We start from the raw sequence: 102537 nt of genomic DNA, 5'->3' as shown, positions 1-102537 counted from the left end.
TAACCTAACCCTAACCCTAACCCTAACCCTAACCCTAACCCTAACCCTAACCCTAACCCTAACCCTAACCCTAACCCTAACCCTAACCCTAACCCTAACCCTAACCCTAACCCTAACCCTAACCCTAACCCTACCCTAACCCTAACCCTAACCCTAACCCTAACCCTAACCCTAACCCTAACCCTAACCCTAACCCTAACCCTAACCCTAACCCTAACCCTAACCCTAACCCTAACCCTAACCCTAACCCTAACCCTAACCCTAACCCTAACCCTAACCCTAACCCTAACCCTAACCCTAACCCTAACCCTAACCCTAACCCTAACCCTAACCCTAACCCTAACCCTAACCCTAACCCTAACCCTAACCCTAACCCTAACCCTAACCCTAACCCTAACCCTAACCCTAACCCTAACCCTAACCCTAACCCTAACCCTAACCCTAACCCTAACCCTAACCCTAACCCTAACCCTAACCCTAACCCTAACCCTAACCCTAACCCTAACCCTAACCCTAACCCTAACCCTAACCCTAACCCTAACCCTAACCCTAACCCTAACCCTAACCCTAACCCTAACCCTAACCCTAACCCTAACCCTAACCCTAACCCTAACCCTAACCCTAACCCTAACCCTAACCCTAACCCTAACCCTAACCCTAACCCTAACCCTAACCCTAACCCTAACCCTAACCCTAACCCTAACCCTAACCCTAACCCTAACCCTAACCCTAACCCTAACCCTAACCCTAACCCTAACCCTAACCCTAACCCTAACCCTAACCCTAACCCTAACCCTAACCCTAACCCTAACCCTAACCCTAACCCTAACCCTAACCCTAACCCTAACCCTAACCCTAACCCTAACCCTAACCCTAACCCTAACCCTAACCCTAACCCTAACCCTAACCCTAACCCTAACCCTAACCCTAACCCTAACCCTAACCCTAACCCTAACCCTAACCCTAACCCTAACCCTAACCCTAACCCTAACCCTAACCCTAACCCTAACCCTAACCCTAACCCTAACCCTAACCCTAACCCTAACCCTAACCCTACCCTAACCCTAACCCTAACCCTAACCCTAACCCTAACCCTAACCCTAACCCTAACCCTAACCCTAACCCTAACCCTAACCCTAACCCTAACCCTAACCCTAACCCTAACCCTAACCCTAACCCTAACCCTAACCCTAACCCTAACCCTAACCCTAACCCTAACCCTAACCCTAACCCTAACCCTAACCCTAACCCTAACCCTAACCCTAACCCTAACCCTAACCCTAACCCTAACCCTAACCCTAACCCTAACCCTAACCCTAACCCTAACCCTAACCCTAACCCTAACCCTAACCCTAACCCTAACCCTAACCCTAACCCTAACCCTAACCCTAACCCTAACCCTAACCCTAACCCTAACCCTAACCCTAACCCTAACCCTAACCCTAACCCTAACCCTAACCCTAACCCTAACCCTAACCCTAACCCTAACCCTAACCCTAACCCTAACCCTAACCCTAACCCTAACCCTAACCCTAACCCTAACCCTAACCCTAACCCTAACCCTAACCCTAACCCTAACCCTAACCCTAACCCTAACCCTAACCCTAACCCTAACCCTAACCCTAACCCTAACCCTAACCCTAACCCTAACCCTAACCCTAACCCTAACCCTAACCCTAACCCTAACCCTAACCCTAACCCTAACCCTAACCCTAACCCTAACCCTAACCCTAACCCTAACCCTAACCCTAACCCTAACCCTAACCCTAACCCTAACCCTAACCCTAACCCTAACCCTAACCCTAACCCTAACCCTAACCCTAACCCTAACCCTAACCCTAACCCTAACCCTAACCCTAACCCTAACCCTAACCCTAACCCTAACCCTAACCCTAACCCTAACCCTAACCCTAACCCTAACCCTAACCCTAACCCTAACCCTAACCCTAACCCTAACCCTAACCCTAACCCTAACCCTAACCCTAACCCTAACCCTAACCCTAACCCTAACCCTAACCCTAACCCTAACCCTAACCCTAACCCTAACCCTAACCCTAACCCTAACCCTAACCCTAACCCTAACCCTAACCCTAACCCTAACCCTAACCCTAACCCTAACCCTAACCCTAACCCTAACCCTAACCCTAACCCTAACCCTAACCCTAACCCTAACCCTAACCCTAACCCTAACCCTAACCCTAACCCTAACCCTAACCCTAACCCTAACCCTAACCCTAACCCTAACCCTAACCCTAACCCTAACCCTAACCCTAACCCTAACCCTAACCCTAACCCTAACCCTAACCCTAACCCTAACCCTAACCCTAACCCTAACCCTAACCCTAACCCTAACCCTAACCCTAACCCTAACCCTAACCCTAACCCTAACCCTAACCCTAACCCTAACCCTAACCCTAACCCTAACCCTAACCCTAACCCTAACCCTAACCCTAACCCTAACCCTAACCCTAACCCTAACCCTAACCCTAACCCTAACCCTAACCCTAACCCTAACCCTAACCCTAACCCTAACCCTAACCCTAACCCTAACCCTAACCCTAACCCTAACCCTAACCCTAACCCTAACCCTAACCCTAACCCTAACCCTAACCCTAACCCTAACCCTAACCCTAACCCTAACCCTAACCCTAACCCTAACCCTAACCCTAACCCTAACCCTAACCCTAACCCTAACCCTAACCCTAACCCTAACCCTAACCCTAACCCTAACCCTAACCCTAACCCTAACCCTAACCCTAACCCTAACCCTAACCCTAACCCTAACCCTAACCCTAACCCTAACCCTAACCCTAACCCTAACCCTAACCCTAACCCTAACCCTAACCCTAACCCTAACCCTAACCCTAACCCTAACCCTAACCCTAACCCTAACCCTAACCCTAACCCTAACCCTAACCCTAACCCTAACCCTAACCCTAACCCTAACCCTAACCCTAACCCTAACCCTAACCCTAACCCTAACCCTAACCCTAACCCTAACCCTAACCCTAACCCTAACCCTAACCCTAACCCTAACCCTAACCCTAACCCTAACCCTAACCCTAACCCTAACCCTAACCCTAACCCTAACCCTAACCCTAACCCTAACCCTAACCCTAACCCTAACCCTAACCCTAACCCTAACCCTAACCCTAACCCTAACCCTAACCCTAACCCTAACCCTAACCCTAACCCTAACCCTAACCCTAACCCTAACCCTAACCCTAACCCTAACCCTAACCCTAACCCTAACCCTAACCCTAACCCTAACCCTAACCCTAACCCTAACCCTAACCCTAACCCTAACCCTAACCCTAACCCTAACCCTAACCCTAACCCTAACCCTAACCCTAACCCTAACCCTAACCCTAACCCTAACCCTAACCCTAACCCTAACCCTAACCCTAACCCTAACCCTAACCCTAACCCTAACCCTAACCCTAACCCTAACCCTAACCCTAACCCTAACCCTAACCCTAACCCTAACCCTAACCCTAACCCTAACCCTAACCCTAACCCTAACCCTAACCCTAACCCTAACCCTAACCCTAACCCTAACCCTAACCCTAACCCTAACCCTAACCCTAACCCTAACCCTAACCCTAACCCTAACCCTAACCCTAACCCTAACCCTAACCCTAACCCTAACCCTAACCCTAACCCTAACCCTAACCCTAACCCTAACCCTAACCCTAACCCTAACCCTAACCCTAACCCTAACCCTAACCCTAACCCTAACCCTAACCCTAACCCTAACCCTAACCCTAACCCTAACCCTAACCCTAACCCTAACCCTAACCCTAACCCTAACCCTAACCCTAACCCTAACCCTAACCCTAACCCTAACCCTAACCCTAACCCTAACCCTAACCCTAACCCTAACCCTAACCCTAACCCTAACCCTAACCCTAACCCTAACCCTAACCCTAACCCTAACCCTAACCCTAACCCTAACCCTAACCCTAACCCTAACCCTAACCCTAACCCTAACCCTAACCCTAACCCTAACCCTAACCCTAACCCTAACCCTAACCCTAACCCTAACCCTAACCCTAACCCTAACCCTAACCCTAACCCTAACCCTAACCCTAACCCTAACCCTAACCCTAACCCTAACCCTAACCCTAACCCTAACCCTAACCCTAACCCTAACCCTAACCCTAACCCTAACCCTAACCCTAACCCTAACCCTAACCCTAACCCTAACCCTAACCCTAACCCTAACCCTAACCCTAACCCTAACCCTAACCCTAACCCTAACCCTAACCCTAACCCTAACCCTAACCCTAACCCTAACCCTAACCCTAACCCTAACCCTAACCCTAACCCTAACCCTAACCCTAACCCTAACCCTAACCCTAACCCTAACCCTAACCCTAACCCTAACCCTAACCCTAACCCTAACCCTAACCCTAACCCTAACCCTAACCCTAACCCTAACCCTAACCCTAACCCTAACCCTAACCCTAACCCTAACCCTAACCCTAACCCTAACCCTAACCCTAACCCTAACCCTAACCCTAACCCTAACCCTAACCCTAACCCTAACCCTAACCCTAACCCTAACCCTAACCCTAACCCTAACCCTAACCCTAACCCTAACCCTAACCCTAACCCTAACCCTAACCCTAACCCTAACCCTAACCCTAACCCTAACCCTAACCCTAACCCTAACCCTAACCCTAACCCTAACCCTAACCCTAACCCTAACCCTAACCCTAACCCTAACCCTAACCCTAACCCTAACCCTAACCCTAACCCTAACCCTAACCCTAACCCTAACCCTAACCCTAACCCTAACCCTAACCCTAACCCTAACCCTAACCCTAACCCTAACCCTAACCCTAACCCTAACCCTAACCCTAACCCTAACCCTAACCCTAACCCTAACCCTAACCCTAACCCTAACCCTAACCCTAACCCTAACCCTAACCCTAACCCTAACCCTAACCCTAACCCTAACCCTAACCCTAACCCTAACCCTAACCCTAACCCTAACCCTAACCCTAACCCTAACCCTAACCCTAACCCTAACCCTAACCCTAACCCTAACCCTAACCCTAACCCTAACCCTAACCCTAACCCTAACCCTAACCCTAACCCTAACCCTAACCCTAACCCTAACCCTAACCCTAACCCTAACCCTAACCCTAACCCTAACCCTAACCCTAACCCTAACCCTAACCCTAACCCTAACCCTAACCCTAACCCTAACCCTAACCCTAACCCTAACCCTAACCCTAACCCTAACCCTAACCCTAACCCTAACCCTAACCCTAACCCTAACCCTAACCCTAACCCTAACCCTAACCCTAACCCTAACCCTAACCCTAACCCTAACCCTAACCCTAACCCTAACCCTAACCCTAACCCTAACCCTAACCCTAACCCTAACCCTAACCCTAACCCTAACCCTAACCCTAACCCTAACCCTAACCCTAACCCTAACCCTAACCCTAACCCTAACCCTAACCCTAACCCTAACCCTAACCCTAACCCTAACCCTAACCCTAACCCTAACCCTAACCCTAACCCTAACCCTAACCCTAACCCTAACCCTAACCCTAACCCTAACCCTAACCCTAACCCTAACCCTAACCCTAACCCTAACCCTAACCCTAACCCTAACCCTAACCCTAACCCTAACCCTAACCCTAACCCTAACCCTAACCCTAACCCTAACCCTAACCCTAACCCTAACCCTAACCCTAACCCTAACCCTAACCCTAACCCTAACCCTAACCCTAACCCTAACCCTAACCCTAACCCTAACCCTAACCCTAACCCTAACCCTAACCCTAACCCTAACCCTAACCCTAACCCTAACCCTAACCCTAACCCTAACCCTAACCCTAACCCTAACCCTAACCCTAACCCTAACCCTAACCCTAACCCTAACCCTAACCCTAACCCTAACCCTAACCCTAACCCTAACCCTAACCCTAACCCTAACCCTAACCCTAACCCTAACCCTAACCCTAACCCTAACCCTAACCCTAACCCTAACCCTAACCCTAACCCTAACCCTAACCCTAACCCTAACCCTAACCCTAACCCTAACCCTAACCCTAACCCTAACCCTAACCCTAACCCTAACCCTAACCCTAACCCTAACCCTAACCCTAACCCTAACCCTAACCCTAACCCTAACCCTAACCCTAACCCTAACCCTAACCCTAACCCTAACCCTAACCCTAACCCTAACCCTAACCCTAACCCTAACCCTAACCCTAACCCTAACCCTAACCCTAACCCTAACCCTAACCCTAACCCTAACCCTAACCCTAACCCTAACCCTAACCCTAACCCTAACCCTAACCCTAACCCTAACCCTAACCCTAACCCTAACCCTAACCCTAACCCTAACCCTAACCCTAACCCTAACCCTAACCCTAACCCTAACCCTAACCCTAACCCTAACCCTAACCCTAACCCTAACCCTAACCCTAACCCTAACCCTAACCCTAACCCTAACCCTAACCCTAACCCTAACCCTAACCCTAACCCTAACCCTAACCCTAACCCTAACCCTAACCCTAACCCTAACCCTAACCCTAACCCTAACCCTAACCCTAACCCTAACCCTAACCCTAACCCTAACCCTAACCCTAACCCTAACCCTAACCCTAACCCTAACCCTAACCCTAACCCTAACCCTAACCCTAACCCTAACCCTAACCCTAACCCTAACCCTAACCCTAACCCTAACCCTAACCCTAACCCTAACCCTAACCCTAACCCTAACCCTAACCCTAACCCTAACCCTAACCCTAACCCTAACCCTAACCCTAACCCTAACCCTAACCCTAACCCTAACCCTAACCCTAACCCTAACCCTAACCCTAACCCTAACCCTAACCCTAACCCTAACCCTAACCCTAACCCTAACCCTAACCCTAACCCTAACCCTAACCCTAACCCTAACCCTAACCCTAACCCTAACCCTAACCCTAACCCTAACCCTAACCCTAACCCTAACCCTAACCCTAACCCTAACCCTAACCCTAACCCTAACCCTAACCCTAACCCTAACCCTAACCCTAACCCTAACCCTAACCCTAACCCTAACCCTAACCCTAACCCTAACCCTAACCCTAACCCTAACCCTAACCCTAACCCTAACCCTAACCCTAACCCTAACCCTAACCCTAACCCTAACCCTAACCCTAACCCTAACCCTAACCCTAACCCTAACCCTAACCCTAACCCTAACCCTAACCCTAACCCTAACCCTAACCCTAACCCTAACCCTAACCCTAACCCTAACCCTAACCCTAACCCTAACCCTAACCCTAACCCTAACCCTAACCCTAACCCTAACCCTAACCCTAACCCTAACCCTAACCCTAACCCTAACCCTAACCCTAACCCTAACCCTAACCCTAACCCTAACCCTAACCCTAACCCTAACCCTAACCCTAACCCTAACCCTAACCCTAACCCTAACCCTAACCCTAACCCTAACCCTAACCCTAACCCTAACCCTAACCCTAACCCTAACCCTAACCCTAACCCTAACCCTAACCCTAACCCTAACCCTAACCCTAACCCTAACCCTAACCCTAACCCTAACCCTAACCCTAACCCTAACCCTAACCCTAACCCTAACCCTAACCCTAACCCTAACCCTAACCCTAACCCTAACCCTAACCCTAACCCTAACCCTAACCCTAACCCTAACCCTAACCCTAACCCTAACCCTAACCCTAACCCTAACCCTAACCCTAACCCTAACCCTAACCCTAACCCTAACCCTAACCCTAACCCTAACCCTAACCCTAACCCTAACCCTAACCCTAACCCTAACCCTAACCCTAACCCTAACCCTAACCCTAACCCTAACCCTAACCCTAACCCTAACCCTAACCCTAACCCTAACCCTAACCCTAACCCTAACCCTAACCCTAACCCTAACCCTAACCCTAACCCTAACCCTAACCCTAACCCTAACCCTAACCCTAACCCTAACCCTAACCCTAACCCTAACCCTAACCCTAACCCTAACCCTAACCCTAACCCTAACCCTAACCCTAACCCTAACCCTAACCCTAACCCTAACCCTAACCCTAACCCTAACCCTAACCCTAACCCTAACCCTAACCCTAACCCTAACCCTAACCCTAACCCTAACCCTAACCCTAACCCTAACCCTAACCCTAACCCTAACCCTAACCCTAACCCTAACCCTAACCCTAACCCTAACCCTAACCCTAACCCTAACCCTAACCCTAACCCTAACCCTAACCCTAACCCTAACCCTAACCCTAACCCTAACCCTAACCCTAACCCTAACCCTAACCCTAACCCTAACCCTAACCCTAACCCTAACCCTAACCCTAACCCTAACCCTAACCCTAACCCTAACCCTAACCCTAACCCTAACCCTAACCCTAACCCTAACCCTAACCCTAACCCTAACCCTAACCCTAACCCTAACCCTAACCCTAACCCTAACCCTAACCCTAACCCTAACCCTAACCCTAACCCTAACCCTAACCCTAACCCTAACCCTAACCCTAACCCTAACCCTAACCCTAACCCTAACCCTAACCCTAACCCTAACCCTAACCCTAACCCTAACCCTAACCCTAACCCTAACCCTAACCCTAACCCTAACCCTAACCCTAACCCTAACCCTAACCCTAACCCTAACCCTAACCCTAACCCTAACCCTAACCCTAACCCTAACCCTAACCCTAACCCTAACCCTAACCCTAACCCTAACCCTAACCCTAACCCTAACCCTAACCCTAACCCTAACCCTAACCCTAACCCTAACCCTAACCCTAACCCTAACCCTAACCCTAACCCTAACCCTAACCCTAACCCTAACCCTAACCCTAACCCTAACCCTAACCCTAACCCTAACCCTAACCCTAACCCTAACCCTAACCCTAACCCTAACCCTAACCCTAACCCTAACCCTAACCCTAACCCTAACCCTAACCCTAACCCTAACCCTAACCCTAACCCTAACCCTAACCCTAACCCTAACCCTAACCCTAACCCTAACCCTAACCCTAACCCTAACCCTAACCCTAACCCTAACCCTAACCCTAACCCTAACCCTAACCCTAACCCTAACCCTAACCCTAACCCTAACCCTAACCCTAACCCTAACCCTAACCCTAACCCTAACCCTAACCCTAACCCTAACCCTAACCCTAACCCTAACCCTAACCCTAACCCTAACCCTAACCCTAACCCTAACCCTAACCCTAACCCTAACCCTAACCCTAACCCTAACCCTAACCCTAACCCTAACCCTAACCCTAACCCTAACCCTAACCCTAACCCTAACCCTAACCCTAACCCTAACCCTAACCCTAACCCTAACCCTAACCCTAACCCTAACCCTAACCCTAACCCTAACCCTAACCCTAACCCTAACCCTAACCCTAACCCTAACCCTAACCCTAACCCTAACCCTAACCCTAACCCTAACCCTAACCCTAACCCTAACCCTAACCCTAACCCTAACCCTAACCCTAACCCTAACCCTAACCCTAACCCTAACCCTAACCCTAACCCTAACCCTAACCCTAACCCTAACCCTAACCCTAACCCTAACCCTAACCCTAACCCTAACCCTAACCCTAACCCTAACCCTAACCCTAACCCTAACCCTAACCCTAACCCTAACCCTAACCCTAACCCTAACCCTAACCCTAACCCTAACCCTAACCCTAACCCTAACCCTAACCCTAACCCTAACCCTAACCCTAACCCTAACCCTAACCCTAACCCTAACCCTAACCCTAACCCTAACCCTAACCCTAACCCTAACCCTAACCCTAACCCTAACCCTAACCCTAACCCTAACCCTAACCCTAACCCTAACCCTAACCCTAACCCTAACCCTAACCCTAACCCTAACCCTAACCCTAACCCTAACCCTAACCCTAACCCTAACCCTAACCCTAACCCTAACCCTAACCCTAACCCTAACCCTAACCCTAACCCTAACCCTAACCCTAACCCTAACCCTAACCCTAACCCTAACCCTAACCCTAACCCTAACCCTAACCCTAACCCTAACCCTAACCCTAACCCTAACCCTAACCCTAACCCTAACCCTAACCCTAACCCTAACCCTAACCCTAACCCTAACCCTAACCCTAACCCTAACCCTAACCCTAACCCTAACCCTAACCCTAACCCTAACCCTAACCCTAACCCTAACCCTAACCCTAACCCTAACCCTAACCCTAACCCTAACCCTAACCCTAACCCTAACCCTAACCCTAACCCTAACCCTAACCCTAACCCTAACCCTAACCCTAACCCTAACCCTAACCCTAACCCTAACCCTAACCCTAACCCTAACCCTAACCCTAACCCTAACCCTAACCTAACCCTAACCCTAACCCTAACCCTAACCCTAACCCTAACCCTAACCCTAACCCTAACCCTAACCCTAACCCTAACCCTAACCCTAACCCTAACCCTAACCCTAACCCTAACCCTAACCCTAACCCTAACCCTAACCCTAACCCTAACCCTAACCCTAACCCTAACCCTAACCCTAACCCTAACCCTAACCCTAACCCTAACCCTAACCCTAACCCTAACCCTAACCCTAACCCTAACCCTAACCCTAACCCTAACCCTAACCCTAACCCTAACCCTAACCCTAACCCTAACCCTAACCCTAACCCTAACCCTAACCCTAACCCTAACCCTAACCCTAACCCTAACCCTAACCCTAACCCTAACCCTAACCCTAACCCTAACCCTAACCCTAACCCTAACCCTAACCCTAACCCTAACCCTAACCCTAACCCTAACCCTAACCCTAACCCTAACCCTAACCCTAACCCTAACCCTAACCCTAACCCTAACCCTAACCCTAACCCTAACCCTAACCCTAACCCTAACCCTAACCCTAACCCTAACCCTAACCCTAACCCTAACCCTAACCCTAACCCTAACCCTAACCCTAACCCTAACCCTAACCCTAACCCTAACCCTAACCCTAACCCTAACCCTAACCCTAACCCTAACCCTAACCCTAACCCTAACCCTAACCCTAACCCTAACCCTAACCCTAACCCTAACCCTAACCCTAACCCTAACCCTAACCCTAACCCTAACCCTAACCCTAACCCTAACCCTAACCCTAACCCTAACCCTAACCCTAACCCTAACCCTAACCCTAACCCTAACCCTAACCCTAACCCTAACCCTAACCCTAACCCTAACCCTAACCCTAACCCTAACCCTAACCCTAACCCTAACCCTAACCCTAACCCTAACCCTAACCCTAACCCTAACCCTAACCCTAACCCTAACCCTAACCCTAACCCTAACCCTAACCCTAACCCTAACCCTAACCCTAACCCTAACCCTAACCCTAACCCTAACCCTAACCCTAACCCTAACCCTAACCCTAACCCTAACCCTAACCCTAACCCTAACCCTAACCCTAACCCTAACCCTAACCCTAACCCTAACCCTAACCCTAACCCTAACCCTAACCCTAACCCTAACCCTAACCCTAACCCTAACCCTAACCCTAACCCTAACCCTAACCCTAACCCTAACCCTAACCCTAACCCTAACCCTAACCCTAACCCTAACCCTAACCCTAACCCTAACCCTAACCCTAACCCTAACCCTAACCCTAACCCTAACCCTAACCCTAACCCTAACCCTAACCCTAACCCTAACCCTAACCCTAACCCTAACCCTAACCCTAACCCTAACCCTAACCCTAACCCTAACCCTAACCCTAACCCTAACCCTAACCCTAACCCTAACCCTAACCCTAACCCTAACCCTAACCCTAACCCTAACCCTAACCCTAACCCTAACCCTAACCCTAACCCTAACCCTAACCCTAACCCTAACCCTAACCCTAACCCTAACCCTAACCCTAACCCTAACCCTAACCCTAACCCTAACCCTAACCCTAACCCTAACCCTAACCCTAACCCTAACCCTAACCCTAACCCTAACCCTAACCCTAACCCTAACCCTAACCCTAACCCTAACCCTAACCCTAACCCTAACCCTAACCCTAACCCTAACCCTAACCCTAACCCTAACCCTAACCCTAACCCTAACCCTAACCCTAACCCTAACCCTAACCCTAACCCTAACCCTAACCCTAACCCTAACCCTAACCCTAACCCTAACCCTAACCCTAACCCTAACCCTAACCCTAACCCTAACCCTAACCCTAACCCTAACCCTAACCCTAACCCTAACCCTAACCCTAACCCTAACCCTAACCCTAACCCTAACCCTAACCCTAACCCTAACCCTAACCCTAACCCTAACCCTAACCCTAACCCTAACCCTAACCCTAACCCTAACCCTAACCCTAACCCTAACCCTAACCCTAACCCTAACCCTAACCCTAACCCTAACCCTAACCCTAACCCTAACCCTAACCCTAACCCTAACCCTAACCCTAACCCTAACCCTAACCCTAACCCTAACCCTAACCCTAACCCTAACCCTAACCCTAACCCTAACCCTAACCCTAACCCTAACCCTAACCCTAACCCTAACCCTAACCCTAACCCTAACCCTAACCCTAACCCTAACCCTAACCCTAACCCTAACCCTAACCCTAACCCTAACCCTAACCCTAACCCTAACCCTAACCCTAACCCTAACCCTAACCCTAACCCTAACCCTAACCCTAACCCTAACCCTAACCCTAACCCTAACCCTAACCCTAACCCTAACCCTAACCCTAACCCTAACCCTAACCCTAACCCTAACCCTAACCCTAACCCTAACCCTAACCCTAACCCTAACCCTAACCCTAACCCTAACCCTAACCCTAACCCTAACCCTAACCCTAACCCTAACCCTAACCCTAACCCTAACCCTAACCCTAACCCTAACCCTAACCCTAACCCTAACCCTAACCCTAACCCTAACCCTAACCCTAACCCTAACCCTAACCCTAACCCTAACCCTAACCCTAACCCTAACCCTAACCCTAACCCTAACCCTAACCCTAACCCTAACCCTAACCCTAACCCTAACCCTAACCCTAACCCTAACCCTAACCCTAACCCTAACCCTAACCCTAACCCTAACCCTAACCCTAACCCTAACCCTAACCCTAACCCTAACCCTAACCCTAACCCTAACCCTAACCCTAACCCTAACCCTAACCCTAACCCTAACCCTAACCCTAACCCTAACCCTAACCCTAACCCTAACCCTAACCCTAACCCTAACCCTAACCCTAACCCTAACCCTAACCCTAACCCTAACCCTAACCCTAACCCTAACCCTAACCCTAACCCTAACCCTAACCCTAACCCTAACCCTAACCCTAACCCTAACCCTAACCCTAACCCTAACCCTAACCCTAACCCTAACCCTAACCCTAACCCTAACCCTAACCCTAACCCTAACCCTAACCCTAACCCTAACCCTAACCCTAACCCTAACCCTAACCCTAACCCTAACCCTAACCCTAACCCTAACCCTAACCCTAACCCTAACCCTAACCCTAACCCTAACCCTAACCCTAACCCTAACCCTAACCCTAACCCTAACCCTAACCCTAACCCTAACCCTAACCCTAACCCTAACCCTAACCCTAACCCTAACCCTAACCCTAACCCTAACCCTAACCCTAACCCTAACCCTAACCCTAACCCTAACCCTAACCCTAACCCTAACCCTAACCCTAACCCTAACCCTAACCCTAACCCTAACCCTAACCCTAACCCTAACCCTAACCCTAACCCTAACCCTAACCCTAACCCTAACCCTAACCCTAACCCTAACCCTAACCCTAACCCTAACCCTAACCCTAACCCTAACCCTAACCCTAACCCTAACCCTAACCCTAACCCTAACCCTAACCCTAACCCTAACCCTAACCCTAACCCTAACCCTAACCCTAACCCTAACCCTAACCCTAACCCTAACCCTAACCCTAACCCTAACCCTAACCCTAACCCTAACCCTAACCCTAACCCTAACCCTAACCCTAACCCTAACCCTAACCCTAACCCTAACCCTAACCCTAACCCTAACCCTAACCCTAACCCTAACCCTAACCCTAACCCTAACCCTAACCCTAACCCTAACCCTAACCCTAACCCTAACCCTAACCCTAACCCTAACCCTAACCCTAACCCTAACCCTAACCCTAACCCTAACCCTAACCCTAACCCTAACCCTAACCCTAACCCTAACCCTAACCCTAACCCTAACCCTAACCCTAACCCTAACCCTAACCCTAACCCTAACCCTAACCCTAACCCTAACCCTAACCCTAACCCTAACCCTAACCCTAACCCTAACCCTAACCCTAACCCTAACCCTAACCCTAACCCTAACCCTAACCCTAACCCTAACCCTAACCCTAACCCTAACCCTAACCCTAACCCTAACCCTAACCCTAACCCTAACCCTAACCCTAACCCTAACCCTAACCCTAACCCTAACCCTAACCCTAACCCTAACCCTAACCCTAACCCTAACCCTAACCCTAACCCTAACCCTAACCCTAACCCTAACCCTAACCCTAACCCTAACCCTAACCCTAACCCTAACCCTAACCCTAACCCTAACCCTAACCCTAACCCTAACCCTAACCCTAACCCTAACCCTAACCCTAACCCTAACCCTAACCCTAACCCTAACCCTAACCCTAACCCTAACCCTAACCCTAACCCTAACCCTAACCCTAACCCTAACCCTAACCCTAACCCTAACCCTAACCCTAACCCTAACCCTAACCCTAACCCTAACCCTAACCCTAACCCTAACCCTAACCCTAACCCTAACCCTAACCCTAACCCTAACCCTAACCCTAACCCTAACCCTAACCCTAACCCTAACCCTAACCCTAACCCTAACCCTAACCCTAACCCTAACCCTAACCCTAACCCTAACCCTAACCCTAACCCTAACCCTAACCCTAACCCTAACCCTAACCCTAACCCTAACCCTAACCCTAACCCTAACCCTAACCCTAACCCTAACCCTAACCCTAACCCTAACCCTAACCCTAACCCTAACCCTAACCCTAACCCTAACCCTAACCCTAACCCTAACCCTAACCCTAACCCTAACCCTAACCCTAACCCTAACCCTAACCCTAACCCTAACCCTAACCCTAACCCTAACCCTAACCCTAACCCTAACCCTAACCCTAACCCTAACCCTAACCCTAACCCTAACCCTAACCCTACCCTAACCCTAACCCTAACCCTAACCCTAACCCTAACCCTAACCCTACCCCTAACCCTAACCCTAACCCTAACCCTAACCCGCCCCCCAACCCTAACCCCTCCCCCCGACCCGCCCCCCAACCCTAACCCCTCCCCCCGACCCGCCCCCCAACCCTAACCCCTCCCCCCGACCCGCCCCCCAACCCTAACCCCTCCCCCCGACCCGCCCCCCAACCCTAACCCCTCCCCCCGACCCGCCCCCCAACCCTAACCCCTCCCCCTGACCCGCCCCCCAACCCTAACCCCTCCCCCCGACCCGCCCCCCAACCCTAACCCCTCCCCCCGACCCGCCCCCCAACCCTAACCCCTCCCCCCGACCCGCCCCCCAACCCTAACCCCTCCCCCTGACCCGCCCCCCAACCCTAACCCCTCCCCCTGACCCGCCCCCCAACCCTAACCCCTCCCCCCGACCCGCCCCCCAACCCTAACCCCTCCCCCTGACCCGCCCCCCAACCCTAACCCCTCCCCCTGACCCGCCCCCCAACCCTAACCCCTCCCCCTGACCCGCCCCCCAACCCTAACCCCTCCCCCTGACCCGCCCCCCAACCCTAACCCCTCCCCCTGACCCGCCCCCCAACCCTAACCCCTCCCCCTGACCCGCCCCCCAATTAGGGTTGGGGTACCTGCCAGGTGGAGCACTAATTAGGGGGTGTATAGGTGTATATATAAAAAAGAAGAAAAACTATATGTCCGGTGCAGCAGTAGAAAATTTCAGGCTCCCGGGGAGTAAATTCTTTTTTTAATAATTATTTAAAGTTTGTTTTTTGTTTTACTCCCAGGGAGCCTGAAAGTTTCTACTGCTGCTTTTTGAAAGCTAGAAAGGGAAACAAAGTTAGAAATGAAAAGATGGAAAGAAAGAAAAAGACAGACTTAGGACAGAAAGAGAGGAGAGAAAGAGAGAAAGAGATTTAGGAGAGAAAGAGAGTTAGGAGAGAAACAGAGAAAGAGAGTTAGGAGAGAAAGACAGAAAGAGAGAAAGAGAGTTAGGAGAGAAAGAGAGTTTTAGGAGAAAAAGAGAGAAACACAGAAATAGAGTTTTAGGAGAGAAAGAGAGAGAAAGAGTTTTAGGAGAGAAATAGAGAAAGAGAGTTTTAGGAGAGAAAGACAGTTTAAGCAGAGAAAGACAGAAAGAGAGTTTTAGGAGAGAAAGAGACAAACAGAGAGAGTTTTAGGAGAGAAAGAGAGAAAGAGAGTTTTAGGAGAGAAAGAGAGTTTTAGGAGAGAAAGAGTTTTAGGAGAGAAAGACAGTTTTAGCAGAGAAAGACAGAAAGAGAGTTTTAGGAGAGAAAGAGACAAACAGAGTTTTAGGAGAGAAAGAGACAAACAGAGTTTTAGCAGAGAAAGAGAGAAAGAGAGTTTTAGGAGAGAAAGAGAGAAGGAGAGTTTTAGGAGAGAAAGAGAGAAGGAGAGTTTTAGGAGAGAAAGAGAGAAGGAGAGTTTTAGGAGAGAAAGAGAGAAGGAGAGTTTTAGGAGAGAAGGAGAGTTTAAAGAGAGAAAGAGAGTTTAAGGAGAGAAGGAGAGAAAGAGAGAGGAAAAGAAATAGGAAAAGAATGGCACAGAGTAAAAAATGAGAAGGGTTAGAGTGAAAAAGAAAGACGGTGAGAGTGAAGAAGAGGACAAAACAATACAGAAAAAAAAGAAGAGAAGCCAGAGAGAAAAAGAAATAAAGAGTAAAAGCATCAACTACAGAGAAAAATAAATAGTTAGAAATAGTGAAATAGAGAAACAGAAGAAAAGACATACAGGGAAATAGAAAAGCAGAGAGAGACAGTTAGAATCAGTAAGAAACAGAAACAAACTTAGGGACGGACAGAAATGACGTGACAGAAAGAAAACTAATAGAAGAAGCAAAGGAAGAAATACAGTAGGAAAAAAAAAAAGACTAAACCACACCAAAAAAACACAGGAGCCAAAGGGGGAGGGGAAGGGAGCGGGGGGCATCATTGTTAGGGTTGATTCAACTTTATTGAATTATTTTTTTTATTTACACTCCAGCAAAATACATGGAAACAATGTATACCAATGGGAGCGTAGATACAATCCGTACGCTGACCGGTAGAAATCCCACTTACGTACAGAACCGTATGTGGAAATGCAGCAGCAAATGCAAACACGGAACAATACGGGGCAATAGCCAACGAACGCACATTAACACAATATAACCTTTTTTCTATTTACATTACATTTTGATTGATTGTTAGAGGAAACACCAAACAAAAATAGCACACAGAAACCAACAGTCATCCACCGTGACCGCCTCCTTCACATTGCACACAAACTCACTGTCGCTATCGTTTCAACCGCTCCGTTAAGCCCCGGCAATCGTTGTTCCTCGGGAACGTGGTTCCCGGGAGCCTCTGAAAAAAATCCTCCTGCCTGACGAAAACCCCGGTCCCGGGACGGTCCGCCTCCGAACTTTGGCGATGAACGTCGCCTCACGGACCGGCCGGGACCGAGGAAAAAAAAACCCAGCCGGGGGGAAAAAAAAAAACCCCCCGGCTGGGGATTTTTTATTCTAAATTTAAAAATGAGCTGAAAAACCTGAAAGGCAAAGGCCATACGCACAAGGTTAGAACCGGTCGACACACACACAAACACACACACACAGAGCCCTCCTTCAGCTTACCCCCAAACCCACCCTCGCTCTCATCTCAACCGCTCCCCTAACCCCCGGCCGTCGACACGCATGCACGACGCTCCTCGGGAACGTGGTTCCCGGGAGCCTCCGAAAAAATCCTCCTGCCTGACGAAAACCCCGGTCCCGGGACGGTCCGCCTCCGAACTTTGGCGATGAACGTCGCCTCGCGGACCGGCCGGGACCGAGGAAAAAAAAACCCAGCCGGGGGGAAAAAAAAAAAACCCCCCGGCTGGGGATTTTTTATTCTAAATTTAAAAATGAGCTGAAAAACCTGAAAGGCAAAGGCCATACGCACAAGGTTAGAACCGGTCGACACACACACAAACACACACACACAGAGCCCTCCTTCAGCTTACCCCCAAACCCACCCTCGCTCTCATCTCAACCGCTCCCCTAACCCCCGGCCGTCGACACGCATGCACGACGCTCCTCGGGAACGTGGTTCCCGGGAGCCTCCGAAAAAATCCTCCTGCCTGACGAAAACCCCGGTCCCGGGACGGTCCGCCTCCGAACTTTGGCGATGAACGTCGCCTCGCGGACCGGCCGGGACCGAGGAAAAAAAAACCCAGCCGGGGGGAAAAAAAAAAAACCCCCCGGCTGGGGATTTTTTATTCTAAATTTAAAAATGAGCTGAAAAACCTGAAAGGCAAAGGCCATACGCACAAGGTTAGAACCGGTCGACACACACACAAACACACACACACAGAGCCCTCCTTCAGCTTACCCCCAAACCCACCCTTGCTCTCATCTCAACCGCTCCCCTAACCCCCGGCCGTCGACACGCATGCACGACGCTCCTCGGGAACGTGGTTCCCGGGAGCCTCCGAAAATATCCTCCTGCCTGACGAAAACCCCGGTCCCGGGACGGTCCGCCTCCGAACTTTGGCGATGAACGTCGCCTCGCGGACCGGCCGGGACCGAGGAAAAAAAAACCCAGCCGGGGGGAAAAAAAAAAAACCCCCCGGCTGGGGATTTTTTATTCTAAATTTAAAAATGAGCTGAAAAACCTGAAAGGCAAAGGCCATACGCACAAGGTTAGAACCGGTCAACACACACACACACACCTGCAGACACAAGCTCTCACAGACAGACACGGACAATCACGCTCTCTCACGCGCTCTTCCGCTTACACGCTGACCGCGACCCTTACTCGAAACGCTACGTTGACGCTTCGATGCATCTTCTGACCGCGGCTCTTCGATGTCCGGCGGTAGATTCCGGGATAACGTGTAGGGACCCGGGGACCTGCGAGACGACAGAGACGACGAGTGACTATCTGACGGCTAGGAGCTATTCCCGCTCCGGGTCCATAAATTTTGTACCCAAAACCCCCATAGAAGACAGATGAACTGTAAAGTTTTATAACTGCTCTACCTAACCGTGACTACGCGCCTGGGCAGGGCAGCTCCGATCGTAAGTGGCACGACAGAGGCACGTACAACATAAGCCAAGGTAGGTACATACAATATATGCACAATATAAGCCAACGTAGGTACATACAGTATAAGTACATACAATATAAACCGACATAGGTACATACGACATAAGTACATACAATATAAGCACATACAGTATAAGCCAACATAGGTAGGTACAACCTAAGCACGTACAATATAAGCCGACATAGATACAATATAAGTGAGGACTTGACGTAACTCTCCGGAAGATGAATTGTTGAGCCCTATACCCTTTGAGAAGGCGCAAACTACGGAACTACTGCGGTCACGTGATGAGGGTCTAATATGCTCCCTCTAGAAGTCCGAGAGAATGGCACGGGAAGAGAAGGCGCTACCAAAGGTGAGAAGGAAGATGGATGAGAACGCCTCCTGTACTTCTTCCCGTCTCAAAAAGTAAAAATGTAACGATGCCGGAATAAGCGATCTCCAGGAAGGTACACGAGTAAAATATGGCCGATACGGCAGAGAACAATGCCGATAAAGCCTCGAGATGTAACAAAGGCCTATGACGCAGAAATCAATGGACACGGACGACATAACACAGACACGGACGACATAACACAGACACGGACGACATAACACAGACACGAGTGGAAACTGCCTGGCAGTTCCACCTTATGGACCCAAGATTGCTAGTCCAAGATGAGTCATAGGCCGATGATGCCAAAGGAAAGAAAGCCCTAGGGCAATAGCATGTGATGATGAAATTTAACTCCTTTCAAGATGTTAGTGCCAAAGGACTTAAGAGGAAGCCTAAGAAGCTCAGTAGGCCTGGACAAGAAAGCGATGACTACGGCGTGACCGTGGCTAGAGCTCCGGACGTGAAGGCGGGCTCCTCGGGTGAAAAGATCCACGACGACGTCGAGAGTCGAAGAAGGCCGCCGACGCAAACCTCGCGAGGACGCGAAGACGGATCGGAACTGCCCTGCCCGGCGAAGACTCCGGTGAGGCTGAGGAGAAACCCTCTCCCTCTGCTTCCGAGGGGCCCGTCCCACTATGGGCCTCTCCTCTAAGCTAACATCTAATCGTCTCCTGCGATAGTAAAGGTTTTTCCCCTTCTCCCACCTACTGGCCCCGACACTTAGCTTTTGCAAGACGACCGGACAAAATCCATCGTCAGCCGGATGTGGACGGCGACATGTTCTCTATGTCCGCTTCGGTGCTGCCGTTTCCAAACTTCAGCTATGCGCCTCCTCACGGTACCTAAGACAAAACAGAAAATGCAACTAGCGCCCTGCAAAAGAGGAATCCCTGGAACTCTGACGCACCGCTGCCCCGGCTCACCTGAAATCTTGATGCGACTCAACAGGCTGCCAGGAGGATACCTACAAAAGGAAAAGGTACAGGCTTAGCGTGCTGCCGCATAACGGTCACCTATGAGTCACCCCAGCCTAAATGCCGACTCACCCGCTTGACTCTGTTCCTTCACACGCCTAGGGCAGCAATGACACCTGCAAAGAAACAAAGCAAAAAAACCCACACTGAGATACTGAGAAAAGACCACCACCCTGACCCGACAAGTACGCCCACCTACACCTTAAGCTTGCACCCACCGGGCCTCAGACATCTGGGATCAGAGACATCTCGCAAGAGGACTGCCTAAAATAAAAAAATTTAAAAAAAAAAAAAAAAAAAAAAAAAAAAAAAAGGGATGCTTAGAGGTGCACCAGAAACTGAGACCTGTGTGAGAACAAGTGCTTCTGTCCACTGCTCACCTGGCACACTTGGCCTTGACTGCAGCTATCTGCCTGGACTTCCTAATAATAGACAAAGAACAGTGCTGTAACATAGTCACCATTTATGCTTCCCCTGCAAATACAAACAGCGACTGACCTTCTCAGGGAAAACCCTCTGACCCAGGAGGGGCGCTCTGCCACAGATCTTCAATGTCTGCATCTGAAAGAAAGTTAGGAGAAAATTCAAACAACTGTAGGATAACTTAACAGGTCCAAGCATCCTGTGTGAATCTAGGAATACCATCTAGAATACAACTACATCCCCCATTCCAAATTGCAGGTCTCCAGGACTTGTGCAATTACACCAGGCTATGCAGCAGGACAGAGCAGCTCCGGGACAAATATGTGCAGACACCCGTGACACAGGACAGGACACGACAAACGAGGGGACGCCACGAGGAGAAAAATCTCTTGGCGAGAAAAATGCCCGCGAGGACAGAGAGATTGCGGAACGAGATGACCTAGGTGAGACGGACAGCTCGGAGCCGATGAGGCTCAAAGAACCCTGCAGGAAGAAGATGCTAAGAAAATTATGTCTTCCGAGAACTGCACGAGCAGATGCCTGAAAAGCCTACGGTAAGAATGAGCTACCTAGCTGGGCATTCTCACAAGTCCTAAGCCGCTATAATGGATCGTTGGGGTGCGCGGCTGTCGCTACCGCTCAGAACGAGACCTTAAAAGACATCTGACCGGATGCTGCTAAAGACAGATACGACTGCGATGCCTGTCGGGACTCCCGAGTCAAAAGGCCTGCGGCCTTGGTGCCGGGCCGAGGAACGCAAAGATCACAGATGCCAAGATGACCCTCAGACAGCTAAGGTAAAAAAAGACAAGTGACCCGACAGACCCAAACAACACTGAATGCACAAGAGACAAGGGACACGACACACACCGGAACTGCTCTGCCCTGCGCACCTCAGCGCTGAGATCAAAAGAGATGCTTTCCCTTTAGGTGGCCTAAGGAGACACTTCTTAGACATCCCCATCTCCAAAGCAGACTCAAAAATCCCTTCCGGGCAGTCCCAAGCCAGCACCCTGCTTCCCTCCCCTCAGTGGGTCATAGCCCTTGACTTATCTTGCACACTTCTGGGCATGCAAATCCCTGTCGAGTGCAAAAGAAGGCCACCTCCCCGTCTGGGAAGTTCCAGCTGTCACCAGGCTCTTATCTCTTCGTCTGCCAAGACAAAGAAAAGGAAACATCAGTGCACAATCTTAACAGCACATGGGCCAAAACCTGACAATTCTGCTACTCACCTTCTCCTAACAGGGCCCTGGCGCTCGGGCCGCACGCTTCGGCCGTGCTCCGAGGCCGACGCTGCCGTCACGAGGTACGCCTAGGTTAAGTGGAGACAAGGTGACTGGGCACGGCTGAAACTGGAGTGCACCCCCTCTCCTCCTCCCTACCTCCCCGACTCACCGCAGCTCCTCGGCCGTTCCCGGGAGCTACCCAGACGGGACCTTGAAATACAAGATGTGTGGGCTTCATCACGGGGTCCCGTCATACTTCCGGAGGGCTCACGAGTGCAGGAAACCCGGTCCGTCCGCCACCTGATGACATGGGCTTAGCGTACGCCGAGTGGATGGCCTAAAGCACACAAATGAGAATGGATGCTTAGAGGTGCACCAGAAACTGAGACCTGTGCGAGAACAAGTGCTTCTGTCCACTGCTCACCTGGCACACTTGGCCTTGACTGCAGCTCTCTGCCTGGACTTCCTAATAATAGACAAAGAACAGTGCTGTAACATAGTCACCATTTATGCTTCCCCTGCAAATACAAACAGCGACTGACCTTCTCAGGGAAAACCCCCTGACCCAGGAGGGGCGCTCTGCCACAGATCTTCAATGTCTGCATCTGAAAGAAAGTTAGGAGAAAATTCAAACAACTGTAGGATAACTTAACAGGTCCAAGCATCCTGTGTGAATCTAGGAATACCATCTAGAATACAACTACATCCCCCATTCCAAATTGCAGGTCTCCAGGACTTGTGCAATTACACCAGGCTATGCAGCAGGACAGAGCAGCTCCGGGACAAATATGTGCAGACACCCGTGACACAGGACAGGACACGACAAACGAGGGGACGTCACGAGGAGAAAAATCTCTTGGCGAGAAAAATGCCCGCGAGGACAGAGAGATTGCGGAACGAGATGACCTAGGTGAGACGGACGGCTCGGAGCCGATGAGGCTCAAAGAACCCTGCAGGAAGAAGATGCTAAGAAAATTATGTCTTCCGAGAACCGCACGAGCGGATGCCTGAAAAGCCTACGGTAAGAATGAGCTACCTAGCTTGGCATTCTCACAAGTCCTAAGCCGCTATAATGGATCGTTGGGGTGTGCGGCTGTCGCTACCGCTCAGAACGAGACCTTAAAAGACATCTGACCGGATGCTGCTAAAGACAGATATGACTGCGATGCCTGTCGGGACTCCCGAGTCAAAAGGCCTGTGGCCTTGGTGCCGGGCCGAGGAACGCAAAGATCACAGATGCCAAGATGACCCTCAGACAGCTAAGGTAAAAAAAGACAAGTGACCCGACAGACCCAAACAACACTGAATGCACAAGAGACAAGGGACACGACACACACCGGAACTGCTCTGCCCTGCGCACCTCAGCGCTGAGATCAAAAGAGATGCTTTCCCTTTAGGTGGCCTAAGGAGACACTTCTTAGACATCCCCATCTCCAAAGCAGACTCAAAAATCCCTTCCGGGCAGTCCCAAGCCAGCACCCCGCTTCCCTCCCCTCAGTGGGTCATAGCCCTTGACTTATCTTGCACACTTCTGGGCATGCAAATCCCTGTCGAGTGCAAAAGAAGGCCACCTCCCCGTCTGGGAAGTTCCAGCTGTCACCAGGCTCTTATCTCTTCGTCTGCCAAGACAAAGAAAAGGAAACATCAGTGCACAATCTTAACAGCACATGGGCCAAAACCTGACAATTCTGCTACTCACCTTCTCCTAACAGGGCCCTGGCGCTCGGGCCGCACGCTTCGGCCGTGCTCCGAGGCCGACGCTGCCGTCACGAGGTACGCCTAGGTTAAGTGGAGACAAGGTGACTGGGCACGGCTGAAACTGGAGTGGATCCCCACTCCTCCTCCCTGCCTCCCCGACTCACCGCAGCTCCTCGGCCGTTCCCGGGAGCTACCCAGACGGGACCTTGAAATACAAGATGTGTGGGCTTCATCACGGGGTCCCGTCATACTTCCGGAGGGCTCACGAGTGCAGGAAACCCGGTCCGTCCGCCACCTGATGACAGGGGCTTAGCGTACGCCGGATGGATGGCCTAAAGCACACAAATGAGAATGGATGGTTAGAGGTGCATCAGAAATTGAGACCTGAGTGAGAACAACTGCTTCTGTCCACTGCTCACCTGGCACACTTTGCCTTGACTGCAGCTATCTGCCTTGACTTCCTAATAATAAAGACAAAGAACAGTGCTGTAACATAGTCACCATTTATGCTTCCCCTGCAAACATAAACAGTGACTGACCTTCTCAGGGAAATCCCCTTGACCTGGGATTGGGGGCTCTGCCACAGATTTAATCCATCTGCATCTGAAAGAAAGTTACAGCTAATGTCAAATGGCTGCAGGATAACTTAACAGCACCAAACATGTCAATCTACAAATACAATCTAGAGCCCAACTACACCCTGCATCAGAAATTTCAACTCCTGGGACTTGTCCTTTTACAGGCTATGCAGCAGGGCAGAGCAGGTCCGGGACAAATACGTGCAGACACCCGTGACACAGGACAGAACATGACAAACGAGGGGACGCGACAGGGAGAGAGAGCTCTCGGTGAGAAGAATGCCGGCGAGCGCCGGGAGAATGCGGAACGAGATGACCTAGGTGAGACGGACGGCTCAGAGCACCCTGCAGGAACAAGATGCTAACAGAATGATTTCTTAAGAGAACCGCAGAGATGAATGTCCAACAATCTTACAGTCCGAAGGCTCTAGCTAGCTTCGCATTCTTATCGGTCCTAATCGGCTATAATGGATCATTGCGGTGTGTGGCTGTCGACACAGCTCAGAGCAAGACCTTAAAAGACATCTGACTGGATGCTTCTAAAGAGAGATGCGATTCCAATGTCTGTCAGGGCTCCCAAGACAAAAGTCCTAAGGCACTGGTGCCAGGCCAAGGAATGCAAAGATCACAGATGCCAAGAATGAGGCCAGGGTGATCCATATGCTCCTCAAAGGACTAAGGTAAAAAAGATATAGGACATGAGAGACCCAAACAACACAGAATGCACAAGAGACACTGGAAGTGCTCTGCCCTGTGCACCTCAGCACTGCGATCAAAAGAGACACTTTCCCTTTAGGTGGGTTAAGGGAATATTTCTTGGACATCCCCATCGCTAAAACGGAGACAAAAACCCCTCCCGGGGAGTCCCAATGCAGCACCCTGCTTCCATCCCCTCTGTAGCCCACGACTTATCTTGCACGCATCTGGGGATGCGAATCCCTGTCGGGTGCAAAAGAAGGCCGCCTCCCTGTCTGGGAAGTTCCAGCTGTCACCAGGCTGTTGGCTCTTAGTCTGCCAAGACAAAGAAAACCAAACATCAGTGCACAATCTTAACAGCACATGGGCCAAAACCTGACAGTTCTGCTACTCACCGTCTCCTAAGAATGCCCAGGTGCTTGGCCTGCAAACTTCGGCCGTGCTTGGAGGCCAACATCGTCGTCACACGGTCCACCTAGGTTAAGTGGAGACAAGGTGATGTGGCAATGCTGAAACTTGTGGAGCGAGTGGACCCTCGTTCCTCCTCCCGCCATCCCTGACTGACCGCAACTCCTTGGCCATTCCCTTGGCCTACCCAGATGGGACCTTGAAATACAAAATTTGAAGGCTTCATCACAGGGTCCTGTACTACTTCCAGAGGGCTCAAAAGCACAGGAAACCCGGTCCATCAGCCAGTCGGTGACAGCGCTTGGCATGCTCCAGGTGGATTCCCTAAAGCACACAAATGAGAATGGATGCTTAGAGTTGCACCAAAAATTGTGACGTGAGCAAGAACAACTGCTTCTGTCCACTGCTCACTGACCTTGCACACTTGACCTTGTCTGCTGCTATCTGCCTTGACTTCCTAAAAATAAAGACAAAGACAAGTGCTGTCACATAGTCACCATTTATGCTTCCCCTGCAAACACAAATAGTGACTGACCTGCTCATGAGAACCCCCTCACCTGGGACTGGGGGACTCTGCCACAGATTTAATCCATCTGCATCTGAAAGAAAGTTACAGTTAATGTCAAATGGCTACAGGATAACTTTACAGCACCAATCGTGTCATGTCAATCTACAAATACAATCTGGAGCCCAACTACACCCTGCATTACAAATTTCAAGTCCCCCGAACTTGTCCTATTACAGGCTATGCAGCAGGGTAGAGCAGGTCCAGAACAAAGACGTGCAGACACCCGTGACACAGGACAGGACATGACAGATGAGGGGACACAACAGGGAGAGAGAGCTCTCGGAGAGAAGAACGCCTGCGAGGACCGAGAGATTGCAGAACGAGATGACCTAGGTGAGATTGACGGCAAGCCAGTTTGGGTCAGAGAACCCTGGAGGAACAAGATGCTAACAGAATGATTTCTTCAGAGAATCACAAAGATGAATGCCCAAGGATCTTATGTAAAGAAGGCTCTAGCTAGCTTTGCATTCTCACAAGTCCTAATCTGCTCTAATGGATCGTTGCGGTGCGCAGCTGTCAACACCGTTCAGAACAAGACTTGAAAAGACATTTGAGAGATGCAATTCAGATGCCTGTCTGACCTACAGAATCAAGAGTCCTATTGCATTGGTGCCTGTCCAAGGAACGCAGAGATCACAGATGCCATGAGGCCAGGTTTCTGATAGGCCCCTCCAAGGGCTAAGGTAAAAGCCATATGACATGATATACCCAAACACACAGAATGCACAAGAGACACGTGACACAACACACACCAGGATTGCTCTGCCCTGAGCACCTCAGCACTGTGATCAAAAGAAACACTTTCCCTTTAGGTGGCCTAAGGGGACACTTCTTGGACATCCCCACCACCAAAGCTGACTCAAAAAGCCCTCCCAGCGCCTCACTTTCATCCCCTCTATTGTTCGTAGCCCTTGACTTATCTCTAGGACGTCCGGGGATGAGAATCCACATTGGGTGCAAAGGAAGGCTGCCTCGCCTCCTGGGAATTTCCTGCAATCTCCAGGCTGTGGTCCCTTGCTCAGCTACAATCGAGAAAACCAAACAGCACTGCGTGATCTTAGCTGCACGATAGACAAAACCCACCAATTCCGCTACTCACCGTTCTCCTAAGAACACCCGGGTGCTCGGGCCGCACGCTTCGGCCGTGCTCAGAGGCTGACGCAGTCATCACAGAGTATGCCTAGGTGAAGAAGAGACAAAGTGATGTGCCATTGCTGAAACCTAAGTGGACCCTGGCTCCTCCTCCCGATCTCCCTAACTCACCGCAAACCCTCAGCCATCGCCAAAGGCTACCTGGATGCCACCTTGAAATACAAGATTTCAAGGCTTCATCGCAGAGTCCTAAAATATTTCCAGACGGCTCACAAGCACAGGAAACCTGGTCCATCAGCCAGATGGTGATGGGGGTTTGGCATACTCCGAGTAGATTGCCTAAAACACACAAATGAGAATGGAGGCTTAGAGTTGCACCAGAAATTGAGACCTGAGCGAGAACAACTGCTTCTGCAACCTGCTCACCTGAATTGCTGACATCCGGATTTAATGCCTAAATATAAAGACAGAAAACAGTGCTCTAACGCACAGTCGCCATTTACACTTCCACTGCAGAGAGAAATGGTGACTGACCCACCCGGGGAAACCCCCTCTCCAGGGATGGGGCGCTCTGCCACGGATTTAATCCCCCCGCATCTGAAAGAAAGCGAGGACAAAAGTCAAATGGCTGCAGGATAACTTAACAGCTCCGGACACCTTACATTAATCTAGGAATACCATCTAGAGTCCAACTACACCCCGCGTTACAAATTTCAAGTCCCCGGGACTTGTCCTATTACAGCAGGCAATGCAGCAGGGCAGAACAGCTTCGGGACAAATAGGTGCTTACACCCGTGACACAGGACAGGACGTGACAAACAAGGGGACGCTAAAGACAAACAACGCATTATGCTAATAAGATTGTGACAGAAGGATGATAGAAATCTTCCTGGCAAGAAGAATAATGGCAAGGACCGAGAGGATGCCAAAAGAGTTGCCTGATGCTATGGCAACGATGGATGGCGGAGGCTCTAGGGAGCAAAAGAAAAGACTAACACAGTGACCTGTTAGAAGAACTGTTGGTCACGATCGAGATGACCGTGAGACAATGCTACATTTAGAATGCTCTCTGTATCCCTAATCTTATAAGCGCCAGGATGTTACAACTCACGGCTGGAAAGGATGGATGGATGGTGATACTGCTGGGAGCAAGGCCTCAAAAGTCATCTGACTTGATGCTTCTGAATTGCAACTCGGAGACGTGGCAGAGCCCGCCGGGAAAAGAACAAACTGTATCGGCATCGTGCCGAGAAGCACGAGAGTTCGAGAACCTAGAGATGCTGGCTGATGCTTGCGGTAAGGCCCTCGAGGGGAAAGGGCAGATACCTGATCCGAGGCACCCCAACGACACGCTAGGAAACACAGTACATGGCACAACACAACACAGACCGGAACTGTTCTGCACTGCACACCCTACAGCTGCAATCAAAAGTAGGGCCTCTCCCTTGAGCTGTCCTAAAAGCCCCTTAGAGGACATCCCTTTACCCTCTGCTAATTTTTAAATCTGTCCCAGGAATTTCCAACACACTAGTTTCCTATCACCCTGTATCCAGGCCGTGGCCCCCGACTTATCTTTTGCACAACCGGTGATGTGAATCCACGTTGGACCTAAAATGAGTCTGCCTCGGAAGGCCCTGTGATCGCCTGTTAACCTCTTAGTCAGCTACAATAAAGAACAGGAAAATCAATGTATGAGTTTAGCATTATGTGGGCCAAATCCCAGCAAGTCGGCGACTTATCCTCTCCTGAGCGTGCCTGGGTCCTCAAGTCTCCAGCTTCATCCTGAGTCCAAGGCTATGGCTGTTATTATGAGTGGCACCTGGGTTAGAGAGAGGCAAAGTTACATGGCATTTCTGCGAGTGCAGTGGATGAGCTTGCATGCTGTACAACACGGTGAATGCCTCTCGTGAAAAGCCTTGGGGGGCCCTCAAATAGACACTATTTCTCACCCTGCTGCCTTCAAAACCCCCTGACAATAACTGCTAACCAGGCACCCTGCTGACCCTCCCTCTCCTAGCCACAATCCTCAACTCATCTGAAGCCTCAATCTCAAACATCATCTTTGACAAAGGGCAGATCCCTTCTGTGACATGATGAATCTGCTGAAAAAGTGCTGTACCTGATGCAACCAGGAATTACGCTCCTCCTAAAAAAAAAAAAAAAAAAAAAAAAAAAAACCACCAAACAAACAAAACAAAAAAAAAAAAAAAACCAAAAAAAACCCAAAAAAACCCCCCACAACAACAAGAACAAAAGCAGAAATTACAAAAGCACCTTACCACCCCTGAATGCATAACCCAAAATCATGAACTTAAATACTCCCTCTGTTCAATGTTGTTTTCTTCATAGTATCTTCAAAGTCTGTTGCTTTAGATGCCCAAAAGTACCTGCTAAAAACAAGCTGAGATTAACTGAAAGAGGCTCTTCACTAAAATGAGAGGAGAGCTCTTATCCCAGCAGATTCCAGAGAGGGAATGAAGCCCCTTGGCAGAGGCTGGGGTTAATATACCCCTGATTGGGCCCGCCTCTCGTTCCCATAACACCCGGGAAAAGGGAGGGGGCAAATCCCACCAGGTATAAAAGCCCTCAGATCAGTAGCAGCTGTTTGCCTCCTTAGATTTGAATTCAAGGGGAGTAAAGGGCTTGATATAGGAGAAAACTCTTCAGGGAAATCACAGCGCTTTCTTTTTTGCTACAACTACTTGGAGCAAAAGGGCAGAAAACTGGTAAGAAATAAAACTTTGTGTTTAGGCAGCATAGCTAGATAAATCGGGTAATTTGCTGTTACTGTATATAATTATTCCTTAGTGACTACTAAGTAGCATTCCACATGTGACTAAGTAGGGTGGAGAAGAATACTAATGATATGAATAGTCTAAGTCTCCTTGGGACCTCTAATTAGGACTATCTACATTATAAATAAAAGTAAGAAAAATAATACGCTCCTGGCCAGTGTTAGGGTTAAGTGCAGACCTGGCTTGCCCTTCTCCGAGATATTTAGTCCTAGGGCACAGATAGAAGTACCCTGAAATGTAGTTTTAAACCCTTAAAATGCTGAAAAAGGGAGAGCATCATTCAAGTGAACCCCTTAAAATGAGGAAATGGGGCAGTTACCTCCAGTGAAACTGATACAATGGCAAATAAATAGCTTAATTTAATACCCTAAAAATATTGGGAAAAGAGGGGTTTTCCTCACTTTAAATCTCTCCAGTGATGAAAAAAGAGGGATTTTTCCCTCAATCCAAACCCTTAAGAAGGAGGGACAGCTGGGCTTTCCTCTCAATTTAAGCCTTAGGACAACAAAAAGGGGGCAGTTACCCTTAATTCAAACACACAAAAAAAAAAATTTTCAAGGTTTTCCCCTTCTAGTTAAACTGGAAAATAATGGAAAATGGGGATTTCCTGTCAATCAACACCCCTAACAGCATGGAAAAGGTAGGGATTCTTTCAACTGAGACTATTAAAATTGCAGCGGAAGCAGATCCCCTCACAATTTGAACACAAAAAATAATGGAAAAGGAAGGCTTTTCCCTCAGTTTAAACCCCTTTTCTCCTAATAACCCTCTCTCTTTTCTGGGAGTGCTGTGGAAGGTTGAGGGGCTCTAGGGAGGGACTGACACAATAAAAGGGGAAAGTTGAAAGCTCTCCCCTGGAACCCCACATGCTGCCTGGCCTGCTCAGGTGCTGCCCCTTGGCAAGAGGGCTCTTCCCTCGGCATTTTCTCAAAGTGATGCTCCGTGCTCAGGTGGGTCCGGCTGCTCCCCAGTCCCTGCTGGATGTTCCAACCGTAGTTCCTGGAGGGACATTTGGGATACCCTTGTTAGCCCCTCTGGACTAGCATCTCTCTGTGCAGGTGTGCCCAGGTAACCCTCTGAAAGCAGCTGGTCACACGGGAGGCTGCTACACCTTGGAGTGGGGGGTGAGGCAAAGAAAGATCCTGTGGGGAGTTCCCTAGCCTACACAGCCCTTCAACTGCCCCTTAAACAATGGGGTGCCAGACTTTCCTTTCCAAGGAAATTAACAGTCTTTCATCTCTGTGTACCCGTGGACAAAACTGGGATTCCGCCTCCAAAATTGCAGACAGCAATTTCTCACAGACCGAAGCTGCCAACACCAAGAACTCTTGCTGCCCTTGGAGTGCCACACGCCCACTGTAAACAGACATCGACACACAGCAGGGGTGAGTTTGGTTTTACAGTGAAAAGAGCTGTCATTCATGTCCAGGGGCCTATGGCCCGAGTGACCTTCTGCCTCCTGCAGTTCAGAACAGCGCAGGATTTCTCCTGGAAATGCCCCCACTGAGAACTCAGGCTGTCCTGGCAGTGCCAAGCACCTCCTGCAAGCTGGCATCAGGAAACTCGGGGGGTGAGTTTTTCTGTGCAGAATTTCTCCCAGACCAAAGCTGAGAGCATCTAACCCTAACCACAATAACCTAGCTGGGTCTAAAACTTACAACCTTCAGACCTGCAGCGTGGGACCCAACCCACTGTGCCACCACTGGCCTCTTTCTAAAGCATTCCACTGCAGTCCTAAAACTTTGCCTTTTCAGAAGGTGTTTCCTCTGACCCTGACCACAATCTTCAAAATATGCTAAAGAATCCTAAAATAGCTTTGAAAAAGCCCCAACAATACCCTAAAAAATCCCAGAAAAGTCCTAGAAAGCCTTCAAAAATCCCCTAAATATCTTTAAAAGTCCTGGAAAAAGCCTCAAAAAAACATGCTCTGAACTCTACCTCTTGCTCTCTAGCCCACAGATGTCATCCCTACCTTTTTGCAGTGGATCTTGTTGCCCTCTGAGGGTTCTGTCATTGTTCTGCTGTAAAGGTTGCTGTCTTGTGCTGCTGTTGGGGAAAAAGGCTATTGTTAGGGGGGCTGCTTAGGCTGAGGTTAGGGCTGGGGTGAGGGGTGGTGCACCTCTACCCTAACTTGCCTCCGAAGCTGTACCCTGTAGCCCTGATCTCCACTGCGCTGTCCAGCCCTCAAGCCCTCGTCCTTTACCCCTCCACCCCTCCCTCTGCCCCCCAGCCCTCAGGCTCCGTGTGTCACCCTCGAGCCCCCCCTTTTCCCCTCAAGCCCCCTCTCAGCTGCCCCTCAGCTCCTGTGCGTCACCCTTAATCCCTCTCCTTTGCCCCTCAGCCCCCAGCTTCTCTGTGTCATGCTCCAGCTGCCCCTGCCCCCGTCAGCATTTCTCTGTCCCCCACTGTCCCCTCTCCCTGTGCCTCCCTCAGCTCCCAGCCTCTGTCACCCTCAAGCACCCACAGTGCCCCTCAAGCTGCCCCTCAGCCTCCATGTGTCGTGCCATGAAAAGACCCTAAAAAACCCTAAAAATTCCCTAAAGAACTCCTATTCTTCAAAATGTCCCAAAACCCCGACAAAAATCTAAAAATAGCCTCAGAATACCCTTAAAATACACAAAAAATATTCTACTTAAAAAAAAACCTAAAACACCCCTAAAAACCCCCAAAGAACCTTTTAAAAATCCCTAAATATACCTTAAATAGTCCTAAAAGAGCTCTAAAAATACCCCAAAATCCTTAAAATGTTCTGAAAAGACCCTAAAAAAACCTAAAAATTCCCTCAAAACACCTAAAAATACCCTAGCCCTAAAAAAGTCCTCCACATACCCTCAATAGTCCTAAAAAAGCCCCAAGAACACCCAAAAATCCCCTAAAAATTCCATTAAGTACTAAGAAAGCCCTTAAAAATACCCTAACAATATATTTTGAAAGCCCTCAAAAAGCCCCAAAAGTATCCAAAACATTCCCAGAGAATTCCTAAAAAACTCCTGCAAAAAACTCCTTTTAAAGCCCTGAAAAAAAAACCTAGAAAACTACTCAGCCCCCCAACCCCTACCTGTCACTCTCTAGCCCACAAACATCATTGCTACCTTTTTATTAGGGTCACTGCCTGCAGCTGCTGGGAGAGTTCTGGGGCTGTTGCAGCATTAGGGTTGCTGCCTTGTGCTGCAGCTGGGGAAAAGTGGTGTCCTAGGAGTCCTGTTTGACAGTTGGGGTGAGGGCTGGTGCACCTGTAGCCTAACCCTACCTGGTACCCTGTATCCTGTCCTTTGTACCCCTAACTCTCAGTGTGGGCTCTCCACCTGTCAAGCCCCCCGCTTTGCCCCTCAGTCCGCAATGTCTGTGTGTCACCCCAAGCCCTCCAACATTGTCCCTTGGCCCCCTAAACTCCACCATGCACTCTCCACCTGGTTAGGGGTTGTTTTTAGGGTGAGGTTAGGGCTGATGTGAAGGCTGGTTCACCTGTCACCCTCAAGCAGCCCCCATTTTGCCCCTCAAGGCACCCGGTCCCCCTCAGCCTCTTCTTGTCACCCTCAAGGTCCCTAGAGTAGCCTCTCAGGATCTCTGTGACACCCTGGAGCCCCTCAGTTGCTCCTAAAGCCCCGTTCTGCTTCTCAGCAGCCCCCGTCCTCTTTGTTACCCTCCAGCCCCCTCCCCTCAGCCTGCCGCCCCTTGTGACACCCTGCAGCCCACAGACGTTTTCTCTGCCTGTCTTATTTGGGTGTTGTCTTGCTGAGAGAGCTGCACTGTCCTCCAAGCGTTCAGCTCCCACCAGCTGCTGCAGGGGAGTAATAGATGGGCAGTGGGTGGAGTAATGGATGGAGCAGGGAGCTGGTGGGGAGGGGTGAAGGGTGGAGTGAGGGATGGAGCATGGGCGGGCTGGAAAATAGAGGGGACTAGGAGTGGAGAGGGGGACACAGCAGTAGGGGGCCGAGGTGAGGAGGTAAGGGTTAAGAGGAAGCACCCCATAACTCAAAGACCAACGAGAACTCTGAGTGACCCGGGAGTGCCAAACACCTTTGGCAAACTCATGTAAGGAAACTGGGGTGGTGAGTTTTGTAACCGCGGTAATTAGCCCCTAAGACTAAAGTGTACACGAAGAACAAAGACCCAAGGACAAAGGATAGGTAAGCATTTGTTGGGACGGGGCGGATAAAGGGGGGGGTGAATGTGTGCGAATGAGAGGCGGGCTGGTTACCCGAGACCTGCTAAGCGAGAGCGGCAGTCTCCCATGCTGCGTTTCCGTCTTTTTCGCGAGAAAAGCGGCCAGTAAAGAGACAAAGCGAGTGATAAAAAGAGTGAGAGAATCCCCCCCCCGGGTAAACCGGAACTGGGTCTCAGGGAAAGAGTGGGACCCCTTGGGGGGTTGGGGAATAAAAGGTAATTAATTGGAAAAAAAAAAAAAAGGTAAAAAGAGGGTTTTCTTGGCATAATCTATTGGGGAAAAATAAAAGGTAAAATGTGTGGGAGGGGCCCCTAAAAATTCTGCTGGATTGAGAAAAGAATTAAGATAAGAATGCTCAAGAACATCCAGGATTAAACCTGCTGGGTTGATGGATTAATATTCCAAGAGCATCCAGGGGTAATTCAAACCTGCTGGGTTGAGGGAATTAACATTTCAAGAGTATCCAGGGTCGCCCGAGGCCAAGGTCCACCTCATGGACATGGAGCTCTGCAACAGCAGCCGGTGGTATGCAGGGGCCATCCACCCCCGCAACCTGTGTGCTGGGTACCCACACGGCAGTATTGTCACCTGCCAGGTAGAAGTGTGTGATGAGTCTCTCAGCCCCTGGCACCGCAGGGACCCCCTCGTCCCCCACACACAGCCCAGTCTGTCCCCAGTCCGCCTCTCCCCTCCCCACCTGCGGGTCCCTGTCCTATGTCCCCTTGTCCCCAAAGCCTGTTCCTGCCCACAAAGCCCATCCAGTGCCCTCAGCAGGCCCAAAGTGCAGATGTGACCCTGGAACATTTGTCCTCCACACATCTGGGACCCATGTGCAGAGATGGGAGAGCCCCCAACCTGTGCTGGGAATGCGGACCTGGCAGGGACTGAGAGAGAGGAGCCAGCCCGGGGCTGACAGCAGCCCCCCACCGTCCCTGAGCCATCTCTCCTGGCACAGGGGGACAGCGGGAGTCCCTTCATCTGCAGGGACAATGAAGCTGACTACTACTGGCTCGTTGGATTGAACAGCTGGGGAAAAGGCTGTGACAGCCAGGCACCCTGGGATCTACACCTCCACTCAGCACTTCTACAACTGGATCCTGCTCCAGATGGGCCTGAGCCCAGCAGAAAGAGCTGGTTCAGCACCGGAGCCAGTCGTCACCTCGGCCCCTGAGCAGCCTCTGAAACTAGTGGAACATATCAGCTTGACCCCTGAGTACAGCCAGAGACCAGCAGTGACATCCTTGGGCACATCACTGCCCATGGCATTCCCCCACCAGATCCTGGTACAATTCCAGAATCAGTTGCAGGAGTTCCTGCAGTTTTGGAAGGACAAAAAAGCCTGAGCAGCAGCAGGATCCAGGGCTACAGTGGATCACGGCAGTTACTGCTGGTAGCCTTGGGGCCAGAGGCTTCTCTGTCCTACCCACGCTGCTGTGCTGTGGCCACAGCGATGCTGACCTGACCGAGGTGTTGAAGTAAAGCTTCTATGTTCACCATTAACCATGTTTTCAGCCCTGCTCAGAGCCCGCAGGCTCACAGAGTCCCTGCTCTGTCTTTCCATCTGCTGTGCTGTTCACATTCATTCTTCAGCCTGGTATTTTAAATCTGTGATTTTGAAACCTGTTTTTCTTTGGTATTTTGGCATTTGGTTTTCTATTATTTTGAAACTAGGGTTCAAAACCAGGGTTTTGAACAAAAATACAACTAGGGTTGTATTTTGGAACCCAGTTTTTTGTAGGGGGAGTTTTTGGTATTTGTGTAGGCTGGGTATTTGGTATTTTTGTACCTGAGCTTCTAGTATTTTTGTAACCTGTTGGTTTTTTTTTTATTGTTTTTTTTTTTTGGTTTTTTTTTTTTTTTTTTTTTTTTTTTTTTTTTTTGTTTTTTGGTTTTTTTTTTTTTTTTTGTGAGGTTTTTTGGTTTTTTTTTTGGGGGGGTGGTTTTTTTTTTTGTTTGTTTGTGTTTTTTTTTGGTTTTTTTTTGGGGGGGGGTTTTTTTGGTTTTTTTTTTTGGCAACCTGTGATTGGCAGGGTTTTGGGGCATCCTGGTTGAGTGTCCTGGCTTCATTTGCCTTCTTCCACCACAATTAACCCGGCATGGGAACTGTTAAATCACAGACTATACAATGAGATGCTTCCTGAAACAGAAATAAATTCCAGCTGCAGCAAAAAACAAAACCAGGAAAAGACCATAGAGGAGGTAATGCCATTTTAATAGTCTCCAAATCTCCAACATGTGAAAGGAAAAATAATAGAGTAAGTGTGGCAGCATACAGCCATTACCAATATAAGCAGTCAGCTTCTCAACATTGCTTTTTAGTATTTTATGGGAAAAACATTTGGCCTAAAACTTCTTATCCATAAGTTGTTGGGGGTTATAGGAGATGGAACCTGACCCTTAGTAAATTGCATGAGAACCACAGCTTAAAGTTACTCGATGTCTTCTGGTCTCACAGGATGAGGGAGAGGTATAACTGATTTCTTCTCTGTATCTCTGGAAAGAGCTTTTCTCATATCTATAGCAACAGGAAGAAATGTTATAACAGTAATGCAGTCATTGTACAAAGCCATATCAGGTGAATTCTCTATTAAAATAATTTTTAATCAAGAAAATTTCCTGGAATCATAAGACTACCTCAAGTTGGAAGAGACCCATAAGGATGCAACTCCCTGCTCCACACAGTACTACCTAAAATTATACCGTATGATTAGGAACATTGTGCAGATATTCCTTGAACTCTGATGGGCTTGGTGTCATGACCCTTTCCCTGGAGAGACCATTGCAATTACCAACCATGCTCTCGGTGAAGAGCCTTCTAACATCCAGTCTGAACATTCCCTGACACAGCTTTGCTCCATCTTCTCAGGTCCTGTCACTGGAGGGAGGAGATCAACACCCCTCTCTGCTGTCCTTGGAAGTTATAGACTGTGACAAGGACACACATCAGCTTTCTTTTCTCCAAGTGGCACAAACTCATGGACATCAGCTGCTTCTCCTAAATCTTGCTCTTGAGACCTCTCACCATCTTGGTTGCTCTCCTCAGGACATATTGCTGTCCTTAATGTTGCTCAATGGCAATGATAGCAACTGATATAAAACACTGCATGAAACTCAGCCAAATGGAAAGGAAATGACAAGCTAAAGAGACAAATATATGACTTAAGTCACATGCAGCAATGGTAGGTGTCTATTTGAGCCTTTGCATTTCACAGTGCTCCTACATATCAAATAAACAGTGCAAAAACAGAAACGATACACAGCCTGGCCATGTAACCCTTTGGGAGGATAATTTTAAAAAGGACCTAGAAAAAGGAAGCACCCGGTAGTTCACTTTTGTTAACATAATTAACATTAACATACTTGAATTTCCATGTTCCTTCCCTTTTAAATTGAAAATGTTACCTAATTCTTTGCCGTTGCTGAATGCTGACAATTGTTAATTTATAGGTAGACATCTCAGAAAAACAAAGTTTCAAGTCCCTGTTATGGGATGAAAGGAAGAAAGCACTGACATTCCTTCTCATTTATTCTTGTTCTGCAGTTGATTTTGCCAGAGATGCCACAAAATGTGTAAATGGCAAGACTAAGTTTTGTAACTGATGTAATCTTAAGTAGGAAAAGTTACAAAAATACAAAAGATACAAAAATCCCATTAATAAGCAACTATCTGAAATTGTTTCATATAATTGTTTCAAATTGTTTCAAGTTTTTTATGTTTCATATAAAAAAAATACTAATAGTCTTACAAACAAGCCCAGGAACCCTCAACATGAGAATAGTTCCATTCAATGTGAGACCAAACAAGAACTTACCATAAGCATCTTCATCTGGCTCCCCACTGCTAGCTGAGTAGTACTCTAAGACTGTTCGGTACACACTGTAGCCTAGTTGCTTATACATATTTACAGCAACCTGATTTGATACTCTCACAAAGAGATCGACAAAAAATCCACCCTTTCTTTAGCAGGGGAGGAAAACAAACAAACAAACAAAACCACATTAAGGAATGGCAGGTAAATGTATTTCTAAGTAACAACCCATAAATTGTAATGAAACCAAAGCAAGTCCAATGTAGTATACTAATTAAACATCTTTCCCAATGTAATAACAGATACGCTCCTTTACCAAGGGAAAAATCAATTACAGACAAGGATTTAATTTTGTTTTTGTCACATGGCCATTCTATACCAGTCGGTGGGTTCAGAAATTTCATCACAAAGAACAAGAGAAGTTAAATGCCCCATAGGCCTAAATACAATTTAAAAAGTATCCACATTTTAGATGGCTTGGATTAGGAGGAGTGGAATCAGTCACAAAATTCAGTTGCCTAACAGGAGATGACAGACCCTTAATTTCACAAGGCAAATTTTTCAAAACATAATACTACTTTCTGGTCTTATCAACCATAGTGGGGTTGCCCTACCAGAATTCACTTAAGGACATTTCCCAGTGGGTTCATGTGACACTAAATTAAATTTTCTCAGGTATGAGTAACCAAGCACAGGATGGCAAGTAAACTAAGATACTCTTTGCAGTACAAAATTTGTTCAGGATTGTGCCTGAGGGCATTGCACAAAGCCCACAGTTACTGAACAAGTATGTTGGAGGCCCTACAGGAAACAGTGCTGATGTTTCACAAAGCTCTTTTCCTGTCAAGAAATGTTCTTTTATACAGTATCTCTACTGGAATTCAGGCTGTGCCCTCCTCACTCTGGCTTTCAGAGAAACCCTGAGATTTTAAACTGCTAAGCAACTTTCATAACTCTTTCTCTCCAACTATGAGGAATTTCAGAAAATCAGAACACCATGTAAAGCAAAATACTGCCACGTAAAACAGGGACAGGTTTCTGTAGAAATACTACTTTTAAATGTTACTTTAAAAGATAAATTTAAGATAGACATACTACTCACTTTTCTGAAATTTCTTCCAGTAGCTCCATCAGTTTAGCAGCCAAACCCAGCCGTCGAAATTCTGGTGCAACAGAGAGAGCAGTAACGTGTCCATGCCATTCTTCCCTAGCCACAGAGCCTTCGGCTTTGCCCATGACTGTGAACATACAGAGCATCAGTGCAGCAGCACCTTTGGAGTAATGCACTGCCTGCAGCCAGACAACTTCACAAGAAGGAAACACCAAACAAGTTTGCAAATTCTTTGCTTGAGATGACTTCTAAATGCAAATTTTAAGTAATTCTCACAAGTCTCACTGAACCAAAACTTAAATTCTGACTGAAATAAAGGAGGAATAGAGGGCTAGAAACCCAAAACTACCATCCCAGCAACTATTTGAGACTTTTGGAGATTATGGGGGAATAGAGCTTGGGCAGCTTTGCCAGTCTGGCAATAGAAAGCTAAGGTCCTGCAAACACAATGTGTTTAAGGAAAAAAAAAAAAAAAAAAAAAAAGAATGGAAGTGGGGATGGTGTTTTGGGGGGGCTTTTTTTTAGTTTCTCTCCTTTCTACACTGGGCCAATCCAGTGTTAGTTTATTGATGAACATTCACACTTCCACCCTGTGCTTTTATAGATATCATAGTCACTGCTAATAAGCAACAAGTGTGGTGGGTACAGAGAAATGTTCTATACAGCACACATACTTTCTCCTGGCAGTTCTCTTTGGCATGATTTCTGAAAAACACAAATATTCCACAGCAAATTAGCAAATGACATCCAGGCCCAGAGCTTTCCCTTACAGGGCAACGCAAAATGCAAGCCCACCACTTTTACTGACTGTGTGTGGGGACTTAATTTCAGATTACAGAAATACCCATTCACTAAATACGCGTGGATGTTATCAGAGCCAAGGCTCCTCGTTGCGCTAGGAACATCAAACTGGAAGCTACGGCCATGAGTCCTACATAATACCCTAAAACATTTAAGAAACGGGAAGACGCAACGCAAGGTTCCTCTTCCATGCTGGACATTTGGTAAACGCGAAGAAAACCTCCCGCGTTATAATCCCCGAAATAGGCAACGAAGGCAGACGTTACCGCCGGAACACCCGGCACTCACTGTAACCCATCAGCTCCCCGCCGGGCGCCTCGGCGACGATAAAATACTCGGGCCAGTGGGCGAGGTACTGCAAGTAGAAGGGAATCCCGTACTGGGCGATCAGTTAAGGAGCAACTGCGGCCGCCACGGCTGCGCCGCCCGCGCCCGACGCCGCGCCCCTGCCCCGGTGGGAAGGATACGGTCTCGGTCAGCGGGTCCAGATTGCTGTGGGGGAAGAGAGTGCGGCGCTCAGCATGGGCCCGGGCCCGGGCCCGGGCGGCCGGCCGGCGGGGCGCCGCGAGAACCCCGCGGCGTGGGGAAGCGCGCAGGGGCTCGGGGGCAGGAAAAGGGGACAGCCGGCGCTCACATGTTGTTGAATCGGAAGAGGTCGTCGCAGGTGAAGGCGCGGAGCGTTGTCATGATGATGGCGATCACGACGCTGACGTTAAGCGTGGCAGTGATGACGGTGCCCCGGAAACACTCGCGGGCCCAAGGGCCACTTTCGCCGCGGGAAGGCGGCAGACGGCGCGCCCGCCCCCTACACAGCCCTGCCCCGCCCGCGGAGCCGGCCCGCCCCGGCCCGCGCCTGAGGCCGCCGCAGCGGGCCGTGCCGAGAAGGGGCGGGGCCGCGTAGGGGGGCACGGCCGGCACTGCTGAGCCGGCCCGCAGTGGCGTGCGGCGCGGTGGGGCAGGGCCCAGCGGGGCCGCAGTAGCAGGAATGCTCTGAGCTTGTCCAGCTCCACCCCGAGCAGTCACAGGCTACACGTAACACGACGTGACCGTAATATGCGAGACTACCATACGCAGAAAAAAACAATTCTGCACCTGGAAAGATGTCGCCGGACGAGGTCGGACACACACTGGAACTGCCGTGCCCAGCACATACTCGCCTCATGTGGAATGAATCCCACAGCTGCTCTCAGCACCAAAATATCACTGATGCTGAACACCCCTCTGATGACACTGCACTGATTTAAGCACCTCACTCGTCCCACTCTGCAGTCTTTCCACCTTACTCTCTCAGACCATTGACCCTTCAACTTTGCTTTCAGAGGGCTGCGAGTCAGAATCCATCCTCAAGAAGAGCAGCATCTATTTAACTGGGATGCTGCTGCCATCAGCAGTAGGTGCCTCTTCATGATTTGCAAAAACAAAGGGCTGGAGGTCATGCCAGCCAACATGGACCTCTTCCACAAAAATACTGTCCTCAGTAGTGGACTATACTCCACTCACCTGTTGCACAGCATCTCCTGTGGCACCCAAAAAACCAAAGAAACAAGATGTCCATGAGCATAAGCAAATGCCCATAAGCATTCACCTACTCCACATGGCCTGCTGTGCCATTCCTCTAACTTCCATTCAAATGCTGAGCTATTTCTGAAGTTACCACTGCAAGGGACCCAGATCACTGTAGTTATTCTGAAGGAAGGTTTGCCCAAAAGTTGGAGGCTTATACTGTGGGTTTGATTTTTGTCCTTGAAAATTCTGCATGAGATGCAGTAAATGGAGTTTGGGTACATGTTTTGGGATGATGAAAGAGGCCTTTCTTGACCTGGAATTTGGAATCAGGAGATGCTGGCAAGGCTACTCCAGACAGAGCGTAGCCTGTCAGATTTGAGATCTGTCAGGTTTCTGATAATTTAAGGGTCAACGTTTTGGTAAGAGAAAGTTGGATTCAACGTCTGTAGTTGTGGTGCAACAGTGATGTGGGATTTCAGAGTTGCCAGAAGCAGGAAGAGACTACACTTTTCAGGATGGTGGTGGAGGTGTGAGGGAGAATATGAAACTTGGGAGACGGAATATACCATTTTAAGGCTGGTTTAAGGCTTTCATTTGTGTTAACATGTGTTCACAGGCAAGAAATTTCCATAGCAGGCATTTACAATACTATGATTTACTCAGGCATGCTTGTCAATTATCTGCTGCTAAGACAATTTTCAACTCTGAGTTAGAAAGCACTCACATTTATCTATTAGCATGCAATATCACAGGGTGGTAGAAGCAAAGATAATTAAGATTTTAAAAGTAAGCTGGATCATCTACAGGTACCACTTCCATAAATTCACCATTTGTTCTTCAGAAACATCATAATGCTCTTTATTGATTTCCAAATACAGAAATGTGCTGTAAAACCTTGAGAGAGAAGCAGCAACCTATTATGCCAGAAAACCTCCCAGAACTATAAATAAAAACAAAACCCCCCCAAACCTCTACTAAAACCACACAACCACCACCCCCCTCTCCCCCTACAAAACAAACAAATGAAAAAACAACCCAAACACAAAATACCCCAAAACAACAAGGTCTGTTAGGACTGAGTTTCTGCAGGAATAAAGCAAAAACCTGGAAGTCAACATTTCCTCAGGAGTATTTTATCTTTATTTTATCTTTATATTTCAATATTTTATATTGAATTTTCTACACTTCAGCAATCAAAGACAGCTAAAAATAGTATTAAATGACTGCTAATGTAACATAGAAAAGCTGTCCCAAAGGTGCTCTCCTTAGATATAGGGAAAGGCTCTTCAGAGCTGCTCTTCCAAGAAGATACAAGTATTTCATTACTCAAAGCTAGAAAAGCATTTAGACTTCAGGTTCTGGGCTTTTCTTCAAGAATTCTGAAAAGGGAAAAGGTCTTCCTATAAGCTCCTTAGAAATACAGAACTCTTCCTATTTTAAGAACACAAAAACACTTTCCAAATGACAGATTGGAGTTAATAGATTTCTTCCTCAACTGGGAATAAAATAACTGCTTGCAAAAAAATAAAAAGTTACTTTATTTTTTAATGCATTTGTGGAGAAGGGAGCAGACATGGGCAGCTGCAATAAAAACAGCTAATGCCTTTACAGACCATTAACAAATAAGCCAAGTGTTCAACAGGAATAAGTCTCACAATACTTATTATTTTATCTGTCCAGCACTCTTGAAAGATAAAAAACTTTATCTGCCATTTCACTAGGACAATATCAATTACTTCCACTTGAAACCAAAGAGAACTGACCAGCTAAATCGTAACTGCTCTCTCAAGCAAAAATCCACAGCACCAGCCTCTTGACAATGTTATCTCAAAAGCTTCTTCCTCCCTCAGCTAGACAAATGTCAGCTACAAGACTTATTCAGTGGCTGGGCTAGCAAAGAATGAAAGTTAGTGTATAGGGATTCTTAATAAAAACTCATAATTTAATTAGATCAGACAAAACAACAAGAGAGATGAAGACAATTTAACCTACACCAGACTTCAGCTTGCAGATCATTTCACAAAACAAAATAATAAACCCGAAGAACCCATACACGCACCGGAAAACCCACCACGAAACAGAGTGTTTTTACACAGATCTTCCAAATGGTCTTGTGCGGCCAGTCTTGTGAGAAATGGTTTGCATTGCAAGCGTTATGGGGAACCAAACCAGATTTTGTAAGGAATGGCAACTGACTTCACTGGGGGATACATGTGCGTTGTAAGGAATGCGTTCCCCAGTTACGCCTTCAATGGCAATTCTACCCTGTTCTTCCTTCAGAGTAAACTGCAGCCTCTGCAAAACCCACCTGGACCATGAGTTGAGTTACACTCACACAAAAGTTGAAATCTCCAGTTGAAATTCTCATGTGTATTTTATTTAGAAAAAAATATCACTCACCGTATCTCCCGGTCTGTCAGCAAATCCTCCAGTCTCCTCATCCTGGCATGCCAAAATAAAGAAGCGCAGTTTCTCTCTGTCAATCCACTGTATCCTACCAATCATCTTAAAAGAAGCTAGCACCCACCACAGATAACATACATCAGGTAACTGGCAAGCAGAGAGGCAGATTAAATATTTGCTCGGGTTTTAAACATAATGTTGCAAATTTTACTGGTAATTCTGCACTTTATCAGGTGCGCTATCATAATACTCTTGTGGAGACACAACACTTAAGAGTGTCTTTGGAGTAAAAAAATTTCTTGACAGCATCTCTTTTCAGTGAACTTCTGTTTTCAGGAAGAGAAAATATCTTTTTCAAACTTCTTCAAGAAACAAGACCACAAGGATGTGATTTTTAAAGACTTCACCTTCTGTGAGAGAGGCTGAAAAACCACAGCGCTTCTTTCAAGAGGAAACACAAAGAAGTTCATATCAACTATTTGTATTTTGGGGGCAAGGGGGGAAGCAGGGGAATCTGTTGGTTGATTATCTATTTGCCAGAGATTTTTCTAGGTTACACAAATCTCTAGTGTGATGTGGAACACTATGACACTCAGGATTTACATCCAGTAGAACAGTAATTTTTATACAAATCCTACAGAAAAGATCATTCCCCAAGTAAGAAAATATTAAAGACCCAGTTTAACAGGATAATGGTTCAAGTGGTCAGCAAGACATCCTTCAGTATGTCTACTTTGCTATACTGAGGACTCAAACGAAGCATAGGTAAGGACTGCATGACAGGTGTTAGTAACAAAAGAAAGAATCAGGATAAGGCCTGACTTCTTTGAAAAGCTTACTAAATGTTTTATAGAAGTCATGACATTTTGCAGTAGTTCAGCTTCAGAAAAAGCAATCTCTGTTGAGATTTGAACAAAGAAAAGAAGCCACACGATACTTTCTCTGGTCGTCCATTGAGACCTCCAGAAGGTAACTGACATTCACAAAGCCACCAACCCAGCAAGTCAACATTTACTTGATGCGACTGGTCTGTTATAGCCAGAAATCCTGTGCAACAATAGATCTAAAATTACAGACATAATTTTTTTGTGTATTTAATAACTAAATATAGTTTAGCAGACTAAATGCAGGAAGATCTCAAAACAGAAATACAGTCATGTAAACAATGCAAAATAAACTCACATACATTTCAACTTTTAGTTTCAAAGACTTTTCCTTCATAAGACCATGTTATTGTTATAGTTCTTTTTGTTAAAAAGTATCAGTAGCACAATTTGTAATATTTCACTAATATAAGACATTACTGCAAGGTTTGGAAAGTGATCCTAGGAGCCATACAATTTTATTTTAAAAACACAGACTCTCAAGCCAGAGTAGTCAAACTGACTTCTGCAGGTTGGATATGGCCTTTATGAAAATTTTGCATCCAGTCTATGGTTTGTTCCTGTACCGGCCTTTTACCCTAACACTTGCAAACAGTAAACAAAAAATTAATTCCCTAACAGAAACAGGCTAACTTGGATCATTAACTATCTTGGCAATTCCCTATGTGTTTGGTCATGTCACGCTTACTTTCAAAGTGCCATGTAATATATCTGCATTGATTAAACCCCTTTTAATTTTATTAATCCCCTTAATTAATTAATACAATAATTTTATTAATTTTAATTTAATCTCATTTTAATATTAATTTTAAAATTAATAGGTTTTGCCTGGGAGATAACATCTATGGTGCAACAGCATACTTTGGTCACATTTCATGCGGTCACTAAGAAAGCAGTGAAGCACAAAAAGCCAAGAATCATAGAATCATTAAGGCTGGAAAAGGCCTCTGAAATCATCAAGTCCAACCTTTAACTGAATACCACCAAATAACACTACACTATATCAGGAAGTGCCACATCTACACATTTTTGGAACACTTCCAGAGATGGAGACTCCACCACTTTCCTAGGGAGTCTGTTCCAGTGCTTAACCACTCCTTCAGTGAAGAAATTCTTCCTAATATGCAACCTGAATCTCCTGCAGTGCAACTTGAGGTCATTTTCACTTGTCCTGTTACTAACTGACTGGGAGAAGAGACGGACCTCCACCTTGCCACAACCTCCTTTCAGGCAGTCTCTCCTGAACCTTCTTTTCTCAGGACTAAACACTCCAGTACCCTCCCTCAGCTGCTCCTCACAGGCCTTATGTTCCACACCCTTCCCCAGCTCTATCACCCTTCTCTAGACATACTCCAGCACCATAATGTCCTTATGGAAGTGATGGGCCAAAACTGCCCTCAGGATTGGAGGTGCCCCAGCAGTGCCAGCACAAGGGACAGCAACTGCCCTGGTCCAGTGACCACCCCGTGGCTGGTACAGGTGCCAATGGCCTTCTTGCCCACCTGCGCACACCTGGGCTGATATTCAGCTCCTGTCAGCCAGCACCTCTAGGTCCTTTTCTGCTGGGCAGCTTTCCAGCCCCTCTTCCCCAAACCTGGGGCATTCCACAGGGTTGCTGTGACACAAGTGCAGGACCCGGCACTTGGCCTTGTTGGACGTCACACAGCTGGTCTTGGCCCATAGATCCAGCCTTTGCAGAGCCTTCTGCCCATGAATCAAAACTTCCACACAAACTGGCCCTTCCCGTGACCTTATTGAGCATGCACTTGATTCCTTTGTCCAGACCACCGATGAGGATATCAAATAGGACTGACCCCAAAAACTGAGCCCTGGAGAATCCCATTTCTGACCCTTCACCAACTGGATTTAACATCATTCCCCACTACTCTCTGGGTCCAGCCATGCAGCCAAGACTGCACCTGTCCAAGATATGGGCTGCAGCCTCTCCAGGAGAATTCTGTGGGAAAGCACGCCAAAAGCTTTACTCAAGTCTGGGTAGACATATCCACTGCCTTTCTCTCATCTACTAGGCAGGTCACCAAGTCATAAAAGGAGGTCAGGTTGCCAATAATCCCAGAAAACTACTGACCTTCCATGGAGGTGAAAGAGAGAGCTTTTTAAGGAGTATGTGAGTAAGCACAACAGATTGAATTCTCACGGGAAATGCCAGCTGCAAACAGAGTGGGTTCAGCTATTGAACTAACTTCCTTGAACACTAGAACATGGTCCAGCCATTTAGACTATACGGGCAATGCTACTGTACATTAAAACTATAAGGTAAGTACATGTAACAGATTTAACTTTTTTTCTTGATTTTAAACAAAGAAGGGGCAGGAAACCCAACACTAGTCAACAAAATGCCTCTAATATTTTCATGTGATGAGATGAATCCTAGCTATGGCATTACTCACCATAATTATGCAAAATAAACAGGTAACTGCAACAGCATTAAAAGTTGATTTTTTTCCACACATTCAGATTAAGTGCACTAAACTTTTCCATGAAAAGAAAAAAAAATAGGAAAGGTAAATTTAAATTTAAAATTATTTCCATTATGTAAATTTCCTGATGAAAGAAGTTATTTAGATTGTATTACTCAGGAGATCTCCTAGGTTTTTTTTCTAATTATACTACTGCATTTTCTTCTCAAGTACGTTTGACTGAGCTTTTTTCAGAATTTACTGTCACCAATAACAGTGTGTAAGACTAGTAATTCTAGCTAATAAATATTCCCATTACTAGCTTAGGTATGTCATCTAAAAACTGACTTTCCTCAAAAAATTAAGTAATTCTTGACAGGATCCATGTCTTGTTTTTATTTGGGTTCATTGGCTGATAAATCTCAGACTATACAATTGACCTTTACGTTTCATTATGACCTGTTTCAGAAACAGTGATAAATCTTGTTCACCGTCTCCATTGATATCCATTTCAAATTCTGTAAAAATCCTCATGGTAGCAGTTACAAAATCACTAATTACCATCTGTCTCTTGGCAGGGCCATAAACTCCCTGATGAAACATGAGGTGAAAGCTAAATGGTTGATGTGCTCCATCTTTCTTGGGCTCGGTAAGCAGTTTTTGTTATCGGGTCGGACCACACATACACCAACACCAGAGTATGTTTAAATACAGTCTAAACACCAGCAAGTTTACATATTTCCTTCCAAGAGAACTGTAGAAAAGTTATACTCAGTGACACAGACATTCCAAATACTAGGAGTGTCTTTCAGGAGGAAAAATGATATAAAAGAAAGAACTTGCCTCGGTGTAGATCAAAAAGTTCGTTTAAACTCTGAATGGTAACCTGAACAAGCAGGCCAACTTGAAATTTCCAGGAGATATGTCCCTTAAAAAAAAGTGAAGGAAAAAAACGGGGGAACAGCTGAAGCAAATTAATTTAAAGGTCAATTATATTTTTTAAGAGTCTCTGCATTTTTATTGGATATAGCAGAACAGCCTGCACCACCACCACTGTAAAAAAGCCCAGACAAAACCCCCATACAATAACAAAAGATACAGGAACTTGAGTGTAGCTAGAAAAAAATTAACTTTTTAAAAGCTAATTTATTTGAGATAGGCTCTACCTACAGACTTGTCCAAGGAAGAAAACGAACGTTTGTTGCATCAGACACAGATATATAGAACATTGCTCTAAATTGGGAAAAAAAAAAAGTGAATTTTACATTTCAAATGCTTTGCGAGCAACATTAAAAGTTAACATGTCACAAGGCATTGTTTCAGCTAGCGTCCCCTTCCACAAAAATCTTTTTATCTATAAGCCCTAGTAAATACATTCCAAGTCCCTCCATTGAAGGGGGCACCTGTAAATTACTACAGTGTGATAAACAGAAGCAAATCAAGAAAAATGAGACACTAAAGCTGCTATGTGTGGATGCAGTACATAATCACAAATAGCTCAGTAACTATTTATGATGCTTACTGATTACCCTGACCACAGTAGTTCAAATCTTGGCAACTGGCCGCTGCCACCTCTACCAATGCAAGCTTGCAAACAAACTAATAACCTGGACCTTGACCATGTTTTCCATTGGTCATCGCTGCTTGAGAATAACTGGAGTCCAAACACCACCTGCAACCCTTTTTGGCTCTCAGGAAGAGGCTAACAGACCTCTATATACTGCCAGCTTTCTCTTTGCACAGGCAACAAGAATTCAAGCCTCACAAAGCACACGGTTAGGCAAATTAAGCATTCAGATGGCCTAAGTATACTCTAATATTAGTTTAATTCCCAAACCCATGTAAAAATACATTCTAAAATAACCTCTTTAAAGGGGATCTTCAAAGTTGAAGATTATAAATAAACAAGAAAACAACTCCCTGCAGACTCAATCAAGGTTGTCAATTCCCAAGAGGTTCTTAGTCCTCCTTCATGATACATTCGATACAATTAGGACACGGTGGGAATATACTGATACATCACTACATTATTAGAAGTTGTACGTGCAGGTTTCTATCCATCTCCCCTTTCACAGACTTGCTGGCAGAGGTTGGTTACTTCCCATAAAATTTCTTATTCAGAAGAAAGATCAGAAGATTGACGTTCACTTTTGCTCTGTCGAACAACTTCATGACAGCAACACCTTCATACTGCAGCTGCAAGAGATCCTGCCAAAGAGAATATCTTAATGAGTGAGGAATCCTCAAGAACTGACAGGGGATATAAAAGACCCTGTAGTACAGTACATATTAAGGAATATCAACAAAAAATTGTTATCTTACAGCGTAAGATAGAAAAGCGAGAGACTTATTAAAGAGCCACTTTTACTGTGTAAAAAACAGTCGTTCTAAGGCATTTAAGATCTTTATTATTTTAAGCAGTGGGTTAAAAAAAAAATTACAATAGAGAGCAGAAATAGAAGGCCATTCTAAGTAAGCCAAATTTCAGATCTATCCATCTCCAGCCTTGCCATTTGCACAGTAGCCATAAAGTTGCTGTAACATTTAGAACATTTAGGTTTCCTATGTGCCTAATTCTATCATGTACCCATGAAATATTACAACATTCCACAGTGTCCCTTTCTGAAAGCTTTAGTTGCCACAGATCTCAGGGAAGCAGCTTACAGCACTTCAATCTACGGCACAGAAAGAAATGGCATCTCAGTCGCTATGCATACGATGTTGATTCAATCTCTCAGGTGTTTACGTAGGCACTATTTCTAGTTATACTTTGCTTTGTCAGTAATACACCGGCACTGATTTTATCTCGCCAATTAAATTCTTTCTGCAATCCCACTCCTGCAGGTAACACGGTAGGTAGGTGTAGGCATGTGGGTGGACGTATGTGATGTTGTATCCCTTGTTGCTGTCCTCTGACAACATCTGCTTTATCTGCAAAACACTGCTACAAAGGCATAGTGGTATAGTATACCATGTGCCTGAGAAGCGAGTGACCTTGGGTAGCCCCATGAACCAACAAGTTCATGACCAGCTCTGACAGATGAGGACCGGAACATACTAGGGGAGTCCTCAAGGCAAACGAAAGGTGTGAGGCAATGCTGTCCATCCCAACAGCCAAGCTGGCATGGACTAACCGCAATGCAAGGTGCTCCTGCGCGCAACCTGTTTCACGAGGCCTGAGGCTTCCACGACTAACAAACCTAACAAAGACCAAGATGGATAGGGGAAGAAAGGGACAGAGAGACCAGGCGTGAAAATACTGCCATGAGAAAAAGAACAGGGAACCATTTGGGAAAAGGTCAGTCAGCACGCCTGTCCTGGTAGCCTAAGTAAGGGCTGACACCTAAGGGGGGGTCACCTAAGAACTGGAAACAAACAGGTAAGTATACAGTAGCAGAAAAAAATACCAACACACAATGACTGGCTGAAGCCAGTCATCACACAGAAGCCCAGGTGACTGCTGCCACAGACTCCCAAGCTGTCTGCTGTAGGAGGAAATTGTTGAAAACGCAAGTGGTTTGTTATGCATACGCATAATTAAGAGCACAGACCGACATCAGGCTTTCATTAGCAAAGAAACAAAAAGCAGTCTGGATCCCGTGTACGTGTTGCATCTGTTTCACCTGCAACAAATGGGTCATTTTGAGAGCACTTTTCCGACTGTTTAGGCAAAAAACGTGTCACTGCTATTTTGATGAAGAGACTGACAGAGGAACTTACATGACACTATTAAATAGGACAGTTCTTACCTGATAATGTAACATAAAGGTTTCCATCTGTACACCCATGAATTTTGCTTTAACCTCAAAATCTCCTACTTCTTCTGTTGGACTGATTTCAAAAATCACGTTTTTAAACCTATGAAATGGAGAAATGAAAAATCACAGGGAGGGAATATATGAGATGAAACGTGAAGATAAATTTCTAAGAATTCTCTTCTTAACTCTTTATTCTATTATCCCCATTTGAAATGAGCCCATATAAGCCAACCAGACTCAATACAACAATGAACGGAAGCCTACAGATTCTATGTCTGGTAAATCACATCTTCACACGAGCGTAGCAGGAAACAGGGTAATTTAATTTAGCTTATACAATCTAAGCAGTCTACTTTACTGCTGCACATTCATGCCTCATTTAGCTCACCAAGTACAAAGTATGACTCAGAGCTGAAATAATTCTAGTAACAGCCAGCTCCTCTGTATTCCACACAAGACATGCCAGCTTCTCAAGGCTAGCAAATTACAGCTGGAGAAACTCAAGCTAGCATAAAGCTGATTTTTCAACAATGAAAGCTATTAACCATAATAACAATTCACCCAAGGAGGTACCCTTCCATAACTGTGGGGGTGACAGAGAAGGGGCTGGGGGAAAGAGGATGTCATGTTTAAATCACATTACACTTCTCAATCAAAGAATTGCTTTGCTCCAACCAGAAAAAGAGAGCTGAAGAGTGATCACTATGCAAGGTGTCTTGGCCCAAGGGATGCCAGCCTAGGTCATCAAAGCAACTTTTTTGGCTTTAATAACTAAGACTACCAACAACACTAAAATTCCAATAGCAAAACTGCAAGATAATGTGACACGGCCTCAAATAGATCTCAAAATTTCTGGTCCTCAACCATCAGTACCTAGACTAGTTCTAAGAAAAAAACAAGAATTCAGCATACCTATTTTCCTGTTCCTCCAAAAATGTTATTTAGCTCTAAAGAGTTTTACGTAGATACTCACTGGTTACCTTGCAGGTCCTCAATCTCTAAAAGCACTCCCTTCTCATGAAGTCGAGCTGCTGTGTATTTCAGAGAAATCTTTTTACTGTTTCTGCCTTTCATCTCTCGAGGTTTCTTGGAGACTCTGGGGAAAAAAGACAAACCAAACAAATTAGAAGGTCACAAGTAAAGACATTTTGAGCAGTAGATTTTCACTCCTATTTGAAAGAGAGGATAGAATCAGTACAGCTAATGAACTATAACTAATGATAGATAATGATGTACTTCTACTAGTCAGTTTACCTACAAAGCACTTGTAGCCCAGATCAGATGTTTCATTTTCTACTAATTACCAATAACATTTAAGCAGGCTAATAATAATAATGATAATATTGAACCAAAGCAAACAAAAAACCAACCAAAAAACAAAAACAAAAAAAATCCCACCCAAAACATAAGCATATGGTACTTCATAAAAAGCAATACCATCTCTCATTAGGCAAAATGGGAGCTAATGACAACTGACATGGAAAAAGCTGAGACTACTCAAAAACTTGCTTGTATTTTCCTTCTGCAAATGAAAAGGGTTCACATTCTCACATCTAACTGGAGAAGACAGCAACTTTTTTTCCCCCCCCAGAAAATCTGATTTGTCTAGCGCTATAGCAGCTGGCTTCATTTGGCATAAGAACAGGGACAATTTGTGATCAAGGGTTTCCTTGTAGGTAACTATGTTATTTTCATTCTCTGTTCCTAAGAAGGATGACAGGACAGACTGACTGAGCAGCAAGTGCCTGTGTGGACAACAAGCTTCGTACCACCGGACTTTCTTCTCCCAAAGGGACCAAAAAGTCATTCAAGATTGTCTTTTTGACACCATTCATGGCGAGGACCTCACCCTGTATTTTCTTACTACTGCTGAGACTATTGCTGTGGGAAAGAGCTTGGACAAGGAGCTTTGAGCAGATAGCATTGTGGTTCTTCTTAGCAACACGTGCTTTCTTGTAAGAAGCACCTCTAGGGCCATGGAATCACCCGCTGCAGGTCATCAGGTTCAAGACCAACTAAGGAACCTGAAGGTGTGGAAGTCCATGGACCCTGATGAGATGTATCTGATGAGATGGGTCCTCAGGGAACCGGTGGAGGAAGTGGCTAAGCCACTATCCATCATATTGAGAAAATGTGGCAGTCCAGCGAAGCTCCTACGAACTGGAGAAGGAAAATAAGGAAGACGCAATCTGTCTCACCTCTGTGACTGGCAAGGTCCTCCTGGAAACTATGCTAAGGTACATTGAAAACAAGGAGGTAATTGGTGACAGCCAATATACCTTCACTCAGGTGCCTGGCCAATTTAGTGATCTGCTACAACGGGGTTAATACACCATTTCTGGATGAGGTTTCTGACTTCCTCTGCATTTCTGACTGACAATAATCATCTACCTGTATTTGTGGAAAAGCATTCAACAACAGTGTTCCAACATTGGGTGGAACATTCAATTGTTCCACCCAACATCCTTGCATCTAAACTGAAAAAACAGGGATTTGATAGATGGACAACTTGATGGATAAGGATCAACTGGATGGTTGCATTCAAAGAATTGCAGTCAACAGCTTCCCTGTGAGGGTGGTGAGGCCCCGGGACAAGTTGCCCTGGGAAGCTGTGGCTACCCCATCCTAGAACAGTTCCAGCCCAGGCTGGATGAGGCTTGGAGCAACCCGGTCTAGTGTAAGGTGTCCCTGCCCACGGCAGGGTGGTGGGAACCAGATGGTCTTTAAAGGTCCCCTCAAAACCAAACCATGCTATGGTTCTACAGTTCCAAGATACTTACTTGCCCTTGCTGGCCAAGTTATCCAAGCAGGTCTTTATGTAACTTTTGTAATAATCTACTTGTTCTCCATAAAAAGTAGCTTTGGAGTTCAAGGCACTGTATGTCTGCTGCAGCTTCACTAGCTCTGCTTTTCTTCTCTGACGGTATCTACGCTGATTTCTGATATCCTACAGCACAGAGAAAGACAGGCAGAGACTTAACAGTCATTTGAGCTCTCCAGGTGCTCCGTGCCAGAGCCACTGAGTATTTGAAATACACCATTTCATTTTGCTTAGTCTTGCTTCCTGCAAGACTTGAGCACTCATTTGCACTTGCCCCATTTTAAGTGTCACAGCCTTTTCTCTGTGATGACTATTTGTGGAACTAACCAACTCTACAAGTTGCACCTTCTGTGGCTTTCTCAAACTTCAGTTCTGTTCTAGCTGTGATGACTAGAGTGGGCACTGAAAGCCCATGATATAAAAGCAGCAATTTTGCTAGCACTGGAAAGTATCTTACAAATCGAGCACTACAGCCATAGCAGCACACAGACTTCATCATTTTTCTTTGTTAGTCAGCCTGTAAGCATCACTTGCCTTAAAAGCTCAACAAGAAAACACTACATTCATTGACTGCTACTTTAATTTGTGACACATATTATCTACAGTACAATTAATTCTTATCAGATCCCTAAAGGTGATTATTTAGTTGGTTTACTTACGTAACATTTCCCAAATAGTTTTTCAGCAAACAGTGTGATATAAAATATATTGTCACTGTAGCAATATACAACAGTACTGGATTCCTTTTCTAAGTTTTTCATAGCCATAGTTTTTTATCATTTAGGGATTCTTTAACGGGCACATTTAAATCAAATTAAAATAACAATTAGGATGTCCTAGAGTTATGAGCAGAACTTCTTTGTGTGAATAAGCTTGTAGAGGCACTACTTGAATTTATGAAATGGAGCAGAAAAACACATCACACCTCAGGACCTCCCTTCCAAGCTATTAAGTTTTTTCTTAAAGTACCTGAGAACCTGGCAACGCAGTCATTTGACTGAATAGAAGCGTAATATAAAGGACTCCCCACATGCCAGGTGGTGGAAATGCTGCAACAAAATGTATGATTTTTCTCTATAAATTAGCTACTTTTCCTTCTGAAAACTCATGCCAGTCTCACGAAGCTGCAAACTGGGAAAACTCCACTATGATTACTAGGAAGCCATCAAATGGTATGGTATACCTTCGCAATGTCATTGATTAGTTCCTGGTATTTATTTTTGGCATTCACTGGCCCCAGTTCTGTCAACTTCTTCAGGCCTGCTTTGATTTTTTCTTTTTTTTCTTGGAGATTCAAGTTGCCATCTTCCTTTACAGAGACAGACTTTTTCATCTTATCAGGAGTTTTAGCATCACGAATGGCCCGTTTCTGCATAGCTCTATGATGCTCTGCTTCCTAGAAGAAGAAAACAAAAACCTGCAAGTTCATAAGCAGATCAATTGCAAGGAGATAAAAAGAAGCAGAAACAGATCATCTGATCTCTGGCATAACACAGGATAAAGAGTTTTGCTTGGCGCTTCCCATACTGACTCAAATGAACACATTTTGATGAACACATTCTACATGTGGGAACCAGGAGAAGCCTACCTATCATCTAAAGTGGTCTTCTACATAAACAATTTCTAGCAACTGCTGCAGGAGAAAGATTCACACGTACAATTTACTTCCACTGTACACCCTCCTGATTATCGTAACACCCTGCTCCATCACCAGTGGAGACAGCTTCACTGCAATACCTAAACGGAGAGGCCCACATATATCTAGATAGACGATAATTTCCAAGTCTAAAACCAGCACAAAGAGCATCATACTTGCTCTGAGGTAGCTGAAGTTTCCAAAATTTCAGTCAGCGTCTCCCCTGGCTGGAAGCGGATTACATCAACAATTAAACGTTTTGTGCTGCAAAGAGATCAAGGAGAATAGGAAAAAAAATTTTAAACACAAAGATCTTTAATACTTTGCTGTTCTGCAACAATGCCAATGTTACTGATTTATTTGAAGTCAGATTATTACTGGATGAGCACTCAGGTAGTCATAAGCTAAACCAGACCAGAACCCTGAGAAGCACTTCACTTTTTGGACAGTGCATTATTGGAAACTGGCTCCTCGAAAGGTTCCTCTCTGTAATATGCACAATTTGCTCCCCAAAACGCCTTCAAATAGCAAGGCGGCTACCCCATATATTAGAAGGTAGCCGCAGTACTGCCACGTGGACCACAGAAACTGCATTCAAGGTGAAAGATAAAGCAGGTAGCAGCCACAGCCCACTTGTGCAACCAGAAAAGCTCTATAATATTATCCACCCATAAGCATGTTTCAGTGATCTATAGGAGGTATCAAAAAACTCCGAAGGATTACTTTCTTATGGGGACAGGAGACAAGATAGATCTCAACTCCAGCTTGGCAATAGACAGGGTCATTTCCTTGATTTGAGCTGAGATTTAATCACAGTCGGTGTCTACTCTGAAGCACTTCTGTCCTTAAGCCACACAATGAAACCAAATAGCATCTCTGCAGTCCAGCTGGAATTATTTTTGGAATCACACAAAGTGCATCACATACTCACCTTCCTCATCATCCACAACTTAAATGACTACCAGTGCAGCTGGTAAATCTTTACTTTTGAAATCAGTGTCTGGTGGGTAGGAAAATACTGATGTATCTTTTAAGAAGTCCAGTTAAAGCTATTTTTGGAGACAAAATCTTCTTGTGGGAGATCACCTGTCTGTGAGGCCAAGTACATGCTGACCCAAAGATTTTTCAATTAAACTATCTAGCATCTGAGCAGGAATGCATCAGAGGAGGTAAACATGCATTTGAATGTCAGGTCACTGCTCTGTATATCTCAGCAATAGGGATTTGCTTAAAACTAGCCAAGAGTCACTATCAGTTAAAAGTTTTCCAGAATAAAGATTCTGGCAATAATAAAATCCCTGACAGTCCATTGCTGTCTTTCCATTAGGGCAATAAGACCTATGCTTCTCAAAATGACTATTAGTCTTCATCAATTAAAAGTCATGCCACAGCATGGAAAAGGACATGGCTACAATCTCAGTGTATCTGGAGTAACAGTCTCCCCACATTTCCTTAAATTATGCCTCAATTCTCCCATTTTCACATGCTGATTAACTGGTAAACTTCCAGTTGCTCCTTCTTTTGAGTAACCTACCAGGTAGTAACCCCCTACTTACTTTAACAGAATTGTCCTTGCATCCATCTCTGCATTCTCATCACCAGGAACATCAAATTTATTAGTGAGTGTGAGAGAAACCTCAGTCTTTGCTAGCATTTCCCTGTTGGGGTCATTAACATTGCCAGAACCTTCCCCTGCAAAGGAGAGCGAGTTTATAGATTAAATCCCATTCTTTACCTTCTTGACTGTTAGGACTCTGTAATTTTTCCCTACATAACAGACACAGAAAAACTAGACTGTTTCCTATACTGTCAAAAGGACACTTCAAAACCTAAACCAACTTTTAAAGACATCATCTTGAATATATTACAGACTTTTTCATAACAAATCTGAGAGAATGCACTGGCCAGAAAAGCACCACAAAATCACCAGTTCGCATGCCTTAAAGATTTACATGTATTCCACACTGTATCTCAGTTTCTGAGATACTGAGACAGAGTGGCTGAACTGCCAAAAGTACTTTAGAAACAAAAATGTGATGATGCCCGTATGTCCACGTCCTCATCAAAATGCACATTTCATGCAAGTTTCAAGCTAAGAGCAAAGCGCTTGTTAGCAACCGAGCTCATCATCATCTCTTCAACAAAGTAAGCTATCCTATCAAAAGAAATTTTCTTGCTCTAATTGCATATGAACTTTCACCAGAACAATTGTTGGTACCTTCTCCCCCATTTTTCAAAGGGCGGCAGAAAGATCTGACATATTAGCCACAGTGAAATAATGCACACAGGAGAAATGAAATGGGGAAGGAGGGCAAGTTCCAGCTAAACCCATGGTCTGTGCTTGTTCAGATAATGCTTCTTACAGTTCTTTGCCAATGCTTGGAAGAAAATGTGCTTGCAATCACTCCTTTAGAAGGTTCCAACCTTTCTCATCAAGTGACTTCAAGGTAAGTGTTTGCTGTCAGAGCATCCTCTCCAAAAACTGTGCCTCGTTTGCCTCCCTCCCCCTCTGCTAGACTAGAAACTTTGAATAACTGCAACATAGAAACCAATGAAGGAGAAAAACTTGTGCATCTTTCCAGAATGTGTTATATCCTGAAGCAGTAAACTATGTCTCAGGTTTCCAGAACAGTTTCACAGATTAGTAGGGTTAGTTCCTTCTCCCCCCAACCAGAAGAGGATAAAATTCTATTTTCCTTTTGGAAAATAACTCTAAAGGAGGGGGAAAATGTTACCTGTCCACATGCCAAAGACCCTTAAAGGAACACACGCTATTTAATACATTTATTACTGCACTCTGACAGGAACACCTACAGATCTCCAGTAAGGAGGACGGATCTTTGCAAACAAGCTGGAACAGGGACACAAGCACAGAGAAATATCTCCAGTGTAATGGAACAAACAAAATATGTCAGTATCCATCTGTCTTCTGCAAACTTCTAGAGTGGGATGAGGTGAGATGGGTGGGGAGAAGAGAAAGAACCCTGTTTTTTTTCAGGGCGGTAAATTACGCAGAGAAAATATACTGCAACAAATCTGCTGCTGCTTTTTAGAGCACGTCCTCCTAAAGGACCTTTGATGATTTCTTACTGTTTCTTTACTGCACTTTAAGTCATTTCAGGTAATATCACATACTACTTTAGCAGAACAAACTAGACCACCTATTAAGGACTCAATTGTAGGAACCTCTCCAAGATCATCCAGCAGCTCGTGAATCGGATCATTGTGCTCAGGAGCAATCGCATCTTGATGGTCTAAGAGCAACTAGACAAATAGAAAAAAAAATTACATTTTAACAATACATCCTTTTCTAGACAGTAGAATTTCAATACTTTAGGCTGGTATCTTTTAGAAAAAAAATCACTGAACTCCAAAGCAGCAATGTCAATATTCAGAGCTGCATCAGTATCACATACTCAAATGCTTTCCAAAGAAACTTAGTGAAGCCATACCTAAATTACTTGATTCTATAAATCAACAAGCTCTCACAAACTACAATCATGACTACTTTCAGCCTTGTATTTGGTACCTTTGCGTTTCAGACAGAAGCAGCATTTTCTTCACAAACACTGCTTATAAGGAGCAATTGTGACTAATGTATACTTACAGTGTGTGTATTGATGATTTCACCGATAGAAATATAAATTACTGGTTTAGTGAGAGTCACCAAGTCTGAATATTCATCAATATTAAATTTATCCTGCAATTCGGGAACCTCACAGGCAGCCTGGAAAAAACGTCTTCAGAACAAAGAAGGAGAGAACACTCAGTACGACTCCAAGAGTCAAGTGATATGTCAAGAGTATTACCTCCCCATGACAATTTCAAGCACAGACTCTCCTCTTTAAACTATGGTACACTGTGGCATACTGCAGTTTGCAGCTTTAACTTAGCACATCAGAAGACACCAAGTAAATTCAATCATTGATACTGGCCATGTTGACATTTGCTCATTTTCAGAATTGACAGAACTGGCTTCAGTGACCTTGTTCTCCTGCCCCCACTGCATTATCGTCCTTTGCCCCCAACTACCTCTGGTTACCCTTTTTCCGAAACACAGGAGATATGACAGTTCTTGAACAAAAGCTTACTTCAACTACATGAATAGCTACATGCCAACCTGCTTTATTCCTGATCACCACTAGATTTTCATGTGGAACCAGGGTTCACATAGGACAGAAGAACGTATGTCTATTCTGGTTGTCCATGTCCAAAGTACTGTAATAAGTACGTGCAAAAGCAACCTTTATTCCAGACACCTGAAACTCCTGACTTTGCAATCTCATGAACATACAATGCATTGCTCATAAATTCCGGGTACACATTTAATCTGCCATTGTCACCGATGCTTGTGGCAGTCTGGAGTCTCTTTAATTTTAAATAGGCTGCATATTTGACAGAGACAGACTTTTCCATATTCTAAATTTACTGTTTTCCCTTTTTACTTGCAACATTACCCTCTGACAAACTTCCCAGCTTAATTAGCTACGGTCTTCTACCTGAATTTCTGGTATGACTGCAATAGGTATTCATTAATGATGCTTAGATGAGCATTGTCTCCCATGAACATCTTATTGGATGCAGCATGCTGTAACATCTTTGCAATGGAACCGAGGTTTCTGCGCTGATCTGTCGTCAGCTGACCTCCAGCTGAAAGGTCGATGATGTCAAATGCATCTGGTGCGACAATGGCTGGATTCATGTAGCGATAGTAGAGTAAGTTGCCAACAATCTGGGAAAGAGAGAAGAAACGTATCAACAAACAACGGTACAGGACGCAACCAAATTTTATTGAAACTACTCTGCGTTTCAATAAATTATTTCCTTGTAAGCCTCTTTCCAACACAAAGGCTCTGCTGTATAGAAGTACATACCATCCCAAAAGATCTAGAGTGTTAAAAAAAAAAAACAGTATCATAAAGATGCAATAGGGCGGTCAACACAGAGGAAAGCCTGAGCACTATCTGTCACAGGACAATACAGCAGCAGATATTCCTATGCGTAAAGATTTAGAACTCCAGCTTACAAAAATGTATGGATAGGAGATACTACAAGTTACCAATGAACTACTGATATGAGCATGAGACAGTCTGCCAGGACAATTAAATGCAACTGAGTTAGCCTAACAGAGGGCAGAATGACCATGGTATAGAGGAATCCAATAATGAAGTTTCAGTATGGAAGAAGAGCCAATTTTTAAAGAAGCATAAAGCATTGGCTGCCATCTCTGACAAAGCAAAAATAGGGAGGAAGAATGGCACACAAAGAAGTTAAATTGAGGAAATTATTTTCCATTTCTTGTCCAAAGCCCTTCTCTCTTTCAGAATAAAAGCCTTCTTCTATAAGCCAGCAACATATTCAGGCACAGACCCCTAGTTAGTGAGAAACCATTTAAGCCAGAAGTAAGAAAATTGAAGTACAGAAAACAAATGGCATTGGATGCTTCAAAAATCCAATTTACCTAGTCAAATGTGAGCAGCAGTACATTTCAAATAACTACAAATAGAGATTATCACATCATCCATATGCTCACAATATTCTTCTACCCTGTATTGGATATTTTGCCAAAAGTAATTCTAGCAATGAAAGGTATTAACGCACCATGCTCATTTAAAGCAAAAGCTCTCTCACCACACGCTCATTTTCAGAAGGCCAGGTCACTGAATCTTGGCTTCATCTGCTTTTCATGTGACTAAAATGTACGGAAGAGACTGGGGACTGAACAAACAGTTGAAAACACTGAGAAAAAACCTAGCATTGCTAAGTCCCAGAAATTAATAACTGGTTTCAGTGAGGCCATGATTGGACAAGCGTTTTATGCAAACCTCTGCTGTACTCCCACAAATTACGCCATGGGATGTTAACAGTCTGCTGATCATTAACAGTCTGTTTACTGCCAGTAAAAAGAAAAAAAAAAAAATCCATGAAAGAATTTGAATTAATGATATTTGAACTTGCAGGGCAAAAAGAACAGTACATTATATGCGTATCTTCGGTTGCTAAACAAAATCTACAGGTAGGTATTGCACACAACTGCAGTTTTGACTTTCATGTGGACAGTTACATTGTTTCCATGAGGATTAACAAAACCTGCAGTTTTCCACCTAAATTTACAGATGGAAGAAATTAATTCACCTGCATAGAAAGAACCGATGTCTCAGAATGGGAAAGCACAGAACTAGAAGAGAGAAGAAAACAGCATTCAGATTGGTAATTATTTTGTAATGAAGCAGAGGCAGAGAAGCTTAAAGAGATGTTGTCAACTATTCTAATAACCAAAGTATATTGTATTAAAAAGTAAAGCATTCATAGGCATACATTCAGATTTTACCAGAAGCCACAAAACCAAAGAAATTTCAACAAAAACCCCAATGCTGTAGTCATCTAAGAGCAACTTTAGTTCTCCAAACCAACTGAAATGCAAAATACAAAATTTACCAGGCATCATGGGAAGAGATTCTCCATATTGCTCTCAAAATATCCCAGTGTATTATAGATGAGGCATTAGGAATATCAGAATTTGGCATATAGACTTTTTAACTTGTCTCTTTAAGGAAGGAGCAGCAGGCAGTGATCACACTAGTTAACCCAAGGTTTACTTTCTAGGAGCAACAGTAAACCCCAGGTCAAGAAACCTAAAGGTCCAAATGCTCAAGATACTAAAAGCAAAACAGAAGCATCAGAATACTTCCTTCTAAACAATGTATTACATCTCAAGCAATGTGTATGAAGCTAACATCAATAGCCTGATGTGAAATATTTTCTATCCGTAGAGGTAAATGAATAGGTTTACATGTGCTCCCCTCCACACATACACCTAACAAGAGAGAAGAATGAGATGTGCTCGCCACAGCCAATTTGGCTGACAATTATTCACAAAGGTGTATAGATCCTCACCTTCAGAAGCTCATCCTCACCAGCATCAGGAAACTTCTCATGCAGGGAGTCTTTTAGGACCTTGGCAATGAAACGCATTCCATACCTGAGAGAAAGAAAAGGTCAAATAAGAGTGCTGCAAGCATGAAGACACCAGCAGCTTCTCAGTGATAACACTGGTGCATCAGACTCACGGGATTTTGTCCACTGAACTAATAATGGCAGACAGGAACTTGTCTGTCACTGTCCTCATGTTTCTGATTGAGGCATCCAGGCGCGTCCTCACCTCTTCATGACTTAGGGCTTGCTCAGGCGTAACATCATACGGCAGTTTGCTATTGGAAAAAGTCAGACATATAAAGGAGAGTATTACTCAGGCTAGTACACTTCAAGAACGTATAGCCTGACAGAGAAACATGCTTATATTCACTTTGCTGCCAAAAACTATGCACTGCCTTTAATTAACCTATTTGGCACCGTGAGAACCGAAATTCTTTTGCTTTTACTTCCTTTACTTTCCCTTGCACTGGCCACTGAGAGAAAGACTCAGCTAACTCAAAATTGAATCTTTTTTACAGCATGCACACTAGGCAAAAAAAGCACCATCCTTAACACATACTGGTACTTCAGACTGTGAATTGGTGAAAATGAAAGCTATGCATTTGAATATTAAGATGATGAAAACTTGGACACAAGCAGAAGCTAGAGTAGCAGCATCCATAAAATCAATATAACATGCTGCTGAAGGAATAGTTACCATTTTTTTAATCAGCTGAAACTATTGCATAGTATTCCAGTGAACACAGACAGATGAAGCTGGTAATTCATAAAGGTGTATCCTAAATCTCATGTATAGAGAAGAATCTGAACACACATCTTCACTTCCATTTTTAACACATCCAGAATTTTGCATAAAGTGTGCAAAGGTATACGACTGCTTTAGATATGGAGGAAGTCATTCATCTGTATGGCTTTTACTTTTTTTTTTTTAATACGTTAAAAAACCCCAATAACGCAACAGAATCCTCAAGTTCTAGCAAATCACAACCACTGAGGAAAAAGAAACCAGAATGACACAAAATCATGTAGCTCAATACAATTGTCATCAGTGGCTCATATTAATTAGAAAGATGTTAGGACCAGGGAGAATTAAATGCAATGTGATGCTTTCTGCCAGCAAGAGCGGCTTTGTGTGCTTGTGAACAGTACCTGTTTGCACAGGCCATGCGTGACATGAACAGGGACTGACATGGAAGCAATTCCCAAATACATTTCCTTACAATACATTCTTTTAGGTTAGAGGGTGTCTCATAGCTAACTATCAAGTTAGCACAGGAAAATACCAAAGAGCATTTCTTCTTCCATCATTTAATGACATTCCTGCTGAATACTCTCAGCACCGTAACCAGAGTAAGAACTTTAGAACTCTCAGATGAAAACTGTCTTGGCGAGACAATCAGTTGGACAGATGCATGCAGTGGAGCCAAGGATGGTTCTGAATGACTAACTGAGCAATGCAAAGCAGCTAAGCAATGTTTAGAAAAATACAGCATTAACAGGTCCCATACCTGGCCTCTCCAGTTTGAGATTCCATCTGGTTAACCCAAGACTTGTAAATATCCACAGGATCAGTTTTGATATTAAGTGACTTGTCATCAATGATTTCCTTCACAACTGGCGCAAGGATCTGCCTCAGGGCATTCTGACCACGGGCACCACGATTGAAACTTACCACCATTTTAATAACAGTAGGATTCCCAGTCACAATTTCGTGTATCTGGTCTACTTTTGATCTGAAGAAGAAAGAATCTATATGAAATTTGAGGTATACATAACTCTATCACTGCCTATGCTTCCCTGGTCTACTGTTCCAAGCATGACTTTGGGGGGGGGGGGGGCAGGGGGAAAGTGGGGGAGACACACAAGTTTTTTAGAAGTTGTTATTTGTTTCAGGGCATATATCATCTTCATGCTTAAAAAGTATTCCCAAAAATGCTTGAGGGCAGTTCCTCAAAAAGTTCATAGCATATTCTTCCTCACAGCAAGTTGTGCCACTCTGCATTGTAAAGTCATGTAACACAGAGCTCCTAAGGCCTAACCAATCCAACAAAACACATCTGAGGACAGCCAGAGTTTCTAACACTGACAGGAAATAGAAATGCCAAACAACAGAGATTTCAGACTCCTCGTTAGCTTTTGGAAATGCAGACAGCTTAGATTTAGATCACTTCCTGGCTCCTAAAGACTGCAGTTTGTTGGACACTGGAGAATTGAGATTAGACTGAATTTTAGCATGACTTTGCATCAGATCAGAAGTAGCTGCCATGTTGAGCAGTGAAATCTTGATTGAAGTGAAAAGCCTTCATCTTCTATGGACATACTTGATTCTTCTTTGACAGACTACATTAATAGGTATGAAATGGGAAAAGGACAATGAAGGGACAGATTAGCATTATCTGCATATAAGCACTACACTTCACATGAAAATGTGCCTCATTTTCAGGAACCAAAACTGCCAAAACTGATTCAACAGCAAGAATGTGCCGTATGCTACCACATACTTGATCTCTTCCTGCAGTGCTGTTTGGAAAAGTCGCAACAACAGGTATTCCTCTCTTTGATTGGATGCATAGTTATACAGCGTGAAGATGACAGAATCCATGAATTTTGTGGATTTGTTTTGAGGCATCTGAAAAATCAGCTTGGCCAAGTAGGTTGGGTTAGTCTACAACAACAAGAAAATTTACTTAGTGTGCATGTCCCCACTGGTGTTGCTAAAAACTAAGGTGGCTCAAAACAGTTGCTGGCTGGACTCAATTTTAAAGGTCTTTTCCAACCTTACTGCTTGTATGGCAACTACAGTGCACAAGCAAAGACTGTGCTAAGACATATAACCTTCTATGACAAAAGCTTACCGAGCAGTGTAAGAAGTTGCTTACCTGAAGTAGGTAAAACAAATGCTGATAGGCTTCCAACTTTTCTCTCTTTTCTTTGCTCAGTGCTTTCAAACCTCCCCTTTGTTTGTTCAGCATCATCATGTCAGAGAGCTGTTCCTTGTTCTTCTTGGTAAGTTTTTTGCTGTGAGAAACAACATCCTGGAAAGAAAGAACAGGTACAGATTTCACTGAGAAGTTTCAAACCAGAAATACTGGAAAACTGAGAGCTACTTCTCTTGGATGCAGAAATGCAGGGTCAAGGAATGCCTGGGGCTATGAAAGTGAAGCATTGTTTGCTATGGCAGTAGCAGTAGTTTCTCCAACTGGAAGTATATGTTCTGCTTTGTTCCTGACTTTGTGAATTTGTCTGAAACCATAGGAGGGTTAGTCACTCTTGGTAGCAATTACAATCAAAGCTGGTAGCATTCTGAAGATGCTTGGAAATGTTTTCCTTTTTTAACCTGGGCTTACAGTTTAAAAATACTGTTCCATATTCAGCTAGCTCACTACCTCCACATACTCTGACAGCAATGGCACTTTTCACTGCAATCATCAGCCCAACCACTGCAGCTACTTTCTAAGATAAATTTCACTACACCAATTGAGATTCTGCACTCAGAGAAGCCTAGTGTAATGAATCCAGGACCACATGAAAAGCTCACCAGTACTTCAGCTTGAAGAAAAGACAATGCTGTATCAGCAAGAGCCTTTTTTTTTTTTTTTTTTTTTTTTGCGGGCGGGGGGGGGGGGGGGGGAAATTAATCACAGCAGCCAAGCTTAGCTAGAGGGCGCTTCCTTTAACCAACAAGCAACCAAGCGGCACAAGCATGTCTCCTGCCTCCAAAATCACCCCCCTGGCTGCAAGCTTGTGGCATGTGACTTGTTTAACCACAAAGGAGCAACAAAAAAAGAGTCTCAAAGCCTTTCAATACGAAACCTGCTGCATTTGTTAGATCAAGATAGTCTTGTTTTTTAGCTTCAGGACTTGTTTCCTCTCCTCCTACAGTTTTCTTTCTAGGGATATATACTAAGTTAGTGGAATGAACTAATAACGTACTAGGAGTGAAAACTAAGTCAGGGGAAATGTCTTCCACTGGGCCTGAGCAACCAACATCTGAGGCCAGGAGCTCTCCATGCTAACTACCACTGGGCTCAATTCTATGTGTAGGTCTCCCAACAACACATTTCTTACCTGCAATGTAATTTTGTTTTTCACTAGCAAACCAATTTTGATGTCCATGAGATTGAGGTCATTTTCCAGCTGCTGATTGGATCGGATCAAGGTTACAACTTCTTCACGCAGTTTCATTAGCTCAAGCTCCTCCTGAAAATCTTGGTCACTCTGATCGAGCAAGTGGACAAATTTTCGAACCACAGCCATAGGTGGATTTTCAGCATTAACTATAGGCAAGAAAATAGACAACACTAGGGGATGGCAAACAGAAGTAAATATATGCCTTATCTATGTTTCAACAGCACATCAAGGAGCACCCAGAGTCAAATTAGTACCATCATGTCTAAACAGCTTCAGACATTTTGATTCTCCTGCTTTGAGAAAACTGTAAGAGAACTAAATCAAGAACAAAGTCAGTATTGGCATAGGGTAGTCCACACTGTCAGAGCTAACTGCAAAGCTACCGTTCTATTTTTCAGCAGGGAAAAAAAAAAAAAAAAAAAGGCAGCTAGAATCAACTTCTCCTTCAAGAACTACCTACTCCCTGCACTGCCCTATCAGCTTCATCCCAACTGCTCCTCAAAACTGTCTTGATGTTGTAAATCACACAGCCAATATCATATTGGTTGACAAGAAGCTTGACATGGCCCAACAATGTGCACTTGCAGCACAGAAAGCCAACTGCATCCTGGGCTGCATCAAAAGCAATGTGGTCAGGAGGTCAAGGCAGGTGATTCTCCTCCTCCATTCTACTCTAATGAGACCCCACCTGGAGTACTGTGTTCAGTTCTGGGGCCCCCAACATAATAAGAAGATGTGGAGCTGCAGGACTGAGTCCAGAGGAGGGCTACAAAGATGATCAGGGGGCTGGAGCATCTCTCCTATGGAGACAGGCAGAGAAGAGTTGGGGAATCTCTTCTATGAATGTATGATCCCTCACAAACAGAGATTTGAGGCACATCAGTTTTATCCTCTTGGCAATACTTACTGAGGGTTTTGTAGTCTTCTCGGGCTTTGTTTGCTCGAATAAAGGCTTGAATTTTTACGACATCATTTATCTAGGATTTAAGAAACAAGAAGCACTTGACATCATTCTGGAAAGAGTACCGAAGTCAGGTACAAAACACATTTAACAAGATAGCCTCTTACGTGGTTTCTGAAATACTGCAGACGGTCTCTGTAACGTCTTCTGGCTTGATACATCCTGGTCATTGACTGAATCTATTGAAGGGTAACCAAAACACTCAGATGGAAACCTTATCTACAAAGTTCACTACCCCAAAGGCTTACCAAAACAGTCAGCAGTGAATCTGCACTACCTTTACTACTTGGTCCTTTTGTGCACGTAGGTAATCCAAACGGATTTGATATGCCTTCCTTTGCTTGTAGCCACGCCATTGAGACTGAAAACAAAACAGGCACACTCACTTTACTTTTCTAATCGAACAGAAGTAATTACAAATCTGAGCTTCTTTGTGTTCCTCAGCTTCCAACTGCCCTTTTGGCTAAATGAAACATGAAGGAGACACGCTTGTCTTAGCAAGAGATACACTGTGTGAAGCATTAACTATTTTCCAAATGTAATCATGAGACTGGAAATTACCCCATGAAGAGCCTGGGCCTTCTGAAGCACAGTTAGGGGTCAAGGATACAGTCAAACAGCCAAGTTGACAGAAACTGTTCTACATGAGCATCATGTGTTAGCTGCTGCTGCTGAGAACAATGGTGTAACATTTTAAGCCTTCCCAGCGGACCCACTGCCATCCACACTGGGGAAGAGAAGTCAGGCAAGGGGTTGGATTACACTTAAAGGGAGAGTGTGTTATTTTAATGAGCTGGGAGTGGGTGTGGAAGTTTTGTTAAATATACAGGCAGAGTATGTGCTACTTAGGCAGAAACAGACATATACTGCTGAAATAATAAAATGGTACCAGGGTGCAAAGCAACTATTGCATTTGCACACATTTCAGTGTGCTGTAACTACCTGAATTGAACAAAAACTGTTAATAAGCTTATGTACAGAAAACAACTGCAGAGTACAAGTTCCAAACAGAATTAAAGGGTATCACTACCTGAATGCAAGTGATTGCTGGGACCTGCTTCTTCAAAAAATTCATTCTTGAGTTGAATTCCTGGCGAACAAGATACCCTCGACAGCAAGCCTGGAGTTTCATAATCAGGTTCTCATTTGCAAGCCACAACTGTTCTCGGTTGTATGCTGCAGTGACTCCAGATATGGTGCTCTGATTTCATGTTATGATAGGAACAAGAGCCAGAAAAAGCAAATGGAAATACAAGAAAAAGGATGTTACATCAGTTTCCACATTGTGATTTAAAGAAGCTCCAAAGTTGTCTTTCAAAAACAGTGACATCATGGTCCTGTACTCTTTTAGTGACAGGATAATTTTTATGAAAGACAACTAGGAGTTTTGACACACACAGTCTGATGATGCCTAGCAAATCAAATGAGTTACGAAGAGCGTTAACATGGCATTGAAGCATTCTATCTTAGAGCTGCACTAAGGGTGGGAGTGGTAAGAACATCAACTTCTGAGAGAAAGAGCATGTGTTAATCTATTACTCTACCTGTATCTCTTCCCGTGACAGCTGAGTGTCATTTTGCACAAATTCTGCTGGTTCATCCCATCCTCCCTCTTTGGTCCGCAGGTTATGGTAATAATGATAGCCTCCTCTCACCCAGTGTTTCACCCACTCACTGCCATTGCCCCCTAAGAGCAGAAACTGCAATTAGAAGTCTGAAACTCTGACAAGTGTCTTACCTTCCACACATACAAATGTTACAACCAGGAAATTTACTTTACAGATTCTTCTTCCTCCAAGCAAGGAAAGGAATGTTTCTGAGTCCCTAATGACCTCATATGAGAGCTACCTAAACACAACACATTCTGTAAGTGGAGAACATTATACTATTCACACTCTTTCTTTTAAAAAAAGCCCTTATTTCACAAAGCATTGACAGCTGCTATCTATAACACAAGATTTTTTCCCAGGGGCTTTTTTACCTCTGGTTCCAATTCCATGTACAATAATCTTACATTCATTTCACTAACAGTTAGCTATTTAAGGTGTACCTGCTGCCCTTTTCTTGACTTCTGACAATTCTTGCTGGTACGTCTCAGCACATTCTGGAGTGACTCCGTATAGCCCAACATCAGGTGAACGCAAGGCACTCAGGGTCTGGCTAACATCACCATGATCTACTGCTTCATTAATGGCCAGAATTCCTAAGGAGACTTAGATAACACCAGGAAGCAGGTTAGCTCAGGGGCTCAGTAGCTCACAGCAAGCACAGAATGGCAGAACAGAGCAAGGCAATATGAACACACCCTTATAGCTGGGCTGTATGTAAGATATGCAAATTTTAAGTGTACATAAACATGAAATATAAATACAAAAACAACTAGACAACTTGCACATAGAGGCCTCTTCAGTACAGCATATCCAACCACGTGTGGAACTGCACCTGACAGCATGTAATGTGTGTGCCTGAAGTCCCAGTATGGTGCTGATTTACCACCAGAACTTTTCAACACACATAGTTACAGCTCTCCTCTGATGTTTGGTTCAGTTAACACAGTTTCTTCTGGCAGAGCCAGGCACAACTCAAAAGAGGACTTTTCAACAACCAGAGCAGTAACTACTTAATTGTTTCTGCAGACAAAAACAACATCGTTATAAAGACTGGGATGCAACAATGGGTGGACCAGTCTACCTGCAAACTGCATTAAGGAGCAAATATCACTGATGTGTAGTACTCTCTGTATCTGAAAAACATGCGAGTGTTTGTCTGGTAATACCTAAGAGAAGCAAGACAACACAACAGTATCTCACGCAAATAAAAGGTAATGCTCCAGAAAACACCATTTCAATAGTGCATGTGAACACTCTCACTTCTAACCAACCACCCACCCACCCACACACAATTAGTCGCAGATGACAAACAATTTGATAGAGATTTGTCCAACAAGGTAACGTGGTCTAATGGTCACATGCAAAACTGGAAAGAAATGCATATCCCCCCACAACAGAAGAAATTTAGAATTTGAAGAATCTGGCATTCACTCCTCAAAAAACCACACCTGCACCAGAAGCCTGTAGGCTCTTTTGATTTCCTTTGCCACATGTACATGACATTTCTAGCCCCCAACTTTTCCTTAAATAACTGGTATTTGGGTGGTAGTGGGGATTAATTGCAATACTGTGTGATAATACTTACATCTCTGGGACTCCTCTGTGTCCTTGTTAGCTTTATGAATCCCATCCTGAATTTCATCTAGCCAAAGTACAGCTGTTTCATCCTGTGTGTCCTGAAGAGAATACAACAAGAAAAATATACAATATCAGGAGAAAAATATCACTATTTTTGCCAAGTAAGATAACCTATATTCAGAAACAGCCAATAGAGTAGTTTTCCATATCAGAGGGAATAAGAAGTATTTCAGTCTTCCTAACTAACTCCAGCACAAGGACACCATGTGGATTTGTGACTGGCAGAGACTACTATGGCATTACCAAACTCAATACTTTCTCTCAGACAAAAAAACTTCTCAGGAAACAGAACAAACAAGAAATTCTATCAATAAGAATCATTCTAATAAGCTGAGCGAACACAAAGCCAGGGACTTGGTACCAGGTAGTCCTAAAGCTATACAACCTAAGAGGATATGATCTCCCAGGAAGTTAGTCCTTCAACAGAAGATGACTACAGAGAGCTGCCGATGCATACCTGTGTGCAGAAACTAATACGCCTTTGGGTAACTAATGTCACATCAGGCTGTTCATTTCTGTGCCCACAAAACTTCACAAACCTGTACAAACTAACAAAGCAAAAAGCATCATATGTGTTGTGGATGAGTGTACACACACAGCAGTCAACACCATGTTTTAAATAATTTAAATCATTAACAGATTGCCTGTTAAGGAGCAGTGATCACACAGTATCCTGTATTTGGGCTGGGAAATCTAGCCAAATGAGCTAATGTTACATGCAGAAATTTGAGAGGAGGAAAGGGACAAGTGTTTTGCAAGCCCCAAAATATACATAAAGAACAATGACCCAGCAGCTGCCAAGCATAAGCTTCTCCCCACCCACTGGTGCTTCCTGTAGGTAACTACCAGAAGAAATGCTAAGACGCAACTACCATCCCTCTGACAACTTTCCTCATACAAACAGAACACAGGAAACCTTCAATTCTGGAATGGAATAATAATCACAGTGCACAAAAGAGCCACTATTTACAATATTCAAGAGCTTTAAGGCCAGACTTCAAATGAACATTTCTTTACATGCTTTCCATATTTTAACCATTGTTTTGGCAGATCTGAAACTAACTGGCTAAATGATACTTCGATCAAGAGCTTAACATGACCTTCACAGGCAGATTTCATCTGAAAGCCAGACAGTCCCACAAGAGCACCAGCAACAGCAAAATTCCTGTCCAGGATGTGGGGGAGAACCATCACTGTAACTCTACTGTACTATCTATCCACAGAAGTCAATCTGAAGACTACCAAAACCATGTTGTGCTTCTCTACACTTTTACTGCTGCAAGACTTTCTGCAAGATACACACAGTGTAACACACTAGAGCCTACTGGTTTCTTCTCTCTCACCTCATCACATCAGAAACATGCATGATACAGTACTCCCCATTCAAGTAAGCAACCGAACAACATCTTCAGGTGAACAACAATCCCTCTTGGCCCCAAGGTACAGAAGTCACTAGTTCATAACAGTTGACTTCAGATTGTGCTTATTTTCTCCACATTGTTACTGTGTAATATGATCTTTCTATTTCTGGAATTATTCCCATGCTGCTGGGAGAAGCCCTTTATTTATCTTATGCCTAAATAAGGTAATGTCATACCAACTCAGAAGCTACCAGCACAATCTGGCACAAGTTTAAGGACAGGATAAAAAGATTTCATTGTTTCATTCTGACTCAGCGAGAGGAAATGCTTCAGCACAAAATGGATGCTGAGGAATATTAACCCTATCAAGACCCTTGGGAAAGCTGTTTAATGATTTTCATCAGAATTGCATACAGTTTTCAGCTATTGTCATCGCACTGGTTTACCTTTAGTCAAAAACAAAATGTTCACCACAGTCTAGACCTTAGCCTCTATACAAAATTGTGCATTGCTATTAGAGCAATGAGCTCTACAACCGAAGAAAGAAAACAAAACACTCTTAAGCCACTGAAAGCAGACTTCTGCTACTTCTCTGTAAATAGATAAGGAAAAAAAAAATCAGCGTCCTATCCCTACTACCCAAAAATCACTTGCGTACACACACGTGCACTCATCATCCTTTCTTATACCTGTAAGAGGAAACTTGCCCTTCCTCTCTTCATCCTCACCTTTCAGTTAGTGAAAACTGCAACTATGTACAAGTCAGTAGAAGTCCTTGGCTAATGACAACTTCCGCTCAAAAAAGTCATAAGCTATGTAAGTGTCATCAGGTGAACAACAGCATAAATTTTGCTGGTAGCATGTATGTAGTTTCACATCTTTTTTCTAATGTATCACTTTACAGATTTTTCTGCTTCCAGAAACTTTCTTTTTTGCCAATATATATATATATATATATATATATAACTATACCTAAGAGTACATATAACACAGAACATTAGAAGAAAATACTTAAGCTTGCAGAACACTTGCCATCAGAAGTTCAGTACTCCTGGAATGAACATAGTCTCCTCGCAAAAACAGATGATGAATATTATTTTTTCACAAAAAAGATACGTATCTCACTTGGGACCTGAGTTTAGCTATAGCAAGCCACCACGTGCGCTTAATATCCTTATAACCATCTCCACAGTTCATGGATTCACACTGTTAGCTGAAATCTCTTTCTGATTGGTTAAGATCGGTTGAAGGTATGCAGAATGCCTACCTCTCCATTGTCACTTTTGACTTCTGACTTTCAAGACCAGTAGGAATCCAGTAACACTAATGCAAAGGTCTTTCAAGAGATGCATTTAACTGCACTCACCTGCGCTTTCTCTCTCTTGGCTCGAAGTAGTGTATCCTGGTAATGCTGTGCTACCTTTGGGGCTACACCCTCCAATTTTGCTGCAGGAGTCTGTAAGGCTTGAAGAGTCTTCTTGGTGTCCCCTTCATCCAGAGCTTCATTAATAAGACCAATTGCCAAAATCCCTAGGGAGGAATGCAAAGGGGGAGGAGAAAGACAAAGTTCCATTCTTGGTCAATAATAATCACAAGCACTGCTTAAGAAGAAAAGTGCAATTAGTCCTTCCTAAATCACGTAACAGCTCAGAACCACAATATTTGTAACAGAAAACATTATTTACTAGCAAAGAAACCAAAGCTATTTCTCCTCCCCAAAGCAGTCGTAATTCTTGAGCGCTGCAATTAAGAAAATAAAGTTTCAAAGGAGAAAAAAAAAAAAAAAAAAAAAAAAAAAAACCCAAAAAAAAAAAAAAAAAAAAACCCCCAAAAAAAACCACCTCAGGGAGACCACATGCAGGGACAAAACTGAATCCTCAGACACTCAGCTCAGAGATTCTAGAAAGCCCAAATGGCCAGAGTTCACAATGTTCCAAGATTCTGGTTTCTCCAGAAAGAAATCTTCACATGAAACTAAGGATCTGCATGAAATACCATTTAAAAATACAGTAACTTCATATGTTAGAAAGCTCTTTTATTAAGGACATATGTAGTATCAGCTGTATTATCAGAGAAGGAGATGCTATTCAAGTACAGTAAAATTTATTGTTCAGCAAAATAAAGACCTTACAGTTAGCTAAATGCAAACAGAATCTACATCTATAGCAACTGATCCTGAAAATCATGAAATAACTCAGGTTGAGATGAATCTCAGAGTTCACCCAATTCAATTCTCTACTTAAAGAAGGATCCAACCATAGTTTGTTCAGGGCAGAACAAAGTCTTTTAGATAAAAGAAAGGAGCTCAGTGTGGGACTCTCCAGCTTTGGTTGTTGTATTCAAAGATTGTGACTCTTCAACACAAGACTCACAAAACAGAAGTTCATACAAAAAGTAGAACATCTTGGGAAAGAGATCACATTTGGATGGAGTAGAGATCAAGGAAAAATATATGCTGAGGACATTGCAAGAACTGCATCACTAAAATGATTGCATGGTTTCTTTCAAAAAACAGACATGATAACTTAAGAAGGCACACAGAAAAAAAACACACACATATACACATACATATATATATCTATATATATTTATATAGATATATATATATCTATACACACATATATAGCCACAAAGCTTGAGGACCTTCTCTGACTAATTTAAGTTATTCATAGAGAGAAGATAAAACTTTTTTAATCTTTGCATAAGGGCAGATACGAAGTAGACCAAAGAATTAGGAAATTCCCCAGGAGAACAATTTACCTCATTATAGCACTTTCTGCAACTTTTCTTACAGGACAAGGAGCGTTAAAAGAAACAGGATGCTGGGACTACACTAACTTTTAGAGTTCCACTGTGACCTCCTACACAGAAAAGGTACTATAGAACTAGCACCGATGTATGCACCCCGAGTGTGGCGCCCTGTTTGTGCGGTTTCAACATATCTACTTGTGTGACCCAAATAGGAAACACAGTGTCTATTTGGAGATGCAGGAAACAAGTTAACCAAGATAGCAACCTTTTAATTTAAAAGTTAACCCTCTCTAGAGTATAAGCTTTGCAAGACGGAACACAACAGACCAAGTATACAACAAGGGGTGGCAGAAAACACCTGCCTGTCTCAGCGTACAACATAAACTTTATCATCACCTCCAGACTTGTGACAAATCTCATCTCTCCCACTTTATGACACAAAGCTCCAAGCCTTGCTGAGATATTAAATATAATAAAACTATAAATATTACAAAGATGGCTTCAAAGTTAGCATCAAACCCAGGAGGTTTTCAGTATTGGTCATAAACAAAAATTAAGAACTCTTAATGAAAACAAGAAAAAGCCCCCAAAATTAAACTATATGAAACAGAACATCACAAGGGTCTACTGGAAGAATAGGTTTGTTTAACTGTACTATTTCCAAGGACCCCTCTCCCTCCACTCTGGATTTTATGTCAACTACTACTGTCTTAGCGCAAGAAGAATCACTCCAATTTTCTTTTCTGATGAAGTTTCATAATTACACTCAGGCCTAGTCCCTTATTAACATAAATACCACTGAGAAATAAAAAGTAAAAAACTTGCAGGGCTAGAAGCATATAAATTACATTAACGCTCATTCACCATTTCCAGCTTGCAGCAGTAATTTTTTTCCTTCATGAGTATTTAATTTTCAGTGCTCACACTTGCTGCACAGAGTGGTTTGGGTTGGAAGGGACTCCAAAGATCACCTAGCTCCAAGCCCCCCTACCACGGGCAAGGCACACCTTCCACTAGACCAAGAAGACTACAGACCAGGCTGCTCCAAGCCCTGTCGAACCTTACACTGTATGTGTATGTATATACTACACCTCTTCCTGTTCTCTTCACTGTAGGCCTACTGACCAAATGCCTTTAAGTGAGTGCAATGCATTAGTGGTGATTCCTCAATCACACCTTTTATATGAATGCAAAGAAACAGGCTTCCATGCTCCAGGTCAATAAGCCATCTAGGGAAACACTGAGCAGTGTGATTGCAGGGCATAAGACACATAGTACAGCTGAAGGATTAACTTCAAGGTCACACTGAGAGCTCAAATATCAGTGCCCCCACACCCAGGGAGCTGGAGTCTCACCAGTGATCTGTGTCAGACATTTGCAACTTCAGAGGGTTTTTGCACATCTTCTGATTACGGAGCTAAAGTACTGGCAACTAAACCGGGGAATGAAATACTGGGAAGGTAAAAAGACCAATGCAGATAAAAAAAAATTAAAAAAAATAAGATAAAAGGAAGAGGAGGAAAACCTGAACAGGGAAAAAGTAGCCATCAAATAATAGGATAAGACTTCAAGAAAAATATCTTTTACTGAAGGCAGCAAATTAGGAAGAAGGGTGGAGCACTCCAAGACAAGGCTACGACTAATTGAGAGATTTTGGTAATACTACCTTAAATTTGGGGGACTGAAGCAAAATGAGAAGATTCTAGACTAATCCCAGACACTGACACCAGACAATGCATTTCCAATGTGAAAAGGGTTGAAATTTACACTGGAAGGATTAATAAACAGCTTTGAAATACTGACAAACACAACAGACTGCTTCATCTCTCCATCAACAAAAAGTCCTGTAATCAAGACTTTCATATTATGGAACACCAAGTCTTGTTTACAACTAAGATCTTCCTAGATATCTAATGTATAACACAACTACAAATCAATCAGTAGCTTTCTGTATTGACACACATGTAATTTTAGCACTCCTTATAACCTACGATCGGTCTACCATTAATTGAACAGAAAAACTTACTTTCATGTTCTTCATGCACAACTTTATTCACATGATCAACACATGACTGGATATCATTCCATGTGATAAATTCATTTCCTTCTGCACTTCTTTCAGCTTTCAGCTTCACCAAATCATCAATGTATCTGTCAGAAAACAAAACCCAAGCCCAGTAAACATGACATTGCAACAAGCTGCTCAGGGAGCACACAACCCAGCACTGAGAACTGCACACAAAGTGGGAGAGGTAACATGAGGGTTGAAACTGAAAATGGGGAGAAAGAGAAATGTTAGCACAAATGTGAAGGAGGCTCAAACAGACAAAATTGCCAAAAAGAAAAAAGCACTGAAACACCGAATAAGGGTTCAGGGCAAAGAAAACAGGTGAGCTGGCATAAGTACTAGTGACAACCTAATGGTATTACAGCATGGCTTTAATGTGAAATCCATGAGAAAGCACTGAAAGACAGCACGGGAATCAGACCAGTAAGAAACAGTAATCACAAAAACAAGATGCAAGAGAGAGCAAAGATTAAATCCACACTGTAACAAATAATGTAGAAATAATGTAAAATTTAAGAGAAGGAAAATAAAATTCATAAAGTCACAGAATAGATGCAACATCAAGGATTGCTACGATTCCTTGAATTACTCACCTCTGCGAGTTCTCATCCTCAATGTTTGTAAGGCCTGTGACAGGACTGCTCAGTTGTTTCCACACTGTATTCATATCCCCTGAATCCAAAGCCCTGTTAATCAGGGCCACAGAAGACAGCATCTCTACAGCAACAGATAGTTCTGGATGGGTGAGGTGACCCTGCATACAAAGCGGACGATAAATTAATTCTATTCGTTCTATGCAAACTATTGCTGCACATAGAAAACAATGGAGTAGCTGTCAGAACAGACATGTAACAAGGCAAAGGGACATCCTTTAAGACAACAAAGTAGAAAGGTGAGTATCATACAGCTAGAGCACCAAGTAAGAGACTGAGCTAAAGTCCGATCAGATCAAGATTAAAGGATTAAACCACATCAGAACAGACTGAACACCAAAGCAGTTCTGTGAAGACTCAAGACAGGTTTGTTCCAGAGAACACATGTAAGAAAACAGGTAGACCCAGTGACCCATGCCAACTTTCAGAAATAACAGAGAAGGTGATACTTACTTCAGGGCTCTGTTGCTGTAAGGTGGCCAGCTCCCTTTGGTAAAGATCTGCAGCAAATGCATAAACCTCTGGTAACTGGGCCTCTGGATTCATCATTTCTGCCACAGTCTTCTCCGCATCACCCATTCGAATTGCTGAATTAATTTTGGCTACTGCTGCCAGTCCTAGAAATTCAAGAGCACAAAAAATAAGGAAGGCAGACAGTTGAGACTCCCATAATAACAGCACTTTCATTTTACTCAGGTACTTAACTAGAGAAAGAATAATACCCAAACTGCAGAGAAAGACCCAAACTCTCAGATCCATACATCCCCAGTTAGCTAGTCTTCCATTGCTGAAGACCATTAAAACATGCAATGCTCATATTTAATACTAGTTCACCTTTTTGTCTGATTATCAAGGGACTGTTTTACCATTTCAGTATTCTGATAGTAAGAAGCCTCATTGCAAATTTTGGATGGGTGAATCATACCAATTTTCTCTTCCTTTCTACCTTTATCCTGCTCAAGGCAGTAACACAGGCACTCCGTAGTGGGTACATGCTGGCTAACTTAAAACACTGCAAGAAGGTAAACAAATGTGGACTTCCATGCCTAACAAGTAAGGTACTTCAAAGGTAGCTGCCTACTTAATTCAGCATTCGCTTTTTTCCTCTTGTATTCTAAATCCTCTCTCCAATCTCTAGTAGTCTCCTTTCTACCTATCACAAAGTGAATTGCTCCTGGACAGTAAGAAAGCTCTGTGTGGTCTCAGAAGCATCTATCAAAAAACAATCAGCAAATGATCTGCATTTTATTTACTACCCGATATTCAGAAACAGTAAAGGTTCTGTAGCTCAGTGTGAACAAATCAGCAGATAAACCTATCTTTCACATCTCTTGGAGCAATCCAGATTTTCTTCACAGATCCACAACACAAAAATTCATAAAAGTATTCTATAAAAAGAGGTTATTTAAGAAGGATGCAAAAAGCCTATGTTTCTTAATTCAAATTAATGTTTTAATGCTGTTATCTCCAGCCACGTTGTAACAGCTGGATAAAAGACACTGCAAATAATTAGGGCAACCAGCTCTCTTTAATGTTCTTAGCAGCTGTAAAGTACTTAAAGAACATTCACAATGACCATTCATAATAGACCCAAATACTGTGCTGCCTCATTTTCTTGATCACATCCATGGTGACTTTGCTTTGATTTCTGCTGATCCTTACTTTGCTGGTACTGTTGTGCTGCCCTGTTAGCAGCATCCACTCCCAACTGCAACTCTTCCTTCTGCAGAGGACCTGTAAGGCCAGCCTGAAGAAAAAACAGAAACTGTAAGGGTGAAACAATGCCAAGTTAATTTCAATTACCTCAATAAAAATACTCCACTTGAACTTAAACCAGAAAGAATATACATAAGGAAATCAGAAATGACTCACCAGATTCTCAGTTCAGGTGCTGAAAGATTGTATGCATACAACCTGATCTTTTTTCTATCAGAACTGCAGTCCCGTGAACATAGCAATAAAAGGCAAGACTGCTTCCAAAGTGGTAACACATTTAAGAAAAAAGGCACAACTTTGTGGGAAAAGGCTCCCTGTACATGAGCTGCGTGCTGGAGCGAGACTAGCAATTGTGCAGTTTGGCATGAAACAATCCATTAAGTAATGTTGCATTTTACCTCTGAGCAACTATAGAGTTAGCAGATCAAAATGGACAACAAGCAGCTTTGGCTTATACATACGTGCTTCTTGGACTATTACAATACTACACAAATACAAATAGAAAACAAGACTGAGTAACTAGGGGGGAAGGAGGACTTTAACAACTTGGGCAGCATCACAGAATCACTGAAGCTGAAAAAGACCCTTAGGATCACTGAGTCCAACCATACACCTAATACTGCCAAGTCCACCACTAAACCATGTCCCTAAGCATAATGCCTTCAAGCGGTCTATGACAGTAATCTCCACAGTGAAAGTAGTTCAGGCTTATCTGACAGATGTTTATAAAACACATATATTCACATTATTTGGGCACTGACAATAGCAAAATGAGGGAGGACACACCTTAATTTTAATAGTTCTATACACACACAAGTTGCTAGTTTAAGGTTTGGTCTATTATATGTACACCTACATATACACATTATACTGGCCTTTCACATGCAGAGATAAAGCCTAAATAATAGACAGGCTTACTAAATGCTTCCATCTCTTAACATTGAATTTTTCTAGACAACACTAAACCATAATGCAGGTATATACCAAGTGATTAGTACATAGTTGTATGGTGAAAGGCGGGAGCAGGGGAAAAACCTCACAAATCAGGGTAATCAACACTTTTCCATACCTCCTGTTTCTGTTGCCTATCACTCAAGAACTGCTTGAAATACCAGTCGCAATTTTCTCGTAGCAATCCTCGGAGTCCCAGGGCTGGTGTTGCCAAAGCTTCATACAGTGCTAATGCATCTCCTCGTTCCAAAGCCAGGTCAATCTTTGATATGGCTGCACGTGCTAGCAACAGAAAAACAGAGTCTTGAGAAAGTCCCATGGTTTACACAACCTACCGCTCAGAAAGAAATACTCTTAGACCTGATAGATAGCAAGTTAGGTATGTAATCCAAAAGAAACACTTCCAGAATCAATTATTAAGTCAATTATGAATTATTAGCCTGAAACACAGGCTAATGGTTGGAAATGGCATGCACTACTCAGGATGAAGATTTGAAGGGCCCAGCAACATGTTCAATCCATTTCCAAAAGGAAGGGTAACAGAAGTCGTAGTGAATTAAGCTTACAACTATGTACTGATAATGACTAAAAAAACCAAAACACGACCAAAACCAACTAACAACAACAAAACCACACAACTGAAGAAAACCAAAACACCCCACCACAAAAACAGGGGAGCTGCCTTGAAATTTTGTCAGCATTACAGAAAAAGAGGAGCACAGGTATCATTTTGAAGTACGCTTTTAGTTAAGACTATTAGTATAACATGACACTTACTGTTCACTTTATTGATGTTTCCCTGAATCTCAGCTTGAGTCAGAAGTTCTTCATACACATCTCTCTCTCTGTCTGAACTTTCTGAGGCAATCTGAAGATGAAATAAAAACTAATCAGGGTTTCTACAGCTTCCTTCTCCCTTACAGACCTTCTAACTGAAAAGGTCAGGAAGGGTAAACATTGACCCCTATAGAGCTGTGATAGGCCATACATACACTGCCTTTACACATGCAAAAAGAAGCCCGAGACATAAATACATTTAGAGTAACTATAGTCGAACTCTGATACAGACAGCTTAGAAACGTCTTATTTCAATCTAATGGCTCTACTGAACACACAGGACATAGAGAGCAGTATACAGAGTTAGGCATGTGTCATACAGTGCTCTAAAGCAACATGGACCACTTCCAGCATCAGTCAGTTTTGCTCATAATTTCATTATTAGGAAAACATACCTGTGAAAACAGAAGGATGCATTCCCAACATAAAAATGCTGACAGGAATTTTGTAACTATGTGGCCCGTATTTCAGACAGCTAAACAGACTAACACAGCTAACTATTGCCTGTTTTCTGCAAGATAGGTTACTGGGGAACGTAATAGAATGCCACGAGGAGTAAATCCACCTAAGACCACACATACAGGACCTTAACACACATTTGGTGAATTCCCCACAGTTTACACTGCAATACAAAATAGCAATGCATGCAAATGGTTTGAAAGAAGAACTGAGCTACCCTATTTTTAGCATTCTCCATCTTGTCTTGCTTTGCTCTGTAGAGTGTGGCTTGGTAAGTGGATTCCAGTTGATCATCCAGATTTATTAGCATGGCATTAGGGTTCTTCATTGCTGCAAGAGTGTCAGCTGGAACCTGACGGTCAATTGCTTCATTAATGGCAATGACAGCAGCATGCACTGAAAAACAAGCCACAGTCTGCCAGTTAGTCCCAAACAAATCAGCTCTGTTAAAAATCAAGAAATCCAGAATCCCTTATTTGAAAAGAGCAGAAAAATTATCTGAAAATTAACTGGAAAGCAAAAGAATCATCAAAGTATCTCTCATTCCATCATGGCTTTGTGTTGTTGAAAAAAATAGCGGCCTACTTTCTAGTTACAATATTTTAAGTGATCAAATCACCATGCTCCAGAAAAAAGAAAAATACACAAGGGAAAGAATAAAAACAACTTCCCAGTTTTTAAAAAGGCCTATCAGAAATACTGTACTAGGCTTAAAACCTGCAGCATTAAAACCAACACTTAACTGATCTGCTGATTTGAATAAGCAAACAAAATGCCATTTTTCCTTACATGCAGCTTCATCCACAGAAAGTTCATTTGCAAGAATTCCTCCAATCTTGCTGAAGGCAGGCATCTGAATACCATACTTCTCTAGTTCAAGCCTCATATTACTGATTTCCTCCTCTGAAACATACGTTAAAATAGTGTTACATGGCATTAGAATTAACAATGCATTAGCAGTGCTGTACTAAATGCTGCTAAAAAAAAAAAGAAATAGGACATCTACAATAGATGACTATTATTATTTAAATAATACTTTGAATGTAACTCAGTAAGTGAAACAAAATAAATGAAAATGCCAAGACATTCTGCACACTTTCCTAAAATCTACATTTCTCCCAAAAACTCATACGGGAGTATTCTGTAGTTTTTCTTATTAGAAAACAAAGCAAGAACTCTCATGAGGAGCTGGAAACCGACTCCATTCTGAGGTACCTCAACTGTGGTTGCCAATAGGTCAGGAAAATGCACAGGGAGTAGTTTAAGATTTTCTTTTTCCCCACAAACAGCCTACACTGAGAGAAGCGAATGCAGTGCGTCAACACATGCGGTTGCTAAATATCATACAACTCTTAAAGAGAGTTAATAGTTCAGCATTTTGTAAGTATAATCAACAACCAATTTGCAGGGACATAAAGTTTATACACCTTTTAAACCAGATGCGTGCCCTCAGGCAAGAGTCTTACTAATGCAAAACACAGAATTTGACACTTTCACAAAAATTAAGGAAGTGAAACTTTGAGGAGGTGTGCGGACACATGACTTTGTGCTGGCATCTCCTGCAGCAGATCAGCTGTCAAACACTTCTTCAGCTGATGGCACCTCTAAACTGGCACAGGAGGTCAGAACCATGTACTAAGTTCCAAATTGAAAACTCTCCCAAGGAGATGGATGCAAGGCTTAAGCATCTTACAACAGTGACAAAAGAGTTAAGACACTGTTATTTGTGAAAGTAAATGAGCCGATGACTGTCTAACTGCCTGGCTCAGAAGCTGGCAAATGAAGTCTCTTTTTCTTAAATTACTAAAACTCCTCACAGCAATTAATTTATCATTTTATTTGCATTTAGGATATCAACAGCAACAATTCTTTAATTGACCTAAATGAGTGTTCAATAACTGATCTAGAAGGGTATGAGATAAAGGCAGCATACGTAAGTGCTGGGTTTTTTTTTTTACCTGTGAAGTCTACCTTGCCATATAAATCCTGAATCTGGGGGGCAAGACCCAGTTTAAAAAGGTACAGGCTAGAAAAGAAAAGAAGCAATAATTAGAACTAGTCATTTTTCCTTGTGGTTCTGACAATGATACAGTTTTAGGAGATATAGATTCAAGGAGAGGTAAGCCAATATAACAGCTGATAATCACCAAGAGAGTGAGCTGACTCTTCTCTTCCCCCCTTCGCAGAACGTAACTGGCCCACCACTATCAAGTCATTGCAGAATTACAGAACGGTTGAGGCTAGAAGGGCACACTCAAGTTTGTGTTGTTCAGGCTCCCTTTTCAAACGAGGTCACATAGGATCAAGTTCCCTAGGATCATTTCAGATGGCTTTTGAGGATCACAACAGTGGAGACCCCACATTTCAGAGCAACCTGTGCCACTCCTTGGTCACTCTCACAGATAAAGGAAGCATTTCCTGATGTTAAGAGGGACTCTCCTGTGGTTCACATTATGCCATTTGCCTCTTGTCACATCACGGGACATCACTGAGAAAAGCCTGGCTTCACATCTCCTTTGCATCTTCCCTTCAGATACTTGCACACGTTGTTGAGATTCCCATGGCACTATATGTTATATAGACTGAATAGTCCCAACTGTCTCAGCCTGTCCTGATAGGAGAGATCCTCTAGTCCATTAAGCATCTTAGTGACCCTTCCTTCAACTCTCTCCAGCTTGTTTGTGTCTCTCTAATGCCCAGAACTGGACACAGGACTGCAGGTGTGGCATCTCCGATAGCAAAGTATTCACTAGGCTGATTTGGCTTACTAAAATAGGGTTAATGTATTCACCTGCAGCCTGATGAGAAATGGAATCACTACAAAGGAGGGATGAACCCATACAGCTGCAGAAAGATGTGTCTGGGAGAAGAAAAGCCACTCCTACTTTTTGCCTGTCATGCTAGCTCAACACAGATCACAGAAAGGCTGGGGTTGGAAGGGACCTTAAAGATAATCTACTTTCAAATCAGCCCACTGCCACAGGCAGGGACACCTTCCACTATCCCAGGTTGCTCCAAGCCCCATCCAACCTGGCCTTGAACACTTCCAGGGAGGGGACAGCCAAAGCTTCTCTGGGTAATCTGTGCCAGTGCCTTACTATCTTCTTTGTTAAAGAATGTCTAGCTCTGCCTCAGAGAGCAGAGAGGGTGGGAACCAGAATGAAAAGGTAGTAATCTCAACATACTTGACTGGCTTTTTTCCTTCGGAATCTGATTCGGCCACTGCCCAAGGCAAAATATTGGCTTCATGGATCTTTGCTGACCTGATGAGATTGTTCTACTAGAAAATTTGCCCTCATCCAGCCTTCAGTTCAGCTCTCTCTCTTGTCACCCTTCAGCTTTGCAGAAAGATTTCAGAAGCAATCAGATTTCTGTCTAGAATTCCTTACCTGAGTGCGTGAATACAATAGATACAGCGTGGCATGTTCTTGCGATCATAGATATCTGTTGTTTCTGGGTAGAATATCTAAAGATAAAACAAAGGTAGCAGTCTGAATTATATTCACTCTATACACCCAAATCACGTCAGCTCAATTCTTCCATGCTACACTAGAGAAACAGCTCATGGAACAAAACTCTTCAAGCTTCTCTGCCCTGGACCAATGCTTCTCCTAATGAAGTGTCAATGCTTCCTTTTGTTTCCAATGTCCAAATCAGAGCTCCCCTTTTCCTGTCAAGTTCTACATATGTGGTGGGCAGAACCTTTCTTTTGTCGAGATACCAGGTCATGAGGTATTAGCAAGGACTTCCGTGACAGCTAAAGGATGTAAAAAAAAAAAAGACTTACAGGAGAAGAGAGAAAACAGAATTTTGTTTGGATTAAATGTGGTTGAGAAACAAGAGGAGAGACAGTTTCAAAGGGATACTGGAAACCCAGACCAGCACTCAGTTTTCCAGAACTTTCTGGAAACCCAGACCAGCACTGAGGTGCTCTGCATACTATATTTTCAGTTAGCTGGACCCAAAAGCTTTCAAACACAAAGCCCTTCAAAGTTTAACAAATAAAGTTTCAACTATTTCAGAAGTCCTGATTTATTGTAACATAATAAAGTATGTTATTTTCCAGCTATTTGAAGGTTCCTTGCTGTTGCCTACGGGCACAAAATAGCATTGCTCTTTCTGTAAAGGCAAGGGCAACTGAATGACCCTTAATTCACAGCATCAGTTCCCTGGCTATTCTGCATGGGAAAATACTTAAAGCACCAGTATCTCTTGTAAATGTACTGAACCCCAGCCCAGTTTCTTCAACATCTTCTTACGCATTTATTTCCACCCAAAGCCTAGCTGCATCTGAAAATCTTACCTCATACCTGGCACTTAATGTCTCTCTGTCTAAATCACTCATTTCTTTTCACCTAACCACCTAACAGCATATTTCAGTATTTCCTAATACCAAATGTGTTTCTGTAAGACCATCATAGATCCCAGGAAGGCTCAACTAGTAAATCACAAGTTATTTAAAAATCTTTGCCAAAACCAAAGTGTTCCATTTGCAAGCACATACGCAAAGAAAACATGCATCAGACTAAAATACAAAATGCCAGTTTTGGTGAGACTATGCATAACGTGGCTACAAAAAAAAACTTGACTATCAGCCCAATGCTACTACAATTCCATATATTTTCAGGCAACTGTGTTTATTAGCTCCAAGAAGTTTATCTGGCCATTTCTCTAGCCAAGTCAATCATTTATATTTGATTAAGTCACACCAGGAACATTTCAACTTGACATGAAAATTTAATAGGAACATCTGAAGAAACAGAGAACATAGTATTTTCTGTTGTGCTGCTACGTTTAGCATTGATTTCTAAAAAAACTTCCACAATCAAACTGTAGTCTGGATACTGCTCTAAAGAATGCATGGCAAGAATGACGTATTGCAGATATTATGCAAGATAAGTAATACCAGGGATATGTTACACAGGGATAAATTATTTTGCTCCTAGTCATTCTCACACACGTAGCAGAATGAAATCTTTCAGCAAGTTTTAGGTGAGAGTTTCTACAGGGACACAAATCTAGAAATTTGAGAATTAACTAGAGTAAGTGTGCTGATTTTTTTTATAACAACAAATGCTTCCATAGAATGCAAAGCTTTTCTGAGATTATTTATTTATTTGGATGTACAAGACAGAAGTTACCTTGGGGAGACCAATCTCAGACATGGCATTCAGCCACTGGATTACATTATCTGTGTGTCGGAAGTGGAGACCAGTTGCCTGAAATAAAAATCGGCAGAAACAAGAGTGAGGGCACTAAGAAACAAAATATCACAGCTGTCAAGAACAGCAGTGAGTTTCATTAACACAGATAGTGAAAACAACACTTTTGCAGGAAAGAAGTCTGAAGTCTTCTATAAACGCTTATATTGACCGTTTATGACAAATTATTTCACCTAAGTGCAAGCTTACATATAAAGCTAAGAGTCCACCCACCACCTCATTTAACCATTGTTCTGGAGTGAAGGCAGAGTTTCTCAGGTAAGACTAATACAAATTAACTTTCAGCTTATTTTCTCACAGTATCTCCATGTGTACATATTCCCATTTTAGATGTCTACCTAAAGAAGTATCCATGGTCGACAGCACTCACCTTATACCTTGTCTGTTCCCTGTCATAGATTTTCTTCACAGAAACCACTTTAGGGGAGAAAAAGTTTCCAAGCTTTGCCAGGTAGACTCCATTTCTCAATCCTTCTTCCAGCTCTGTTGTGGCAGGCAGCTCCTCATTCAAACAGGCCTCCATCCATCTGGAAGTGCAAAAAAACAACAAAGTTGGTCACATGAGTACATTTCTAATTTGTGAACACAACCCCATGCCAAACAAGTCTCATGCTGTCTCGGGGTCTGCGGATCGAGGTGACCCCGAGAATGTAAAAGTCCTCGTTTCCCAGCTCACGCAGCCAAAGAAGGAGGGTCGTATGCGTAGGGTCGGCTTCTCAAGGTTGTTTATTTTTTCTTATCTATAACATTCTTTCTCTGCCCTGCTAAGCTCCGTACAGCAAGTCAGCCATGGCATTCTGTCTGCCCCCTAGGGCGGTGTTTACATTTTATACTAAAAACTACATGTACTATGTTTACAATAACGTGCCAACATCTATAATTTATGTTGGACAGTGTGTCTCTACCTTAAACCAATAGAAAACTGTCACCATCACAGCAAGACATGGAAGGCAAGGAGAAGGAGAAGAAGGTCAGGACACACCCAAATCCCTCCATCCTGTCCCCTCGAACCCCATTCTAAAAACCCCAAAATTCTACTTTTTCACCCTGTGTTAATTCAACTACCACACTACTCAAACCCTTGTGGTTTGTAATTCCTCGCACAAAGTTGGCAGTTTTTTCCACGGGCTAAAATTGAAGCCACAGGTGTTTTTGACTTCATGCAAAGGGCTCCGAGCCCCCTGCCAGGGTCTAGAGACAGCCACAGCAGCCAGACGGATGTCCTGGGTTCCCACAATGCCTCCACTGCTGTCATACTCAAGCATACTATTCACTTAGCACTCGGGGTTGAAAACTGATATAGCATTAACACAGAGCCTGCATCATTAAAATGCTAGTCGGTAACACTTCAGACAAAATATTAAGAAGAGTTCAGAATTCATCAGCCAGAGTTTCAAAAGTAATTAAGACACCATCTCATCTTCCTGTTTCTCCTTCAGCCCACGATGTAGTTTGTACTGGTCTACACATAGCGTGGCCATCCTGTGCTTTTTAACTAACTTAAATCTTCCCCTTGTACAGGTTTATCTCACAAGCACTTCTTTACTCTCGTTAAGTATTTGCTAGTTATTTCAGGACTTGTGCCACTTACTCAGGCTCTTTTAAATGATCTCACAAAGAGGCCCTACAATGTTCACAGAATCATAAAACAGTTTGAGTCAGAAAGGACCTCAAGGCCTATTTAATTCCAACCCTCTGCCATGAGCAGGGACACCTTCCACTAGACAAAGTTGCTCAGAACTCCATCCAAGACTGGTCCAGAACACTTACAGGGACAGGGCAAGCTGCTCCAGGTGCCTCAACACCCACACGCTAAAGAATTTTTTCCCTTGTATCTAACCTAAACCTATCCTCTTTCAGTTCAGTGATGATGTTCTCAAGTCTATCTTCCTATAGATCTTCTCCCACCCTACTATTAACAGGGTGGGAAAAAACAGGGAAAAAAACATAGAACAGACATTCCTCTTCTCATAACTCATTTTCCCTTATATTGTTCCCTTCCATTTCATGTAATGGTATCACAGATCTCATGACAAAAATAAAGACTACAGCAAAACATTTTGAAAAAAATCACTGTTCTCAAAACAGAGGCGCACCTTGATATTTCTTCTGTACAAGCTACTGGGGGCTGTAAACTACAAGCTCAGCTACAGTTTCACCTAAAGATGACCTGCTAACCCCGTCTGCTCTGGTCTCTAAAAAAGGGACCTGCACAACCACTGGCCACTTTCTAAAGTGTCATAGATCATACCTCACTTGTAGCTGAACTCTAAAGCTCTTACAGGACTCGGACCAATTAAGATCACAGAAAGGTGACTTTCAAGACAACAGGGGTCCAAAATAGCAACAGTCCATACTATAAAACGGAGCTGACAGTATAATGTAAACAAAGTTAATAATTTGGCTTACAGGGATGATAAGCCCACATTACTGGCACTGATCTGAAACACAAGCAAGTAGATGATCCTGCTTCAACCCAGTGCACTTTAAATCCCAAATGAGACACCATTGCACTGTGGACTGCAGCCTGAGCCCAGAAAAAGGGTGGGGCTTGCAACCCAAAACAGGACCTAGAAAGCAACAAGTAGTAGTGTTTACCAGGAAGAAAAGGTTTCTGGGAACACCTGGCTAATATCTATACATAAGCTACAAAAAGAAACTCAGTTCTTCTTAAAACTACTGTTTTTCCAGGTTTTGCTGCTTTCCTCTCAAAACTTAAGTCACTCTTGAATATTACTTAAGTTCTAGAAAAATGCACATACTAACTGAATATGTGATAAACATGACATAAGTTTAAAAATTCTGGACCATTATCAAAAATGTCACTTGCATGCAACAGACCATTAGAACCGAAGATTCCTGAGAGGACGCAGAGCTCCTCAGACACTGAAAGAGTCCAAATCATAGCAACAGTTTTCACAATACCTTCCCAACTACCTTACTAGGAAAAAAAAAAAAAAAAAAAAAAAAACACCAAAAAACACCCACTTCCTTCAAACTGGAAGGCCTGAAGTAAGTAGAAGGGACATTTGACCAAACAATTTAATTAGACCTCCTTATGGAAGGACACAGAGGCAGCAAGTTTTATCTGTTTCCATAAAGATAAATGGCCCATAATTAGAACATAAGCTATCTCAATGTACTCATACCTGTTTCAACAGGTTCCCAAGTAGGTGTTATTATAACTACAAAACTAGAGCAATTTACATACAGTAATGTTCCTGCTTGGTGTGGCATTGCTTAACCATTTGCTAAGCCAGAGGACAAAGCTATGTTTTCAGAAAACATCATTCAGTATTTCATTCAGAGCTTTTAAATTTAAAAGCTCACATACTTGTATTAAAATTAACACTTGTCATCCTTAAAAGGCAGAAATACAGGTGGAATTTCCAGATGAACAGGACAAATACATTTCTCAATGAGCAGGGAACCTGGCTGATGGGCAACAACCTCTAATCCTTTTCAACATTAAGCATTACAACAATATGCCATCAATAAGCTTTTTGCAGAAGTTTTCAAATTTTTTCTGCTATGTCGGTTGTTTCCACTGTGCTCCCTCCCTCTCACCAGTACAGAAAACAATGTTTCACCCAGAATTATTTTTTCAATCAAGTTTCATCACATGACTGCATAGATAACATTGGATGTACAATTTTACTGAAGCTAGCTCTAATTAAAGGACTAAGTGTACCCCTCCCATCAGTTAGTCATACTGTTAAAAAATCCCCCTTCTAGAAGAAGATTCTTGAATACCTACATGCAGCTACTACCATCAGCTGTAATTTAGAGCCAGGCTTTCCTGACAAGACATGACAATAAAAAGGTAACATCAGGTACTGTTGGGCAGCCAGTCACTCAAGTAACATTGCTTTCAAAGGAAACATTGCTCCATTACCAAGGACTGGAAAAAAAAATAACATCATCATCTCAGCTAACAGCTTTTTTATTCTGCCACAATATGGCATTATTGAGGGTTGTGACAAGTTTACACAAACATGTCCTTATGTTTGAAAAGTACCATAGGTGTATTTCAACCAGAACTGGAGTTCAGACACAGCAAAAATTTAACATGGATCATATGGCATACCTTTTGCTCTTTCACTTGTGAAAATGTTGAGTCTGGCTAAACCTGAGACAATTGAAATAGTGTGGAAAATAAATAAAAAGTCACTCTTTTCCACTCAAGACTGATTATAGACATGCTTGAGGAAGTAGAACTATCAAACCATCTCTCCACAAACTGTTGCAAGAATATCAAATTGAATAAACAAAAATCTTCCTTAGAGCAGAAAATTTAAGAAATGGACAAAGCCTCTAAGGAAGGCTGCTCATTTAATGACAGGACTACCACGCAGCATGTTCCAGCACTAAAAGAAAACAGAGCATGGCATACAAAATACAGAAGGCATCAATAGTTGGAAAAAAGTGATTTTATCCACCAATGAGGAAAGCTCACTTCTTGGTCATCATTAAGTAGCAATAATTTCCAAGTAAAACTAATTATATGAAGGGGCCAGAAATATAAATAACATTTTCTAACCTTCAACTGTCCTGCAGTTCCAAAACAATGGACTTTACTTTTTGACACAGACCTAGCCAGCGATGTTTTTCAACTCCGAGACGACACAGTGGCCCAACACACCACCTAAGTCTGCACCTAGTGGTCACTTCCACTGTGCAGGCCTCAAGAGTGACATTGTAGCAAATGAGAACTCTAAGAAGATAAAGTACGTAACCTTGACACAGCATGCTGAAGAATAACTGGTACAATTCGGATCCTGGTCTGGTGCCAACACTTTTGGTTGAACCACATCACATTCTGCTTACTGGATACCTCACCAGTTTCATTAGCAGGAAAGCTGCAAACAGAACCTCCATGTAAACTTCTGAGCCACTAGTTTGAGAGCACTGGCCACAGAGTTCCTGATCATAGGTCAGAATCATGTGATTCTTCTCTTTGTAAGCATGTCAGTGCCACAGCAGTGCTTCTTTGCTTCCAGCGTTCCCCTACCTACTACATTTCAGAAGGGTGTTGTCTTCTTCTTCAAGAAGAGTATGCTCCGTTTCCCCCTGAATGAGGAAACGGAGGTAGACTAGAGGGGCACAGAGCTTAACTCTTTCCAGGTGCATATGACTGTTAGTCTGTATACCATACCAATGTATTTTAATCAGGAAAACAACCTAAACCTGTGCTTTACCAACATAGTTAGACTTTCTTTCTCCTTCTCACAACCATGAAATAGGCAGGCTGTTTGCCCAAAATCACATTCTTCAAAGACATCTTCAACATGTGGCTTCCATGTGTGTGCTCAGACTTCTTTAGTATTCACCAAATTCTTGAAATTAGGTCATTTTTGTGCACTTTTGAAGTGCCTGGAGCATCAAGAAAATCAACACTGGCTACCTTTGTGGTGTAACTCTGTCAAATATCACAGTGCTGATGCAAAAGTTCCTAAAGTTGTCTAGTCTGGGCTAAAAACAAAACAAAACAAAAAAAAAAGGCAAACTAAAAAAAAAAAAAGGAAAACATACAATAATAGTTTTGCTCACAAGAAAATAAATGAAAAGTTTGTTCTTGATCTGCCAAAGTTGGTATGACAACCTGCAGCAGTAAAGACCCAAAAACATTCACATACTTCAGGTTTTGGTAGTTAATTATCTAGTTTCACAATTCCACGACAACTACATTTTGAGCAAGAAGGACCTGTAACATGATCAACCTGTCCCTGTGTTGAAAACTACATTTATTTATGGTAGTTAATTATCTAGTTTCACAATTCCACGACAACTACATTTTGAGCAAGAAGGACCTGTAACATGATCAACCTGTCCCTGTGTTGAAAACTACATTTATTTATGTGGAAAGTAGCTTGTTTCACAGGATTTCTGATATACAGTAAATAAAATAAACCTCCTTAAGTAATCGTTTGTGATAGCATCTTATTCATGTGGCTGCTGTAAGAGGAGAATTTGGCAAGAAACTTAAAAGAGGTCAGAACTCTCTAACAAACAGAGTTTCAGTGATCACAGTATAACCATCAGTCAGAAGCTGGAAATGAGACAGTGAATAATGCTCGCCTGCCATTTAATTCCTATTACAAAAAAGACAAATCATGTCACCCAATGACTTACAAAATACTAAGCATTCCACTCAGAACAACAAAATCTCAAGAGAGAAAAACTATCTCCCTTTCCCTAACCCCCCAATGGATTTGCTCACCCCCAGGGTCCATATTTGCATAACATATCAATTTTTTTTTGCCCATCTTGTCTAGCACCCAGCACTGACACAATTTAAAGTGTTATCATCTTTTGCCTGAGAACTCATCCCACAGAAACAAGGCTCACAAAAGAAGACTAAGGGACACCAGCATGTTCCAGATGGCAGGTGTCCAATCTAAAGGAAGGTACCAACAATACTTATTTAGAACTCCACTCTTCAAAGATCATAATGACATCCAAGGGTAGGGTGGGGGGTAGAGGAGCACAGGAAGGCTTTCACAGTGGTGCAACAATCAGCATTCTGGGAAACGAGATCATCAAGAGATACAATGTTCAAGATTAGTCCCTTAAAGTCTTCCAAAGCAGGTAAAATCTGAAGTCACACTTGTTAACACTCAGAGGACTTTGCTCATATCAGTATGACACATTGTCAGGTACCTTTACAACCATTAAAATTACACCAGTAATTACCATAAAACTATCAGTATTCTAATTTGAATTATTCTATTGAACAAGATGTGTTTACTAAAACACATTTTGACTGCTGACTGGTCTATTTCTAACCCTCTATTTCACTACCAAAAGCATCTTTCTTAATTTCACTTTCAACTCAAATAGCTTTGAAAAATCTAACAAGCTGAAATAAAAATTTAAATCTTTGTCACTTGCCCCAGAAAAGAAAAAGCTCTTGCTTAAGCAGGAAAAGTATGTTCAAGCTATCCACCCAGGATAGGGCCATTACACCTGGACCAATAAGCATCAGGAGGTCCAGGACCTGTTGCCCTGACGTGGCGGGTGACCAGTCATGAAGTTCTCCTCACATCTCCTGCACACTTTCTCAGTTGGCAACCATGTGCAGAATTTACAGGTCACAGATAAGGATAAGCCTTTCCATACCCTTTGATAGTAAACAGTGATGACTATATCTGTCCAGTACCATCTCCATGATTCACCAGCATTTGTTCACTGTGCTCTGCCTCCAAAGGGAGTCTAGTGAAACTGAATGTAAACATGCTGGGATCTGGATGACTAGCAGCTAATCCAGGCATTTTTAAAGACAAGTAATTCCAACTGTTGCACGTGGTGCCTTCACATCTAGATGCTTCTGTTTGTGATCATTTAGCTCTTCTTCTAATGCAATTCCCCAGAAATGCACCAAGGAAAAGATGCATGGCCACTGTAGCACCACAGCAGAGGAAAAAGCAGTGAGAGCAAAAGGGCAGCACCTTTTTTTTTTTTCCCTCCAACAGTATCTGCATAAACCATCCGAAAGAATGTACAAAACTATGTCTTAAAAGCTTTTTCACTGCTCACTACTGTGACACCACAGGAAAGGCATTTTTTGGACTAACCATACTATTCATTTTATTGAAAGATGAGGATTCCCATACTCCAGCAGATCATTCATATGTAGAGGCAATCTCAAATATTTTTAAAGCAGTTACAAATGTAGACACAGATGGTTAAGAAGAGAAAAGTTGGAAGACAGCCTCAGCTCTTTATCCAGTTCACCTGAACAAGGGCATTAGACAGCCATGGAGAAAACTCCAACAAAAACTTCTTCTCAAAATAACTCATTCTACCAACTCCAAACACTTCAAAAGATGAAAGATCTCAGAGAGTTAACAACAGCAAAGTAAAAAAAATTTATCATATCAGGAGTGTTCTCCTCTAGAAAAGGAGGTGGATATTTAAATACCTTTCAGTAAGTTTTGTACATAACAAGTACTACCCACAGCTAAAAGAACATTCTCATTATCCACACAGGCATTTTCAGTTCAGAGATACAAAAGAGCTGGAAATTAATGAGTAACTCTAACTAGCAGTAGGTCAGATTTTTCCCAGTGATTGATGTACTCTTCCTGGCAACATGCAGCTGAACCAAAGACAATATTGATACTCTGGCATTAAAATCTTTCCCTCTACCACTCCCCGCCTCCTTAAAAGTAAATATGAGGTTCCTCTTTGCTCCCTTGCAAACACTGCCATCAACCTGTAAAAATTCCCTCAGCTGCTCTTGCTGATGAGGATACTACTGTACTTGCCATGTCTGCCAAAAAAGGTTGATCATTTGTCCTGGAGAGATTTCAGATGAGTACCAAGCCCACACAGTCAAGAGGAACGTAATTATCAAACACACAGGAATCTTTTTCAAGATAATTGCCTTGATCACTTAGCATTAGAAACTAAATAGGCCTAAAAATGCTTGGAAGCTACAACATCACTGAAGTTATCACTCCTCAAGCCCAACTTGATTTCTTGTAAATAAGGGTTATTAAGAAGCACTCCACAGTACTTGATAGCCAAGAAGTGCTAGCAACATCTGTTTGCTTTGGTTATTTTGGGCTCTTCTCTCCTTACATTACACACTACTCCTTCAGAAAGCATAGTCCAAAAAGAAAAATCCTGGTCTCTGAACAAACAGTTGTTTCTTTCCTCCTGGCCTGCCTTTCATTACCATTTCCAATGAGTCATAAAAGAAGTATCCAAGTGAGGCAAAGATGCTGGTACTCCACCACTGTCCTTTGTGTACCTCTCTCCACCCACTTCTCAGAAAAATATAGTCCTGAATATGCATTCCAAGCCACTTCCAGTCCAGACAGCCACTCCCTGCAACTGCATGAGGTCATACGAAACAGAACAGGATCTGTAGAGAAATATCTCAAGTCCAAACAGGAGCTGATAAAAGCCCAAATAAAGCGGTAAGAGCTAAGCAGAAGTTCCTTCAACTTACAAACAGTGATAATAAAATATTGTCTATGAATACTCCTGGATTACAATCTAATATGGCACTTGCATTGTGTCTGAGAGAAGCAGAAAGGAAACAAAAAAAACCACCACAAAACAACACATACAGAAAAAACAATCCAAACAACCAACCCCAAAGCAGTATCTGACCCCTTCTATAAGTGGAAACATCGATTATAGTAAAACACCCTGACTTCTAGATAAGGACCACAAAAATCAGGTCTCAGGCTGCTTCTATTCGAGACAAGTATACCCTTACCCTTCTGTGAGAGTGAGCTGGCAACAGAATAGAGTATATTTTTACAGTTTTATCTGCACTGCCACAGCTTTTCTATCAGATTGCTGTGATTTGGAGACAGGGGAAAAATAAAACAAGCAAAATAATCTAAACAAACAAACAAAAAAGAGAACACAAAAAAGAAAATTTGAAGTATTAAACAACACTTATTAATAAAGCCATTTTTCTTCAAGAATGAAGCATCTGGCTCACAGACAGTAGAGGAACCCCTCTACTCACAATCTTCATTTTAACTCTAAATTTAATTTCATTCTTTCACAATCTTGAGCAACTTAGTTACACTCTGCTTCCCTTTTTCCAATTAGCAAGAATTAATTCCTGTTTCACAAGACTGTTGCACATTATTAACTGAAATTAAAACCTACTAAATAACAATAGAAAAACAGTGACAATTGAAAAAGACCAATCAAACAACATGCTGTAATACCATTAAATAAGTACAAATTATTCCTCTAATAATGCTTCTGATGTATGTTCATTAACAGACAGGTCCTGCAAACAGCTATAAATTGCCATAAAATAGAGTACAGAAGTACCCAAAGTTACACTGCACATGGGTCATCACACCAGACAGATCAGAAATTCAAACGTTTCTAAATATTTTATTTCAGTGTGAAATTAGGTGCTAAACAATTATCATCTTACCTTCTTCTAACATTAAAAAAAAAAACCCTCCTTGCTTCTAGATTCCATATCTATTGCTCGGTTAAAGGGCTGGCAAGCCTCTAACAATGCAGATGCAATGCAAATCAGCATGTTGTTAATCACAGGATTTTAGGTGTCTTTATGTTGTAGAAGAAAAAATAAATACAAACTATAGTGTAGTAGTATTTGTGTTGTAGAAGAAAAAATAAATACAAACTACAGCATTTGAATGCAATATATATTGCATTCTATACTGTAAGAATATAACATGATTATGGGGAAGAGGAGAGGAGTCACCAACTGCTGTTCTTCAGCTGCCTCCCAACCTGCCTTGGCTACCATCAACTTTATAATGTTCACCTTTTCAGTTTCTGAGTGTGACACAGAGTACACCAGCTACCTTCCTTTGCTCTTAGGTCCTCCTCTTCTCCTTAGAGATATAACTTCTAATCTGACATTCTCTCACCACGAAGGAAGATTATTAGCCCTCTCACAGCTCAGAGGGACTGTAATCAATAGCACAAGAAAAAGGCCACAGTATCTAATTCAGATGCTACGCCTCAGTTACATTACTGGCAAAGAAGTCAAAAATATAGAAAATCTCAGATCAAGGGCATTAATTTCAAACACACTGATCCCTTATAGTTCTTGTTTAATTGCTTCTGCTAAATAAACTCCTTACCAACAAAGCAGCCAAGAGCCCTCTTCTAGACTGTACTAGTAGCAATAAATAAAACTCAAAGGGTAATTTACAAAATAACTTCTCAGGAAGGAAAAAAAACTCCTGGAAGCAGACAGTGAACTCAAGCCTTTGCTCTCCCTCATATATCTTAATTATTAAACTCAGAAGTCTGCTCCCCTCCTGGTCATTTAATCTTTAACTCTTATGTTAAGTGATATGGCCTTCTCTATAGGAATCAGGAACTCCTACTCACTTATACATGAATGGCCTGTATGCCACTACGCAAACAAGGGTTATGGGTCGGATAAGGGTTGAGGCTCTCCAAGCAGACCTTCCACTTGAAAAATAAGTGCTCCAACTGCCAAGGTGGATACGAGGAAGACTGTACACCACTACTTGCATTTTGAGCAGCACAGCTGTTTCTCCATTCTTTACAAAACATACTGGCTACTGCTAGGCATTATTTGAAACATCTCAAGGCTCACCCTGAGCCAAGAGTGGCAAAAGGTGTGGCAAAAATCAAATGCCCAGCTGCTCAACCTCATCAATATCAAGACAACACTCAGAAGCAGAGACAAGATCACTAAAACTTCAGAGTCAAAGCTGATTTATTTAAAGAGTAAGTACCCACAATTAAGCAAGAGCTAGACGAAAATATTAAAGCTGTTACTGTAAAATGTATTTTCGCCTGAGGGTTTTTTGTTTGTTTGTTTTTCAGATCTGCGCATGGAATTCAAGAGAGAATCAGTACCTCCTCAAGCATTTACTCCAAGGTTGATGGCAGGAAGAGCCCACAAGTGAAGGATCTGGGGCTTCTTCAAGCTTGGACAGTTAGAACAGTGCAACTCATCTCTCCCTGTTTGCCCTGCATTTGCTGCTAAAAACTTTGTATTCAAAGGGAAGGAGTTCTTTTGAAACACAGTCAGATCTTACTTACTACTTCAAACTTCATTCAAGTCTGTATGGAAGGAAAATTATTATCTACTAGTAACTAAGCAGTCTCTGTGAACTTACAGTAGTGATAACTCTCATAAAGCACCTAAAGGACTACAGCATAAACTGCGTGTTCCCCGTCCCTTCAAAAATATACTATAAATTCTTGGTAAAATTAAAGTCCTGTAATTAAATCCTTTATATTCTGCCAGCAGTGAACTTGTACAAACAGAGTACTTCCTCCTCAGTAAAGTCACAGCTGAACATGTCTGCCTTGCTAAGGAAGAATGACACAGATTTATACAGAATTCATCACCCAACCAGGGAAAATTTTCTAGCTCTTAACCCATGTCATCTTTTGAAGGACAAAGGGAGACTTAAGTGTTCCCTGAACCATGACAAAACATGCTCTCGGCTATGTCGAACATGCATTTATGTATGTTGCATTCCTATTCTTCACATACAGCATATAAGATTTAATGTTTGCAAAATATTTTTTTAAATAGCAACAACAGGACTTCATGCATTCATTTTTAATGTCCTTTTTCCTTCACAGCATCTCCTGTGTTCTGATCATACTTTCAATTAATTGTCTGAATGAAGATACACAGTATATTTATAAGCTTATTAAACGTGGAGATTACACACATGCTGGAAGACAATAATAAGATAAAAGTTATTTCGATATTTTAAACAAAAATCAGGAAAAATCTAATTCAGCAGGATCGAATGAAGGGTAACATTCGGGAAAACACAATAGACCATATAAACAAAAGATGAGAAACAAATGTCAGCAGCACAACTTCAAGGTGATAACTCAGCAAAACTCTACTATACCATAACATCATGAAAAAGCAGATGCCATGCAATAATGTATGATACTATCAAATCTGTTGGCGTATACAAAATAATCGTTACGCTCTTTGTAAGTATGCCCACTAAGGCCCCATTGGAAAAGTTTTCTCTCTTTTGGCAGAGGACTTCCAGAAAGTCACTGTCTGGGAAGAAGTCCAAGCAACCCAGGGAAAAGTACTACAGATCTATTAAATAGATGGATGCATGGAGAAATAGGCAATAATTGAGTTCTCAGTGTGCAAGGAATATACACTGCTACAATTTAAATTTGTAAAGGTTTCAGTTAAGAGGAAGGGAATAACCGTTTTTCCATGTGCACTGCTAAGCCAGGAGGCGATATTGCACCAGACATATACAAGTTAGACAACAGGAAGTGATGCCTTTTCTTGGGTTTAGAATTAAGAGTTATATAGGGTTAAGGGATAAAGGGCTTTTTATCTCAGTATCTAATAAGGATTTTTATGGTGCAATAATTCACCAAGGTGGAATAAGTCAAAATGTACACACACAGTAGATTGCGTATACAATTTTATGGACTTTGTAAATTAGTGTATTTAAAAATGATGCTCCAATGAGAGGTTTAAATGAACAGTGTGACATTTTCTTATCTTCAAGTATTTTCCCCCAGATGGACTTAATTTTAGTTTATAGGACATGTTTTAGAGGGGGTCTTGGTTTTTCAAGGTACCATAAGGTTTTTTGGCCTCCAACTGCAAGGCCTTCAGGATATTTGGTCTTCTGGCTTAACAGAATACCAAGACTATGGTAAGATATTAGACTTAAAGAATTACAAGTATACATGTTAAGGGTATTGAGAATATATAAGTGGTATATAAAAAGAAAAGGTAAAAAATCATCATGGCATCAGGAGAACCCATTCAGTGCTAGAAATAACAGAACAAACAGCTTCAGAGTCCTTGTCATGAAGTCTTTGAGAACCTTAGAAACACACATCAGAGGTAGGTTGTTTTTTGGGGGGAGGGAGTTTCTTTGATTTTTTTGGTTGGTTGTTTTTTGTAGTGAAACTATATAGCCACTAAGAAACCGAGACAAGAGGTAACATGCATCCAAATTATTCCCTGTACCAAAGGTCACATCTTCTTTTAAAGCACCAGCAGTTTCAAAATCAATTATTCTCACCTCTTTGCTTCCTCCAGATGACAAAGGTATTCATAGGCTACATTCTGGCGTCGCCTTTCATCCATTTCCTCTGCTGTTAATCTCTCATTATCCAAGACAGCTGAAAATAAACAAAACATGGCCCTCAGATGGCTGAAGATTGAATGTAATGGAACAGGCACATCAAAAATCAGATCCAACCTCTCCCACAGAAACTCATCACAGTTGGTTTTTTTTTTCATTCAGAAAACTAAGGATCTGATAATTACTTGTTCTCTACTAGCAAGAGAAAACACTCAGTTTCCTTATCCTTGTCACATAAACTTGCCAGCTTCCTTCTTCCTGATTTCTCAAATTCACGGCATCCCTCTTACAATTTCTTAGAAACAATCCTTTATTTTCTTATTTTCTTCTAGCTTTGCCTTCCTCAAAAGCACATCAGTGACCACTTGTCCCCTCACCTATCCTCCAATTTTGATAGCAAAAGTTTAAGGAAGGACACAAATACATATTCACATTATATAACCCCTTCTATATCTTTCTAGTCCACCTCTAAAGCAAGGTGGAAATGCTACTCACACTCCCTATATGGAAGGGAATCATTCAGATTCCCAACCTGCATGCCATCTTTGGATCATGCTGAAGACCTACATAGGGGTAATATGCTTAAATCTTCTAGATTCTGTGTGTTCAAAGCCTCAGTGAAAAAGTCTTCTCTTCCCATACTTACAGCTAAATACACCTCATGTCAAAGAAAGAAGAAAAACCCACAGCTTTTTTAGGTATTATGGACCAATTTGACTAATAGGAAATGTCTCATACTGTTATTAAGCAAAGGTTAGCTTATACCTAAAATAACTTCAACAGCAATCTATGGTGCGCTTGTGAGACCCCAGCAGGAACACTGCATCCAGGTCTGGCATCCTCAGCACAAAACCTGCTAGAGCACGTCCAGAGGACGGCAACAAAGATGCTCCGGGGGCTGGAACACCTCTGCCACAGCGGCAGGGGTTGTTCAGCCTGGAGAAGGCTCTCTCTATGGCCTCTCTGTACTTAAAAGGGAGCTTATAAAAGGAAGAGGGAAATACTGACGGGACAAGGGGGAACAGTTTTAAACTAGAAGTTTCTTGAACCAAGAAGATAGTGAGGCATTGGCACGGGCTGCTCAGAGAAGCTGCGGCAGCCCCATCCCTGGAGTGTTAAAAGACCAGGTGGGACCGACTGCCGCTTACAACATCGCCCCTCCAGAGCACCACGTTTTCCTCCGCCGTTGATCATTTTTGACGCGGTATCGTAGCATAGGCGAGCCCGCGCGTCGGACGCCAAGATCCAAAGCCTCCCTCTCCATAGCCAGCCCACGACAAAGCAGTGAAGGTGTCCGATGGGAGCGGTGTTTCGCCCGGCAAATCGGGTGTGGTCGCCAAAATCGGCGGGAAGGCGGAAGGCAACGCCGCCCCCGCCCCTCCCGCGGCGGACATCTTGGGCGAGGCGCAGGGCTCGCGCGCGGCAGACGACGGTGGCACAGCCGTGGGACGCCCCGTCGCTGCTCATCCACTGCCTTTTCCCAGCACTCATCTCCAACCCTCAGGAGGACCGTCGAGTTTCGACGAGCTCCCGCGCGGCACGGCGCCCATCTCGCGGGAGGAGCAGCTCGCCGGGGCCCGCGAGGAGAGCCGGCGGGGCGCACCGTGCCCGCGGGGCAGTCCCGGAGCCCGGACCCCGCGGCTCCCCCCATGCCTGCGGTGGCCCAGCCTCCCCTCCCAGCGCTGAACGCTGGAAGGCACGGACAGCTCGGACTGGGCGTCGCTTAGTGGCCACGCGGATTCCCGGACCTCCAAGGTCCCGGTACTTACAGCCATAGTGGGGCCGGGACACGGCCAGCCCGTCCACGTCCTCCGCCGCCATGGCGCTGCGCTGGGCTGGGGCTAGCGGGAGCTGGGCGCGGCTGTTCCTCTTCCTGCCGCACCGGGTGTGGCGGGGGAGGAGTCGCCCCTCCGAGCTCTCTCTCCTTCTCCCCGCCCCGGCCGCACCCTAGGCGCCCCCGCCACCTTCGGCCGCCGCTGGAGAGAAACGACGAGTTGCGCAGCCCCCCTCCGGCCAGACCCAGTCTAGCTCGGCCCGTCCCGTAAACCTGAAGGACCCGGCTTGGCCGTCTTGTCTCTCGCCGGGGTCCCTCCCTCTCACAGGGCCAGCGCCCTGGCTTGAATCTGTTAGCCTCATTCCTAACACCCAGCTAAGCTCTCACCTAAACTCCGCCAGCGTATGCGGGACACAGCCCAGGTCAACCTGTTCATGACC

General features: G+C 43.9%; 3 protein-coding genes and 2 long non-coding RNA genes across 7 annotated transcripts; 1 reads left to right on the top strand and 4 right to left on the bottom strand.

Moving 5' to 3' along the window:
- Positions 1-20388: 20388 nt before the first annotated feature.
- LOC128794424 (uncharacterized) lies at positions 20389-20761 on the bottom strand. Its single transcript, XR_008433088.1, has 3 exons — positions 20715-20761; positions 20592-20632; positions 20389-20510 (listed from the first exon to the last, which is right to left on the bottom strand). It is a non-coding gene; the product is annotated as an uncharacterized LOC128794424 (long non-coding RNA).
- A 1732-nt stretch (positions 20762-22493) lies between these two features.
- Positions 22494-23116, bottom strand: LOC128794766 (uncharacterized). The gene is made up of 3 exons (XR_008433264.1): positions 22834-23116; positions 22716-22757; positions 22494-22628 (listed from the first exon to the last, which is right to left on the bottom strand). It is a non-coding gene; the product is annotated as an uncharacterized LOC128794766 (long non-coding RNA).
- Positions 23117-26481: 3365 nt separating this feature from the next.
- LOC128794793 (acrosin-like) lies at positions 26482-35744 on the top strand. Its single transcript, XM_053954998.1, is given in 4 exon segments — positions 26482-26572; positions 34753-34889; positions 35250-35339; positions 35341-35744. Coding segments are annotated over 4 exon segments (615 nt in total). The 3' UTR covers positions 35638-35744.
- A 743-nt stretch (positions 35745-36487) lies between these two features.
- Positions 36488-40860, bottom strand: NAA20 (N-alpha-acetyltransferase 20, NatB catalytic subunit). 3 transcript variants are annotated; one of them, XM_053955042.1, is made up of 6 exons: positions 40650-40852; positions 40483-40507; positions 40304-40394; positions 39206-39341; positions 38107-38252; positions 36488-36809 (listed from the first exon to the last, which is right to left on the bottom strand). In XM_053955042.1, the coding sequence occupies exons 1-6, from the start codon at positions 40700-40702 to the stop codon at positions 36724-36726; spliced, it is 537 nt and encodes a 178-aa protein (XP_053811017.1). In that variant the 5' UTR covers positions 40703-40852; the 3' UTR covers positions 36488-36723. The 3 variants fall into 3 exon arrangements, with proteins under 3 accessions (XP_053811017.1, XP_053811019.1, XP_053811018.1); XM_053955044.1 differs by lacking the exon at positions 38107-38252 and having other exon boundaries at positions 40650-40860; XM_053955043.1 differs by lacking the exons at positions 40304-40394; positions 40483-40507; positions 40650-40852 and adding an exon at positions 39889-40267.
- A 7358-nt stretch (positions 40861-48218) lies between these two features.
- IQGAP1 (IQ motif containing GTPase activating protein 1) lies at positions 48219-102169 on the bottom strand. The gene is made up of 38 exons (XM_053954442.1): positions 102093-102169; positions 100261-100360; positions 87108-87264; positions 86657-86734; positions 84905-84981; positions 83474-83541; positions 82305-82418; positions 81733-81911; positions 80997-81087; positions 80338-80501; positions 79215-79299; positions 78006-78169; positions 77493-77653; positions 76858-76982; positions 73447-73610; positions 70667-70757; positions 69522-69683; positions 69016-69158; positions 68502-68672; positions 67749-67832; positions 67579-67650; positions 67418-67487; positions 66448-66656; positions 65259-65414; positions 64881-65044; positions 63888-64112; positions 62514-62654; positions 62341-62425; positions 59943-60175; positions 59051-59183; positions 58605-58707; positions 57000-57135; positions 55620-55707; positions 54991-55203; positions 53767-53933; positions 51960-52082; positions 50978-51086; positions 48219-49436 (listed from the first exon to the last, which is right to left on the bottom strand). The coding sequence occupies exons 1-38, from the start codon at positions 102142-102144 to the stop codon at positions 49323-49325; spliced, it is 4971 nt and encodes a 1656-aa protein (XP_053810417.1). The 5' UTR covers positions 102145-102169; the 3' UTR covers positions 48219-49322.
- Between the last annotated feature and the right edge of the window lie 368 nt (positions 102170-102537).

This window comes from Vidua chalybeata, chromosome 13 (genome assembly GCF_026979565.1).
Source record: "Vidua chalybeata isolate OUT-0048 chromosome 13, bVidCha1 merged haplotype, whole genome shotgun sequence".
Classification (NCBI taxonomy): domain Eukaryota; kingdom Metazoa; phylum Chordata; class Aves; order Passeriformes; family Viduidae; genus Vidua; species Vidua chalybeata.
The sequence above is the reverse complement of the archived record's forward strand: the minus strand, read 5'-3'. Positions and strand labels throughout refer to the sequence as shown.

Coding starts and splice junctions, on each gene's coding strand:
- NAA20 (XM_053955042.1), bottom strand. CDS start 40,702: ATGACAACGCTCCGCGCCTTCACCTGCGACGACCTCTTCCGATTCAAC. Junction 40,508..40,649: donor CTCTTCCGATTCAACAACAT/GTGAGCGCCGGC, acceptor CTTCCCCCACAG/CAATCTGGACCCGCTGACCG. Junction 36,810..38,106: donor GCCAGATGAAGATGCTTATG/GTAAGTTCTTGT, acceptor CTGTTGCTATAG/ATATGAGAAAAGCTCTTTCC.
- IQGAP1 (XM_053954442.1), bottom strand. CDS start 102,144: ATGGCGGCGGAGGACGTGGACGGGCTGGCCGTGTCCCGGCCCCACTAT. Junction 58,708..59,050: donor AAATCATCAATACACACACT/GTAAGTATACAT, acceptor CTATTTGTCTAG/TTGCTCTTAGACCATCAAGA. Junction 51,087..51,959: donor GAGGACCTGCAAGGTAACCA/GTGAGTATCTAC, acceptor TCCATTTCATAG/GTTTAAAAACGTGATTTTTG.